The 110,740-nt window shown below is 32.8% G+C and overlaps 17 protein-coding genes, 1 long non-coding RNA gene, 2 other non-coding genes and 1 pseudogene across 26 annotated transcripts; 11 read left to right on the top strand and 10 right to left on the bottom strand.

Annotated features, from left to right (window-relative positions):
- The first annotated feature begins 3,909 nt into the window (after nucleotides 1–3,909).
- Nucleotides 3,910–4,026, top strand: LOC123887705 (annotated as a pseudogene).
- A 1,173-nt stretch (nucleotides 4,027–5,199) lies between these two features.
- Nucleotides 5,200–8,609, top strand: LOC123884460 (LRR receptor-like serine/threonine-protein kinase GSO1). Its single transcript, XM_045933553.1, has one exon. It carries the CDS (start codon nucleotides 5,656–5,658, stop codon nucleotides 8,590–8,592), a length of 2,937 nt encoding a protein of 978 aa, XP_045789509.1. The 5' UTR covers nucleotides 5,200–5,655; the 3' UTR covers nucleotides 8,593–8,609.
- A 706-nt stretch (nucleotides 8,610–9,315) lies between these two features.
- Nucleotides 9,316–20,320, bottom strand: LOC123884461 (protein MICRORCHIDIA 6-like). 2 transcript variants are annotated; one of them, XM_045933555.1, is made up of 20 exons: nucleotides 20,117–20,320; nucleotides 18,919–19,236; nucleotides 18,564–18,638; nucleotides 18,418–18,452; nucleotides 17,915–17,993; nucleotides 17,638–17,727; nucleotides 17,488–17,563; nucleotides 16,371–16,449; nucleotides 15,335–15,463; nucleotides 14,028–14,129; nucleotides 13,831–13,932; nucleotides 13,599–13,745; nucleotides 13,013–13,105; nucleotides 12,027–12,078; nucleotides 11,812–11,923; nucleotides 11,426–11,592; nucleotides 11,238–11,344; nucleotides 10,649–10,728; nucleotides 10,351–10,393; nucleotides 9,316–9,742 (listed from the first exon to the last, which is right to left on the bottom strand). In XM_045933555.1, the coding sequence occupies exons 2-20, from the start codon at nucleotides 19,226–19,228 to the stop codon at nucleotides 9,647–9,649; spliced, it is 1,974 nt and encodes a 657-aa protein (XP_045789511.1). In that variant the 5' UTR covers nucleotides 19,229–19,236; nucleotides 20,117–20,320; the 3' UTR covers nucleotides 9,316–9,646. The 2 variants fall into 2 exon arrangements, with proteins under 2 accessions (XP_045789511.1, XP_045789510.1); XM_045933554.1 differs by having other exon boundaries at nucleotides 20,074–20,210.
- A 6,758-nt stretch (nucleotides 20,321–27,078) lies between these two features.
- On the bottom strand, nucleotides 27,079–30,031 carry LOC123886882 (cysteine-rich receptor-like protein kinase 1). Its single transcript, XM_045936156.1, has 6 exons — nucleotides 29,163–30,031; nucleotides 28,899–28,969; nucleotides 28,421–28,799; nucleotides 28,083–28,320; nucleotides 27,758–27,902; nucleotides 27,079–27,441 (listed from the first exon to the last, which is right to left on the bottom strand). Exons 1-6 carry the CDS (start codon nucleotides 29,929–29,931, stop codon nucleotides 27,079–27,081), a joined length of 1,965 nt encoding a protein of 654 aa, XP_045792112.1. The 5' UTR covers nucleotides 29,932–30,031.
- Nucleotides 30,032–30,039: 8 nt separating this feature from the next.
- LOC123887131 lies at nucleotides 30,040–30,739 on the top strand. Its single transcript, XR_006801357.1, has 2 exons — nucleotides 30,040–30,402; nucleotides 30,564–30,739. It is a non-coding gene; the product is annotated as an uncharacterized LOC123887131 (long non-coding RNA).
- Nucleotides 30,625–32,453, bottom strand: LOC123887130. The gene is made up of 3 exons (XM_045936422.1): nucleotides 31,481–32,453; nucleotides 31,167–31,220; nucleotides 30,625–31,043 (listed from the first exon to the last, which is right to left on the bottom strand). The coding sequence occupies exons 1-3, from the start codon at nucleotides 32,307–32,309 to the stop codon at nucleotides 30,997–30,999; spliced, it is 930 nt and encodes a 309-aa protein (XP_045792378.1). The 5' UTR covers nucleotides 32,310–32,453; the 3' UTR covers nucleotides 30,625–30,996.
- Nucleotides 32,454–36,080: 3,627 nt separating this feature from the next.
- On the top strand, nucleotides 36,081–36,241 carry LOC123887732. Its single transcript, XR_006801735.1, has one exon. It is a non-coding gene; the product is annotated as a U1 spliceosomal RNA (small nuclear RNA).
- A 1,726-nt stretch (nucleotides 36,242–37,967) lies between these two features.
- Nucleotides 37,968–38,123, top strand: LOC123887737. Its single transcript, XR_006801740.1, has one exon. It is a non-coding gene; the product is annotated as a U1 spliceosomal RNA (small nuclear RNA).
- Nucleotides 38,124–40,749: 2,626 nt separating this feature from the next.
- On the top strand, nucleotides 40,750–43,818 carry LOC123885275. 2 transcript variants are annotated; one of them, XM_045934552.1, is made up of 5 exons: nucleotides 40,750–41,018; nucleotides 41,106–41,210; nucleotides 42,668–42,923; nucleotides 43,126–43,203; nucleotides 43,314–43,818. In XM_045934552.1, exons 1-5 carry the CDS (start codon nucleotides 40,974–40,976, stop codon nucleotides 43,445–43,447), a joined length of 618 nt encoding a protein of 205 aa, XP_045790508.1. In that variant the 5' UTR covers nucleotides 40,750–40,973; the 3' UTR covers nucleotides 43,448–43,818. The 2 variants fall into 2 exon arrangements, with proteins under 2 accessions (XP_045790508.1, XP_045790507.1); XM_045934551.1 differs by having other exon boundaries at nucleotides 40,771–41,018; nucleotides 41,103–41,210.
- A 2,936-nt stretch (nucleotides 43,819–46,754) lies between these two features.
- Nucleotides 46,755–48,586, bottom strand: LOC123885276 (P34 probable thiol protease-like). The gene is made up of 3 exons (XM_045934553.1): nucleotides 48,566–48,586; nucleotides 47,338–47,557; nucleotides 46,755–47,132 (listed from the first exon to the last, which is right to left on the bottom strand). The coding sequence occupies exons 2-3, from the start codon at nucleotides 47,555–47,557 to the stop codon at nucleotides 46,771–46,773; spliced, it is 582 nt and encodes a 193-aa protein (XP_045790509.1). The 5' UTR covers nucleotides 48,566–48,586; the 3' UTR covers nucleotides 46,755–46,770.
- A 4,098-nt stretch (nucleotides 48,587–52,684) lies between these two features.
- LOC123886883 lies at nucleotides 52,685–53,307 on the top strand. The gene is made up of 3 exons (XM_045936157.1): nucleotides 52,685–52,802; nucleotides 53,005–53,082; nucleotides 53,174–53,307. The coding sequence occupies exons 1-3, from the start codon at nucleotides 52,685–52,687 to the stop codon at nucleotides 53,305–53,307; spliced, it is 330 nt and encodes a 109-aa protein (XP_045792113.1).
- Nucleotides 53,308–54,540: 1,233 nt separating this feature from the next.
- Nucleotides 54,541–60,186, bottom strand: LOC123884971 (U3 small nucleolar ribonucleoprotein protein MPP10). Of its 2 annotated transcripts, XM_045934208.1 has the most exons (13): nucleotides 59,430–60,186; nucleotides 59,161–59,255; nucleotides 58,016–58,127; nucleotides 57,800–57,910; nucleotides 57,555–57,692; nucleotides 56,759–56,827; nucleotides 56,619–56,660; nucleotides 56,424–56,492; nucleotides 56,163–56,234; nucleotides 56,014–56,067; nucleotides 55,789–55,930; nucleotides 55,495–55,572; nucleotides 54,541–54,969 (listed from the first exon to the last, which is right to left on the bottom strand). In XM_045934208.1, the coding sequence occupies exons 1-13, from the start codon at nucleotides 60,114–60,116 to the stop codon at nucleotides 54,965–54,967; spliced, it is 1,674 nt and encodes a 557-aa protein (XP_045790164.1). In that variant the 5' UTR covers nucleotides 60,117–60,186; the 3' UTR covers nucleotides 54,541–54,964. The 2 variants fall into 2 exon arrangements, with proteins under 2 accessions (XP_045790164.1, XP_045790163.1); XM_045934207.1 differs by having other exon boundaries at nucleotides 57,800–58,127.
- A 1,975-nt stretch (nucleotides 60,187–62,161) lies between these two features.
- LOC123883351 (beta-galactosidase 15-like) lies at nucleotides 62,162–63,086 on the top strand. The gene has a single exon (XM_045932126.1). The coding sequence runs from the start codon at nucleotides 62,181–62,183 to the stop codon at nucleotides 62,715–62,717; it is 537 nt and encodes a 178-aa protein (XP_045788082.1). The 5' UTR covers nucleotides 62,162–62,180; the 3' UTR covers nucleotides 62,718–63,086.
- Nucleotides 63,087–63,670: 584 nt separating this feature from the next.
- Nucleotides 63,671–67,563, bottom strand: LOC123883863. Its single transcript, XM_045932802.1, has 8 exons — nucleotides 65,841–67,563; nucleotides 65,645–65,678; nucleotides 65,331–65,552; nucleotides 64,898–64,987; nucleotides 64,719–64,784; nucleotides 64,465–64,556; nucleotides 64,330–64,377; nucleotides 63,671–64,225 (listed from the first exon to the last, which is right to left on the bottom strand). Exons 1-8 carry the CDS (start codon nucleotides 66,242–66,244, stop codon nucleotides 64,108–64,110), a joined length of 1,074 nt encoding a protein of 357 aa, XP_045788758.1. The 5' UTR covers nucleotides 66,245–67,563; the 3' UTR covers nucleotides 63,671–64,107.
- Nucleotides 67,538–71,596, bottom strand: LOC123883864. The gene is made up of 6 exons (XM_045932803.1): nucleotides 71,108–71,596; nucleotides 70,869–70,982; nucleotides 69,891–69,971; nucleotides 69,256–69,428; nucleotides 68,951–69,047; nucleotides 67,538–68,103 (listed from the first exon to the last, which is right to left on the bottom strand). Exons 1-6 carry the CDS (start codon nucleotides 71,324–71,326, stop codon nucleotides 67,990–67,992), a joined length of 798 nt encoding a protein of 265 aa, XP_045788759.1. The 5' UTR covers nucleotides 71,327–71,596; the 3' UTR covers nucleotides 67,538–67,989.
- Nucleotides 71,597–76,490: 4,894 nt separating this feature from the next.
- Nucleotides 76,491–79,996, top strand: LOC123883862 (triose phosphate/phosphate translocator, non-green plastid, chloroplastic-like). Its single transcript, XM_045932801.1, has 8 exons — nucleotides 76,491–77,192; nucleotides 77,285–77,437; nucleotides 78,379–78,464; nucleotides 78,556–78,640; nucleotides 78,906–79,025; nucleotides 79,208–79,276; nucleotides 79,413–79,542; nucleotides 79,636–79,996. Exons 1-8 carry the CDS (start codon nucleotides 76,725–76,727, stop codon nucleotides 79,704–79,706), a joined length of 1,182 nt encoding a protein of 393 aa, XP_045788757.1. The 5' UTR covers nucleotides 76,491–76,724; the 3' UTR covers nucleotides 79,707–79,996.
- A 1,092-nt stretch (nucleotides 79,997–81,088) lies between these two features.
- LOC123883861 (transcription factor MYB98-like) lies at nucleotides 81,089–83,755 on the top strand. Its single transcript, XM_045932800.1, has 3 exons — nucleotides 81,089–82,402; nucleotides 82,552–82,678; nucleotides 83,035–83,755. Exons 1-3 carry the CDS (start codon nucleotides 81,753–81,755, stop codon nucleotides 83,650–83,652), a joined length of 1,395 nt encoding a protein of 464 aa, XP_045788756.1. The 5' UTR covers nucleotides 81,089–81,752; the 3' UTR covers nucleotides 83,653–83,755.
- Nucleotides 83,756–86,020: 2,265 nt separating this feature from the next.
- Nucleotides 86,021–88,940, bottom strand: LOC123883865 (GDSL esterase/lipase At5g62930). Its single transcript, XM_045932804.1, has 6 exons — nucleotides 88,721–88,940; nucleotides 88,539–88,616; nucleotides 88,142–88,282; nucleotides 87,281–87,357; nucleotides 86,683–86,847; nucleotides 86,021–86,298 (listed from the first exon to the last, which is right to left on the bottom strand). Exons 1-6 carry the CDS (start codon nucleotides 88,817–88,819, stop codon nucleotides 86,118–86,120), a joined length of 741 nt encoding a protein of 246 aa, XP_045788760.1. The 5' UTR covers nucleotides 88,820–88,940; the 3' UTR covers nucleotides 86,021–86,117.
- Nucleotides 88,941–91,068: 2,128 nt separating this feature from the next.
- LOC123885814 (inositol-tetrakisphosphate 1-kinase 1-like) lies at nucleotides 91,069–92,936 on the bottom strand. 2 transcript variants are annotated; one of them, XM_045935143.1, is made up of 2 exons: nucleotides 92,004–92,591; nucleotides 91,069–91,928 (listed from the first exon to the last, which is right to left on the bottom strand). In XM_045935143.1, exons 1-2 carry the CDS (start codon nucleotides 92,448–92,450, stop codon nucleotides 91,512–91,514), a joined length of 864 nt encoding a protein of 287 aa, XP_045791099.1. In that variant the 5' UTR covers nucleotides 92,451–92,591; the 3' UTR covers nucleotides 91,069–91,511. The 2 variants fall into 2 exon arrangements, with proteins under 2 accessions (XP_045791099.1, XP_045791098.1); XM_045935142.1 differs by having other exon boundaries at nucleotides 91,069–92,936.
- Nucleotides 92,937–93,315: 379 nt separating this feature from the next.
- On the bottom strand, nucleotides 93,316–102,138 carry LOC123884220 (transducin beta-like protein 3). 3 transcript variants are annotated; one of them, XR_006800713.1, is made up of 15 exons: nucleotides 101,757–102,100; nucleotides 101,234–101,416; nucleotides 100,470–100,640; nucleotides 99,913–100,127; nucleotides 99,317–99,599; nucleotides 98,106–98,240; nucleotides 97,817–97,935; nucleotides 96,988–97,144; nucleotides 96,610–96,856; nucleotides 96,454–96,530; nucleotides 95,496–95,615; nucleotides 94,875–95,005; nucleotides 94,616–94,790; nucleotides 93,553–94,097; nucleotides 93,316–93,451 (listed from the first exon to the last, which is right to left on the bottom strand). XR_006800713.1 is itself a non-coding variant. In XM_045933281.1 (15 exons), the coding sequence occupies exons 1-15, from the start codon at nucleotides 102,051–102,053 to the stop codon at nucleotides 93,667–93,669; spliced, it is 2,658 nt and encodes an 885-aa protein (XP_045789237.1). In that variant the 5' UTR covers nucleotides 102,054–102,100. The 3 variants fall into 3 exon arrangements, 2 of the variants coding, with proteins under 2 accessions (XP_045789236.1, XP_045789237.1); XM_045933281.1 differs by lacking the exon at nucleotides 93,316–93,451 and having other exon boundaries at nucleotides 93,667–93,841; nucleotides 93,925–94,097; XM_045933280.1 differs by having other exon boundaries at nucleotides 93,316–94,097; nucleotides 101,757–102,138.
- Nucleotides 102,139–105,074: 2,936 nt separating this feature from the next.
- LOC123884379 (probable inactive poly [ADP-ribose] polymerase SRO5) lies at nucleotides 105,075–108,273 on the top strand. Its single transcript, XM_045933465.1, has 5 exons — nucleotides 105,075–106,083; nucleotides 106,273–106,517; nucleotides 106,609–106,751; nucleotides 106,839–106,934; nucleotides 107,912–108,273. Exons 1-5 carry the CDS (start codon nucleotides 105,641–105,643, stop codon nucleotides 107,963–107,965), a joined length of 981 nt encoding a protein of 326 aa, XP_045789421.1. The 5' UTR covers nucleotides 105,075–105,640; the 3' UTR covers nucleotides 107,966–108,273.
- Nucleotides 108,274–110,740: the final 2,467 nt, after the last annotated feature.

Consider the following 110,740-nt stretch of genomic DNA (forward strand, 5'->3'; position numbering starts at 1 on the left):
TCTCCAATATACTATATACTATAATATACAGCTTGTACCCAAAAAATGTATAGATTGTACCAAAAAAATGCTATAATATACAGCGTGAAATCCAACATAGTCAACACACTAATATAAAAGAATCAAATGAGATCACAATTGAAACAAAGTCAATGCTGAGGCAAATGATCAAAATGTAATAACTTGGAGAATTTTTTTTTTTTTTCATTTTCAACGATCCACGGCAGATAATATTAATCTCTTAATACTATCTTCTTCTTGTTGTTACTTTAAATCTTTATATATTATATGAAGTGTCTTAATAATGTACTATACCTTCTCCTTTGGCCGCATCTCTAGTAATATAATAGTGGTTCAAAAATTTACATCTCATAATGTTGATGATTTTTTATAATCCGGGGTAGTTAATATTCTTGTGACATTATTCGTTTAATTCATGTGGAAAGTATACTTCAACTCAGATTAGGTAGCTTTGAAAAGAAATAGAAAATGGTGGTTTGGTTGGACACTTGTATAGTAGGCTACGGAAAATGAAAAATTCCTTCTTGCACGCAAGCCCATCATTATTGAAGACACTTCTAGCTAGCTACCTTTATGCCTATAACATTTCTACCACAAAGATAAACCGTTGGTTAATTTTACCAAGAAAAACGTGAGCTTGGTGACAATTAGCAATGGCAATGGGTATCCATCCGTTTCTTTAGATAAAAATGATGTGCCTTATTCATGACCACAAAGATATATCTTAGGCCGTGTTTCCGTACATCTAAAAGTCTCGTATCATTTGAAAATCAAAGTTAAAAATAATTTATATACAACATTTATGCACATCAATTCTTACTGAGATATTTTTTACAAAAAACAAAATCGTAAGAGCTTACACGCAGCACAAAACCGACATGACCTCTAAATGTGGTGTTAGGTACTGGAGAGTAAAATTTGCATGTATCTACGTAAATAACTGAATATTTTAATTATTTGTTGATTAATTAATGCGATGGTGGATATAATGATATTAATTTGTACCTATATTAAATATCCGTATGTGTTATTCCTGTAAACTTAGCTTAGTCGGTATGAACATTGCTCACACACTATATATATATATATATATATATATATATATATATATATATATATATATATATATATATATATATATATATATATATAGGGGTTTTCTAACTTAGACCCTAGTTAGGTCTAAGTTAGCAAGGTGCACCTTTTGAGTTGGACAAAAATACCCATTTTTTTTTTTTTGAAACAATAGAGCAACTGGGGCATGTATGTAATTTGCATCATAAAAATACTTTTTTTTTTTTTTTGAAACAATAGAACAACTATTACATTTTTTAAATTTCTTCCAAATTTCGACCTCATTTTACGTGCGAATCGAACGCCGATTTCAAAAACTAATACCGGAAACCTTTGTAAAATTCAAAAACGATCAAAATCCATATAAGGAACGTCGAGTTTCGTTGAGTATTGAGGGAGATCGAACCGGGTCAAAAACCGGGTCGCACGACCCGTTTCTGCATAAAACGGGTGGGAGGGACGATGAACAGTGCGCGTCGCCCACGCCCACTCTCACCGGCGGCGCGTGGGGGCGCGTGCGGCCTCAGGGAGGCTCTATTTTTTTTTTTATTTTTTCATAATAAAATAGTAGATAATATTCTGGAAATTTTGATATATTGTATGAAATTTTTGGAGACCCGAAACTATTTTTAGTTAATTAAATGAGTAAAAAGGTAATTAAAAATATTATAATTCCATAAAAAATTTCCAAAATTTTATGTAAAGTACTATGAATTATTTAGAACCCTCTTGTGTACCTCACTCTCCCTAGTTCAAGTCATGAAATTATTTTCACAAATTCCGCTGATTATTTAAAACCATTTAACAAATAATAATAATAATTTCATAGATTTGTACTCTGAAACCAATTGTTTTTTTATTTGTTTCTAATAAAATATTAGATAATATTCTGGAACTTTTGGTATATTTTATGAAATTTTTTGAGAACTGAAACTATTTTTCGTTAATTAAATGAGATAAAACGGTAATTAAAAACTATTGTTTGCTTCTGAAACCATTTAGCTGGAAGAATGGTTTCAGAGAGTTATACTGTGAAACCATTCTAGCAGTAAAATGGTTTCAGAAGCAAACAATTAAAAATCAACTCCCCTGAAACCATTCTATCAGTGAAATGATTTCAAAGTACAACGCTCTGAAACCATTGTACCAGCTAAATGGTTTCAGAATGGTTTCAGAAGCAAACAATTAAGAAATTACTCACTGAAACCATTCTACCAGTAAAATGGTTTCAGAGAGTTATACTGTGAAACCATTCTACCAGCTAAATGGTTTCACAGTATTATATAAAGATAATTAAAGGTAGTGAAAAATTGAGTTTTTTTTTTTGTATCCAAATCAAACGAACCAAGTCTCTATTTGTAGACAAAAAAAAATTATGAATTTTGGTATAAAAATAAAAAAATAAAAAATTAATTTACAACGAAATAATTGAGTTTAAAGTATTAAATGAAAAAAAAAACACGCCAACCACCCAGCAGTTGACACGTGTCCTGCTTTTTTAAAATGAAATTTTCTCTCTCCAGGCGCAGATCTAGTGTGGTGCACGCGCTGGCTTATCATGGAGATGGATTATCTGGACTGTCTGATTGATCCGACAGCCATGATGAGATCGTCTCTTCGCCGTCTGATGGAAATCAACGGTCTGTAACGGTGGTCCTGCGGTAGGCGCGCGACACTGGATCAGCGCCAATATGTTTTTTTTTTTTTTTTTTAAAAAAAGAAAGGGTATTTTTGTCCAACTCAAAAGGTGCACCTTACTAATTTAGACCCAACTGGGTCTAAATTAGCAGCCCCCATACATATATATATATATATATATATATATATATATATATATATATATATATATATATATATATATATATATATATATATATATATATATATATATATATATATATATATACTTTTATCAACTTTGTTAATCTCGTTTTTTTTCTTTTGTTGATCTTATGATCGGCAAATAAATTTCTATATTTAGAGGCCGTGTAGAATTTAGTGGACTTAGATTTTTCTTCTCTTGTTAAAAGTCAATGGGGAAGATCAGTCCTTTATAAGGACTTGTCTTTTATTTATTTATTGACAAACCAATAAGGACTTGTTTTGATCCCACCAATTAAGCATTATAAAAAATAATAATTTATTGCATGTAGCTAGCAAAAAATTAAATCTGCATTTTTATTGAATATCGCTAATTTTTAAAAATGTCAATAAACTATTTTTATTTTTAATTTCTTATATTTTTAAGATATCAAACGCACGCTACACGTCACGTCACACATATGGTACTAGTAAAGTAACCTGAATGTTAACATGAGTATGTTCCTAACTCAATCAATGCAGAGTGATGATTTATGAAATGAAATCTTATTCTCACCTCTTCTTTTGTGACAAAACCCCACCAAATGGTTGAACACATGATCAGCAAGTTGTGTTCACCCAAATGAGGACAAACTAAGCCACGCTGATAAGTCCCTCAAAGGGTAGTTTCTATCTAGTGGCATATAAGTGGACATTGACACATTGTGTCCCATGTAGGTTGCTTATGCTTCAATCCTAGGGAACTAATCAAAGGGTATAAAGCTATTACTGAAAGCTAAGTAATGAAATGAACAGATAAGATATATGAGATTATATATGTTACTTTGTCTTCATGCATTTTGGCTTCTATATGCATATCAAGAATCTCAATAATAAACTATTTAATATTGAACTTGATTAATTAGGGTGATGCAACATATTTGAATGTGTAATAATAAACCAAACCTCACATGGTTTTGACTTCAATATTCAACACTAAAATTGACCAAAACTAGGTGCGATCATACAACACTAATGCATCAGATTCCATCGGAATTCAACAGTTAAGCGTGTTTGGGCGAGAGTAGTACTAGGATGGTTACCGCATGAAAAGTCCTTGTGTTGCACCTCTTTTAAAAGAACTTCACCAAAGGACGAATTGTTCGGGAGAATCCGAGTTCGATTCTTGGGTGGAACAATTTCTTGATCAAACTTTACTTACCTCTCGGCCGAACTCTATAATTACTAGGCCCCTTCCCTTAGGATTCAGAGAGTTATAAACAAAAAATAAATAAAGTTGACCAAAACCAATGTGGTTGTTTTGTTTTCTATGTTTTCTTCTCATTTTTAATATCCAACAAGTAGGTTGTTTTGGTTGAGAAAAACAATTTGTGTTAACTTCACCCTCTAATTAGTTTTTGATAGTAGAATATATGGAGATGCTACACATATGGAAGATGACAAGGGACACACCTAACATTGTCTTATTCTTCATAGATAAGTTCAATGGAAAATGTAAAAATAGAAAAGTTTAAACGTGTAAAAGTTTTATGGTCATTCATTTTTCCAAACTATCATTATGAAAACTCACTCCCACTTTCTCATATATCATTATGCATGCTTGAAATATAACTGTGCTTCTTTGTGGCAACTTCAAGGATATTTATCAAAGCCAGCAGACAGTGATGCCAACATGTGCACCGTGCACGTATCTCATACATAGATTTGGATTGTGTGCGGCGTGACTGTGCGCAGTTATTGTTGAGATTTATGAATCAAGAGTGAGTAAGTCCAATATTAGTCGAAAGAGTTGAAGTTGAACACTTTTTTGTGTGCGGCATGACTGTGTACAATTACATACATTTGAACTGTCCGCTTAACAAATTTCAAAGCAAATTTTGATTACTTTTTAAAAATTTAAAATACGAAGTTTAAAACATAGACATGTGTTTTTAATTGAATGAACCAGATATGGCTGAGTGCGTTCAATCACGGAAGATGTGACTGCACACAACCCAGATCATGCATACATGCTTGAATATCTTTGAGGAAATCCTAGGATTTGAAATTCTAATGATGTGTTTGTACCAATTTAGTTGAAAAACATTTAAGATAAAATGACAGGTACTCTTGTAAAGTCAAATCACACTTAAAACTTTTTTTTGGTAATCTTAATAATTACTAAAATATATACTCTGAATTTGTACAGTGACAATGTGAACAAAAGTTGAAGTTAACAAAAGTGGCCCACACTTTTGTCACCATTTTTCTCAAGCACTAGAATTTGTCTTTCTTCTTAGCTTCTGTTGTTCTTTAAATTCTTTGAACTTAACCTACCATGTTATCTTATTTCCATATAATTTTCTACAACATAACATAAGCCATTAAAGAGTCCTATAATATTCCACTACTCACCTAAACAAGTAAGAGTGTAAAAGCCTCAAATATATTGGTGAAACTGAAAAGGTAAAAAGGTATATATTTTTTAAGATAAACTATACTATAGGCTAAAGTTTATAATTCATTTCATGACATACACATTCCATTATATATCCTTATCATTGTCAACTTTATTATTATTAAAAAATAGAGTAGGCAAGGTGGTTTCATTGGACTATATAAAGCCTCATAGAACCTTCATTTGTTCATGCTCCAAAAACTTTATATCCTTTCTTACTTCCATGTTTTATATAGAATAGTCCTATTATTTTTAGTGCATACCTTTTGAATCATTTTACCTTGTGTCTATAATACCTCATAATGAAACACATATTTTCCTATTGGTTATGCCATTTTCTTCTGTTATTGGCCACACTTGATACTTCTTTTGTTGCAACACTTAGTAATGATGCTGATGCAACAGACACTAACTTGCTTCTAAGGGTTAAATCAGAACTGGTTGATCCATTAGGAGCCATGAAAAACTGGTCTCCAACAACTCATGTTTGCAAATGGAATGGAATAACATGCGATGTTAATCAGAAACATGTTATAGGTTTGAATCTTTCTGGTTCAGGAATATCAGGTTCCATTTCAGTTGAGTTAAGTAATCTCATTTCTCTTCAAACACTTGATTTGTCTTCAAATTCACTTAATGGTTCCATACCTTTAGAGCTAGGTAGCCTTAAAAATCTAAGGACACTCCAACTATACTCAAATTACCTCTCTGGTAACATTCCTAAAGAGATTGGTAATTTGAAGAAGTTGCAAGTTCTTAGAATAGGTGATAACTTTTTGACAGGCGGTATTCCACCTAGCATCATTAACTTGAGTGAGTTGAATGTGTTAGGTTTAGGTTACTGTCATTTAAATGGAACCATACCAGTTGGAATTGGTAATTTGAAAAATCTAGTTTCACTTGATTTTCAAATGAATAGTCTTAGTGGCCTTATACCTAAAGAGATAAAAGGCTGTGAAATGCTTCAAAACTTTGCAGGATCAAATAACATGTTTGAAGGAGAGATTCCTTCATCTATAGGTTCCCTTAAAGCATTGAGAATTCTTAATCTAGCAAATAACAGTCTTTCTGGACCGATTCCTATATCGTTGAGTTATCTTTCTAACTTGACATACCTTAATTTGCTTGGAAATAAACTAAATGGTGAAATTCCATATGAGCTTAATAGTTTGATCCAATTGCAGAAGCTAGACTTGTCTAGCAACAACTTTTCTGGATCAATACTCGTCCTTAATACCAAACTGAAGAGTCTCGAAACTTTAGTTTTGTCTGATAATTTTTTGACAGGTAAGATTCCAAGTAGTTTCTGTTTCAAAGGTTCAAAGCTTAATCAAATTTTCTTGGCTAATAATATTTTCTCTGGAAAATTTCCCTTGGAGTTACTCAACTGTTCTTCAATACAACAGTTGGATCTTTCTGGTAATAGCTTTGAAGGTGGAATTCCATCTAGCATAGATAAACTGCAGAACCTCACCGATCTTGTACTCAACAACAACACCTTTGTTGGATCACTGCCTCGTGAAATCGGAAATATTAGTACTTTGGAAGGTCTTTTCCTATTTGGTAATTTTTTAACAGGTGAAATCCCAGTGGAGATTGGAAGGCTGAAGAGATTGAACACTATTTATCTCTATGATAATCAAATGTCTGGATTCATACCAAGAGAGTTAACAAATTGCACAAGCTTAAGCGAAATTGATTTCTTTGGAAACCATTTTACAGGTCACATTCCTGAGACTGTAGGGAAGCTGAAAAACTTGGTTCTTCTTCATTTGAGGCAAAATGATTTGTCTGGTTCAATCCCTCCAAGTTTAGGGTACTGCAAAAGTCTTCAAGTATTGGCCTTAGCAGATAATAAACTTTCAGGTTCTATTCCACATACATTTAGTTACCTTTCAGAACTTTTTAAGATTACTCTTTACAATAACTCCTTTGAAGGACCTATCCCTCATTCACTTTCTTCTCTCAAAAACCTCAAAATCATAAATTTTTCACACAACAAATTCAGTGGAAGTTTCTTTCCTTTAACTTCTTCAAATTCTTTGACTCTTCTTGACTTGACTAACAACAGCTTCTCAGGTCCTATCCCTTCTAATCTAGCTAATTCAGTAAACCTCCACCGTCTCCGGCTCGGATACAATAACCTCACTGGAACTATTCCTTCTGAGTTTGGCCAGCTTAATGATCTAAACTTTTTTGATTTATCATTTAACAGTTTAACAGGAGAAATACCACCTCAACTCTCAAACTCGCGCAAAATAGAACACATTTTGCTGAGTAATAACAGATTGAGTGGCAAGATACCTAATTGGTTAGGAATCTTCCAACAACTTGGTGAGTTGGATCTCTCATACAATAACTTCACTGGCAAGTTACCTTCTGAAATTGGTAACTGTTCAAACTTACTCAAGCTTTGTCTCCATAACAACAATTTGTCTGGTGAAATTCCTCAAGAGATTGGAAATCTCACTTCTCTTAATGTCTTCAACATTCAAAGCAATAGTCTCAACGGCCACATTCCTTCAACTATTCAGCAATGCAAGAAGCTCTATGAGCTAAGGCTCTCACAAAATTTTCTGACAGGTACTATACCATTTGAGCTAGGAGAGCTTGATGAGTTACAAGTGATATTAGATTTGAGCAAAAATCTCTTCACTGGTGAGATTCCATCATCTTTAGGTAACCTAATGAAGCTAGAAAGACTCAACTTATCTTTCAATCAACTTCAAGGAAAAGTTCCTACTTCACTTGGTAAACTTACAAGCCTGCATGTGTTGAATCTCTCAAATAACCATCTTGAAGGCCAAATTCCTTCAACTTTTTCAGGGTTTCCAAGAAGCTCTTTCTTGAACAATAACCGGTTATGCGGCTCGCCGTTAGTATCTTGCACAGGATCAACATCACAGGGGAAAATGCAGCTATCAAACACACAAGTTGCAGTTATAATTGTGGCTATTGTGTTTACTTCAACTGTGATATGCTTAGTTATGTTGTATATAATGCTTAGAATTTGGTGTAACTGGAGAAAAGTTTCAATATCAAATGATGCAGATGGAGGTAATGTTGCTATGAAGAAAGAGGAAAGTAGATGGGGTTGTAATGATCAGAAGACAAGGAATGGAGAGTATTGGAATATGAATTCATTTGGATTCATTCCTTCACCAGATAAGAATAATTCAGTTACAACAACTTGTTTTTTTAATATCAAAATGGAAGCCATGGAAAATGCAAATATATAAAATCTTTTTTTTCTTCTTCTTAAGTTTAGGTTCCTAGCATTGAGGAACAATTACAGTACTGTCACACATCCAATGCTGACTTCAATTAATATAAATAGTTGTTAATTCAAAAGTATCATGCCCTACCACAGGTTTGGGAGTAGGGTTGTGATTTTAGTTTCTTTTTTTTTTCTTTTTCTCCTGGTGTTTAGAGGCTATACCTGTATTTGTAAATAAAAAGAGGCTATAGTTATAGTTAAATAAAGATAGAGCCATGCTAATAAGTGCCATAAGACACGGGTTAGCATGGAAAATATAGAAATTTTGCGGCATGTTCCTTCGAAGTTCCTTCTTTGAATGCACCATCGAAAGTGGCATTGCCATTACTTGCCCCTAAAAGTAGGGCATTTTTTATTTTATTTTTAAATAAATGGGTTTTTTAAAATAAAATGAAAACAAAGTTTGCTCTTATCACTAGCATTAGGGTTAAATAAGATGTGCCTTCTCCACTCTAACCAACTCATATTGGTTATTTTTCTCTATTTCTTATAATATTGTTTCTTCATTTTTTAAATTTATTTTAAGTTTCTACTTAATTTTTCTCACGAATTCTGGTAGAACCAGTTGGAAAGCTCAAGCATATCGTTTATATACAATTTCGAGCAAATGGAAAAGAGTCAGAAAACAAGACCATAAGTAATACTATGCTTTAATATATTGTGGAATATTTTACTAGTCATTTTTTTTTGAAGAAGCTAAAATGAGATATATTAACAAATAGTCTCCTCAGCACAAGGTGTGCCAAGATAGACTACCAAAGTTTACAAATAGTCACAGAAAGAAAAATAACCAATCATAGAAGGCCCAAACATAACATAGGACTAGTAATACTAATACTATCAACTATGCTTTAATTGCTCAGTTACTGACTGAAGTCCAGAGTACTTTTTTCTCATACATACAAAAGGCAGACCTCAGCTTTGGCTTACTTCTATCTACAAACAAAATATCCAAAAACCTTTAAGAGGGAACAAGAACTGTGCGCGATTTAGCTGTAGCTCATTATGCTGTTTGCTTATAGTTCAGCCAGACAGTCTAATTCTTCTGCTTCGGCCAGAAGTCTGTTATACTTGAGGTTTGCTTCTTCAAGTTTATTCCTAAGCTCTGTCACCTGCACAATCAAATCTTTAATGAGTCAACTTCCAAACAGTATATTTTCATTTCATGAATCTTTTGCACAGGATATAAATATTCAACCAATTCCAATAAATGCATCTAACTACGAGTTTCCAAATTTAAGCCAGATTTTGATCAACTCATGAGTCATGTGACTTTCCATATTGGAGAGAAATAAACACAATATGTAGTGCAGCACACAACAATGCGGGCCTTGTGAAGTGGAGACTTGGGTATCTCCTTATTGTCTCTCGCAGTCGCATGACATGATGATGAAAAACTCTTCAGAACTTCTGATTTAGAAACATCCTTAGGTTGGCCTTTCAATTTTATTTTTATACGTGAGAAAATAAAAAGGGAGTTTTTTATTGGAAACATCCCAGAACCCTTAATTCTCTAAATACAAATTAACACCAAAAGAGTATGTTGGCCCCAAAACTCATGTTTGAGAAATTGACAACACTCTTTCCATTGCTTTCAGACTCAGGTTGGAGAAGCAATCTCTGTGTTACTTATCAGTTCCAACCGCAATCTACTAATATAGAAAACTGGACTATGTAAGGTAGTAATAAAACAACCATTATTTCTCCGTATAACAATTACCTTAAGATTAAGTTCCTTCTCTGCCTTTTCAAATGCAGAACATCTGTAAGGAAAAAAAGAAAGGATAAATAAGTTATTTTCTTCATAGTGTATTAGTGTTGCCATGTGATAGTTAAGCAACAAGGACCATTAAATGAATCAATGTTGCCAAAGTCCAAACGAGATAGGAAGAACTATAAACATGTCACGTGGCTAGGTTTAGCAGCAACAGTTTACTGAAACCAACCGATGTAGTTGTATAATAGCATTCCATGAAATTAAGTATCAGCAGTGACCATGTAATTAGAAATATACTCACTTAGCTATGAGTTTCTTCTTCTGTTCCAGTAAGTTCACAGTTTGTTGGTCAACTGTCTGGTCTGCAGGTGATGCGGTAGTCTACGAAAAAAGCAAAGATGAAGTTGGCGATAAAATATTTTTGAATGATTTACATTGACAGAGTACCAAGGCCAAGGAATCAAGCATATCAACAGAAATGTTAAATTAGCAGTTCCTCTAGAATACTACTTCAAGCAATAAAAAAATTGCTAATAGTTTTCTCTATGCTGAGCAATGACAGTAACATGCAATTAATAAAGAAAAAATTGAATAAGCTAATAGATATCAAATAATCAATAAATAATGAAAATAAATATTATTAAAACAATTATTGTTGTTTGAGTTGTATAAATGAGAATAGTTTGGAAGACATTAAACCTCAAGATAGTCTGCATGAAGGGAAACAAACTATGCTCAGTTTCAACATACTAAAGTGGGACTCTCAAACAGTCTCAATTCAACATATCCACTCACACTCAGGTTTGGACACCTAAAGTGTGGATTAATGCAGAAGGAATAACAAGGATCTCAAAAATTACATACAGAAAAACTAATAAACAGTTACACACCTGTACTTTCTGATTGCAACAAAGACCTGTTACATTTGTTTCCGCTGCTTGCCTTTTCATCTCACGATGATCTATAAATCCACGTGTCTTCCTCTTGGTAAGACATGCTGAGCCATAATGAGAAACTTTTAGTTGGATATGATTAGTTTAGCTATGGGTAAATATAACTAGTTTCTCATGCACATTACTTTGTTCAGATCCGCCTTGTGTGTTAGATACTGGCACAGGTGAAGAACAGTTATCCAATGCAACTGGGTTTTCTTTAACAAGTGATTTCTTCATTGATGAATTAAGTGGGCCAGCTAGATTTCTACGCTTCTTTTGCTGATACCCAATTTTATGACAATGTAAATCCCTGCAAAAGTTTAACAAGGCCTCTGGTATGTCAGAAAATAATGCTTAAAAATCACCAAATGGGGGATGGGGTGTTGTAAATACACTATTTATACATCCAGCAACAAAAAAAGAAATAATCAAACTCCACTTGTTTCAAAAGCAGAGGAAATTCAAAAGGTTGCAGACAAGCAAGAGTAAATATTTTTGAAATCCATGAACACTAGCATAAACACTATACCAGTATTCCCATGTCATATCCTTCAAGCGCATTTCAAGCTTTTGAAACAGGGAAGTCTTCTCAAAATCTTGCTTATTATGAGTTGGCTGAACATCATCTGCTTGCAATATGCCTGAGACAAGAGTTACCATCTTCTTGAAGTTCAACACATCTATAAGAATTAGATGTAAAATAGAACTCTAAATATCGTTAAGTAATCTGCAGTTGCTACGTACCAACAACTCCTCTACCCCTATTGATTAAATCTTTCACAACCGGCCAAAATGGCTGCAAATACAAAACTTAGCAATTATATTATGAAGAGGTAGAGAGATAGAGATAAAGACGTGCACATGATAAACTTATGTTCCATTGAAAGAGAATAAGTAAATAGGCATAATTATAATATATGCTTTCAATAAATGTTATTTGCAGGTCAGATGCTGCAATAACTGCAATTTGACAAACAAGAAATTTCCATTTTGATAAACTGTTGCCAATTTCTCCATGAGATGGAGAATGCACCCTCCTCCTCCCTTATTCTTTATAGGCATAATTATAATATATGTTTTCCTAACTCAGTTTACATTTTCCTTTTCAACTAAATAGGAACCCACAATATATGGAGTAACTAACTTATTTTGATTAGTTTTCTGGCTAAGAGCAAGGATATGTTTCATAAGAATGTTCTCTGTACCCTGTTCTATGGCGTGTTTCTACTGACCAAAACACATTTTTATGTGACATGCGTATCCTTTATTCTATTTTGAAATATAATTTTCCATGTGGCCTTTTATTTGGAACTCTGAACACAAAGTTTATACAGCATCTCTATTGACTTGGTCTTTGTTTGCAAGTTTGGAGGGGGAGGGTTTTGAAAAATAGAAGGAACAAAGCCCTCCTCTCCAAACTCGCAAACAAAGCCTTAGGGTTAACTCCTCTCTTCTTCTTCTGATCCTGACTTTTGGAAGGTATCTTATCCAACTCTTTCTTTTTGACCCTTAAACAAACACCACTAATCTTGCCCTACTAGGTAAGATCGACTATATGGATCAAACAATGATTTTATATTCTATCAAAAATCAAAATTCTGGAATTAGATCAATATCACTTTCAATGATTTCACTTGAGCTTTTTTCCTTAATATTCCACTACTACACAATGAGTTATCGTCCACTTAATAAACATTTCCATTTTGTGGTCTTTGTTGAGCAACAATTACCAATATCAGCCGATTTTTGTTATAGACATTGAAGCCGTGGATGCTGACTTCAGGAGCTTCTTTAACAAATCCAATTGTGGTCACAAATAATCCCTGCACAGTTAATCCAAAAAAGAAAAGACCAAATCAAATTATAGCTAGCGCTTATTCCTTGGTTCAACTACTTAGTCCATAATATTTGAAACACTAACTACTTGAATCATGGCATACATTTAAATATAAAACAATTAATATGACCATGCAGTTCAATCTTTGCTGTCCCCATTCTTCTATATAAAAATTAAAATTTCAGTACAAAATAGAATGGAACGGTGCATTCTCCGGTAAATCTCCACACAAGTCCAAAGGGCTCTTGCATTAGAGGGGACGTATTGTTAGATATGAAACCATTCATGCACTCTTAAACTTTTAAGATAATTGGTCATGACAAAGCCTATGTAGCCTGTCAAAAACCAACTCTTCTAAAAGCTCAAGCTGTTAGCCTGTCATGTAAGGAAAGGGTCGTAAATGATTTCATATCTATAACATAGCCAAGATGATTTTTCACAGTGAATATAGATAACAAAATCAATAGTTAGATATGAACCTCTTCGGAACCACCATTTTGTGGTCTATACACGATGAACTCAGTATCTTTGAGATCATCTGCTAAGTTACGAAGCTTCACAGCTTTCCCTCGCAATATGATTCTAAAACTTTTTGGTACCGGCAAGTACAATATAGACAAGTAATCCTATTGAACATAGGAAATGTTATTAGTTTTAGAAAATCCAATGTTTTATGCAGCATTTATGGATAGTTTTCTAAATCAAGCATACACGTAAAGAATATTGAAGCCGGTTAGCTATATGTTGCTCATTTACTCTCTTCCAGGCTGGAAGCGTACTAATCTTCTTCCTATCTCCAGAAATAAGAATATCCTGCATCCAAATTATCAGAAGTTACCGCTATAAGTAATGAATTTTATAACAGATGGAAAGCCAAAAACAGTAAAATCAATAGCAAAAATTACAACCTCAGGATCAGTATCAAAGTCTAGTTCTAAATTCCCATCATCATTGAACCATAAATTGAAGACAATAATTTTCGTACCGTGATGATTTTCAATGTCGTCAAACTGCAAAAGAGAGAAGAATATTAAAAGAGGGTAAATCATAATCTTTTGTCAAAAAATAAATAAATCATAAAGTGATATGCTTAGTCTACTTAGATGGCAACAAACATTATAGACTGACTTGATATGGTACACTAACCAGTTTACAAAGATTTTAGAAGCAAATTTCTCAACTTGGTTATCTGCAAATCCCAAAATCTAAATTTCACAATAATGCCCTATTAAAGCAGATATCATTGCAGAAGATCTATGTAGTCTATCTGAAATTAGCAATAGAAAGAGTAACACCCTAAAACATCAGTAAGCCGATCGACTAAACGCCTCAGCAAATCACCAATGTAAAGCAAATAATTATCCCCTATAAAAGGATCCCCTGGCTTTCAACTTTAAAATCTGACCATAACTACCATCTGAAGCCTAAGATGGCAAGAAAACTAAACATCCCTTACTTTTTACCAGCTATAACCTTAAAAAAATAGACAACCATGTAAGTATAACACTATTACATCTGTCCCTAAACATAAGCCCCCTTTCACCAATTCATAAGAATAAAAAAAAGAAGGTAACCGGCACCCCCGCAAGTGGGCGGTGGGACTGGTGTCCCTCGGATTAGTAGGTCCTTGGGCCAGATACCGAGTCTTAAAAAAAAAGGTATTCTAGTTTTTCGGACTCGTTTAAATATGTTCATTTTCCAAAATTTTCCTAAAAAATTTCGGACTCATTTTTCTAAAAAATACTCCCTCCGGTCCTTTTTATAATATAGACCGGATACATTAATTCTTCAATGAATCTAGAAAGGTGAATTGTCTCTTATAAAAAGGACCAGAGGGAGTAATAATTAATCCATCTAGTAGTGGAAAGGAGTTTATAAAAAGGGATATGCAAAAAAATCAAAAAGGATTGTATGTAGGGATTGGCATTCTACAATTATAAATTGCAGTCCTAACTCTCAAAGAAGCCAAACAAATATTTTAAGGAATAGGATAGTCAAATTGATAAATATTTAAGCAATATATTATCTAGGATAATGTAAAAGTGAAGGCAAAGAAAAAAATGGCAAACATTCAATGTAGTTTATAAGCTCAAGAGATACAAAAAGTTATGGTATTTGGAACAATTAAGCTGGAACTGAAAGTATACAATCATTCAATATGTTCTGAAAGAACAATGTAATTATCATGGATGGTGGGAAAATTTCCGAAACTGACTTGTTTCACAATTTCTGCTTCTGATAGAAATGGAGACCAGTCCAGCAGCAAGGACATATTAGACGTAAAATGCTCTTGGTGATTTAGTTTTTCCAGGTATCCTGTTGATGTATTACACTTATAACTTACCTGAAATTAAATCATCACCTAGTTGCATCAATTGGAAATACTAGAGTAGAAACTTCATTGTATCAAAGGGTTATCAGCATAAGGAGAATACAAGAAATGCATCACAACATCATGATGGATGACATAACAGGATAAATGCTGGGAATAAGGCTCAGAAAATTTCTTTTTCAAATAGGTTAAATGATATATGATAACTCTTTCATATGCAGATTTTTAGTGTCGTTTTAGTCTTTATTTATTTTACTTATCATATGTTGTTGCTAATTATGGGAGTTACTTGAATAAATTGTAACTTTGTAGTTCTTTAATCAATGAGGTATAAATTGCTGCAATCATATTTAAGGGTTTTTACACGAAAACCCCTATCATGCTTGGATTTTGGGACCTGAGGAAGACGGCTCCAGCATAGTGGAGGCACCAAAAAGTTGAAGATTCATCTTTGGAAACAAGAAAATGAATATTCAATGGATTCCTACATGTGTATTGTCATATTTTTCATGTTGCTTATTTCCATGAACATGAATAGCTAAATTTCTTAGACTAGGATTAGATGAACCTCCTGGAAACTATTGTGCGATTGAACTCTCGTTGTTTTAGATATACGCAATTGAACTTATTTTAAACGTTCTGCAATTTACTTTTGGTTACTAAAATTATTGCTGCTGCTTACTTTTCACCTAGGTAAAATTAACTTTGTTGCGCAATAAATAAAAACACAACCCTTGGGGTGACAATCATTCTTATCACTGTTACTAGATATCAACTTGGTATACTTGTCAAATTGTTTTCAATATATAATTGCCATGCAACTATTTTGGCAACAAAATCAGCATAGCAAAGAAAATTAGTATTTTAATTAAAGCACTATATAGAACTGGAAGTAGTAAAAATGTGAAATACTACTCACCATGGGCACTACAATTCTGTCAAGCTGTGCTCGCGTCAAGAATGTATAAGATAGAAGTCCAATGCTTTTTGTACATGCCCTGATCAACACAGACAATCAGTATTTAATGTTTTTTAAGAAAAAGGCAACCTGGGGACAAAAAAGAGAAAAGATGGCAAATTATCTTTCTTTGGCATAATTTTACATATTGTTGCGAACCTTCCCCGCCATTCCTTCATGTGAGTAGGTGAAGATAACATAGAAAGAGTGACTGAAAAAACTAATAAACTTGTAATGATGAACACAATGTCATGATTTTTAGGAAGAAGAAAATTAATTTTTGTTTGGTTGTGCTCTACTGCTCTTGATTTATTTTTTAGAAAACTATTCTATAAAATAATATTGAAAAGCTATTTTTCAAAACAAATAAAATCCATTTAGTAATATTAATTTCAAAACAGGTTTACAGATGAGAGGAAAAAAAACTGCTAGAGGGAATGATGATGGGGGACAACACAGTGGTGAACGATACTGGGGTGGCAAGGCAACTGTAATGGTGTTAGGTGATGGTGGCAACAACAGTGGAGGGTGTCGGCCGGTGCAGCAGTAGTGGAGGTTGTTAGGTTATGGTAGCAACCATGGTTATCAATATCTTACAATACACGTGAGTTGTCTCTCGAATCGTTACAAAAATGATCTAAAATAATATGAATCTCTAGTGTGTCAAATTTGAACATGAATCTCGTCTTGAATTACGTTTCAATTTGTTGAATCTCGATTTAAAATGATGAATCACTACCTATTTTCAGGGTAGCCCACCCACAACTTTGTTTTTGTTAATTTTGTACAACCACACACTTTGCTTTTGTCGTTTGATTTATGACTTAGAATCTTGAATTATTTTGAGGTTAGTAGATGTAATACGAGCTTATAATTTTGCTGTGTCAATTATTTTTACTTAAAAGTATCAATTTTATTAGTAATGTATCTTATGATTTCATAATATGATTCGATTCACAAATCGAAAAAGTAGGTCTTCCGATTAAAATTTGAATTTCTATGTCAGTATAGTAGGAAACACAGTGCATAAAAAAGATATAACGTAAATTCATGCGAAATTCTGTACTCAAACCCTTACATATCATTCATGTGGCAGCTGAAGACAATTGCATCTGCGCCCAGTCTCATACTACCAGTCTTGAAACCATTTCCATCTGCAAGGCCAAATTGAAAAATAAATATAAAAGAAAAACCAAATACTTTGAATAAAGAATGCCAGAGTCCATACACTGTCCAATTGCAAAATTTGACATCTTATCCGAAAATCCAAAGCTCATGCAACGCCGCATTGCTTCTGGATCCATTCCATTACCATTGTCTGTTTGCCAGTGTCAGCACAAAATCAACTAAAATATATGTCAAAATACACACACACACACACACAAAAACACAATTATTCAGAAGTAAGAACTTAGAAAGTAGTATGTCACACAGGATACAGAAGTAGGATTTTAAAATAACAGCCTATAAACTTTTATAATTGATGAGTAGCATAAGCAATATACCTTGAATCAACAATGCTGGACTTCCATCCTTCGGATTTAAAATCTTATCCACCATAACAGAAGTAGCCCCATTTTGGATCTAATTTATGAACAAAAGTAAAAAATGCAATCTCAAATAAGAAAATGAAATGCAAAATATTGAATGACACTTGAGAAATGGCAAAAGCACACAGCAATAAAGGTGATAGATATTAAGATTTAACACAAACATATTCAATAACAATTAAAGAATAAAATATTTGAATAAGATGAACCAAACGAATCATTTATTTCTATTTCTATAAAAGATAAATTGCTCTTTGTACTGCCTGCTTAAATCCAATGCCCTTCCTTGAAAGTTAGATTCTTACAATTTTTTGTAGTTCATATATTTCAATTCAATTCAATGGCAATGGCAATAGGGCAAAAATAAATAGGCTATGGAAATAACACAGAGGACTAAATAGTACAGTTTATATACTTCAAAACTTTTGGTTTCATGGTTCAAACATATGAAAAATCACCTCATCAAATGCGTTATCAAGAAGCTCGGCTATGGCTGCAGACACAAAAATGGAGGTAAATACCAACTCATAAAGAGAATCTCAAAGGTAAAGCATATAGAAGAATAGTGCAGACGAGATAAGTTGAAAAAGGCCTTTAGACATACCACCAAATACCCACTTATGTGAAGTGGCATTTGAGTGAAGGAACAAAGGGTGGACATGAAGATAGTTTTTTGCATCTGCAATCCATTTTAAAAAATAAAATACACATTAGCAATCCAGAAAGTCAAACACAATGTGAACTACAGGCTACAAGCCACAAGCTTAATACATAGCATGTGAGATCTGAAAACTAAAGTAATCCATATGACTATGAGAATCAAAATGGAAAAGAATTGTTAGTAATCAACATTCTCTGAATATAACCTAGATTAACAGAACAATGGCAGGGATACATTACAACAATGGAACATGATAGTAGTTAAATATATTAATTTGAAAAACTTTATATTGGATTACGTTGGGAGCCGACTTTCGAACCAAGCCCATTATCATAGTTTCCTGCTTTCCAAAACTTCCTACAATCGGGTGTTGCAGAAAGTGGTTGTGGACTAGAAAGTCCGGATGTACCCGTATAACTACGGCACAAACTTTCACCACTGGATAGTATAGTTTCTTCAGAAACTTGATTAGTAGAATGACTTTGATACTTCTGATTTTTGGTTGATAATTCTTTGTTGGTCTGATGCGGGTTTACACTACTAACAGTTACAATGCCGTCCTCCCCTTCATCATCACTACATAAGTTCACAACCTCCATAACATCCATCTCTATAACTGTATGCATCACCAAAGCAAATATTAGTCATAAATCTGCTGATGCCATTCCAAAAAAGAAAAAGTCAAAAATCTGCTGATTTTTTATGAATAATAAGTGTAATAAAGAGAACAAAACATAAATTTTTTGTAGAGGAGAATCGTCAAGCTTTTATTGCTTGGACTGTAACATAAACTTCAAATTCAAAGTATCCTTTAATCTTATAGCATAAGTAAGAAATTTAAAAACAAACCGAACATTCAAAATGACTTAACAAACTCTCAATAACTACTAGTTATAATTTAATTTTCCCCTAAAAAAAGTTTTCATTTTATTCAAACTACAAATATTTCAGCACTTTTTCAACATGATAATCCCTTTTCTTAGTTCCCCTTTCAAAAATAATTGTAGTTCTTGCTCAGTATCAATTGAATACAACTAGAACATGTCGACATTAATGAAATTTATTTATTTTTGGTTTTCACCACTACTATTGCCGGCCTAGCCCACTGGACCGTCTAACCTCTTCGGGATCAGTTCTGGCATCAAGTGGTTCCAGCCCCCGCAGTTGGGGATGGAACCACATGCATGAAATTTAAATCACCACATAAATATTAATAAAAAAATTTCTCGAAAGTTTCCAAATGAGTATCAACCTAGAAATATAAAAAGTAGCATAAACAATACCGAGAAAATGAAAAGGAAAAAGTGAAAATAGCAACAGATTGAAGCATGATGAAATGAAAATGAACAGAAACAAACAACTGTAGCTGAAAATGTGAAGTGTGATTAAAAATAATGAAATCAAAATGTACAGTGATTGATTGAAGTTGCATGCAAAAGTTTTTAGTAATTACATTGAGTTTTAAGTTTGAACAGAGAAACGATTTAGTGGCTAACCTAAATCGTTGAGTTGAACGCAGCGAGTTGAGAGTGATCGGAGAAATGAGTTAAGGTGGCAAGCAAGAAAGAGGAAAGAATGGTTTTTGACTGAAATTTCTCACACACACCTGACTCTGACTGACTAAGTACGGTCCTTCGCCAACAAGTTTCAAGCATGGCATTTTACTCTCTCTCTCTCTCTCTCCTTATTAATTAATTATTATTGGAAAATGTAACAGGGTGAATTAATTAATTATATTATTAATGAAACTTTATTATTTTAAAATATATGTGTATTTGATATCTTAAAAAATATGAAAACTTTATTATTTCAGATGTTGGGGAGCATCGAAAGTTGTCATCTTCGGAGTCTGAGTTAGTTAGACTTTGGATAGTCAGAGTCTTCAGACTTTGATTGATCAAAGGTTCTCCCCAATGTTGAATTGTGAGGAAAGTTTAAAGTACAAGGTCAATGTCATGGCAGTTGAAGCAGTTGTCATTTAATTATTTTTGTGAAGACATTATCCTGATCAAGGTCAAAGCAACAAAACAATTATTACTGATATTGCAACAGATTCAAAGCTGCTTTCGCATAAAATAAATTACAAGTTCCAACAAGCTTTTTAATTGTCATATTCAACGACTCTATTCCATTTGCCTATAAATAGAATATCTCAGTTGAAAAACATAACAAGACTTACATCCTCTAAAGCGCCTATACTTTGTCAAATTCAAAAGCTCTCAAAAACACTTAGAATTCTTTCAATCGTGGTAGTCTTAGAATCTTAGTGTTCATCAAGTCTTGTATATATGTTGTAATTTGTAAACACCTCTAATTGAATTTATTTAAGTTTCGATACTTTGTCAACTTTCTTGAATTTATTTAAGTTGGTATAAGTCTCTTGCAGGTGTGCTTGAGCAAAAAAGTCTTAAGTAAGTGAACTTGGGCAATTCCGCAATTATAATCTAGTGAGATTATAGTGAAATCTCTTAAAAGTGCAAGAAGACTAGATTACTCTCATTTGTGGGAGTAACAAATATAATTTTTTTGTGTTGCTTTCACTCTTCTCTCTCTTTGTGTGTTTACATTCCCGCCGCTATCAACTCTGTTAAACAAACACGCAAAGATTTTTTAGAAAAAGTAAAACACAGTTCGATCACCGCCTTCACCGGAAGTAAGGCAGAAAAGGGGGGGTGCTTCGGTTGATAGAGGAGAATGGACCGAGGTGAGACGGTGACGTCGGAAAGAGTCTCGACATGATAGAGGAATGCATGACAGACAAAGACAAACCACCAATCGCTATTCTAGATCGCCTCTCAAACCTGGACGTGATATTTCTCACGGTCGAAACGGCCGCCCTTTTTTAGAAATATTAATTTTTAGTTAGTTCAGTAGTGATTGATGCTGAACTTTGTAGGAAAGATCACAGTTCGATCGTCAGCAACTGCGATTGGCATAAGACATGAACCACTTGATACTAGAACTGATCCCCGAATCATATTAAACTGATAGTGAAAAAAAAACTTTAAAAGTGAAATTATAGTCGTTAGACTATTTAGAAAAAAATATATATTCACTTACGAATTCTGATATTACTTTTATATTTATTTTCGTCAAGTCAATTGTTTATATTGTCGTGTTTCTAAAAGTGAATTTAAACTCAAAGAACCAAGTTGAATCAGATATATATTTTTTTTAAGGGTCATGCTAATTAGTGTCCCCGGGGCATTAATTAAGGATACAAAAAAAGTAATTTTTGCATTGGAAATGACACTTTTTATACTTTACAAACATTGACTACACAAGTTTCAATATAATTTTACTATAATTAGTATCCTTAACTAGTGCCACAGGGCACTAGTTAGCATTTTAAAATTGATAATTATATTTGAAATTGGAGCATTATCTCTTTCAAAAGAGACTTGTCCAGTTGTCCATATGCAGTATGCAGATATTCTAAATCACTGTCACGTAGCTCGAAACGCATTAATTACTTTTACACATATTAAGAAATATAATTAATGTTATACGAAAAAAAAGAGATGATAAGTTTATTTACAAAATTATCTTTCATTTATGATATGAAAAAAGGTGAATTTTTCGGTACACATATTATGTGGACGTGTATCGGTACACTGTTGACGTGGTTAACAAGTGGCAAATATTTAATGCAGATTTTATTTCTTTATTAAAATTTCTATTTTAAACACTACTTTTTAATATTTATAAATGTATCATCCACATAAATATAATTATCAATCATGTTCCACAATAAAAAAAAACATGCATCAAATCTTTTAATCTAGATTGTCACATTTTTTTAACAAGATTCAAATAATTTAATATTATTTAATATCCAATAAAATAATATAATTTTAGTATTTGAACAACACATGGTATTTTCAAAATAAAAAACGTATGATTTAAATAATTTTTTTTATACTATCATCATCATCATCATCATCATTATTATTATATTTCCTTTCATTTTTTATAATATTATTAGTTTACAAAGTTTAATATTTATTTACAGTTTAACCATTAACACAACATATAATTATTTTTTTGTACAAAAAAACTTTATTTTTTTAATATGCTTAAATATTTTATTGTAATAGTTAATCTAACCGGTTGATGTTGAACTGTTAATTGTCGACATTTAAAGTCATAAATATTTTTCATTCCAATTTGGTCATTTTATTTCCGTAGTTCTTACGGTAAAATTGGTAGAGACTACTAACCAAAAAAAAAAGAATTGGTAGAGACTTAATTATCCGTTCTTGATAAATAGGTTTTTGAGTAACAATTAATCAAACTAGTTGATATTCAGGCGTTTATATTGTCAGAAATTTGAATCATACGTGTGTCATTCTAATTAGGTGGTATTGAATTGTTTCAGAGAAATTTAATTTCCCTAGTCACATTCGTTATGTTTGTATCAAAATTCTTTTTGTCATCATTCCATTTCGGGTATTTACAGAAATCCCGCGGATGGTACCGCAGTCTACTCGACTAACCATTAGATTATCAAAATTACAATTTCTAAGTATTTGTTGCCCATCATCCCAATTAAGTGATTTTGAACAATCTAATTGAAATATGATTTAATATCGGCGTTTAGGGTTGAGTTAAGATTTTTGAAATTAGTAGGTTCGTAGGGTTAAATATGATTTAAGGATAAAACTTAGGGCTGATGGATTGACTTATTTTTAAACTTGGAAAAATAAATATACTCTTATGTATTATTTATAAGCTTGTCAAAGTATTTATGAAAAATTTGTATGGGATGATCTATATGATATAAACTTTCAACCCAACAGTGAATTTTGTATAACATGCACAAGTGCACCACTTAAGACACTTGTACATGTTAGCCTTCACCATTTTCACTAGGTAAAACTTGTAAATTAATATTTTTTTTTAAGCAACTTATAAATCAAAGTTTAATTGTTTGTACAAAAAATTCTAGGTTTAATTAGTAAAATAGTTCCTTAAAGACATTTTTGGTTTCACATAGGTCCCTTAAAGAAAAAAAGGTCCGAATAGGTCCCTTAAAGAAAAAAAAAGTCCGAATAGGTCCCTTAAAGACATCTCCGTTAATCAGTTTGGTCCTTTCCGTCCATTTTTTCGAGGACCAAACTGATTAAAGGAGATGTCTTTAAGGGACCAAACTGATTAACAGAGATGTCTTTAAGGGACCTATTCAGACATTTTTTTCTTTAAGGGACCTATTTGGTCCTTTTTTTCTTTAAGGGACCAATGTGAAACCAAAAATGTCTTTAAGGGACCATTTTACTAATTAAGCCAAATATTTTTCATAAGCTAAAAAATAAAAGCAAAATAAAAATTGGTCCATGAAGAAATTTTAAGTAACTATTATTTCAGTTAGTTGAGATTTAACAATTATTTATTTGTATAAGTTATTTTTTGGCCTAATTGCACTTTTGGTCATTTATCTTTATTTTAGGTTTCAAGTTGGTCCCTTATCTTTTAAAAGTTTCAAATTGGTCCCTTATCTTTTCTTCAGGTTTCAAGTTGGTCCATTCCGTCACTGTTATCGTTAAATTTGGACACGTGTCATGTTTTCAAGGGTGGTTTCTGTTTGCCACGTGTCCAAATTTAACGATAATAGTGAAAAATTTGACGGGAGGGACCAACTTGAAACCTGCAAAAAAGATAAGGGACCAACTTGAAACTTTTAAAAGATAAGGGACCAACTTGAAACCTAAAATAAAGATAAGGGACCAAAAGTACAATTAAGCCTTATTTTTTTATAAGTTTAAAAATAATTTAATCCAAATAGACTTTTTTTGTTGTTGTTAGTTTACAATTCCCATGACCTTAACCGACGAACCAAACCTTCACCAATAGACCAAAAGATTCTAAATTTGTAAAGACCAAAAATTTATTAAAAAAATAGTAAAATAAAATTTGGCCTAGGATGGATTAGAAGGCTAATGCTACGGTGGACCACCTTCACAAGTGGTCCACCGTGGACAAGTGATTTACCGAATACGAATTTTATAAAATTCAGCGTTAGATTGAAAGTTTTAGAAAAATTAAAAATCATTTGATATGTTATTGAGACCCATCAAGATTAACGGTAATCTTGATGAGTCTCAATAACATATCAAATGATTTTCAATTTTTCTAAATTTTTCTATGGATGATCTATATGATATAAAATTTCAATCCAACGGTAAATTTTGTAAAATTCGTATTCGTTATAATGTTATTCATGTCTGTTCTATCATGGACCGCTTGATGAAGTGGTCCATATTAAGATAAAAGTAACAAATATTTTGACTTAAAAACCAAATATTGAACTCCTTATTTTTTGACAAACTTTTTTTAATGCTCAATATGTATTTGCAAAATTATCATAAATACACATCAACTTAACAACATGAGGATAATTGTATGCATAAACAATTTGTAGAGATGAAAACATGACATTTTTTTTTGAAGACAAAAATTAAATTTAGTAATTTTGCAGAGAAAAAAAGAACTTATTTAACCAATAAAATATTAGGCAACACTAAAAATTAACAGTATAACAATAATATATATATATATATATATATCGTAAAAAAAACAATAATATATATCGTCAATATATAAACATATTAAGAATTATAAAAAAAATTTCACAAAAAAATAAATGTATTTTAATAATTATATCTATTAATGGTTCAACCGTAAATACATATTAAACTTTATAAACTAATAATATTAAAAAAATGGAAAGGTAATAATAGTGAAATATTAAAATCACCGTTGGATGTAATAATAATAATAATAATAATAATAATAATAATAATAATAATAATAATAATGATAATAAGTTTAAATTCATACGTTTGTTTTTTTTTCCAGAAAGTACCATATGTTTGTAAAAAAATAATAATACTAAAATCATATTATTTTAATAGGAGCTTATCCAAAAAATAAATAAATTATTTTAATAGGATATTATAATATTTGAATCTTGTAAAAAAAAATTGAAAGATTTGATATATGCTTTGATTTATTGTGGAACATGATTAGTGATTACATTTATGTGAAAGATATATTTGCAAATATTGAAAAGTAGTATTTAATATAAAAAATTTAATAAAGAAACAAAATCTGCATTAAATATTTGCCACTTGTTTACCACGTCAACGGTGTACCGGTACACGTCCACATAATACGTGTACCGAAGTGTTCACCAAAATATAAATTGAAGAATTAAAAGCAGAGAAAGTAATAAATAATTAAGGATATAATAGGAAAAATAGCATTAAATACTTCATTGTTAATATAAAGCGACATGTATTTTGATACAAATCTTTTTCCCAAAGTTACATATATTTTTTTGGTATGGAGGGACTACTTGTTATCATCTGTGAAGGCTTGTTGCCTTCTAGTTCCTGTCCCTGATAAAGAAACCTTGTGCGTACAAGTTACAGAAGCTTTTCTTAAGGAAAAAAACAAAACAACTTTAACTTTTCATTAATACTAATTAAATAATCAAAAAATACAAAAAGTACCATAAAAAACAAACAAATTATAGGTGTAAAATCAAAAAACAAATATAAGAAAAAATAATCGTTTACGCGGTGTTTAAGAAATTTAGTTAAGTATATTTAATTTTTTTAATTTCATGGAAAACATGAGTTAATTTACTATATTATTCTTTGAAAAGTGATTTACGCCTTGAAAATCACATAAACTTTTGAAAAGTGAAATGATTAAATAATGGTATATTAGGAATGATAGTATTAATTAGTTTAAAAGTAATTAACTTTTACTTATATTTGTGTCCAAAATTTGAAGTATTTTTTTTCTTATATTTATGTCCGGAGGGAGTAAAACAGAAAGGTTAAGATTCTGAATTTTAAAATAGGAGGATAAAATTCCGATTCAATCAAAATACGTTACCGCATCCGTGACCGCAATTTAAAATCATGGTAGATATGTTAAAATCACGGTGATCAATCGTGATTTTTTAAAAGCTATATAATGTAGCTTATGCAAAATCAGAGTGGATCACTGATTTTTGCGTATCCACTATGTACCGAACATTGGCATAGTAGTTCAGATTTTTCACTTCTAGTCACTCGTTTAGCCTATGTCAACAATATAATTTTTTTTAATCCGCTTAGATTTTTAATTTATTAATATTATTTTATAATAACAAAAGTTAAATTTAAAAATAGAAAAACTCATGAACTTCATCTCCATCAACCATAAATTCAAAATAAAGAAGCCTATGATACCAAATTGAATAACACAACATCATTTTGTTAAAAAAAATTCAAATCCAAATCCAAAAAAAAAAAAAAGTAAACTCAGCTAATATTATTTTACAAATTGTTTCTTAAACAAGTAGATTTTGGATTTCAATTTTCAATGGTTTGTTTGTGAGAAGTATAAATAACAAAACATGTCCCTATTGATCATCATATGCATATGATTCATGAAATTTGAATTCCATCTACCTTGGTTGAGGTAGATTCTCTAGCAGTATTGCATCTTCACCTGGATGTAAAGAACTAGTGGTGCTATGAAAAGATGATCTTGCACTTGTAAGACCATTCGACATAATGCTCATAGTCGACGCTAAGGTTCGGTGTTTCGTATAATTAAGGAATGGTTGTTCTTTTGGGATGGGAATAATGTAGTCTTTTTTTGTTAGCATTTGAACTACTTCTGACATGGATGGTCTAAGAGTAGGAGAAGATTGTGTACAAAGAAGAGAAGCTTGAAGAGCATTTGATGCCTGTTCTTCCACAAAATTTCCATGCAAAGCATGATCAACTGATATTGTAATATTGTTTCCCATGTAATTCTTCCACACCTAATCAAAGTGATTACAATAACATTCTATTAGCTATTAGAAAACTCGAAACTACGTCTTACAACACTCTAGGTGATTTTGTAACAAAGAACTTAAAGTTAATGTTTATAGCCTTTAGCTCCCTCTTTCCTTTACCATTGTGAGCAATGTGAGACATTTTTCAACATGTTTCAATCAATTCCAGCATTATAATAAATCACATGGATTCAATTTCAAATACATACACACGTTAACACATAACAAAACGAAAAAAGAGTAGACAGACGGACACAGAAGTGTCCGTTTGCATTAAGATTAGAGAGAATGCAAATCTTACATAGTGGAGTAGTGAATCTGACCCTTGTGTGAAAACACCATTCTTTTTACCACAGATAATTTCAATAACCATCATACCAAAAGCATATATATCGACCTTCTCTGTAAGTTGTCCTCGGTCGATACACTCGGGAGCCGTTTGTCCCCTGCCATATGCACTTTATTTTAGTTTAGGGCCAAATTAACCATCTATGTATTACATTTACAAGTATATTTTAGTTGAAATTCATTAGAACTTTATCATCATCAATATAATTGCAAAGTAAGGAAGAGGTTTCAATTTTAATTATATGATTTGAAAACTCAAATAAATAAACTATACTTACAATGTCTTTGCAATTTTAGTGGTGTTAATATGAGATTTCTTTTCAGCAACACAAAGAGCTAGACCAAAATCAACAATTTTGGGATTTAGAGCTTCATCAAGTAAAATATTGCTGGACTTTATGTCTCTGTGAACAATCTTTGATCCAGATCCTTCATGAAGATATGCTAATCCCTCAGCTATCCCACATATGATTTGAAACCGCTTCTCCCAAGCTAGAACATTTTCTGCGTCTTTACCTGGTTCATTGAACAATTGATATATGTAGTCAATATATGTAACGGAGAGAGTGTGTGTGTACAATGTTTATGTACTTAAATTGGAAAAGTTAGTATTTACCGAAAAGGATTTGATCAAGACTTTTATTGGGAAGAAATTCATAAACCAAGAGGCTTTCGGGGCCATCATTGCTACACCCCAAAAGTTTCACCACATTCTTATGTTGAATTCCATGAATCAAATTGATCTCATTGAATAACACATCTGTCCATTGTCGTGTATCGAAAAACAAACGTTTAACAGCAACGGTTCTTCCTGATGGGAGTATTGCTTTGTACACAGAACCATGATTTCCGTCTCCCTGCATGCCTAATTTGTTTGTCGGATCAAAATGATCCGTTCCCTTCTCAAGCACATCATACCTAAAACTAAAACCAGCTACATTCGCAAAACTAGGGGATGCACCAAAATTCTTGTTCCCTAAAGATCGATTCGAGTACTATTAGCAAATTAATTAGCACATTAATTAGTTAAATTAAGTATTATAACATTACTTACTTTTTTCATGTAATGTTGTTCTATTCTTGCTCAGAAATACACTAGGGATGATAAGTAAGATGACTAGAATTGCTGATATTACACATCCAAGGATTATCCACTTATGCTTTTCTGTAAAGAAAATGTGAAGAGAAAAGTAAATTAACACATGCAAGGATTATCCACTCAAGTCTTATAATATATAGGTATGATCATGGAAAGGTACATTTGAGATTTCTTGCTAGTTAAGTTTTTTTTTTTAATCCATATTAGTATTGGATAGAATGTATAGAGAAAAATATTGAATTGAAGTGATGGTTACTACCTCGAGGAGAAGGAGTCCATCTATCATTTAGCACAACAACGTCGTTGTAGAATTTACGCGTTGAATACCTCATAAAACAACCAGTAAACAAGCTTTTACCCTCAGTATTAGGAACACATTCCTGCACTCTTTTCGCCGCTTCTCTCAAACATCTTTGACAACCCCATTTATCCACTGTCTCCCAACATTGCGCAAACGCAAACACCCCACCTTCCTCATCCACCGCAAACCTATGTTCACCTTTACTCACATTCAAAATTACTGACGTAACATGTGAGGGATCCACCGTCTCTCCCCTTTCCGTAGGCCCACACATGTTTGTGTCATGTGTGTTGTCCACGGTCTCTTCGAAGAAAGCATAGTTGTCATAACGAAGGAAGCAACCGTTAAGGTAAATTCTACCTGAAATATTTGGCACACACCTTGATAACAACTGTCTAGCTTGGGTAAAACATGTATAACATTGTGTGGGATTGAGATCACGACGACATTGGCCTAATGCATACATTGGATGCCAATTACCAACTAATGTTTGCGCTCCCCACCCGTGTTCTTTCACCTGAAATGAAATGGCATCCATTACAACCATCCAGTTTTGCATTAACTTGTTGTCACTATCATCACCATCATCATCATCATCGGCAGGGTACTGATAAGAATCACAAATCAGACCGGCTTCGTGTATCCCACCATTGAAGCAAGCCACACGTGACAAAAACCACGGTATTATGAATATGATGATTCCCCATAAAATGTTGAAATTTTGCATTTCTTTTATGTATCTCTTTCGATTTCAAAATCTGATTAAGAAAGGAAAAAATTCATTTTCTTTTTTATATGTTGAAGAAATAAAAAATGAAAATGAAGATATCGACTATTTGGCTTCAATGAAGGGATTGTTAATCCCTTTTACCTTTGTCAAAATCTCATTTTCGGGGGATTGATCCCCCGTAGAGGTAGATTGGAAGAGCCGGTAACAACCCTCAAGAAAATAATTTTCTTTGTTAATTTTCTAACAAACATAATGATCTTTTTGGTTATTTGCGCAGTTAGATAACAAGAAAAATGATTGCATGGATTATGATTATTAAGGGTGGAATTAACGAACTAACATAGATTTTATTTTATTCCTTATTTGGATTACCGGTACAAAGCAGTTACGGGTAATTTATTCGGGGACAATACTACTATGGTCCATCTACATTTGAGGTCTATGGTACACCCAAATTTTAACCATTAGGTTAATCTTTTTTCATGATCATATGATGAACCTAGTTTTCATACTATATATATATATTAATTATTCATCTTTCTCAATATTTTTCTCTTCAATTTACCTTGAGATTGTCTCATTGTTGGATCCATCTAAAATTTACTTGGCAATTTTATTTCATTTTGTAGGATCATACAACATCGGTTCAAACATATCATGTATTTAGAGGTGATGACAATAGTGGAGGTATCGCGGAAGAGCATTGCTATATCAAGCGAATTTTTATTGCGAATTGCATCACAAAGCACACATTCTAGTGTTATTAAAGCAAGTTTTTCCTGATCTAAGAATATATAAACCATTAGATTGATCCAATAACTACTAACTTTGCAGCAGGCACTGCAACAGAGGGAACTGCTGCTGAGGATCCTGATCGTATATACTACATGTCTACATCCACTTTTTAGTAATATTTAAGCAATCTTTCATAAGGAATTAAGGAATACAAATCAAAACTCTCTCACTCAATATATTTATATAATATGTGCACGTTCTTAGCAACAACAAAAAATACATGACCCAGGTTAATTATGGTCCGGCATACTATATACCATATACTTTTCAAATCCAGCTTGCTATCATCCATGCTAACATATAGGTCAAAAATCCTGCACAAATGGAAAAGTTACATATAACACAATCACAGTAATTCTCATTTGATTTTCTAAAATGGAAAAGATGGAGAGAAAGAAAAAAAAAATCCATCTGAATTCTGAAATAGCCAATCGAACCTGTAAACATTTTCAACCTCATAGGCCTTGCTCCTGACGATAATAAGGCCACTTCTGTAATATAGACAAATAGTTACACTTGTATATCAACATAGAAAACCAAATATCATGGCCAAGAAAAACAATTTCATTTATGACACCACATATGAGATTTGAATTATGTAAAATGATTACATAAGTTTGCACATTTGAAAGTTATCATTGACCGTCATTAAAATTTCTGATGATTTAAGCATTGGTCTACCGCAGTGGTCCATCGTAAAATTTATCTGTTTATATACACAATATCAATTTTGACAAATAAACTTACTCACCTGAGTCACAATTGGAGGTTGAATTAAAGTCTCCACACATACAAACTTGCCTAAGCCCATCAGAACCATACCCACAACTACCTCCAGTAGCCTCACAAGCACCACAAAACTCATCACTCCCTTGAACAGAATACCTCACACGAATCCCATAAGCCCAATCACCAGGCCCATCAACCTTCAAAGGTGCCACACTATAAGCACTACTATACCCTTCACACTCCAATTTACTAAGATTAATCCCCTTAATAGCCTCATAAGACACAGCACAACACTCAGGTGGGCCAGACCCAAAGCCCAATCTTTTATGGCCCATCATATTCCAAGCAGGACACCCATAATACTCTTCACACCCCATACCAGAAACATTTCTACAAGGCAAGTGTTTTTCAGGAAAGCCTTGAAACAATGGCGAACGAGGTGAACATGAAATGAGCATGAAAACATTGTCGGCTGTTGGGCTCATGTAAGGGGCGCGCCATGGTTCGACAGAGAAACCATTTCCTTTGGTTCCTAATACGAGTGTTTCGCAGGTAGACATGTGTGGCTCATGAAGGGTTATAGCTTGATATGCATAATCTATTTGGAGGACTCTGTAGGAGCCTGAGGTTATGTGGAACATGAGAACATTGTTTATGCAGAAGAGTAAGTCGCGGAAACCTGGGTGGCCACAACCATATTGGAGGGCAAATGGATAATCTATCGTTATGTTTCCGCAATATGATCGACATGTGGTGTTGTTGGAATTGGAACAATGTGAAGGGATGATTAGATATGATAGTGTTGATGATAGAATGATTAGATTATGGAGGGTGGTGAACAATTTGGACATTTTTGTGTTGTTATGAGATTTTGCTTGGTTTGGTTACTTGATGAGTGTGTAAATGTATTGGTGTGAGGATGATTTTTTTAGTTGAAGTAGCTTTATTCTCATGTGGTGGTGTGATGTTGAGGAATCTAGTTTAATTGTGGATGGGTTTTCCTTCACTTTTTTTGTTGGGAGCTTTTGAATCATTGGTGTTTTATTTTTCTTCTGTTTTAGTGGGACACTTATGCAGCTTTTGAAATTCTGCTTCACTTTAGTATGCTTTTTTTGGGTTGATAAAGTGAATAATCACTTGCTTTAGAACATAGTTGAGTGTAGTTGGTTCTTACTGACCGCACCGAATGCAGCCACATCTGAGTGGTCTAATGTTCAAATTTCAAACTCAATTTTATATTTAATCATCCGATTTTGATCGGACGGTATATATGTGCTGACTACTAGTAGTAATCATAACCCAAGACATCCCAAATGAAACTAATATTTGTGTATATTGTCCTCTTTTTCAATCTACTTTCCAATAAAATTATTAGTTTTTCAAGTCTCAGGAGCTGTTTTAAAGTATTGATTTTGTTCTTCATTTTGCATGATAACATCCTCTATAAGTGCTATGTGTTCTGCCAACATTTTTGCAACATGGACATTCTTACATGTTCTTGTGTGAGAGACTTTATTGTAGAGTTGTGTTGAACTCTTGTGTGTGTGTATTTTGAATGTTTGTTAAACTGAAAATCGACAAAAGAAGCAGCAGCAAAAATGGACTTGAAGATTTCATTGAATTCAAGATATAATTATTGATGCAAGCTAGCAGGAACTTGAATAAAGATATGTTAATGCAAATGCTATGTTATAGAGTGATGTGTAGCAGTAGAGTTTGTTGAACGTTTCATAGAGAAGTGAAAATATAATGCAAATGCAAATGCTAATGCTATGTTATATTATGAATGTTTTGAGTCCCACATCGTTAGAAGCTGTAAGCTGTTGAGAGAAGCATGATTATAATTTGTTGCAGTGGGGGCCTGCGCTCCTATTTCAGTTTTTAAATTTTTATTTATTATGATAATGATTATTATTACTTAATTGCTAAGTTAATAATTAAAAAACATTAATTCTTCAATCGTCATATTGACCAAATCATGTTGTGTTGCTTCTATATGGTCACACAGGTTTCTCCTTTAACTTTGTAAACATGAGAGTGCATTGTGCTTCATTTACCATTTTCTCATTCTATTCTTTTTTTTGCAGTTTTCAAAACTGAACCTGAGTTTCTGGGAGATTTTACACAGCTACAAACAGCAACCAGAGTGCAGATCACCCGTTTTTCGTAGTGTATTTGTTGATTGCCCATTGGCAGGCGGCAACAGAAGCATGTTGGAATTATTACATTTTACAATGACATATTCACTCCATCTGTACTGTATGGCCACTGGTGATGGAACTTGTCACTGATGAAGAAACTGTGAAAAGTGACCAATTAGCTGAAGTTGTTAATTCAAAGGATGGTACTTACCTCTTTGCTTGCCTGGCTAAGTTTGCTTTCAATTGTTTGCCCGTTCAATTGTTTGCCCGGCTTCCATTGCTATGCCAGTTCTGCAACCATTGACTTGTGTGATTTTCTATTCACAGGCCATCTAGCTCAATGTCTTGTGTCTCCAGAAATAGTACCTTTCCCAAGATTTCCTGTTATGCATGGGGAAAAACAATACCCCGCAAAAAAATATACGCGTCTCTCCGTTATCATCATCCGAGGTACTAAGTTTCATGTCTGGCTTTCTTTTGACCATTTCTTTTTTCCTACTATGTTTCATGTTTGGCTTTCTTGTGCTGTAATATTTTCCAGTGTTTCCTAGATCATTATGTTGGGAGCAGTCAGAATAGATGCCATGGTTGAAAAGCTACAACTATCTCAGCAGACAGGAGAGAATGTATACTATCTCTTCCAGCGAATCCTAACTCTACGACCCCATATCTTCTCCGATTTGCATATTGACCAAATCATTTTGTGTTGCTTCCTTACAGTTGCAAAGGTTTCTCTTTAAGTTCTTGTAAACCCGACAGTTGTTTCTCTTTAAGTTTTAGTAATCTGAGAATGTAATGTGATTCCATTGCTGTTTTCACATTATTTTTTTTTTGCAGGACCTAATTAACTTTTCCAGGGATTATAGCCAGCTATGGACTGCAACCACAGTACACACCCCCAGTTTTTCATAGTGAATTTGTTGATTGGCCATTGGCATGCCTAGACCAGTCATATGGGAAAACAAAGGGACAGGCTTACATTGTAAAATATTACCATGATATATTATTTCCCTATGTAAAGCCGCTGCTGTCGGAACTTTACACTGTTGTGACACCTGCGAGGAGTTACAAAATAGCTGAATTCATTAACAAAGCCGATGGTACTTGTGTATCTGCCTAGCTAAGTTACTTTCAATTGTTTTCTTGACTTCCATTGCTATGCAAGTCCTGCGATCCATTAACTTGTGTGCTCCATTTACAGGCCATCTAGCTCAATGTCCCGACTCCCGAGCCTCCTAAAATATTTACTTTCCCAAGCCTTCCTGTTATGTCTGTGGAAGAAAAGTCTGCCGCACACTATGCAGGTCTCTCTCCAATAGGATCATCTGAGGTACTAAGTTTCTAGTATGGCTTTCCTTGGACTTTTTTATTTTTCCCATATTCTATTTCTTGTTGGTCAAAACATTCAACTGGCATCTTCTTGGGAAAAGAAGCACATGACGCTGTGACTCGTGCAGTAATAGATAAGTTTATGTCAAATGTTTACATTTACAAGGTCAATGTTTTCAATTTTGTACAAACACTTTGTATTTTGTACTCCCTCCGTTTCAAAATGAAAGTTGTCGAAGGTTTTTACATATATATGAAGAAATGCAATGATTAGAAGAAAGAGAATTGTTATTTTACTCACCAAATTATCCTTTTTAACTATTGGTTTGTTTTCCGCTAAAGTAAAAAGAATGCTTTGGGAGTAATGTACATAGGAGTATTAATTGGACTATTGGAGGGTTCAATTGGAAAGAAAAAGTTAACATTGCATTGGAAGCTGAAAATGATCTTCATTTTTAAACAATTTTTTATTTATATTTTGCTAAAATGACACTCATTTTGAAATGGAGGCAGTGATTTTTAAACTTTCGATTTCTAGTACAGACGGATTTGTATCTGCAATAAAATTGTTGACTTAGAGAACCAAACCAACTATTTGTTTCGTTGATCGAGAAATTTCTGCAATGCGTTATTGATGTAACCACCATCTTTCTTGATCGAGAATCTCTCACTGTTATATGATGCTGGCTGGAACTGTAACATTTCTTTTGGGCACTGATTCTGCAACTAGACAGTAGTTTCTTTTTGCTTTGCTGCAAGATTGAAAAATCATGAAAGTGCAGTTATATAGTAATGTTGTTTGAAACCATTAAATAGAACCCATTAACAGTCTGAATGCAGTGCTTTAAGATGGCCGATGACATTAGCGAAGGCTAATCATGTTTTCTTGCCCAGAAGTCTATGTTAATGTTATTATGGAATATTGAATGACCAGTTCATATGTATATTCCTTCCCTCTGTAGAGCCACTGCTTTTGGAACTTTTCACTGAAGGGACAAGTGGCCAAAAGCGGAAGAAAATGCACATGTTAACGTAGAGTTAGCCCATATAAATGAGAGTTTGTTAAGAATGTTTTGAGTCCCACATCGTTAGAAGCTGTAAGCTGTTGAGAGAAGCATGATTATAAAAACAATTGAACATCCACATTGCAACTTACTTACCTGGATGGGGTCAATGGATGATCATTAAGGTCCATGGCCTAGGATTGTGACCTCCATTGCACTTAGGAGGGGTGCTTTCCTAAGATCTACCCAAGTGGTGGAGTCTACATCATAATTTGTTGCAGTGGGGGCCTGCGTTCGCGCGGCCCCTCCTATTTCAGTTTTTAAATTTTTATTTATTACTATGTTAATGATTCTGATAATGATTATTATTACTTAATTGTTAAGTTAATAATTAAAAAACATTAATTAGTACCAATTGGCGCTAGGGTTTGGTGGATTTTCCTGCGAATTCTGGTTTGTATTGGCGTTAATTATGATCTGAAACTGCTCTCATGAGGCTTATGAAGAAAATCAGCAATGTTTGAGTGCTCTAAACCCAACAAGGTTGGAACTTAGCACGATAAATTATTTGTCCACAAGAAGCATTAACATCACTTTACTATAAGTTGTAAAATTGAAACCAAGAACCTTAGGGCCCGTTTGGTGCGCAGGATATGATATTGACAGGATATAATAAGAAGCTGGATAAGGATATGATAGGATAGTGATAGGATAAACACTTAGCTTATCTTGTGTTTGGAGCACACATGATAAAAAACATGATAGCATTATGTTATCATATCATGTGTTTGGTGCAACTTAATATTGAGAATAAATACATATTACAAAAAATAGTACAATAGTTTCACTTATATTTAGTAATATTATATAATAAATTTTTAAATATTTTATTCTAAATAAATTTTTACCTTAATATAATCTTAATATAATGACAAACTTAAATATTGAATAAATTTGCACGGTATTTTAACTAGTTATATTTAAATGATCAAATTATCATAGTGAAATAAATACTTTTTAAAAAAAATAAGTAAATAAATAAATTTTCTTATTTTTAAATGACATTAAAAAATTAATAAATAATCAAACAAAATGTAATTTTCCTTAGAACACAAAATTAGGAACTGATAAACAAAATTAGGTTACAACAACACAGTACTTTTTGTTTTCAGCCAACAGAAGAATAAAATTAGGAACTGAGAAACAAAATTAGAGATTAATTAGGAATTAGAAGCTCATCAAATCGATTTATGGTCATTAGAAGCAAACAAATTTTAAATTGTTACATGAAAGAAAGTGGAATTGAGAGAAAAGAGGATGTTGCAAATTAATTGTGGATTGTAACATGAAGAAGGTGCAAACAATTGAATCAATTGTAGAAAAGCAGACAAGAGTGGAGTTAGTTGCTTCAAACGAAAAAGAAGGATCAGGAGAGAAGGTATTTTTGTGAATGACTGACGGTGGAGTTGGAAAAAAAAAAAGGACGAGCTTGGTAGAGGATGGGAATCGAAGAAGGTACTTTTGTGGAATAGAAAAATCACGAGCATGTTAAATTTATCTTATCAGGTTGCTAACCCACCAAAAACTAAGGATTAAAATAACAAAGGAGTAATAGGATATGATTAGTAATAGGTTAGATTTATCCTTTCCTCTTGGTGCACCAAACAATAGATTTAAACAGGATATGATAATTTTATCATATCCTGTCGTCTTATCCTGCGCACCAAACGAACCCTTAAGAAATAACATGGAAACTTCGGACTCAAGCATTGGGACATAATAAGAGTTGATGGAAGACTAAGATACATTGATAAACAAAGTTTTGAGACTGATATAATTATGATACCTGGACACATTGCCACATGATACATTTGTGACCTTAGAAATTAATGGATTGACTGATAGATGTGTTGCAGTAGAGTTAGCCCATATAAAGCGGAGTTTGTTATGAATGTTTTAAGTCCCACATCGTTAGAAACTGCAAGCTGTTGAGAGAAGCATGATTATAAAACCAATTGACCATCAATATTGCAATTTACTTACCTGGATGGGGTCGATGGATGATCATGAAGGTCCATGGCCTAAGATTGTGACCTCCATTGCACTTAGGAGGGGTGCTTTTCTAAGATCTACTCAAGTGTTGGAGTCTACATTATAATTTGTTGGGGGCCTGCATTCATGCGGCCTATTCTAATGTAAATTTTTAAATATAATTATTAATAAACATAGTTAATTATAATGTAATTAGACCTCATTTTTTTTTTTTTGTTTTTATTATCATTTCATTATCAATAATAGTATCTATATATATAAATTCTAGATAGTTGTGTAATTTACTATCTAAATCCTAATCCATATCACCTACTTAAATCAATGAAAATCTTTCATTTAGCAATATCACCCACTTACATTCATTTAATGTGTGATACTAAATGTTATTATTTTTATTATTATTATTATTCTTTTGGGTTACTATTCATTTTAATTTTTTTTCTTCATTTTATTATTTTGTGTATTTTATTATTTTTGGTTCATAATAGATAATGCTTTTACTAATAATCTTTTGTTCAATCTTTGTGTATATAATTAGTTGGTCGATTGTCAAGACTATTTACGAATGCTTTTGGTACGCAAATTCATCGTCACATTCTTTTGGTTGATCCAAATAAAAATCAATTTGAAGTGTTAATAAAAAAAATAGATAAAATAAAATTTACTGATGGTTTGTATGTTGTTCATGATTTTTATCATATTCAATTTTGAGTACGCGTTTAAGTTGGTTTATCTTTGCCTCAATATGTTTCAAATAAATATAAATGACCGATTTGATAATGAAATAGTTTATCCAACTCAGAATCCTCCAATGAAATTTATAATACAAAAAAAAACTTATTATGTTCCAACATCAATTTTTATATATTTTAAAGAATGAATTAAAGATATTGCTAACCAATGTTAATGAAGAATATACCAAAGTGACTTCAAATGTAGTGTATAAATAATTTTTTTAAAATGTATAAACACATATTTAATATCTATATCACATTTAGATAACTTCTATTGTTATTATTATTTTGATAATACTTACTTTTTGATTTTAGATTTACTACCTATACAAATAATTTTTTTATGTTATAGTATAAAACAACTCATAAAACCCGTGCATCGCATGGGTAATCGTCTAGTAAATACAATAAGGTATATCAATGTGAATATGGAAAACTAGCTAAAGATGAGGCCACATTTGCTAAATTATGAGCAACCTCATTAGCTTGTCTCCAATAAACTCAACACTAGAGTTTGGAAAATAAGAGGCATGTAACCGCTGGCAATCTGTAACATCACCTAGTTCAGAGCGGTCTTCACCATGTCCATGGAATTTAGTCACAACATTCTTGGAATCCAATTCGAAGTCCACGTTGTGCAGCTATAGATCATGGATTGCCTATAGTTTTCCAGAATTTTCATTTGAGTCTGAAGATTTTTTTCACACTTTTTAGTCCAATATTATAATTTTGGTGTCAACAGATACAAAGATAATTGTTTTGTATTTCTTGTCCCATTTAATTTAATATTGATAATTTATATGTTTATAATAGTGATTTTTTTTTATATTGTATACAATTTAACTAGACAATTTTTTTTAAAAAAATTATATTTTTTTATTAAGGGGCCACTTTTATATTTTGCACAGAGTCCCCTAAAACTCGGAGACGCCACTGAGTGAATACACATAAATATTTAATTTCTTAGTAGTATGTTTAAGTAGAGATTTAGATTTTTTGCTGTTTATTTTTTACACAGTTTCACATAATATTAAATCTTAGCCACTCATTCAAGATCAGACGATTCTGATTTTTCACATAGTTTTATGATTAAGCCAATTTTAGCCATCGATTTTAGATCAGACGACTGATATCAGTTACAACAGGATACAATAACTGCAGAAAATCTTATTCCCTTAGCCAGTGCCCCGAGTGTTTAGCATTTTCTATTATGAATCCATTGGAATTTAGCTTATTTACGAGCTTATGAAAATAATTTATGCAAATAAATACATTTTTATGTTAATTTGTAAGTTCGAGTGAAGATTCTCCTCCATTTTCTATGATTTTCATTTCTTTTACTACCAAAGTTTTTTAATATTTTAAGGGATATAAAAGAGATTTTGACTCATCTAATATCACATGTTTGCATTTATATTTCCATAACTATATAGCAAATGAGGAAATGAATAAAAATACAAAATGGAGAGGATCCAATTCCAAACCCCATATGTTTGCATTTATAAGCTATTTTTTCATAACTACATTAAGGATCCGTTTGCTACAGATTAAAAAGAATAGTGATTTTGATGTAAAATAATTTAGAGATTAGTTTTTAGAGATTTTTAGAAAAGTTGAATTTACTTTGTGTTTGTTTATTATAATAAAAATCATTTTTTTAAATAAAATAATGTTTAGTTTGTTTTGATACAACTTACAAAAGTAATTCTTTTAATTACAAATAATTTTCTTATTTTAACATTTTTTTCTCTCTCCTCTAAAAAAAATATTATTTTATAAGCTACTTTTAGTTGCTTATCATTTTTAGCTGTTTTCTGATTATTTTTTAGCTTCTGATTATTATAAAAATTTGTAACAAACAAATACAAAACAATTAAAAGTTATTATTTTTATTAAAAAATTGATTTTTTTTTTAAAAATAAACTATAACAAACGATCTCTGAAAAATTATTAAATAAAAACTTATTTATTTCTTTTAACATAAACTAAAAAATAAATAAATGGGGTTGTACTCAGTCCGTTTCATATTACTATAAGAAAAAAAATATTATTTTTTTATGTCTCAAATTATATCCAATAACCAGTAAGAAAGATTCCACGACGGTGCAAGTGCAATCGTCGGAAACCAAATCAATTTCTCAGATCGAAATTTTCCCTTTTCCTATCCAAATTTTCTACCGTTTCCTAATTTCTGAGCAACAAAATAGGTTAAACATCTTCATTTCCATTCGTTGGATTTTGCCGCGCCTCCAACAATGGAAGCCACTGACAACAACTCATCAGAATCCACCGTCCAAAATGTATTATTCTGTTGTTAAAAAAATAATCTGTTTGTTATCAAATTCGCTTAATTTGTAAGCTTTTCTGATAGTTTCCTTGATCAGCAGGATTCTGAAAGATTACCTGGTATGGTTAATTGGGGTCCAGCAACTGTTATTGCAGTATTTGCAGGCATGTTATATGGTGGTAGCAGGGAGGCATCTTCTTCTGTTGTAAGTTTATCACCTAATGCTCCAAAACTATGCTTCATGTGGCTATGATGAGAAGTTCAATACTAAGTTTATGGCTTCAAAGTTATATGATTTCTTTATGGTTCATGAGGATTATTATTACTTAAAAAAGTATATGGATCTTGGGTATAGGAGCAATGTTGATTATATGACTAGTAGCCTCCTTATTACATAGGCTCTGCTTGACAAAAAATATCGGATATCTGATAAGCTAGCTGATTGAATTTGTAGTGTCCGGTAAAATTAGTGGTTGAACTAACTTATAAATATGAAGTGATAAGCTATAAGCTAATTGAATTAGCTTATCAAAATAAGCTATAAGCTCGTGAGAAAATGTCAGTTACCAAATAAGTCGTTTTTAATCATATGAGCTCATAAGGTGTATAAGATATAAGCTCAAAAATGTGACTTGTCAAACAGACGCATAATGAGTAAGAAACTCTTAAAGTTGAATTGTACTCGTACTTGGAGTTCAGTAGTAAGAGTTTCACATTGTAAACATTAGGGATGAATTTCAAAACCCCTCAGAGACAATTGTAAAATGATTGTTAGTACTCGTACTCCGGCATGATATTTTATAGCATGTATACTACAACAGAAACGAAAAGAATAGTAACATATACTTTTTGCCTAATCCTTATTTATTGAGAATTTTGTGGAAGTAGTAATGTAAGAAAGTAGGTACAAACCCATTAAGGTAAAGATCATGAGGATGTCACAAAGATTATCCAATCTTTTAACAGATGATTTGGCATTAAATTTGTGCTTGATGGTTGTATAGTTTAAGAATCTAAACTAAAGAAGACATGGGTTGTTTAGATTTGGCTAGTCGGAAATACAGGATATCATAAACTTTTATTTTGTGTCTGGTTATCGGTTTTACTTTGTTATCCTTTACTCTGCATCCATTTTCCCCCATGTTTGGAGCAACACTTCTTAGCAAAGGATGACTAAGCCAGTTCTTTTCTTTAAATGTCCTCGCTCTTCTGTCCTGTGTAAGTGTTATAGATCTTCAAACCATCTAGTGTGAAGTTTTAATTTTTTTTTCTGCTACAAACTACACACTTTAATTGTATACTTTATGATGTATTTCTGTTTAGCTTGTGAGCTAATTACTCTGCCTCTTCGTGATTGTGCAGCAGTTAATGTTTCCAAAAGGTCTTTCTCAAAGAGAAAAAACAAATACTAAATGTCCTCACCTTCCAATGGAAGGGCACTAGATTGATAGAAATATCCACTTGCATGTAGAGTTTTAGTGCAATAAAACCCATCTCACCCTTCACAAACATGTGTTCAGATAGAAAAATTACTACCCACACAAACATTAGTGTTGATTATTCATTCTGTTTCTTGCCATTTATGTTAAAATCAACATTGCTTGTCTATATTATATTATCACGACCTGTAGCAATCATATGGGATTTCCAATGTTTCGTCAGAGCAAGGATGCAGAAGTGATGTTGAAACTTGGGAGCACAGAAGACAAACGAGCGCAATATCGGTTGATGAGAGATGCAATGGAGAAACGGTTCATTCGAGTTACACGAGGCGCACTAGTTGGAGGGGTACGACTTGGAATGTTCACTGCTGCATTTTATAACATACAAAATCTGCTTGCGGAGAAACGTGGTGTGCATGATGTTTTCAATGTTGTGGGAGCTGGATCAGCCACTGCTTCAGCTTTTGGTTTAATAAGTAAGAAATCATACTTAATGTAGACTCTATAATGTTGCCTACGTCGTATGACAAAAACAGTTAAATAATCTATTTTGATATTCCAACATGTCAATTTTTTATGTTGTGAAAGGATTCTTTAGGTTGAAATATAATACAATGGAAAAAATGGTTACATGTCATAAAATTACTTTGTTATTGTATTGTTTTCCCTTTATGTTAGTGCCCGGATCATTCCGTTGGAGAGCAAGGAATATGGCACTAGGATCAGTACTGGGAGCAGCATTTTGTTTTCCTCTTGGTAACATTGTTAATTCTCGAGTATTTTGTTAATTCAAGTGTTTAACTGATTTGTGTATCATGGATATGTGGCAATTTACTAAAGTTGGGTTTCCATTAATGGTTTGGTAGGTTGGATCCATTTGAAGATGGTAGAAATAGCGAATGAAGGGAATCCGGATGCACATCCACGTTCAGACCAGAAAGAAGTGAAGAGTGGCGTTAGTGCTGCAATTGAGAGGCTTGAAGGAAATTTAAACAAATGAAAGAAAACTGTTGTTATGCGTGATAATGATGCCCCTTGCACCCCTTGTCATTTTTATTTTCTCAGAGAAGGTCTCTTGTGTTTGACAATGGGGAAAGCACTTCAAATGCTACTCGTATCCTCTTCATAGGAAAATAAGTGCTAATTCAGTAATTTAGCGTCAGGTTTTTCAGTTGAGATTATTAGGTAATTTAGCTACTCGTGTTCTTGCGGCTCACAGCCAACAAGAGAAGGAAAAATTTTAAAGAGCTTAATTGGGTTTGTCCTATACTTTTATAATTTAAACACTTTTGTAACAGTGTGGTGCTTGAAAGAGCTTATGATATAAAGTATAAACGAATATGTAGAGCTTATGTGAAATTTTTCTTTGAACAACTTATGCATAAGCACCTGTTTAAGTTGTCTTAAGATGCTCTCTCAATATGAAATGTGGAATGTTGCTGAGTGATAAGTTGATTGCTGTTGGTTGGAAATCTGCTCTGCAGAAAACTGTGCCTTCTGATTTGTAATAACAATGCCCGCAAAATTTAATTGTAGATAGTTTCATTTCAGAACGAAGTAACATTAGCTCATTAGTTGAAATATCAAATATTAAAGTAAACAAAACAGAAGTAACATTAGCTATCCGGTCGAACCTTTGAACCTTGAACCAGTGCCTTCACCGGTTCGATGACCGGTCCGGTTCTGAAAATCTTGCTTTAAACGTCTATCCCCTGCTGTTTTGTCTTGTATTGTCCTATATTGTTTTGTCAAGTACTTACATTTTGCAGATCAAACGGACCTTTATTTTATTTAAAAATAGTTTTTGTTTTTTTATATACACAAATAATAGTGTAGGAGATTGACCACGAGAGTCAAGATAATTTCTCGTTAGATATGGGATCAACTTCTTATTAACTGAATCAACATTTATTGAATAGAAAAATTCTTTTTATTAAATTTACACTATAAATTTTATATTATCATTCATTTATAAATTTTAAAAGATTTAATTTTTTGTTGTTGTAAATCCCACATTGTGTTCATTGTTCATTTGTTTGTTATCACTTTCACATTGTGTTCTAAAAATTGGATCCAACCAGCCTGTTCAACTAAGAATTGATTAGTTAGCTGATTAGTTGGATAAACTATTTAGTCTATGTTTGGTACATGTTATAGCGGATAGTTGATAGTGAATTATAACATTTAGATGACAGTATATAAGCCAATTAAAATGTTTGATAAAAGTAATAATAGTTCAATTAACTTATAATGACTAAATGTCCCCGTGAGCTTAGCTCAGTTGGTAGGGATATCGCACTATATTTGCATGAGCCCGTATTCGAACCCGGAATACTCCACTTATTCACCTTTAAGGTGGATTTTCTAGCCACTAGACTATTTGACAAAAAAAAAACTTATAATGACTAAATTAATATTAAGTTGATTAAATTATTTTGTGGTTCTATTTTGGTTTCATGAATCATAACTATGTTAAGTTGGTCCATATGACAATTTATGGTTGCCTGATATAGAATCTAAAGTTTACTAGATAGAATCTTCATTTACTCGACTACTAATTATCCTAGGTTTTAGGTAACAAAAATGAAAACATTTATCTCTTCCAACCACCTCTGCTAGATAGAATCTACATTTATTCAAATCTTATAATTTACCCATATGTAATTAAAGACTTTTCAAAATAGAGTTTTCCCTTAATTTATTGGATTTATATATGTAAATGTGTTAGAATAAAAAAAATTACATTTAATTTTATTATGATGAGTTTATTGTTATTTTTATATATAAATATTATTTTATAACTATATTTTTATATTATTAATTATCCGAATAAATTTTAAAAGATTTAACATGTTCTTATAAAATGCCCACGTTAACTAATAAAAAAATTATTGCAGGGAAATTCATTCCTATAAAAAAGAAAAAGAAAAAGAGACACATAAATATGAAAAGAAAATGAAATTGACAAGTAGCAGTTAATTTAATGTAGTTTGTTTTTAGTGGGTCTAGAAATACTAATATTTGCAAATATACACATAGGTAAGTCCATAGCAGGGGCGGACCTCTTCAAGGCTTGGTGTGGCTATAGCCACACCAGCCTATAGGGGCGGACCTCTTCAAGGCTTGGTGTGGCTATAGCCACACCAGCCTAGCCAATTTGTTTCCTATAAAAAATAAATATATATTTTATAAATGATTTTAAGTCATTTTATATACATATTCGTACAAGTATTAATATAAATATTAGTTTAGAGTTTATTATTGATACTGTAAGTCCCTCGTACATATTAGTTTAAGTACTAGTGCAAATATTAGTTCGTAGTCTATTATTAATGATTTCAAGTCTTGCATTATACGTAAAGTATTATTTTAATTTATGTAGTTTAATTTTATAATAATTAACTTTAACTTTGTTTGGTAAAAAAATGAATAACTAATTGAGTTTGTAATATTGGGTAAAATTATCGATTAAACTGGAATTTAAATATGAAATGACAAAATTAATATTTAAATTTTTGAAGTAAGATAATATGGGTTAAATTGGAATAAAAATTAATAAGTTATAAACTAATTGAATTAGCCTATCAAAATAAAGTGTAAGTTAGTATAATTTTGTATTCTATATATATTTTGGTCCAAGGTAGGATCTTGTGAAGACTCTAACAATAATGATATGCATGATTTAACAGTTATAGTATTTTTTTTATTCGAACAGAAATTGTGATTTTTTTATATAGTTTGGTTTTATTTTTTAATAGAAATTTTATAGATTATAGATTATTTTTTTTTATGGATATACATGTTGTATTAGTAAATCCCACCCGCACGCACGCGCACGCGCACGCACGCACGCGCACACACACACACACATATATATTGTTTGTTGTTTAACTAAATTTCAATGAATAATAGTGTAGGAGATTGACCACGAGAGTCAAGATATTTTCTTGTTAGATATGGGATCAACTTCTTATTAACCGAATCAACATTTATTGAATCGAAAAATTCTTTTTATTAAATTTACACTATAAATTTTATATTATCATTCATTTATAAATTTTAAAAGATTTAATTTTTTGTTGTTGTAAATCCCACATTGTTTATGAAGTCTTAAAGCTTAGACTTAAGTTCACAAAAGAAAGACACAAAAGAAATACTAGTACTATGATTTAGACCAAGGACATTTTAGTAATTCAACTAGTTCTTACTAATATATATAGTGTGCAGCATTTGCTCATCTCTCATGACTTACAAAAATCAAACTACAAAAATGAAGTTTATTACAGTTTCCATGATGATGATGATCTTTTTTTGGGCATGTGTTTACTCTGTTGATGAGCCTCCAACACGCTCAGAAGAATCCATTGATGAAATTTTTGAAAAATGGATGTTGGATTTTGGTCGTACATACGCAAACAGCACCGAGATGAAGAAACGTAGAGAAATATTTAAGAAGGTTTGATCAATGGATGCTTCTTCTGATTCAGAGAGTTTTAGAGATTCATCAACATTCCAGGAACACTCTATGTAAAAATAATCTTCCTCCAAATATTTCCTGATACATGATTTAAGAGACAATCCTCTAATAGTTGGATCAGAGTCGTATGAGCAACCGGAAAAACCGTGCCATTCTTCTTCAGTTAAATCCGAGAATTGATTTAATCCTACGGTGTAACTGTGGTTACCTGTGATATTTAAAATACTCATGAATAATGTGAAATTGAACAATCTAATCGAAGATTTAGATACTCATGAATAAATACATCCGAGTTAACACGTTTTCCATACCTAAAAACGTAAAATCGGACGAGTTTACGAGTTAAAACGCGATTTTAACAAACAACAGTGGCTTCATAGCTATTATTAAGACAAAACTGGACTAAAAATTACCTTGACTGTTAAACTTGTCGATATATTCCAACTCCTCCTTGAATATTTGTCTACGTTTCTTCATCTCAGTGCTGTTTGCGTATGTACGACCAAAATCCAACATCCATTTTTCAAAAATTTCATCAATGGATTCTTCTGAGCGTGTTGGAGGCTCATCAACAGAGTAAACACATGCCCAAAAAAAGATCATCATCATCATGGAAACTGTAATAAACTTCATTTTTGTAGTTTGATTTTTGTAAGTCATGAGAGATGAGCAAATGCTGCACACTATATATATTAGTAAGAACTAGTTGAATTACTAAAATGTCCTTGGTCTAAATCATAGTACTAGTATTTCTTTTGTGTCTTTCTTTTGTGAACTTAAGTCTAAGCTTTAAGACTTCATAAACAATGTGGGATTTACAACAACAAAAAATTAAATCTTTTAAAATTTATAAATGAATGATAATATAAAATTTATAGTGTAAATTTAATAAAAAGAATTTTTCGATTCAATAAATGTTGATTCGGTTAATAAGAAGTTGATCCCATATCTAACAAGAAAATATCTTGACTCTCGTGGTCAATCTCCTACACTATTATTCATTGAAATTTAGTTAAACAACAAACAATATATATGTGTGTGTGTGTGTGCGCGTGCGTGCGTGCGCGTGCGTGCGTGCGCGTGCGCGTGCGTGCGCGTGTGTGTGGGTGGGATTTACTAATACAACATGTATATCCATAAAAAAAAATAATCTATAATCTATAAAATTTCTATTAAAAAATAAAACCAAACTATATAAAAAAATCACAATTTCTGTTCGAATAAAAAAAATACTATAACTGTTAAATCATGCATATCATTATTGTTAGAGTCTTCACAAGATCCTACCTTGGACCAAAATATATATAGAATACAAAATTATACTAACTTACACTTTATTTTGATAGGCTAATTCAATTAGTTTATAACTTATTAATTTTTATTCCAATTTAACCCATATTATCTTACTTCAAAAATTTAAATATTAATTTTGTCATTTCATATTTAAATTCCAGTTTAATCGATAATTTTACCCAATATTACAAACTCAATTAGTTATTCATTTTTTTACCAAACAAAGTTAAAGTTAATTATTATAAAATTAAACTACATAAATTAAAATAATACTTTACGTATAATGCAAGACTTGAAATCATTAATAATAGACTACGAACTAATATTTGCACTAGTAATAAACTTCATTTTTGTAAATTGTAGAAGAGATGAAGCCAATGTTTTAAGAACCGAACCGGAGGTCGAGCCGGTGTGGTCACTGGTTCATGGTTCATGGTTCAACTGGTTAGACCGGTTCAACCACTATTGAACCGTTTATATGAACCGTTCATATAATTTTCGTATCTGATAGCTAATAAACAAATTATCAGTAACAGAATAACAAATACTTAGACATAAATTGACAAATTAACAAAATTTAGTTTTAAAGTGCATGATGTTCATAACAAAATTTAGAAAATAAACTTTAAATTGGTAAACAAAGCAACAAATTACTAAAATTGGTTCATAATAATTATTCTACTTTACAGGTGATAAACAAACTAACAAAATAGAAACTTTAAAAACCTAAAACAAACAAAATACAAATTAGAAACTACTGTAATATAAGAAAAAAAAAATCCCTTTTCAAATATAAATCGGTCAACAAAATAAAAGAATTGGGTGTCAAGATATTATAAGCCAATTTGTCATATAATATAAGCCAAAAGAGTGATAGAAACCATTTGTCAAGATTTTCCTTTCTCCCAAACTTCTCTCTCACGTGTCCCTCTCCCTCACCACTTACCACTCACCTTTAATTCAACCAATTAAATCACATACAAGGACAAGAAAAAGAGGAAAATCAGTAACCTTCCCTATTCTTTCTCTCTTCCACGAGACAACAACAACAACACTCCAAATCACCTCTTCTCTCAATCATTCACATTACATGCAAAGTTAAGAAAAATGAATTGAAGCTAATTCCTTTCTCTCTTCTCTCTCTCGTGCTGCTATCAACAAAACAACAACTTGACCCAACTCTCTTCCTTTAGTTCATGCCAACAACATCATCATCTCATAAGCTTTCAATTTTTACCCAAAACCCATACGCAATTGGAATTCAAGAAGAAAAAAACCCTTTTCAAAAGATTCCGAACCGGCCGGTTTTTTCAAACCGCCCCCGGTTCACCGGTTCGAACGGTTCCGGGCGGTTCGTACCGGTTTCAAGCGGTTTTTTTTCCGGTTCTGCAGACTACCGGTTCTCAGCACTAGCCCGGACCGCTGCTATGTCCGGTTCCCGGTTGAACCGGTTGAACCGGCCGGTCCGGTCCGGTTCTTAAAACATTGGATGAAGCTGCTGCGGCACGCTTTGAGCGTGTTTGACTGATTGATTGTCCTCATTTTATACTCAAAACAGGTTTTCATTGGTTTTTCATCTCTTCCAATGAAAACATGCCACGCAGATAAGTATACAAGTGCTTTAAATCTAAATAAATGTTTTGGGCCATGTGTAATAAATATATATTTGACCCAACCCGAACCCACTACTTAATTTTTCAAATTTCATTTCAAATTTCCTTTTCCAACCCTCTAAATTTCCAACCATCTTAATTTTTTGTTTTCACCACTAGTCGGGACCGGCCCAAGGGGAGGAAACTCAAGCTAGGGCTTTAGACCCCAAATTATATTTTTTTATTAAGGCCTCAAAATTAATTGTTGCATATAGAATAATATTAACGATTCTTGTAACGGTTGCTTCAGTAGAAAGAAGTTTTTCAAAATTAAAATTAATAAAATCTTATTTAAGATCAACAATATTTCAACAAAGATTAAATGGGTTGACTTTATTGTCCATTGAAAAAAAAGTTAACTAAAATATATTATAATAGTTTAATAAATGATTTTGCATCTCAAAAAACTCGAAAAATAAATTTTAAATAAATATTATAATATTTTTTAAGAAAAATAATGTAAAAGGCCTCAATTTAAAGTTTGTTTTAGGCCTCATGTTGTGTTGGGCCGGCACTGCCACCAGTTTAATATGGTTCAGGAGTCAGTTCTGGCATCAAAATGGTTCCTGCCCCTCCCGATTACAGTTACGGGGGATTGAATCATGATCCTCCCTACCAAGTTCAGCGACAATCACCACTGAAACAACTAACGATTGGTTTATGTTATGCTACATTTAGTTCATTTAAAAGCATTCATATCAAACACGTGGCAAAATTTTTGTTTATGGAATGGGTTTAGGTTAGTTCCACTTTCAAGCTCCATTTAAGAGAAAGATAAACACATGTGAAGATGGTGAGACTCACTGCATGGGTCCTTAATTTTTATTCGATTAAGTTTATTATTATATTATGGTAGAAAATTCATTTAAAATAAAATATTTAAAAATTTGTTAAAAAATGTTGTTAGAATATAAGTGAAATTATTGTGTTTTTTTAAAAAAAATTTAAAGTATCCCCATTCCACTTTTATGCATAGATTTGTTCAACTTCTTTGATGTTATTAGGTGTATGTTAGACAACTTTTGGAGGATAAAAAGTTGTCTCGTGGTTCAGTAGGGGACAAGAATTTCAGTTTTTGTCCTGTCTCTCCGCCCTTAGTTTGTCTAGTATCAGGAACAACGTTAAAATCAAACACAGTACAACTGAAATTGTCTTGTCTAATCCTTTATTTTTTTAGCAGATCAAACACACCCTTAATTTAACGAATGAATAAGATATTATGCAATCCTTATTCCTTACACTCACTGAGGGACCCGATAATAACTTATAATCCTTAAACTCTTGGTCTTCGATATAGAAACTTCAACTCCCTGAAAAGATCAAATTCTTCTTTTAGTTGGCTTGTTGCAACTCTACGCCTACCTTTTCTTTACTCAATCACCAAGAGATGAGTCCTTATGTCATTTGCTCTCGCTGTGGCCTCCAAGATGAATATTTCCTCCATTGCATTCAGGACTGTGAGTTGTCTCGTAGCCTTTGAAACCACATTGGTTTTAACGATCTGGGTTTCTTCTCAAATTTGGATGTATACGATAGGCTCAAGCTGGGTGCCACACTCATGTTCTTCGATGGTGTCTGGTGGTCATTTTGACACTGCAACCTAATATGCTTGAACAATGAGACTTGGTCCTTAAGCTGGCTCCCCTTTAACATTCGAGCTATGCTTAAAACTTTCAGAAACTGCTTCTCCTCCGCTTCTAACGAAAGGTTAGTTGAAAGATATATCAAGTGCAATCATAAAAACTATTCTTGTGTCATTCTTAATATGGAAGTTGCCTCGATTCTCATGTTCGATATGGATTTGGCGGCATTATTAGAAACACCTTCGGCCACTATATTGCAGGCTTCTCAAACTTCACTCAAGGGTCATCCGACATTTTACACTGAACTGTATACTATATATCTACGAAGACCTCTTGCTGGTTAGGGACATGAATATCGATGAACTTGTCTGTTACTCTATTCTTTACACTGTCTCAACCTCATCAAAGGTTCCCAAGTTAAGTATTATTATATCCGTGTTGTGTTGATTCAAAATATAAAGGAGCTTCTCTCTCAAACCAATGTTTTCATCTATCACACACTTAGAAAGGGAAATCAATGTGCAAATTTCTTCGCTAAACTTGAAAGCCTCCTCAGATGTTGACTTCTTGATTCATACTTCACCTCCAAAAAGCGTTTGTGATTTTCTTAGAAATAGCACAATGGGAACCTTATTTTTTTCGTAAATAATTTTTCTTTTTAATTTTGTTTTTTTCTTTCTTTTTAGCTTTCTTACCAAAAAAATTTACTTCTTATTTTTTATTATTTTCATTTTAGTTTTTGCCTAAATCTGTCATAAAAATGTATAGATTAAAGAAATTGAAAGGTAATGAAAGGTTGCCCTTTTCCATTGAACGAGTTAAATAGGCAAACGTGTCAAATTGATTATAAGTTATATGGTATATTTAATAATGAATTTTACTCTATTGTACCAAAAAAAAAAAATTATTCTATGTATATATTTAATAATGAATTTTATTCTGTGGAGTTTTCTTGGAGATATATAAGTGCAAAAAATATTTATTCAATCAATCAAACAAAACGGACTTTTATAATTTAAAGTGATCAATAAATTCTAATTTGTTGTCAGCTTAAGAGAAAAAAATATGTCTCAAATTATCAAGTTTATTTATTTTATGATCTTTTTTATTTCCTTATTGCTTCTACTAGTAACTGATGTTAATGGTAAACCATTTTCATATCCTTTTGAACTTCTTTAGTGTATCTTATTCGAGTTACATGAGGCGCACTAGTTGGAGGGGTACGACTTGGAATGTTCACTGCTGCATTTTATAACATACAAAATCTGCTTGCGGAGAAACGTGGTGTGCATGATGTTTTCAATGTTGTGGGAGCTGGATCAGCCACTGCTTCAGCTTTTGGTTTAATAAGTAAGAAATCATACTTAATGTAGAAACTATAATGTTGCCTACGTCGTATGACAAAAACAGTTAACTAATCTATTTTGATATTCCAACATGTCAATTTTTTATGTTGTGAAAGGATTCTTTAGGTTGAAATATAATATAATGGAAAAAATGGTTACATGTCATAAAATTACTTTGTTAATGTATTGTTTTCCCTTTATGTTAGTGCCCGGATCATTCCATTGGAGAGCAAGGAATATGGCACTAGGATCAGTACTGGGAGCAGCATTTTGTTTTCCTCTTGGTAACATTGTTAATTCAAGTGTTTAACTGATTTGTGTATCATGGATATGTGGCAATTTACTAAAGTTGGGTTTCCATTAATGGTTTGGTAGGTTGGATCCATTTGAAGATGGTAGAAATAGCGAATGAAGGGAATCCGGATGCACATCCACGTTCAGACCAGAAAGAAGTGAAGAGTGGCGTTAGTGCTGCAATTGAGAGGCTTGAAGGAAATTTAAACAAATAAAAGAAAACTGTTGTTATGCGTGATAATGATGCCCCTTGCACCCCTTTGTCATTTTTATTTTCTCAGAGAAGGTCTCTTGTGTTTGACAATGGGGAAGGCACTTCAAATGCTACTGATATCCTCTTCATAGGAAAATAAGTGCTAATTCAGTAATTTAGCGTCAGGTTTTTCAGTTGAGATTATTAGGTAATTTAGCTACTCATGTTCCTGCGGCTCACAGCCAACAAGAGAAGGAAAAATTTTAAAGAGCTTAATTGGGTTTGTCCTATACTTTTATAATGTAAACACTTTTGTAACAGTGTGGTGCTTGAAAGAGCTTATGATATAAAGTATAAACGAATATGTAGAGCTTATGTGAAATTTTTCTTTGAACAACTTATGCATAAGCACCTGTTTAAGTTGTCTTAAGATGCTCTCTCAATATGAAATGTGGAATGTTGCTGAGTGATAAGTTGATTGCTGTTGGTTGGAAATCTGCTCTGCAGAAAACTGTGCCTTCTGATTTGTAATAACAATGCCCGCAAAATTTAATTGTAGATAGTTTCATTTCAGAACGAAGTAACATTAGCTCATTAGTTGAAATATCAAACTATTAAAGTAAACAAAACAGAAGTAACATTAGCTCATTGGTTCAACACAGTAAATACACATAATCTATGAAGCATGGAACTCCAGGAGAGTACCGTACCCAGTACGTATCGGGTATCAGTACATACCTGGTACACCATAGTACGCACCAAAAGCGTACCAATATTTTTAATAATTTTTTTTCATACAGACCATGGGTACACATCGGGTAAGCCAAACACAAAAAAATGGGATTTTTTTTATCAAAAAAGAGTAAGACATATAATAAAGGAGCAACAAAAAAGTGTAGGATATTGATGTAGATGAACAAAATCTATTTAGTAGAGCCGATATTCTTGAAGTTGCTAGTCTTTTTTTCGATAAACTTAACCTAAAGGCCGCTCTTTTTGAGCGAATTATTTTATAGTTTTGATGTTTTGTTGTCATTTGAACAATTTAAATTACTTTTAAAGTATGATTTTTTTTATGTTTAATTATTTAGTTTAACAATGTAATTTTATTTATATGATTATATTAAAAAAAAAATTATGCAGACGTACCCGTACCTTAGTTTTTCTAAAAATGCCGTATTTCGTACGATACTCGGTACCGTACATAGGCAAGCACATAATAAATGAATGCTAAATTCTAAATATGACAATATAAAACCCACAAAAAAAATGTCAATATATAACACTTAAGAAATCAGTAAGCAACAAAAGAAAAAGATTCCAACAATGCTCTATATCTTCGATGAATAATACAACATATCAGCTGTGAATAAAATTAAAGAATACAAAATTGCAGAGTAAATACCACAGCTGCTATAAACTTGTAACCTTGGGTGGCAGTAAATATAAATAAACATTAAATTTCCTACCAATATTCTGATATTAATTCAAAATTATAGGAATGGAAACAGCCAACCATATCGAGCATTCGAATTACTCTCATTTGCCACTAGTTTATCATGGTACTTCCAAAAATCCTCCCTTTCTATTTTACTTTTTTGGCCACGGGATGCCCGTGAACTTCATGCTGTTAGCTATGCAGCTTCTGTAAGTACTCTTGTGAAATATGACATGGGGTCTTAGCCTGCAAATATCCAGGGAGATTCAAGGTGAGAAGCTACAATATTATATTTTGGAAAATTTAACAGTTAGTAGCCACATCATATCTAAGATAGGAGTTGTTGTACTATGATAACCAACAAGGATAGATTCTATATCCAGGCACAGCCTGTCTAACCAACATTTGTTTCCATCAGGATCACTTTGGAAGTAATTGAGACTGCTATATGTCTACCTAATATTATATATCTTTCTGGATTTGGTGGGAGCTATGATTATGAAGGAAAAAAAAAATCGACTCAGAGTCTCAGACAAACCTAGCAAACCCCCTTTGTTTTAAAAGGCAACAAAAAAGTCAAGTTTAAGGAAACAGAGTAACTGCATTTAAGAATTCAGAATATTACAGCCATCGCAATAGAAGTTTTTTATTTTCTCTACAAAATGTGATCAATAACAAAAACAATAAACACATGTGACAAATCCAACATCGGAAGTGAGGGTAATGCAGTGTTTCTCATGTTCAATAAGAAAGGGTATATAGAGAAATTACCATTAACTTGGCCAGGAATTGCATTGTCTTCCTTCTTTTCCGACCTTGCCTTTTTTTCTGACCTTTTTACTGCGTCCGCTGTAACCATAAAAGTTTGTTTATTAATAATGGAAAGTGAATGCAACGATCTTGCATGTGTGGTACGAAGAAAATGCTGGGTAACTTTTCTCATAAAATTATCATAAATACACTATGCAACTTTGCATGAAGACATATCAACATTGAACACCATAATCAATATGTCGTCACGGGGCAGACATTGGGCAGATACTTCCTTTGCCTAACCAATCGTACCTTTAAATTTTCTTTTCTTATTAGCTCTCCTCCTTTTCCTTTCTGCCTGTGTAAGTTCTGCTTCTTCCTTAACATCACCCTTCCCATCAAAGACCTCCTCAGGAGCCAGCATAGCAGCATCTGAAACAGCCACAGGAGCAATCTACCCATGGAAAGTATAATGCATTGTAAGTAACTAATAAGGGGAAGCAGAAACAGAACTTTGAGAAAAGAATAGCTTTTTACTTCTTCCATTGCCAGAGCAGGTACATTTGTTTGGAAGGACATGTCCTCTATAACCTGTCAAATTCAATTCAAGGCAAGTAAGAAGACAAGAAAATTAAAATGTTGATCATATTGTCTATTAAGAGAAAACAGGAATGTTGATGTCGTACAGGTTTTGGAGCAAAGCTAAAATGAGAAAGGGCATCCAGCTTCAGACAGAGTCTCTTAAACAGCATGCTTGCCTGATCACAAGTAAAATGCACAAGATTTCGTCAGTGTATAATGAAATTATAAAAAAGGATAACAACACAGCCTGATTGAGAGCCACTGCACCGGTACTGCATGTACATGAGAAATGAAACACACCCAAAAGATAAAGAGGTTAAATAGTAATAGAAGTAGAAATGAAGTAGAGCAGTCAAGTGTTGCACCTCATTTTTTAGTTTATCTTTGGATGACAATGGAGCAGATGTTGGGTCAATCTTCTGAACATATTCTTGCTGTAAAAAATAAAATAAAAATGTCTGAGGAAAATCACAAAAAAATAACAAAATGTATCATGTATGACAAGGAACTGAAGGTCCAGTACAATTTCTAGTGTTAAAAAACAGTCGAGAAATACGGACCTCATACATTTCTGCAAGACCCTTCTTGCTTTTATTATCATCCTGCATTACATGGCAATGATTCATACAAGTTAGTTACATAAAATATAGATAGGAAGTTGGACTTCAGAGTCTATTTATTTCAGTTAAACAAGGCTCACCAATTCTTTAACTTCCCGAGGCGCTTTCGATGGCAATCTAGGAGCTCTTTGAACATCGTTAAAAAGCCCCTGAAAGAAACATGTGTAAATAAGAAACAACAAATGGTGTGTTCTTCGTTTGTGCATGTATGCATGAGTCTCTAGCATTACTTAGTATTAACTCCATATTAAATATTAATACATTGATAGGTCTGATGTTGTTAGTTAATAAGTTAGCTAGTTAATTGGGTTGGGTTAGTTAGAAGAAATAAATAAGATATGTTGCCTATAAACAGAAAAGAGGGATTGGCAAATGAACATCATGTTAATTGAGTGATTTAAGGCCTTTTGGCTTTAGGATGTGGGCAGACTCTCAAAGAGCTGTCATTGTTCTCTTCCTACTTTTCTGGCAATACGGTACCACATTCTATCATTGGTATCAGAGCTCTTTTGAATACAGAAACTGTTTAAAACCCAACTAGAAGGAGGGATACAGTTATTATTCTTGATGAATTGATAAAAGAGATTTGAGGTTGAAGGAGATGATGTTTGTGGGTAGCTGATCAAGGTTGATGAATCGCAGGAGGCATTTGTCAAGGGTTGGATTTTGCTCAGACCCTTGAAGAGCTGCCATTGTTTTGATAATCAAAGGAAATTTCCCCCCATTTTCCAGTAATAGGGTATCACAACCAATTTTGTACGGAAATTTTAGATGATGCCATCCATATATAGTTTCCACCCTTGTGTAAAATTGTAAATAACAACACAGTGCATTATAGTAGAAGCCGAACAATGTCAGCACAGGATAATATTTTACCTCAATAATCCTTTTCTGGATCATTTCCTCAATTGAAGCTGTAAACTCCTCAGTGATTACAGGAGTAGGTCTCACATTATGCTCAAAATCAAGATTCACTGCCAATAGACTATCAACGGGTCTGTTTGCAGCAGTTACCTGTTATAAAATCGTTAATAAAAAATCTGATAACTGATTAACAGAAAGGTCCAGCATATGCAACCAATAAAAAAGAAAGGTACAAAAATGAGGGGATGTGATATTACCTCACCCTGCATAGACCAAGTTTTTGGCTCTACATTAGCTTTTTCCATCAGCTCTATCTCTGATTGAATTTTTTCCAGCTGCTTTTCATGGGTAGAAGCAGTCCTTTTCTTCTGCATAAATGAGTACAAAAAAACAGGATATGAAAATTTAATTTTTAAAATAAATATCTTTACAATCATACACACACACACATAAACACACACACACACACAGACCTGTTTGTTGGATTCCATGTCATCTTCATCACCGGAATCTTCAGATTCCTCAACCAATTGATCTTTTCTTTTTGAGCTCTTTTCTTTTTTACCTACAAAGAAATCATCATACCTGAAAGCAGCAATTGAAAAAATGAACCACACTTACAGATACCAAGAAAAACATCTAAATTAGTAAGAAATTTCAAGGGGTTATATAATTAAGCAGTGGCACCGAGCAAATTTTATAACATATGGTTGGAGTCAATATTTAATACAAAAGCCAATATACCACAACACACAACCCACAGAATAAATAAATAATTATAGGGTCTTGCTAACGAGTGCCCCTGGGGCACTCTTCAAGGATTCCAATGCATTGACTCTAACACATATTCATAAAAACTTACTAGTACTATTTAAGATCCTTAAAGAGTGCCCCCGGGGAAATAAATATCGTTAAGCTTAAAGAAAGAGGAGAGACCACTCAGTTAAATACAGAGTACTCAAGAAGAAACTATAACAGGAATCCAAACAGAGGAAAAATACCAACAACAAAACAAATAATAATAATAATAATACTAATATATGCCATTATTACAAATTTACAAGCTGTTTTGCTTCTACAAAGCTTAAACATCAAAAGTAAATGGCATACAGTTCGCCAACTAGCTTTCCTAAGTTTCCTCAAGCTGCAACATATGGTACCGGCTATGTCGATCAAACTGATGATATTGAGTTCTCTAAAAACCAGGTCTTCAGAGAGATCATTTATATTCCAGTCCTATTTAACAATTTCGCCAGTTTTTCTTGGTATTCATCTCCTTTTATCAATTACACATTTATGCTATCCTTTAGTTTATCAACAATTTATAATTGGACTTCTATTAATCTTTCTCTCACATTACAAAATTCAGCATGCTACACCAGTATCACCATTGCATAACATATTGCCATAGCAAGTGTTAAACATTAAAATCATAATTTCATATGTATTACCATAAACATAAACATGTTCTATTTGTCCTTTTTTTTTTTACTCGCAGGTGAAACTATAGATTTAGCTATATAAGTAACCATTGATTTAAGTTGCAAGCTTGAAATTAACTAATATTCAAATATATATTTTTTCAGTTTTTTTTTTGTGGGAAGAGATAAATAAATACCTTGCATTTTCCATGCCCTCTTCTTCTTCTTCATCGTCTTCATCTTCTTCTTCATCATCATCCTCGTCATCCTCATCCATCTCAAACTCACCAGCCTAGATAAATACAATGAAAGTGGGTCAGAAACCAATTAATCAGCAATATCAAAATAACAAGCACTTAACCTAATCATTTATCAATATGTGACATAACCAAAAATGAATTAAAAAAAAACACAAACAGTGCCCAATAACAACCAAGCCAAAAAAAAAAAAAGCAATGAATTTCACCTTTTCGAGTTCATCATCTTCTTCACTGTCTTCATCGCCGTCATCTGCCTCCTCAGCATTCTCATAATTATTTTCCTCCTTCTCTAAATACTCATTCAATTCATTTATTTTCAAAAATTTATCTTCAATGCCACTATCTTTACCTTTACCTTTCTCTTTTTCACCCTCCTCGTCTTCATCCTCGTCCTCGCTCCCTTCTTCATCATCATCATCATCATCATCCTCTTCTTCTCCATCACTTCCTCCATTTTTCTCCTCCTTTTCTACTCCTTCAAAATCATCCTCATCGTCGTCATCTTCATCCAATTCCTCATCAAAATCATCACTTTCCTGTTCCCACTCCTCATGATTCTTTGCTTCCACCTTCTTTGCAACACTCGAAGGAACCTTCAGCTGCGCAATCTCATCAGGATTTTTGACAAACTGATTCACCCGGCGGCGAAGAGTGGACAAGAGAGGCTGAGTTTGGAGGTCAATTTGATGCCAAATCTGCTCAGCATCGTAACCGTCGACTAGGAGTTGATCTAATGGACATTTTTGGGAGAAGGGTCTGATGGAAGAGAATAGGTACTGCGATGCAGCACGGGCGGTTTCCGATAGGGTTGGATTGGGTGCGAGCAATGACGGTGGATCTACTTCTTTCAGACGGCGTAGGGCTTCGGCGCCGGCGTTGTTTGTGTTGGCCATGAATGCGGTGGTTTGTGTCTCTCTTCCTTTCAGTGATGAAAGGGTTTAGGGTTTTAGTCCTGCGATTATTAAACTGTGCGTTTTGAGGGGTATTCAATCAAAAACTTTTTTTATTTTATTTTATTTTATTTTAATTTGAAAAAACTAAAATTTACGAAAATAAAATAAAATAAAATTTATATACTCTCCCGTGAAAAATTCACTGGATTCTCTCAAATGCTAATTCAAACTATCAAAAGTTATCTCTCTTCAACTTTTTTCTCTCTCTATCTTTATGGATGGTTGTGATTTCATTGGATGGTGATGTTAGACAATTTATATAATTTTTGGATGTGTGGAATTGGTTGAAGTTATGCGGCCTCCGTTTTGGTGACCAATCAAAATTGGTCATCGTCCAAAACCATTAATTGTGATCAAAGAGCAAAGACCAAAAAGTCTTACCACCGACCAAGTTTGCTACTTTTAGGAGAAGAACAAGGGTAGGTCTTGCTTCTTCTTTGTGTAGTACGGACTTGCACTTAAAAGGTCAAATATTTTCGATCCTCCACTATGCCACTTAACTACTCTAACCTTGGTAGCATGTGAAAGTCTCATTTAAGTATCACTCATTTCAGTTAGTCATAACATTCTCAATTTAGCTACAAAAAGTCTCTCGTTAATTATACCATAACATTTTCAACCATGATCATTAAAAAATATCGATTAGAACATTATGAATAACAAATGAGAGACTATACAGTCATTTATATAACAGCCCAAGCCCCACCACCTTAGGTGGTCCGACACTGCCACCTCACGATCTTCTCCACCCCCCTCTCTAGTGGAGTTTTTGCCTTTCGTGGAAATCGAACCACATACCCTAAGGTTTAAATACGTGTTCAATCCATTCCCATTACCGATTGGACTATGTAGATTTATGTCTTTTTCAAGGTGCAGCTTTGTACATGTCTCCAATGGTTGTTCTACTCATAGTCAACACTATTTGCTTCTTTGATATGTTTGGTCAACTTTTCCTAGTTAGCTATGTAATGTAGGGGTGATCGCGGTGCGGTTTGGTTTGGTTTTGAGCATAAAAGTCATCCTAACCGCGAGATAAAAATGCATGCGGTTCGGTTTGGTTCGGTTGATTTTTAAAAAGTCATCCAAACCAAACCAAACCAATGCGGTTTGGATCGGTTCGGTTGGTGCGGTTTAAAACATAACGATTGTACCGAACAATTTTAAGCATAAAAAAAAAATAAAAAATTGAAGTTCCAAAATAACATTGTAGTACTAACAAAAATTATTTATCCAAAATAACATTATAGTAACTTACAATTTTAAATATATAAAAAAAATTGTATTTTCAAAATAACATCACGGTACCGATAAAATTTGTTTATTTAAAATAACATTACAACACCAAAATAAAATTTCAGTACAAAAAATAAAAACAACTTGAAGTTCGATTAATTTGGTCGACTGACTTGGTAATTGGGCATGTATATTGGAATATAAATATATTTTCTTTTACGATATTGGAATATAAATATATAATAGTAACTTAATGCGGTTTTTGCGGTTATCCGCGGTTTTTGCGGTTTTTGCGGTTTGCGGTTCAGTAAGAAAGTCATCCAAATACATCCAAACCAAATGCGGTTTTTGCGGTTTTCGATTTGGTTTGGTTCGATTTGCGGTTTTACTTTTGGATTGGTTCGGATACGATCACCCCTAATGTAATGGCTCTTAGTTATCCCATTTTTGAGGGCATAATAACTATGAAAACTAATTAAGAGTGGATAGTGTGATCTTTCAATATTAAGTAGTTGTTAATTAGACTTTTTCTATGGACAAGTATTTGTACCTTAAAATGGAATCTACATTGTTATGTTTAGATTAATAATATGGCTAGTTTAGCTTCTTTATACTATTTTAAGGAACAAAACTTCCTTCAAAAGACTATTTTAAGGTACAGTGGGAAATTAATTTGAGACACACATCCTTATATATTTTATTTGAAAGTGTGCCTATAAAAACTTGTTGGCCTTAGATGATACATTGTTTTTAGCTAGAGAACAAAACAATATGTTTAATCTTAGGATTCATGGGATCTTTGTGATTGCATGTTGGACATTGATTTTGTTTGAAGAAATGGTTGGAGGAAGCCCTTTGAATAATCATGTGTCTGTTGTTGAGACAAGTACAACTGGTTCTATATGTGGATATGCATCAGAAGGCACACATTTAGAATTGAAATGCCCAGATGGAAAAGTTTTTTCAAGAGTTGAATTCGCAAGCTATGGTGATCCAAGTGGAAAATGTGGATCGTTCCAAAAAGGAAAATGGCATGCATCAGACAGTTTGTATGAAACTCAAGATGTATGTATTGGAAAACAATTATGTTTCTTTGACGTTTCGAGTCAGGAATTTAATGTCAAACTAGATGGCATTGGTAGATTAGCTGTGCAACTCCAATGTGATTTGTATGATCCTAAAATCAGTCCAAAAGAACGGGTGGATAAGCTACGTGACGAATACGAGGAACCTGTTGATCCGACAGGTCCTGGTGAGGGACTTCCGTACTATGGCTTTGGTGCTCCTCCTCCTTCTGTTGAATTATAGAACGTCTGGATAAGTGAGATGACGGGGTTCAAACCCCGACCCCTTGCATATATAATGCAACGTCCAACCAAATTAATTGATGACATTATCAAACTAATTGTTTGTGGTTGTTTATGTGTATGTTTAAATTTTTAGAAATTGCCGGAGTATGTCTTACTAGTGGTGAAATTAATATTGACGGGATAACAACATGATGTGCATGCGAAGTTTTATTATTTGAAAAACTTATGAACTTAATTTCAATATGGTTGTATTTTATATTTGATGAACTTATGAACTTAATTTCAATATGGTTGTATTAAGTATTTGATGAACTTATGGAGAAAGAATTGTATTTTGGATTTGATTTTAATATGGTTGTATTATGTATTTCATGAACTTACGGGAAAAGAATATGTCGAAAAAAAAAATTAGCATGGATATACATCGGAAAAAAATTGTTTCCTAAAGTTTAGGGTTTCATGAGTCACTGACAACCTTTACTATTACACTAACTATTCACATGTATAACTATTCACTTGAATCGCTCTAATTTCTCATATAACAAATTTAAATAAGGAAAATTCTATGGTGCAGCCCTTATTTAGACTTAGACTGTTTTGGTGCAGTTCTAATCTGGCCAATGAGAATGCAGTGTTAACTCACTTTGAATTATAAAGTACAAGCCATTTTGAATTATAAAGTACAAACCATTTTTTTTTTATTTAGACTGTTTTGATTATTAATTGTTTCCTAAAGTTTAGGGTTTCATGAGTCACCGACAACTTTTACTATTACACTAACTATTCACATGTATAACTATTCACTTGAATCGCTCTAATTTCTCATATAACAAATTTAAATAAAGTCAATTTAAATGATAATAGATCGCACATTATTCTCTCAAGTGTAAATCACACCTGAGAGAATCCATTCCCATTACTTATACATGAGATGCACACAAGAAATTAATGTTTTTGAGAAAACCAAATAAATTTTTATTGAAGAGAAGTGGCACAAGATATACCAAAATCATACAAGCCATAGAAAATATCCAACCTCAATACACAAACATTACAAAGCAAAACACCCCAATTGATGCAGACAAGAAATGACAGCATAATGTCATAGTGACTAAAGTAATAGGGACTTAATTTTGAAATTACCCATCTCAAATTATATATACAAAAAAAATACATTTAAGCCTTTTATAGAACAAACAAATATTGTGATATACTAGTACTACTCTTTGTCATATATTTATCCAATAAATAAATACTCTATAAAAATTCAATAAATGAGTACAAACTTACAATCCCTTTTTTTTGTCACTACTACTCTCCTCTTTTTTACATTTAAAATTGATTGATACTTATAAGAAAATAAAAACCAGCCTAATCCTAAGCCCAACTCATCTGCCACATTGGTATGAGTCAAGAAATCGTGTTGACAACACATTGTGCTTCAACTTCATTATTAAAATGAAGATTCCATAGCAAGGAATATGCAGCAATGCCATTGAAAAGTAACTGAAAATCAATTACAAGGCAGAGAAAAAAAGAGTAAGCAAAGATATCATCATATCAATTGTTTATCAGAATTCAGAATCAATCAAAGAGAAAAAAAATCATACCATAATGGAGCATAGTGAGATGACAAGTCAAGAAATGTATATGGCCACCTGAAACAAGAAACTTATGTTAAACAATATTGCATAATATCTAAGATATTTGGAAAAAAAAATGAGAGTTATTATTATTATTATTACCAGAGTTTAACTATAGCATGAACAATCCATTGGAAAATGACATATGTAACTGTCCACAAACAAAAGTATCCTATTCGAAACCAAGGGAACCGCTGAAGAGACAAAAAATTAACAAGGGTAAGAAAGAATTGACATATGCATGGAAGTGTACAATTAAAGGCGCGTATGTTTGGATTCGCGGTTAAAATCATTGCTATATGATTTTGTTGAAACTCTAAAAAGTAGCTTTTGCCAAAACCGTGGTAGAAACTTACTAGGCAGTTTAAAGCTGTATCTCCGAGCAAGAAAACGGCATTGATGGTATGCATGCTTATGGTCAGCTGCCACAAAACAAATTATTAACACAAGCATACAATGCAACTTATCTTAAGTCAAAGCTATTAAAAAAAAGTTTATATTATTCATGAGACAATATATAAATGATAGAACTTACCAAAGTTATGTTGTAATCTTTGATGGTTAGAAAGGGAACAATTATGAACCAAAATGCACAATCTGTCAGTATTACTGCACCTGCATTAATCTATTCACAAGAAACAAAAATAGTTTATTTTGTCAATGGCAATTGACCAAGATATATATACTGGCTACTTCTATAAGTGTAGAATAGAAAAGAAAAAAATCAGCTCATTTGTCTACATTATTATGCAGAAACAGCTTAATGCCATTTCATTTGTCATTGCTCTGTTAGCACAGTATTAAGCTGAAAATTTTAAACTATACAAAAACCTCGAGATGAAAAACGAGGAAAAAATATTTGTTTACTCCTGATTTCAAACTTTTGCTATATATGCCGCATCAACATTTCTTATTGAGAGCATGTCGAACTGCCTGATATGTGTCAGTGTCGAACATTGAAAGTTTACCTGGAACAATATTTGAAACATGTAACCCCAAATGCCGGCTTGTTGCCGGACAATATGTTCTTGTGAAGCTTTATCATGATGACTAGGTGGATTTGAACTTTGGGGAAGTTTAGAAGTCTCATAAATTCCTTGCTCAGAATCCACATCCACATTTATCACCTTATCACCACTTGCTTTCTTATGATACTGATAACATCCATGCATAGAGAGAACACATCCAAGCTACAACATCAATGTATAGCAGAGATTACACACTAAATTATACACATAATTAAGTAACATAACTAATAAAAATCAACTTAATTATATATTACCCCAAAATAGATAGTGACTGAAGAAAAAGTCCACCTGTTTCACAAAACCAAAACAAAAGATTGAAAAATCAATAATCAATTTATGATTTTCATGTTCATCACCGACAATTTAAAACAGAACAGAACTATAACCACACTGATTCATTTCAACAGCATCCAAATTTTAATTCAAAGGTAATGAAAATTGAAAACTTACTGAGTGTAATAATAAAAAATGCTTCCTCCATCAGTAGTAACAGTGAGTATGAGAAGCACCAAAAGCAGAATAAATGCAAAAACTCTAAAAGCTAACAACCATGCAGGATGAATTCCTTTAAGACAAGGCTTCCAAGTTTCATCTTCATACAAATACAAACTTGATAATGATGATGATGATGATGATGTTTCTTTTTGGATTTCCATGTCATCATTTCTTGTTGACTTCCATGATAAAAGTAAAACCTCGTACTTCCATATAAGCAATGATGAAAAGATGGTTGAAAGTATGATTAATATGACACAAATCAAAACCTTCCAATTCAGCCAGTAACTTTGGATGGTTGTATCAGTAGTCATGATGGGATGCCAAGTTCCTTTGGAAGAAACTGCTACAAAGTTCATTGTGTTACTTACTTCTGATTATTTTTCAGACTATTCAAGAAAAATGAACAAATCCAATGTTTCTTGATGGTAAAGACAAGATTGAAACTTTGAGAAAAGGGTCTAATCAAATTGAAATTTATTGTTCTTTGGTACTTAGATTAAGAACCAAGGAATGAAAGAAAGCACATTGCAAGAACAAGACTATAAAGTAACTTCTTAACAATAGGACCATTGTATGCAGTCAAAAGTGAGGCTTAGTGGGAAAGTGCACATGGGTTTTTCATGCATTTCAAAAACAGTATCAGGTGCAAATTATTTTTGGGCCAGGATGACTTAAAAGTTTAACTCTTAATTGGTAATTTTGACCACAATTAATGGTTTAATTATCAGATAATGTGGAGATTCTGTTGTAAACTTTGGCTAGATTTTTGCACAGAAAGACACAACCGACAATATTAGTTGTTTGTTTATGTGTCTATAAAGAAGGAAAAGATGCAACTAATTAAGTACAGTAAGCAAAGAAAAAGGTTGAAACTTGCAAAGGATAAAGCAACATTATGTAGTGGAGGTGAGAGAGAACAAATGCTTTTGCTTATTTGCTTTATATATTGAAAATAAATAAATAAATATTAAAATTTAAAAGGTTGTGTAGCCTTGTAGGAAAGAAAAAGTTGGTGTGCGTGGAGCATAAGCTTCTTGTGTTGTAGCTTTTCTTGTTATCCAAGATCTTATTGTGGTCTTCAACTTAAGCTCTAAATCCCATGCAAATATTAAATTAGTCACAACTTCCCAACACAAAAGACATGCATGTTTTTGTGAACTTTTCTTGGATTAACAATATAATTGTATTTTAAAAAAAACGACAGAGAGAAAGACAGAAGAAAAGGACTAGATAGGGAACAATTGTTTTTGATTTTGTATTGGAATGGTTGGAGTGAAGATGCTTCATGCATTCCAAGAAACAAGAATCGGTTCACCCCAATGCATGAGTCATGACTTGCTGATAAAGAAAATAAAGTGTTCAGTAATAGAGAAAGGGATGACAGGACCAAAAGTAAAAGAGAGAATAAAATAAAATAGATCATCTTGATTTCTCCATGCTCTTTTCTCTCACTTAATCTTTCTATGAATATTTTTTTGACCAATTTTCTATGAATATTTGAATAATATGGATTGGTTGAATTGATCATTTCTAGTTTTTTTTTTTTTTTTTTTGTATTAGTGTACATTTTGTTTTGCGGTGAGTGACAAAAATTGATTTTAAGTGAAAGAATTTTTTAGATTTGATTTTGATTAAAAGTGAGATGATCGTAACGAGAGTAATCGCCCATTATAGTTACAACACAAAAATAATGATCATACTTAATTCTACCAAAAAAAAAAATAATGATCATACTTAATAACACTGCTAATGTTCAAATGTTATGTGCTTACAGTTTGGTAAACACTTAAGAGTCCAAGCCAAACCAGCATCCACTTCTTCTTCATGGTTGCTCCCAAGTTATAATCACCATCAATTGATCCATTTATTCCTCTTTTGGGTATGTAGGGGTTGGAAACAGAACAAAATTTCAACTGTCTATAATCTATATACTATGTATAAATATTGATTTCTTTCGTGAGTTTTTCAGACTTCAATTCAACAAAACACATATGTATCTGGAAAATTTACTCAGAATGGCTGTGAGAATACTTCCTTTTTCCATACTCCAGATGCTAATAAATGGACATGATCTCTGAAAAGCTAATGTTGCAGTTCAATCTCAAATAGTATTGCAGTCATCATCTCCTAGCAGAGCGAGAGAAAACGGGGCAATGGTAGCATTAAATGAACGCGAACCTACTTTATCAACATGGATCATCTCAAATTCACCTTCCTGCAATATGATACAAATTCCCGGTTTAATGTTGGATGTGATAGAGAAACAACTGGAAAGCCTTCAAACCAATCTTGAATAAAACAATCAAAATGCTATCGTTGGACATCTTAATTACTGCAATTTTACAACAGTTTCTAACCATAAAGAAATAGGAAGTATTGTTGCGAGGTTAAAATCATAATACCAACTCATTTTATGACAATGCTAAAAGTATTCATGAATCAATGGAAAATAGGGGGCAACCAATCATGTTGAAACATGTAAAACATGGACATAAATATGGCTTTCATTTTTGCTTTCTCTTTTTATGGTATGATCTGTTGATTATGCAAATGATAGTTGTTTGGTTTGAGAGATAACAGAAGTATTGCACATACTCAAACTTAATGTCATATAGTTTATTTCCAAATGAGATCTTCTCTGGGTTTTCACAGATAAAAGCTTCTGCAGATATCTGGATGGGTCAATGTTGTTCGTTTCGTATTCAATTTATTTGATCAAAGTAAACTAAATAGTATTCTTAAGAGAACATTTAAATTAAGGGAAGGATGAAATCTGTTGCTTTTATCCTTCTCCGTGATTATGTTACTATTTGTTGCATAATGTCCATGCCATCCTAATCTCTTATTCATCTATGCAAAACGGTGATTTTATTAGTAATAAACAAATATAACCAACAATATGTTTATTTATCATTATTTTATAAGCAGTTATAGTGTAAGTTATTAACTTATAAGGGTGTCACCTTAAATCTAGAAACTCAAAACATCTCTTATTATGCATGAAAACCGTAACTAGAAAGAAAGAAAAAAAAAATAACAAAAGAAAAAGAAAACTTTCTTACCATTATACCATTTGGTGTGCTTAATGGGCATGCCGAAGAGTACTCAAAACTAGTCCTGGGAAGAAGTACAGGCTGTTCACCAACAACCCCGATTCCCCTGTCATGTAGAAAATCGGGTATACAAGTTATAATGAACATGAATCTTCAAAGGTTTACAAACAGGTCTTTATTTACTAAATTGGATCGGGTAGAGAAATCAAAGCTATTGTGTTTGATATTAACTAAGTGATCCATGGATTTAAAAGGGAAAAGGAAAACATCTTGGATGCATAACACAATAAAATAGCAAAGAATGACTAACTCACCATACATTTTCTGTTCTCCCATTAGCGTCGGTTATAATCCAATGCCTTCTAAGAAGTTGAACGGTGTCATCTGAATTATTGGTAATTCTTATTCTATATGCAAAAAAGTAGAGTCCTTTTGAAGGCTGACTTCTGCCCTCTATATATACACTCCTGACTTGAACCCTGACTCCCTGAATGAATAAGATGAAATTAAATGTCAAAAGTTGAAAAAAGAATCCATGTACAAGTTAGTGGTGGTGGTGGTGAAGGAGTTCCTTTTTCTTTTTTTAAGACTTTAACGGAATGAAAAACCATTTTCATTACAGATCACTACAGACCAAATTAGAAGATGAATTGGATCACATACAACCGCTTAAAAGAAAATTGAACAATTTTGTAAGAGGGTATTCTGAAACCTAGGGAGTTTATATCTCAGACAAATGCACAACCTACACAGTCTAACAGTATTCCACATTCCATTTCTAAAAGCATTGTATTAAGCTAATTATTTTACTGATGCAATAAACTTTAAAACACTGTTTGAAAAAAGTAATCATAGCAAGAATTCACTTTCTAGGTTAATTGTATTTCTCGTGATATAGCTTAAATCAAAGTATCTATACGACACTAATAAGTGAAAGAAGTGATCATACCTGTGTTGTAGCATCACTGGAACATTTTAAAAGAGAGTGTGGAGCAATTTTTTTTAGCTCATCACGATAAGTAGCTGCATCCTAGAGAAAAGGGAAGAAAGAGTGTCATCAACATGTAAAATTCATAAGGTAATCATATCAGTCAAAATACAAGAAATAGAGATATAGGTCTTGTGTTTTCAACTAAAGATGAAAGATGTGAGGTATGCTGATCTGATAGAAGGCCAACAAAAACTAAAGAAGAAGCTGAATGTTCAGTTCTGAATGACAATATGTGCTTAAGTACAACATGTAATGACTGAGTTGATGCTCGAAAGATACAATGTTTATTGAATTTTGAAACATGGGATCACACAAGCACGGCCATACTCCGAGATTTTTTTTATTAATTTAAGTGACACTAGTGACCATTTTACAACCGTGAACCGTCCCCAAGGGGAAATCCATTAATGACACGGGCCTCTTCTAGCTTAACCAAGGTCCTAAGTTCGATCCCGAGCTTGTGCATGCTACAACATTAAAACTCTTAGGGAGAATTTGCCGTCCATTTGGGTTCCACATGGCATGAGGGATTGGTTTTTGCAGTTGTGCGCAGAGGATACTCGATTTACACCAAAAAAAATACTCCAACAAATTTGAAATCAGTGTAAATCTATAACCTGCCCTGTCTAACTTACTGAGAAGAATGGGTAAGCACTATTGATTGATGTAGTGAGATAATCCAACAATTAACTAATGCCATGTGTATAGACTTTCTGTTATGACAGTTAGTTAACGATATATAAAGAACGAACACTCCTTGGATTAGGTGTGTCTACGCGTCGGTGTCCGACACCAACACAACACCACTGACACTATGATTACATTATGTCATTTTCTCAAATTATTATCAGTGTCGACATGCTTCATAGTTATCGATGTAATTAGTGACATCACAACAATTTAAATACATAGTGCATGAATGAAATAAACACACACCTGGAACCTCTGATCAGCAATTGCTTCTTTGATTAACCTCCTTAAACGCAAAACAGGCTCTTCTTCTTCAAACAATTTAAGCGAATCACGAATTCTAGCAGCTTCCTTGTAATCCTATACAACAAGACAAAAATGTTCATTCAGAAAGAATCAGCTCTTGTTGTCTTGTTCCAAATAATTAATTAATTAATTTCAGATTCTACTACAATACAATACAATTAAGTAAGTAAGTAAGTAACCTCGGATTTAGCAGCAACTTCCATTTGTTGTTTCAAAAGAGCGTAAGTTTGAGTCCTGGAGAGAAATGAGGTTGAAGTTGGAGTTAGAGGAGGAGTGTCTTTGCTGCCACATGCGACCACAACCACGACGACGCTACTCTTTCTCTTCAGCCTCGCATCCTGACCTACCAATCGTAAACCTGCCAAACTCTTGCTACTACTTAACGATAAAGATTGCATTTTTTTTCTTCTTCTTCTTCTGAATTTCCGATCCTATTATCGTCCTCACTGAGTTTCGGTCGCTTATGGATGTGAGTGATGAAATCCAAGTTACTAAATTGGGCCTTAGGCTTATTCCTTGTTTTGTGGTGTTAATGTTATGATAATTAGTTGAGAAATTGATTACATCTGAAACCTTAGCTTTCTATGGAAATTAAAACATGTACGTGTCATGTACAACAACATAAGATAAGATACTTTTTACTCACTTACCCTACCTATATGGAATGCAAACTAGGGGTGGCAAAACGGGCCAGGCCCGCCGGGCCGACCCGTTTGACCCGCCATTTTTGGCGGGCCGGGCTGAGGTTTTCGGCTCGCTACCTTAAGGTGGCTCGCCCCCGCCTAACCCGCCTAAAAAACGGGGCGGGGTGGGGGCGGGGCGGGTTAGCCCGCGGGCTTTTTAATTTTTTTATAATTTTTTGCTTTAATTGAAAATTGGGCTTGGAATGAAAGCCCAAATCTCAATCCAATGTTCTCTCATATAAAACTTCACTTCCACCGTATGCTCCCTTCTTCCAAAATTAGGTTTCATTCATTTCATCCGCCGTTTTCTCCCTTCTTCCACTTCGCCCCGTGATACTCAATCCACTCCACCGTTGTTCTTTTCCATCAAGCCACCGCTTTTGTTTTGTTCTTCTTCCTTCTCCCTTCTGTCACTACGACATCAACTGAAGCATCATATGTTTATGACATAGATGATGATGAAGATGATTGATGAAGTGTTTGTGATGGAGAGCTTTTGAGATTGATTAATTGCTGCTAGTTTTTTATGTTTTGTGTCCCTGAATTTCCTTAACTATGTTGTGGTCTTTGGCTTTTTGGTATTGACATAGTTGTAATTTTTTGAGCCATGTTTTGGTGGAACTGGATGCATCACAGGCTGTTTGCTTGTTTCAAATGGGAATTATCACTTGCTAGTATTTATCCTTTTATCTTATATTGTAATGAATTATTTATTAACTTAGTTGATGTTTCTATTAGTTTAATTAAGGGTAATTGTAAGAAATTACTTATTAACGTTTCTTGTAGTATTTTTTTTAACATCAACTAGGAGGTAAGAATTGTGAAGTTATAATTCAAATAGTTAAAAAAAAAAAAAAAAAAAGTATTTGGCGGGCCGGCCCGCCAACCCGCCAACCCGCCAATAAACGGGCGGGCTTGAGTTGTTGAGCCCGGACACCTAAGTTGCCCCGCCCCGCCCCGCCCCGCTTTTGGGCGGGCTTAAACGGGGCGGGCCTAAACGGGGCGGGCATGCCCACTTTGCCACCCCTAATTGCAAACCGCAATTATTGTGTTTGCGCATTAATATTAATCACATCAGATCAGAACAACAAAATCCACAATGGGTAGGTCGTTTTAAGATTTGTGGGGATTGACATTGAATTTAGTATGGAAGATTATGGTTCGATCTCCTACAATTATGATATGGATGTATTGAAATTACTTGATTTCAGAACTGATTTCCCAACTAGATTAGGCGATCTAGTGGATTGGATATTATTAATGATAAAAAAATAGACACGTCCATTTATTTTCCTCGCTCAAACACACATCCTTTCGAATTTGGATTTCTCTAAAAAAAATTAAATATGGCTCAAATTGGCGTAACAATAATGACATTTGTCGATATGCCACGACCTGTTTACTAAGATCATCATAGATTATTAATGTGTGCATTCCATTATCGCAGATAAGCGATATTGTTATATACACTATCATTCTATCAATATATTTACAAAAGATATAAAATAGTTATAAGAAAAATTAGCTTCAAGAGTCCACCTTAATTTATACTCCTTTGTTTTTCTTCTCACAACTCATAAGAAGATCACCGAGAGAAATGAAATTTCACTATCCAATATGTTTAGAACGTATTTTTTAACCCTAGTTTCTCACTCAAAAGCTCTCAATCCTTAACGCTTAAGTTTCTTTAAAAGTTTTCTCTTTTATGGACAACCTCTATAATGTCTTTCGTACTTTTGTCTCACAGGTTGTAAAATTTGGCTTCCCTTACATCCAAGTTTAACTTTCATCGCTCCTAATTGCCTTCATGGAGGTCATTGGTTCTGAGTTCCACACTTCTCCAACCTCAATTAAAACATAACATGCAAAGTCCCCATAGTCGTATGACTTTGGTACAACAAAATCTCTCATTTTCTTATCTTTTACCAATTAACTAGGAGTCACTATCGATTATGTTTTTCTAGTCCCACTAATGGAATACTCCGCCTTAATATGAGTTTCTCCGCCATAGCTTCACACTAGAAACTATGATCCAACGACCTGATCATATACAAACATTTTCTAGTTTGGTCCACATAGACGTTGCGATCTTCTCATTCATGACTTTTAATTTCCTCAAGAGTTTATCTCTAAGGCACAAGATAATAACACGCATTGTCTATACTATTAGTCTTCTGTGATTGTGTTAGGGGTATCCTTTCAAAGCCTCTACACACTTATGTTCAGGCATGAATCCATAAATTTTACTAAGTGGGGTCAAGATCATAACTTAAAAAAATACCTCCTCCGTCCTAAAATAGAAGTAAAAATGAGTCAAACAAACTTGATGTATTTGGTTCAAAATTTGGATCAAATACATTCATTTTGATGACAAATTTTTGTTTATATAACTTGTTACTTATATCAATGTAATAATTATAAATTTTTTTATACAAAGTTACTTCTTTTAGTTTCTTAATTATAATTTGTTTACGACACTAATTATTGTTTTTATTAATTTAATAATTTATTGTAGCGAATAAATTTACTATATAAAGACAATAATAACTTATAAATAGGGTCACATTACATAAATATATAAATTTTGACTAAAAGTATAATAGGCAAGTGGGGTCAGCTGACCCCAATGCCCCCACCCTCAATCCGCGTCCCTGCTTAGGTTGAATCAACATTGATTCCATCGTCCCTTTTCTCAACTAGAGTCTTCCCTTTCCAACAACCATGCCCATGCGAGGAAATAGCTTGCACAACAACGAGAGAACCAACATGCAATTCAATGAATTGATATCGCATTCTTCTAGCATACATGAGCCCTTCTAACATTCCTCATAGTTCTGCCACATATGCACTACCAATACGGATTTGGATTTACTGCTGTAATATATCACACAGTTGAAGAAATTTGAACCATTAAAATCATCCAACATACCAGATTGCTTCTCTCCTACATTTTATAGTTTTTAATGCCTAAATGACGTCACTCCAAACCAGATTCAACCTTACGACGGACGAAGCGGCGACAACGCGGCCGACCAGCCTTACAACGGAGCGACAGCAAAACAGAACGACGTCACAAGGAGCGACAATACCTACCACCCTCTTCCTCCATCCACCAATTTATTATTTTCACAAATTGAAACACCTACCATATGCATAATACAATTGTTCTCTTTCACAAATTGGCACAGATTCTGGAATTTGAGTTATGGAGTAATGCTTCCAACCCCTATATTGAGTTATGGAATTGAAATTGGTCAAAACCTGTTGATGAAATTGTGCAGAAATTTGTAAAAAGTTCTGAGTGTCAATTGTGTGAACAACATCGTTTTTCCTCAACTGTGAAATTGTTGCTTTTTGGTGGAGTAGCATTCTAAGTACGTTAGATTGTTTTAATGGTTCAGATTTCTTTAACTGTGGGTAACTGTGTGATATATGGACAGCAGTAAATCCAAATCCCTACCAATACCAATGTATTCTGAGAAAAACCCGTAAAAAAAAATCGTATTTGTATTAGTTAATAAAAGGTACGGTACTATTTGATTGAGAAAAAAAAGGCACAGTGCAATACTGTCACTAGTATAGTTTTTTTATTTTATAATAATCGTATTGTTTGTTTGTTTTTGACAGAGAGACACTGTATGGTTAATATAAATAGCACTAATAAATTGAGATACAAAATACCATTTATTTATTTAAAGATTAAAATGTATGTAGATGCAAAGGAAGCCCGATACAGCTGGTTGAACAAAGAACCAAAATACAATTTTTTCTTTAAAACGCATGGTTGAGATTTTCGTATTTGTCTATGTTTAAAGAATGATTAATTGTTACCAAAACAAAATGAATGATTAAAGAATGAAATAGATAGCCAAAAAGAAGTCTAATAGTGGGCCTCTTTTTATTGAAAAATATAATAGTGGTCCTCTATCTTAAATTTATCTTTTATTATGTTAGCAATTTAGCATACAAATTGACTAAACTTGTCCCCCCCAAAAAAAAATGAAAGAACCATACACTTGACTAAAATACATCATTTCTTCTTAATATTAACAAATGAATAAAGTATAAAATCATAAATTGAAAATCATGATTAAGTTAAAAAGATAAATTTAAAATTTGAAACATTTTTTTTAAAATAAATAAATTAATATATGAAATAATTCTCAAAAAAAAATTCAATTTATATGGGAAATAAGTTGTTTCCCTTTATTTTTCCTCTAAATATATAGTTTTTATTATAAGGGTCTTTCTGTATTTACTATCATATTATTTGGTCAATAAATATTAATGTATTTAGTCAAATATTTAAATCAAATACATCAAATTTTGTTAACTAATTTTCATATATTTGAGATCGGAGGGGTGTTCTATTTTCCATTCCACGAAAGCCTATATAAGCATCATAATAAAATTCATAATAAAAAATAAATAAATTTATCAACAATTAAATGGTTTTTTTTGTTAAATGTTATGACTTTTATGTATCGAAAGAATTCATTAACGACGGTAAAAACTTCGTACCAATATTATAGTAACTCCGAAAATAAATTAATACTCCCACCGATCCTTAATATAATAATAAATTCACTTTTTAAATACATTAATCTTTCAATGTATTTAAAAAATGAATTTCTTCTTGTATTAAGAAATGGATAGAATAAATTTGATTATCATGAAAAACATAAGGATTATAAAATGCACCAAAAAAAACTCCCCTGAAAAATCATATAAAAGAAAAATAGAGTGGACTAAAATAACCAAAATAGAAATGAAATTGGTATTGTAAAGTATTTTTAAGTGGATCAACTTTGACCCGTTTCTCCTACAAGACAAAGACGTGATTCTCTCTTTTAAAAGAACAAAATCAAAAATCCAATATAGGAAGGTATGGCTGCCACCAATAGCAAAGAATAGAATATGCGACAAATGAGAGTCTAGATTCATGCTCTTTTGTCTTTTTCTGTTCCACCTTCTCCTTATTTATTCCGAATACTAAATTTTTAGTTTTATTCAAAAGACATTCAAATTGTTTTCTTTAGGTTTTTGTTTCTCCCACTTTCACGCTCCATTCTTAATTCCTCCGAAAACTCTTCCATTTCTTCCGATCTTCAAAATGCAGGCTACCCTTTTACCTCTAACCCCTTCTCTCTCTCTCTACAAATCTCAATCCTCTCTCTCTTCATCTTCTTCTTCTTCTTCTTCCATTTTCAACCCTTCTTTCTCTTCCTCTTCTTTCCCATCATCATGGAAATTACCTCTTGTTTCTTCTTCTTCTTCTTCAAAACTAATCTCCTTGACACCCCTTCATTCATCCAACCATTTACAAACCAAAGCAACAACCACCGCAGCCGCCGACTCCTCCTCCGAAAGCAGCAGTCTATTCAAAGCTTTAGAGCTTGGGATTCTTTTTTGCCTATGGTTCTCCTTTAACATCTACTTTAATATCTACAACAAACAGGTCTTAAAGGTTTATCATTTACCTGTAACTCTAACTGCGGTTCAATTTGCTATTGGGACACTCCTTGTAGGATTCATGTGGGGTCTTAATCTTTATAAAAGGCCAAAACTTACTTCTTCACAGGTTTCTACATATTTTCATTCATGTACTGTTCTGTTACTGTTACATTTGTTATGTTTTTAATGGTTCTGTTTTTTTTTTGTTGCCTTTTGCAGCTTTTAGCAATATTTCCATTGGCTTTGGTACATACATTAGGGAACCTTTTCACTAATATGAGTCTTGGAAAAGTTGCTGTCTCTTTTACACATACTGTTAAATCAATGGAGCCTTTCTTTTCTGTCCTTCTGTCTTCTATGTTCCTTGGAGAGGTAACACCAAATCATTACTTGTTTTCTGTAATCAACTCAAACTTACTGTACTTTACTTTCTTGTCATTACTTAGGATAAGGAAAAAATCACTTTTTAGATTCGTTGCATATATAACTAATGTATCTGGTCTATATTGTATCTGTATACATCAATTATTCAATGAAACTAAAAGTGATTTTTGCTTAGTGACCAGATGGTGTATGAATCTATTCAATTCATAACTATTTCAAATTTTGAACTGTTTCTTATGCTACTGTTTTGAAATTTTCAATTTAAATATAACTTTGATGCGGATGTATGCCTGCGATACTATGATTTAACGGTAAACGTCATTGTTGTTGAATAACTAGACGTACCAAAATGTAAATCGTGAATAAGGCCTCCACGATTTTGTCCCTTGCGTTGCACACAGGTTTGTATATGATATTTTGGTCTATGCTAAAACTAGATCACAAAATTGAAAAGACAAGTGATTTATTTTAGCATCATTAGAATTAGAAAGAGTGGAAGTGAAACCAAAGGAAATGTATAAAACAAACTGTCTCATTTCATTCTTTATATAGTTGCATCTGTTTTTGTCCTTGTCTGTGTTCTATATTTCTCACTTACTAGTTAGTTCTATGTGGTTACTTATGTGTAGATGAGGTTTGTGTTTGGTGATAAGAGTTTGGACTTGTATCTCAAAGGGCGGATTCAAATCCCCTCAAAGACATTTGTAAAATGGTCATTAGTTATGCTTTAATTAATAATAAGATACTTTTCTGGACCGATAGAAGAATTGTCAAACTTGGTTGACTATAGACCTAACCAAAGTTAACTAGGTTAGAATAAAGGTCTAAATATAATGTTCTACCTTCCATATTTGCTGCTTCAACATTCAGTATATACATTGTGATAATTGATATTTGCGATTACAATTCCTTACTTAACTTTCTTGCAGATGCCTACAGCATGGGTGGTTTTTTCCCTTGTGCCTATTGCTGGTGGAGTGGCGCTGGCATCTGCTACGGAAGCCTCTTTCAATTGGTAAGTGTTACTCCTTCTAGCGCTGGCATCTGCTACGGAGGCCTATTTGATCGTTTTAATTCTCACATGTTTTTCCTGGAATATTGAATAGGGTTGGGTTTTTGAGTGCAATGGCTTCCAATTTGACGAATCAATCTCGTAATGTTCTTAGCAAAAAACTCATGGTTAACAAGGAGGTAATATGATCCATGGAAATTGTCTCAATGTTTTGCATTTCTTTTGTTGTTAATAGTAATATTTTGCATAAAAGTAAGAGTAACACTTATAGTTATGTCACACCTAAGATTTAACGGTTGAATTGCAACATTCGATATTGTGAAAAGTTACTATCAAATATGACTGTTAAATCATGGAGTACCATTTTTTTAGAACCGTGCTCTTATCCTTCATTTCATTTTCTTATATAAAAGTTCTAAATAACAATCATTTTGTTCTTCTCAGGAATCTGTGGACAACATAACACTCTTCTCAATAATAACAGTCATGTCATTCTTCCTATCATTACCTCTAGCTATCTTCATGGAGGGTGTCAAATTTACCCCCACTTACATTCAATCTGCAGTAAGTAACTTCATTATTGAAAACGACAATATTTTTGTTAGCATTCTCAAATCAAAATACACGACTTCCTCTCCGTAACAAAATATAAACAAAAAAATACCTACTACTTTTGTGTTCATATATTGATACGAAGTGAGTACTCGGCTTCTAAAATGCCGTTGATATATAACTTTTCTTCACAGGGATTAGATGTTCAACAAGTGTACATAAGATCTCTTCTTGCCGCACTTTGTTTCCACGCGTACCAGCAAGTGAGTTTTCCTCTTCTATGCATAAATGTTTCCAATATTGCTTTAAGAATGTTACAATTTTCACTTCAGCAAGTGCAAATCGTTTCGTTCTAAAACCATTTCTACTCACAGAAAATAAAAATCAAATTATTTGCAGGTTGCTTATATGATACTGGAGAGGGTATCACCTGTTACACATTCAGTAGCAAACTGTTTGAAACGTGTGATAGTTATTGTAAGCTCTGTCATTTTTTTCCAAACACCAGTCTCACCAATTAATGCATTAGGTAATAAAATTGCTTATTTCTTGTTAACAATATATCTCTGCATAATAACTCTTGTTGAGACTGAAAATTTTATGTGCTTATTATCCTTTGCAGGAACTGGTATAGCTCTTTCTGGTGTTTTCCTATATTCCAGGGTGACGCGAATTAAGCCTAAGACAGATTAATTTTACAGAAGCAAAATTTTGGTAGCAGCAGCATGATAACAAACACAACAGTTTGTTACAAAATTTCTTTAGAGGTTTGAGTGGTGCATAATGGTTCTACTCAGTGAATAATTTATCATCATTTACTTTTTTTAATTACATTTCACACCCAGTTTTGTTGTTAAGAAATGTACAAAATAGTAGTTGAAAGGCCTCCAAGTTGAGAATTTCTCACTAAACATTAAGATCGTTTTCAAAACTTTTAATCTAACTTTAATTAATCCTACTTTTTGTTTGTTATACTTTAATAATTCTTGATTACATGCTATCACAGTTGGTCTCCACTCCACCAATGCTGCCATTTTCAAGTGACATGGCCAACTGATATTCACATCATTAGCACTTGCTAGTGGATAATGATGTGACAGCCACGTAGTGGTTGAGTGATTTTAATTTTTTGGAATTATTAAACCAGTTTTTTAATTTAAATTTAAAATATCATCTCTCTTTTGCGTCATTTATCAACTATTGACGAGTTAGTTAAAGTTTGTTAGAAGAGAAGAAAGTAGATCACGGTTGAAGGAGTATGTAAGAATGATTCTCATTAAGTTTCTATTATAATAAGCTAGCTACTTATATAGAAAATAGGCGCGCGATAGGATCACAAGCTCAGTAGCTTATAATATAAGTAACTTGTGTAAATGCAAAGTTAGTATACAAAACAGCTAGTCTGATATGTATTAAACCAGTCAATAATAATAAGTTGTGTGCAATTTTTTAAAGTAAAATAAACTTAATTCACTTCACTCAAATGTTAGCAACAATACAAGTGATGAAAATTTCTAGATACTCACTATGTTTTTACCATGTAACTACACTCTTATTAAACATTATTTACTATTACAGAAACTAAAACGAGATCTATTTATGAGAGAAGAGGATCCAAATCCTTTAAAGTAATGTAACAAGAATAAGCCTCCCTTGGACAAAAATAAAAATAAAAAAAGAATAAAGCCTCAAGTCATTTATTTACAGCTAGCTCTTTTTCCTGCAAATACAGTCCAAAGGCCACACCTTAAACCTTAAAAAACAGCATAGGACATTGGCTCTACTATGAGAAGTTGAGATTTGTATTTTGAATATTTCTAGCCATGAAATCATCTTTAAAAGTTTTCACTTCTATGATCATATATGTTGAAGTTCAAAGCTATGTCAAATAACATGATTTGACTCTTTCACCTTAAAAACAAACATTGAATGAAACAAAAATACTTTGAAATTAAAACAAATGAAAAGATAAATAAGTGATTTTAAAGATAATATAAATTTTAACTTATTCTTTTTCACTCTCACTTCTATAAACATATATTATTCTTACTCGCACCATACAGCCGTGTGGGCGGGTCACGCATTTGTTCTCTATAATTTATTTTGTCGTTGATGTAAACACAAATTGAACTATGCCATGTTGGAATATCAATTTATTGTAAAAAAAAAAATGTTAGAATGTAGAACCCAACCAGCGGCGAGTTGCTACCTAATTTGCAAGCCATCGAATTCGGTGTAATTAATCTACACTCTTCTACGTAGGTTACAAGTAATTGATATGTTACGTTAATAATTATTAACTCGACTTTCGTAACTTCATTTTTATTGCAATAGATAGATTGCAACTTTGCTATGTACAGGTGACACTAAGATCTAAAACAAAGATCTAATTAAGTCTAAAATATATTCATGGACTTGTGGCATTGACACACTACTGCATGCATTTGTATACCATTACATAAAATCTATTCAAAGAGAAAATTTTGACCACAATTATTCTTAACTAAGCAAACTACGTAACGTCAATGTTGTATTTAAACTTAAGTTTGTAACTACTAATCAATTAAGTTCAATAACAGTTACAAGCAATTAAATATAATCTTACTAGAATATAAACCTTATGTCAAGGTTTCTTGAAAGGAAACAATTTGATGCTTCATTTCAATTGTTTTGTGATTAATTGCATTCTAACTCTCTCTTATAATAAGGAACACAGATCAGTGTTGGCTCATAACACAAATGTTTCCTTCGATTCCTGTTACACTTAACTCTCTAATGGTTCTTGAGACGAATCTTAGAGAAAACTATGCCTCACAATCACAACCAATACATTTGCAAGAAAACTACTTAAAGCCAAGGATGAAAGATGAGTTAATACCTTTTGGTGCTCATTCCACGCAGGGTAGTTTCTTGCAAGATTTTCACCATATCGATCAATTTCATGTGCATGGCTCCTCATCCTCCAATCAAGTTTTTGGGGTCCAAACACAAAATTTTGATCCTTTTGGTAATGCAGAATGTGCAAATACAGATTTTGAAGTTTATGATGGAAAGCCTTTTGGCGAGAATAATATTAATGGTAGTGAGCATGCTCAACTTATTGAAAATTTTCAATATGATGGTTATAGTTTGAATATCCCTAGAAGGAATCATCTTGATCTTATGGTTGAAAACCATAGTTATTTTCCCTTTAATAATCCTTCAGAAACCAAGCCATTGAATTATGTTGTACCAGATGATGAAGTTTCAAGCATAGCACCAACAAATTATTACCAAAGAGCAGGGTTGAATAGAAACAACAGGTTATTATCTCCTACCACAAGAAGAGCATTTAAAGCAAGGAAGAAATCAAACATAGTGAAGGGGCAATGGACAGTGGATGAAGATAGGTACATAATTTTCTTTAAAACTTTTTGTTTACATGACTATATAATTAAGCTTGTTACATAATTTTTTTTATCACATTTAGAAGTGTTTGAATATTTTAGTTTTAATATAAAAACACATATGTGCTTGATTTGAATGATTCTACAAACAGATTGTTGATTCAAATGGTGGAACAATTTGGAATGAGGAAGTGGTCTCATATTGCTCAAAAGTTGCCTGGGAGAATAGGGAAACAGTGCAGAGAAAGATGGCATAACCATTTAAGACCTGACATTAAGGTTCCATTTTATTTGTCATACACATATAGAATAATTTAATAGAGATACATACTTTAGACAACTAAGTCTATACTTACAATGTCATCATTGATAAATACATGACCCAATATTTGAATTTTGTTTGTCTTAACTCTCATAATGTAAGGTAATATTTTAACATGTATGCTTACTATTTTTGTTTTAAGATTAACTAGTAAGGTATCTCTGCGTTCACACGGAACACTTCTGTTTTCACACATATTTGAAATACACCTATTTATAATCAATTGACTCAATCCTCCGAAAATACAGAGTTTGCTGATTACATGATACAAATTTTCCTTCTATATTAAACTTTAATTCACACATTTTTGCAGAAAGACATATGGACTGATGAAGAGGATAAGATATTGATCCAAGCTCATTCAGAGATAGGAAATAAATGGGCAGAGATCGCGAAAAGATTGCCAGGAAGAACTGAGAACTCGATAAAAAACCATTGGAATGCAACAAAGAGAAGGCAATATTCGAAAAGAAAATGTCGCTCAAAGTACCCTAGAGGCACTCTTCTGCAGGACTATATCAAAAGCTTGAATTTGGACCAAAATCCACCAAGAGACTTTCGAAAAAGATCTTCGGCTAATGCAAAGAAAACAGTTACTTGTAGCACAAGCAAATCAGCAACACAACAAATTCCTCAGCCACAGATTGCAAACCAGTTTTGTCCCAATGACAGGCCGGGGCCAAACTACGAGTTTAATGATTTTTCTTTGGATGATAATTTGTTTGAAGAAGGGTGTGGTATTGATTCTCTGCTAGATGAAATGTCAAGTGTTCCTACTACGGATGAGAAAGATTTTGAAGAAAAACAACAATGTGATAAGGAAAGCATGCAAGTTAATCTTGAAGAGCAACAATTTGAGACACAAGTTGAAATTAAGAAGGAGTTGGATTTGGTGGAGATGATCTCTCAGGTTAATCAAAGTATTAATTGATGTTTAAATCAGTGTCCTTGGATTGGAGGCCATTCATTATAATTATGGATTTAGCTTCAAATATTTTTACAAGGTTGATATGGAACTTGGATTTAGTTCCTCATTTTGTTACTATTTACAGTTTTTTTTTTTTTTTGACAGAATCTTAAGTGATGTTTAAACCAACATACTTCAATTCAAGTCTTAAACCAACATATACTCATAGACAATAATGAATAAGTGAAGAAATATACTTCAATTCAAGTTTTAAACCAACATATACTCATAGACAATAATGAATAAAGAGGACCATTTTTTCCTGTTTTGTTTCTAAGGTTCTGTCAACACTTTTGGGTTTCAAGTCTTTTACAAGACATAGTAAAACTGTGTCCCTTCTCCACAAACACAAGTCAATGACATTATTGATATTCTTTTTTAGGAAACCAAATTAATTAATGAATTAATAATTTTGACATCTTGTCTGCTCTAAGTAGTATATTGAGAACTTTAAGCCACTTAAATTGATCATAAGCTAATCTTCACTCGACTATTTAGGTCCGAATTTAAAGATTGTTGTCGCTTCTTAAAAATGTGTTATGAAGAGATCAAACTACATCATACCCCACAAACTAGTAAGGTTTGACCAAACTGAATGTTTCTTTGACTTTTCAGGTTTGTGCAAATTCTTGTCACTTGAGGGACGTCAGAGACTAATCTCTCGAGAGAAATTGAGATTATTGACATCTTTCAATATATGTTTGTCTATACATGTCGGTTAGGGATCGAACTCTAAACTAAATAATTAAAGGGTACAAGTATCTACCACTTATGTCTGATTTGGTTAATAACTTCTGTATAAGACCTAGATGACACAACTTGCTTAAAACCGAAAAGGCAGGGTAGTAATAATAAAATAAAGAGGTATTAACAAGTATCAGTTACACATGTTTTCTTTTGGACAGGTAACAAGTCTCACTGTTTCAGTTACATGTTTTAGTTAATTAATTAATAGATGAATATTGGTCTTTGGGAGTAAATGGTCTGTGTAACTGCATGAAGGAACAGTTTTGAAGAACGTTATTAAGATAGTTTTAATTAATATTCAGTACTAGTACTAAATTACTTGTGTTGTTAAAATTATAATTAATTAATGAACAACCATAATGCAGTAAATATCTCTATTGTATGGTGAAAAGCAAAACTAAATATGAAATTTAGGACAAAAAAAAGTTGGTTTTTTTTTCTTACAAGTTAAAACGGAGGAAGTATGTATTAGTAATACACTCTCTATCACACTCTTTTTTAAAAATAAAAAACTTGATATCCGACTTAAGGACCTTCTAATCTAGGGACCAATCACACCGTTCTCTATCACACTTTTATGAATACACTTTTGTTTTGTTAATGCTTAAAAATCAAATGAATTTACCAATAAGGTGTGGTCTAAGTGTGCTAGTAACTAGGGCTCTTTAACAAGATCTTATGGGAGAGGAGTTGTCCCTTAACTGATACTCTACATCCAGGGAGATTAGTCCTACAACTACCCGAGATACTTTGAGTTCATTATAAAAATATTCAAAAGAGTTTCACTATTTTGAAGATGAATACTCCTTTAAAATTCCTTAAATATATAACTTTGGCTAAATCTATAGACCTCAAAACATATGTTGCACACCAAAATCTATAGACTCTCACGACAATTCTTGTTAGGATATAGAATATAGGATAATTGGGCAGTTATGAGTTAGTTAATAGTAGTTAGTAAGTTGATGAGTTTGTTAAGAGTTGTTATTTTGGTTATTCTTAGAAAGTCTATAACTAGTCATCAATTGGTAGAGGAGAAAGATAGCTTTGAATAATTAAATTTGGTGTCAAGAGAATTATCTAGTGTGAAAGGAGAGTGCTCCTTTGGGGTAGCCTTGTGTGCAAGATTATCATCTTCATTGTATATCTACCTTATGTATGTTGTCTTTCAATCTCTCTACATGAATAGGAAATCCTTCATTTTCTTGCAATCTTTTATACCACTATTCTAGGAATTATTTCCTGTTCAAAGAAATGATCCTAACAACTATCTCAGGAAATTACTAGTATTTGCCTTTTGTTTTCTTCATCAGAACTTAGCATTTGCCTAGTTGCATGTAAGTTACCATGACTTCACTATTAGTCAATAAACAAGCAGGCTTATCTAAATGCATGGTCTAGGGTATAAGGTAATGCAAATTAACCATAAACCCACCACTCTTTTAACATAACAGGTTGGGCTAGGTGAGTAGGGATTGGGACACTGCGTAGGAAATCAAAAGAAAAATGACACATTGTATAAGCACCAACTAGAAATAAAAAAATACAGTTTTATTAATTAAAAGTATTAAAAACTCGTATGTAGTTCAGTAAAAAACTTGTAAAAAAAAATCAGTACAAAAAATAGCAGGTCAACCAATAGAACAGAGTATATAAAATTGAAAGACTAAACCAGAACCCGACTATAATGAGGCTTCACAAACATTCTGCTGGAAAGAGCTCTCAGGATTTTTGTCATCAACTTTTGAGTGGTGAGGGAAATCATACGGCATTTTATCAGCAGAAAGTCCTGCGTCGTTGAACACCTTGATCACTTCTTGATAGACTACTGCATTTCCATCCGGTGTCAGGTGCAACCCATCCCTGTAACAGCAAAACAGCAATGTGAACGACCTTTAATAGGAGAATCTCCCATAAATTTATTTTACAACACATAATAACTGATGCATAATTTAAATAGCCCCGAGATGGTCACACAAATTAACATATTTAAAATGTCCTAGTCCTCTCCTGTAACTATAAATCTTCATATATATTACCATTTAGAAGCTAAACCAATGCCCTTAACTAAGAACATGATCACACTATATATAGAAGCTAAACCAATGCCCTTAACGAAGAACAGGATCACACTATAACCAGATTAGTCAAAGATAATCCATGAGGCCTTTTTGGCTTTATTTAACAAGAAAAGGTGGTCAAACTTTTGTCATAGTCTATATTGTTTGAGTCGAGGTTGTAACAAACCACAGAAATTTCTTTTGCCAGCCATCTGTTTCTTGCATTTTGGACCATAGATTGATATATGCCACACCCAATTCCTTAGCTATCTCAACACATGCTTTTGCATATTGACCAGTAACTTCATTTGTTCTTTCCGGTAATTCTCTAGCATTCTTACCGTATAAGGATCTGCAAGACACAAGCAAAACCACTCAAACATAAAACTAATATAAAATGGTGAATAGTTAAAAACTAATATTCTCAATTTCATGACGGGCAAGTCGTATGCCACAAAAATAACCAGCAAATACATAAGCAATGTGTGAAACAGTAACATGACACAGTTTAAAGATGGTAGTTTTAAACAAAATGGGAGTAACCACAATTGTTTTGCCTAGAAGCTGATAGTAACAAAACAACAACACACTATGAGGGTGTTAAGTATAATAAAAGAGGCTGTGTGTGAGGGTGCAAGGTATAACAAAAGAGGCCATGTCACCAAGAACAGTTTTATTTGATGATATCAATAATAGCCAAGTAAATAATGTTACGGCAAGACAATGTTCATAAACGAATGCAGAATATGAATATGGAATTTAAAGAGAGAAGGAATTTATCATACATTGCATATGCTTGACGCCCTTCCTCACAAACTGGAGGTGGAGTAATAAGCACAATAAGCATAGTTGGTGAGCATGACTGAAATAAAATTTTCATTTGCAATCAATAACTGATAATATAATTGGAATTTAAGGTATAACGGTTTAATTAATGCTAAAACAGATTTTTTTGTACAGACAAGTAAGATTCAATCAACTAACAACAGGCTACTCCTTAACCCAGTGTAGCACTCAACCTAGAAGCAAACAACAATGGTGGAAGAAATCATGTACCTTTGAAAGCACAAGTAACAAGAAAGAAACTCATTGGAATCACAATCATCCAACTAAGATGAGACAATACTAGCACAAACACAAAGCACGTAAAAATAAAATCAAAATTTCTGTCAAATATTCCAGTAAACTAATGCTACATTACCAAAAAAATAACTTAATTTCTCTAAAAAGTTTCAATATATAAAATAGAAAATACTTTAAGACTCCAAAAAATACGGAGCTACCGAACCAATCCTGATATTTTTAATCCTTATATTTTCATGCCATAGCAATGCATTTGAGACAACATGCCCAGTAATGATCCAAAATATTTTCATTGAATAAGTAGTTGAACCAGCCATAAGCTAAGAATTGGGATATACTCAGTTAAAATATGTTCCCTCCGTCTCACAATGAATGCCACATCACATTTGTAAAATGTTCAACTCACTTAAATTGTAGCTACAAATTATTTTAGCATTCAACTCAATTTTTGTCGGAATCAAGAATACAAAAGAAATTGGTGATAAAATGTTGAACAACAGGTAATTGAGAGAAACTAATCAAAGATTAAATGTAAAACAAACATAGCATCAACAAAATAGAACCTTTAAGTGGAGCACAATTTTTTGGAGATTTTGTTTATATTCTGGAATAGGTACATGTTGTCTTTCACTAGTTCTTCCAGACAAAGCCGCATCATTAGCACCAAAGAAAATAGTGGTAGCAAGAGGTTGTTTACTTGATTCCTGAAAATGAAATCAAAATGAATAACCACCCCAAAAGAATTGAAAATTGTATCTAAACAGAGACAGAACAGTTGTAACAGAGAGTGACGGGCGATAATATTTTTATATTCGAAAATAAAATAAATATTTTTGTATTTTTTTTATAGTTGTACCGTTGTCCTGCGATTCAGGACAAAATTCCTTTCACTCAGTTTTTAAATCAAACAGAGTACGACAAAAGTCATTAGCAGATCAAACGCATAATTTGATTACATACCAAAGGGAAGAGATGATGGAGTAAGAACAAAGCCCATCTAGTGTTGTAACCACCATAGCCACGAATAAGTACATCAGCCTGAAATATGCCATTAATTCAATTTTTTCTGATTCGTTAGTTACTTAGTTATATTACAAGAAAATTAAATGGATTGGATTGGATCGGAGAATGAAGAAGCTTAACTTGCGAGAGTATGCATTGGCGAGTGAAGCACCCCAACCATTTTCTCGGAAAGATTGCTCTGTTATTGAATCACCAAACAACACTATATTTTCTCTCATTCTGCAGATTCTGTTATTACTTTTTCACGAACAGATCAATAACCAGATCAACGCACCAAAACCTCTTTCGGTTATTTTCTCAATAAATTGTGAAATGACTTTGTCATCCTTCGTAATAATTTTTTTTTAAGTGTTTTGCAATTAAGGGGGGTGTATTGGATTGGGATTTCATGGGATTTTAAAAGACTTTTTTATGACAAAAAAATTTTGAGGTATTCAATCATGACTTTTAAAAAAGTTAAATAAATCTTGTGGTATTCAATTAAGACAAATAAGATTTTTTTTTTAGGGCAACAAAATCCGTTGGTATTCAATTGAGATTTGTTCCTACTTTTAAAATGTCCATTGGTATTCAAAAGTCTACCGATTTTGATGGATTCTTGTTTGAAATGGATTTTGAGAGACTTTTTAGTTGAAAATACACTTGACAGACTTTTTCAACAATCTCACCAAAAGCCTTGAGACTTTTTTGAACTCTCCAAGACTTTTTACTTTCATCTGTATAAAATTTCTTCTTCTTCTTTATTACTTTCACAGTTCATCATCACTGCACCCGATTTTTTCTTCTTTTCTTTGTTCACTTTTTCAACAATCTCTCCAAAAGTCTTGAGAATTTTTCAAACTCTTCAAGACTTTTTACTTTCATCATCATTATACCGGTTTTCTTCTTCTTCTTTACCTATCAAATATATTTTTTTGCAAAAAAATTTTTTAACAAATTCTACATCTTTTTTACGAAGTTTTGATTAATTACAACGGCAAACAAATTTTTTTCGTCACCCATTCATCTGCTTCTATTTTCCATCAATGGTGGTGGTGGTGATAACCTTTTTATTGGTAAAAAAAAATGTAAGGTTTTTTTTAAATCTTTGGATTCCCAAAAAAATATAATTTCTTTTATTAAAATTTATTGATTCTTTTAAAATTTTCCTAATATACAAAAGTTTCCTAATATATAAAGTGTTATGAAATCTTGATTGTAAAAAAGTCTTTTGAAAAAATCTCTCAAAATTCATTCAAATCATGTGTTAAAAATCTTGATAAAATCTCACAAAATCAATATAGTCCAACAAAATCTCATAAAATCATCAAGACTTTTTTTGCCAAAATTGTCTCATAAAATCTCAATTCAATACATCCTCCTAAATATTGATCAAATTCTCTATGGTGGTGGTGAGACTTATTTTTATCATTAGATTAAATATGATAATTGATTGTCTTTTAAGTTTAGCGGTAGAGATATGACATTATATATGCAGAGTTGGATTTGAATCCAGACACTTCACTTATCCATTTTTAAAGTGAAATTTTTAACACTAAACTACTCAAAAAAAAAAAAACTATGATTGATTTAATTATGAGGCTTATTAATCTAATAGCGAAAAATAAATATGTGTGGTAAAAGATGTGTTATTCACTAGGATATATTAGACAAAACCTTAATTTTTTTTTAGTAACCTGGTGGCTAGAAATTCTATTTTAAAGTGGATAAGTGAAGTGTCCAGATTCGAACTTCGGTCCCTACATATAAAATGCGATGTGTGTTACCAATTGAGCTAAATTGAGCTAAGCTCATGGTAACAAAACCTTAAATCTTCTTTTACCTATGTTCCATGAAGCTATTAACTTACACAGAGGAAACTACAATTTCTTGCTTCATTGACAATCAATTCTTGACCACAAATTTGATTTCTCAACGAAAATACAAATAATTTGGTAAGACTGTCAAATCACGTTAGAGCAAAGCAACTTTCATCTAGGGACTATATGGACACAACCAAACAAATGCTGTATCTTGAGGATCTGGCTACGGTTTGTTGTCCGCTTTGTTTGGATTGTTGTATCGTTACTAACTTACTGTCCTTAATTTACACGCATTGAATAGATAAAGCATATTGAAAGTTTCACAGCACAATGAACTTATGTTTGAATTAAGATATTGGATTCAAATGGTTAACGAGATCTCCATAGGATAGATAGTTCGGAAGAATCCGAGTTCGATTTCTGACGGGAATAATTTTTTGTCAGACTTTACTTATCTCACGACCGATTTCTGACGTAATACGACCATTTCATAGACAACATTTTCACAGTCAATTCTTTAACATATACTACTTTAACCCTTGTTAGTATTTTCCATTTTAGAATCCACCTTTCATAGTGTGAGGCCAGATGAAAATAAAAGCTAAATAATAACAGCAGACACTCAAGTGGATGTTGAATTGCTCTTCAATGAAGTCCACACAACACAGCATCGAAGAATAATTCATAAGGTATAGAAGAAATACTATTTTATTCTGAAAACCAAGTATAAAACCATTATCATGGGTTTATACTTCTTAGTTTTCAGAATAAACCTTGTTCATAAAGTATATAGAAGCATAAAAATCAATACCATTACATTAGCATTAACCTTACCCAACAATTGAATGCAATGCATTTAATATCATTAATACAACACTTATTTTGGTTATGTGACTCAGAAAAACATAACAAAGACAACTAGTCAATTTGAGAATAACATCATCCTATGTCTTACTTTAAAACTCGCCTAAGTGCATGTTCGGTATCATGGGATCGGTTTGTCAAAATCATAGTAGATTGCTGTGATTTTGCAGAAGCTACAGAGTACAACTTCCTTAAAATCCTCCGCCGTGGTTTTTTGACAACTCACCGTGATACCAAATATAGATTAATTAGTCTTAGTTTGTTGAACAACATCCAACAAAAAATTGGTGAAAAATGACTCAAAAGATGGCAATTTTGCAAACCCAGGAAAGTAATTAATATCAATTACAAGGTACCTTCTTGGATTTTTACCATCTCTAATCACATCAACATTGAAAAGATTAAGTCCCAATCTTTCCCTCAAAGCTCTTGCCAACTCAACAATCAAACTCTGAGGTGGCAATTCAGCCTCATCAACAACACTACCACCTTCCTCACCATTTTGAACACTCAAATTCGACACTTGCGAAAACGGCACCGACCCTTTAACCGTCTCAAGCTTCTCCTCAGAAATATCACCCAAAGATTTACGCTTTACGCAAATCGAATGCTGCCCAGCAACGTAAATCTTGAAAACAACTCCACCATGGTTCACAAACTCCTGCAAAACCATAGGATTATTCAACGATTTAACACCGTCAAAATCGAAAACCAAAAACAGAGTATGAGAATCAACGGTGCTGTTAGCTTCCAATGGTTTCGCTATGACAGGAAACTTCAAACCCAGTTCCTCAATCGAGCCGAAATCGAAGGATTTCGGTTCTTTAACCGCAACTTGTTTGGGAGTTTCAACATTGAAATTTTCATTTTCAATAGAAAGATTCAAGTGGGTCACTGATTCCAGCATGGTAAGGCGATTGTGAAGACGAGAAACCAATTCGGGGGGATCTATGATGACTGTGTTTGGGTGTTTGTTTGAGAATTCGTGTAATTGTTTTTTCCAGTTTTGGGTGTGGAGTTTGTGGATGATGCATTGGAATGGACCTTGTTGGGATAAGGGTGTGGTGGGTTCGATTTGTACGAGGTCGATACCATGTTGTTTGGCGTAATCTATGAGAGAAGGTTGAATGAAGCTTTGAACTTTCTTGGGTTCAAGAGCATAGCCTACACGAGCTGTTGCCATGTCTGTTTGTTCTTTGTTGATGTGCAGTGCAGAGGATGATGCAATTTAACCAACTTTCTCTTGTGAATAATCTCAGTTTTCTTAAGTGAGATTCTGCTTAAAATATAAGTTAACTTTTGTTTATAGAAAAATGCTAAAAAGTATTCCGGACACTTTTTAAGAATTTTAAACAGTAACTTTGTGTAATTTTTTTATGGTAGTATGTGACATCAACACATTGAAAATTAAAATATAAGTTTGTATGATAATTTCTTTAAATAGATACTTAAAGAATGTCCTGAAAACACTCGTTAGCCAGACCCTTGTTTGTATATGAGACAGATGGACTACCTAAGGTTGTTTAAAATGTGTAAAGAAGTTGCAGGAATATTGTTAGGTCGGCACAAAAGTCCACACAGATTGTAACAAAAAGAGTCAGTTTTGGGTTTTATATTACTAGTATTATTATTAGCATCATGGAATCTATAAAAAAAATAAAAAGAAAAGAAGAAATTACCAATGATACTCGTGACAAAATAAGGAGGAAAATAAAAAATCTTGTTTGACATATTTGCAACATTATTGGCTTTTCCTGTCGACATGAGATACCCCTTACTTTACGCAATTTTCAACCCATGAAGAATACCCCCAACGTTCTGCTTTCACAACTGAGCAAGCTCCCAAAAGTTTTATAATTTAACTCATACTTTCTCACACTTTATTAATGTGTCGTCTTACTTAACCGTGCAATTATCTTGCTTAAGACAAGTTATTGGGTCCATTTGTTAAAGGTTAAAAAATATTATCCAGCAAATGAATCTGTTACTAGTAATATGATACTGTTGATAACGCTCATAACACGTTCAGAACATAATGGAAACAAATATTAAACTGATAAAACTAAGACAAGGAGAAGAACAAGGCCTTAACATCATACAAGTTATGTGGGACGAATGTGTTCATGCTAAGTTTGATGAATTTCTGCAGTCTTCCTAACACAATGATTATCTTTAAATAGACAGCTGAAGAAACGTTTCCATACCACACACATTAGTAGCAGGCTTGCAAAATCATCTACATTGAAAAAAATGAAATACTGATACAATACAATGACTAAACTTACATCTCAATTAACGTCAAAATTGTGGCCTCCGTATTCTTAAATGACAGCAACATTCAAAAATTTGAAGGAATCAAGAGTTCTTCCATCAGTCAATCAACATACTATACATGAGACCTATGCTTGTAATTGTATAGATTCGACTTTGTTGTAAGCAACATCCTTGACTTTCTTGTGGGAACCATGTTTTGATTTCTTGGATTTCTTTTTCTTTGAAGCAGTATCATTATCATTTTCAAGAGTCTGATCCTTCTCCTCAATCTCATCTTCAAGACTAGATTTGTTGGATTTCCTTTTCTTCGAAGCAGACTTATTTTCAATAGTGTGATCTTTCTCCTCGATCCCATTTCTTGGTCTGGAGCATCAATTTCGGGCCGCAATGGAAACTCAGCCTTTGATACCGTCTGTTGGGTATCTGGTTCAATAACTGACATTCCTGATAGAATGAAATCTAACAAAAATGTGCTTCTTACAAGTCTGTCTATCCTACCAAAGTGCCTCTGACTATATGGTATAAGACCTTCAAGGAGTTCACCAACCCCTTTAATCTGAAATATACCATAGAAAAAGTCAGTCAGACAATATTCTGTTGCCTAAAAACCTTGCAATTGGTTCTATAAGATACAACGACAACCATCCTGAGAAATTGAAGATACATATGCCTAAATCCCTTCACATAAACCAATGAATATGAAAATGTTTTACCAAAAACAACAATTGGGCTAAAAGTTGCATTATGTAGAATTCAATAGACACACACACACACACACACACATATATTAGTATATCGTATATAAACATACTTTATCCTAGTGCCGCAATGCAGTTTCTATCAGTGATAACAGAGTTTTATTTGTTACCAAATCTCATATTTATAAAATATTTTCTCATTTGCTTTATAGCAGAGAATACAATCTATAGCTAAATACTATGATTTTTGGCTGGTTAGGTTACTGCTTTTATTGTCTGTTTGAGCTCCATCTGCTTCCGAAATTAATCAGACTGTGTATTTCAGTCTTTAAGGATCAGAATTGCATAAAACATCTTAAAGAAGGGCTAAAAATACCTGAACAATATCGGTTGGAGGAAAGATGTTGAACACTCTAAAAAGCACAAACTGTGAGACATAACAGAGCTTTGGTTTTGTATTCCATTCTCGAATGTAGTTAAATAATAAACGAAGCTCTTCATTGCCGAAGGTCTTAAGTGCTCTGTCAACATGATCTTCGGCTCCACTCTTCCTGCACAAGAAGATTCAGGTTTGTCTGTTATGCGATGCCAATCAGATTTAGGTCACAAAATAGATAAAAAAAAAAAAAACAAACCTGCAAAGTTCTGCAAATAATTCATAAAGTTTATGGGGTCTGCGCAGTTCAAATGCAATTTGGACTGCCTTGGTATAGTCAGCATCTGATAGAGCATTCTCTAGCTCTTGACCTTTTAAAACTGCCTCTTCCTGCATTGACAAAAGTAGTCATATTACTTTTTTTTTAAACCATGAAATTGGGATAAACTACTCAACTAAATTTTTTTTGCAGAACTTCAAGGATATGCTTCACCCTAAATGCCTTGATTTTCTCATAAAATGACATCATAGCTCCCGATCACAACCTCTCCTCTTATTCATAGGAACATGCCATATTATCTCAACCTAATTTACTTAACTTTCTCTCACAATAATAGTCACTAACAGATACCTAAACCTTTTGAGATGCACAAGGCACACATGATTTTGAAGAATATTTCTATCAAAAAGCTGTATTTCTACTTTAATATGTTTGTGTAATCACTCATCCATCAAAATTTGTGCATTTGGTGATGGGGAATAATTGTAGAATGAAACTTAGCAATCATTATATCATGCACGAGCACGATCACAATACACGACCTTCGATTTAACCTCAATGCTATGTGGGAAACAAAAATGTACAATCAGTTTAACTAACCTCTTTACGGAAAGCTTCTTCTTTATCAGTTGCCGTGGAATCTAGCCACAGATTGACAACAGCATCACTGCCACCAGTTGCAAGCATTTCTGTTTTCCTGCCTACAGCCAAGGCCCAAACCTGCAGACCAAAATTTTCAGCAAAAGTTGAGAAGGGCAAAAAATAGTTGAATTCTCTGTTTCAAGGAAAACCTTTTTTGTAGAAAAAAGAACAGGAAGGAGTAGCTCATTAAAACCTAATGGTTACAACTGCATTTTAAGCAAAATTCATGAATGAAACAAAACATCTTGATAAATACTATATAGAGTATATTTGCCAACTCACTCTAACGAATAAGATATGATAATCTTTATATTCAAACCATATGAAAATCTATAATTATATTAACTGTTAATCAAGATAATCATCTATATTGTTCACATTATTTATGGAGCAAGAAACTGAGATGTGCCACTGCCAAATGTAATCTAAACACTTGAAGGTAAAAATTGAAACATATGACTAAAAAAAATGGATTAAAATTTTCTGTAACTATGGAAATGATAAATGATCAAGAAAAGCATAATTTGAATGTTCGGCAGAGCATAGAATTCAGTAGCATTTATACAATTTTCTGACTGAGAGGTGAATAGGTCAAATCTTAAACTACTCAATAATAATAATAATAATAATAATAATAATAATAATAATAATAATAATAATAATAAAAGATTTAAAAATTCTTCTGAGAATCTTTAAGTATGCAACACATTTGAACGACATTTTTCCAGAGATGTACACGAATCAACAGAAAAATATTATAGGTTCTTAAAACTTTGAAGGGAATTTACTCCATTATCCCTCCCCACCCTCCAAAAAAATCGAACCGCAAATAAAGGTTGAAAATAATCCCTTAACCAATCAGACCCTGAATAAAAACCGCAAAAAAATAGGATTATAACATAGGATCAAGCAGAACCTTGTCTTCATGATGGTCATATGTGGCAACACATTCATTTGATTTTACAGTCCATAGTTTTACTAAACCGTCAGCACCTGAAACATTAATTGAGGTGATCAAACACGCATTCAAAAGGTAGGAAAATAACAAAAGCAGCTACAGATAGTCCCATACCACAAGAAACAATTTGCGTTCCACGAGTAATAAACAGTGCTCTTAACACACTTGAAGTGTGTCCTTCAAATGTCTTCAAACACGAGCCATCAGATATAGCCCATATCCTTATTGTTTTGTCACCAGATGCTGTTACTACACATTGATCAACAGGGGAAAATTCTACAGACCAAATTCCTCTTTTATGCCCTTTAAATACAACTACTGATACTAGATCTGGAAGCCTCCAAACACAAGCAGTGCGATCCTGATAGAAGACATGAAAAAATAATTGATGGTAACTACGGTGGAAACAATACATTTTCAAACTATGGTCAACAATGCAAACAGTTTATATATAAAGGCCAAAGAAATCTGCAAGTCGGATATAATACCAACCTGAGAACCACTACATACTAAACTATCATTTGGAGCAACAGCTACACAATTGATATCTTTATCATGAGCTGCAACAACAGCTTTTGCTTTTAAATTAATCGGAGCTGTCCCATTGTCTGAGAGACCATCCATACTCCACACCTTAAGAGTATGATCGCTGAAAAACATTCACACATTCATAAGAAATAGATCTAAACAGTATAGTAGTATCCAAAAGCTAGCATGTTTAAAACCAAAAGATTCAACAATAAATTTGTTCACATATTAGAACAATCAGTTCATACAGCATAAAAAACAGGAAAGTCAAAGTTGATGTTTGGGAAAAATGAACTGTTGGTAGCAGACTGACTATCTTGAAAGAGATAAATGTGGCTGTCTTCTTTAAAAGATTGGCAACACAGCATAGGTCAACCATAACATGTTTTAACATGTAATATCAAATTGTCACTTTAGCAAAACAGAGCTACAGACAGCAGTCAAACTTTAGGAGAAGGTTTTGAAAATATTGATTTCTAACTAGTTCAAGTCAATATATCCTATTGGTGTTAAACTGCTGTAGTGAGAGAAAATAAGAGTGATGAGATTACTTATTCTCTTCTTCATGTATAACATTGTCACTTGAGAATATATTAAAAAAAATAAGGCGTAAGACAAATTTATTACAATTTTCATGCCCTTTTTCATTTTGCGGTAGATAGTTCTGCTATTAAAAGAGCTATCATGAGAAAAACCACATGAAGTGATTCCAAAAGGCAGGAACTTATGGAGGGTAAAAAATAAAAAAATTCTTGTTATGAATAAAAATACAAATAAATGCATCTACACTCACCTGCTGCCACTAACAAAGAAGTCACGGTTTCTTTTTGAAAATGCAACGGCTCCAACAGCTCCCATGTGACCTATACCGACTCCAATGCAGCTTGTACTTTCTGATTCCCACAACCTAACCTATACAGCAAATGGACATTGTTATATAATTTTAGATGACCTCAGTACAATGCACTACAAGCATATTAGTATTATCAACTTATTAGGACACCGGTTTTTAACATTATAAGAGAGTGGTTCCCATAGAAGAAGTTCAAAGTCTTAGTTGAGACCAAAGAGGAAAAACTTACGGTGTTATCTTTACTTCCGGTAACAATTAGGTTTCTCCCAGAAATTGATACACAGGTGTCAAGGCATAGAATGATTTCAGTATGACCAGTCAAGACATAAGAACATGACATAGATGCAAGGTCATAAACCCGAACCTGCAAACCTCCAATAGGGTAGTACATTAAAGGCCACAGCCATAATCATCACACTTTTAAAGGCCACAGCCATAATCATCACACTTGCTAGACTGAAGAATGGAGAATTAATGCAAAACAAATTGAAGGATGGTAATCTAATGCTGAACTTCTTACATTGATCAATTTTATAAAATTATAACTGTGCAATTTAAAAAAATGAGGACACATAGTTTTCTGGTGTGATATAACACCAGTCTTTGGAAGACGCGTTTAACTAGTATTTTATTTTTCTTGTTTGTGTTCTTTTTTTTCCCCCTCATTTTCAATTACTTGCTAAATTACTTAGATTACATTTGCTGAGATGAGAACTATAATCAAACAATATTTGGATAAATATAAAGAAAAACATGTTCTTTACTTTATCTACATCCATGATTATGATATAATGTTACAAAGTTCTAAATGACAACAACAGCAAAATTAGACATGGGCATTCAAAACATCAAGAAAAAACTATTTTATCCTTCTTGCCCAACACACAGGGTTTCCAACCACAACAAAATAAAGTATGAAACCAATGAGCTTTTAATATCAAGACTCGCAACTCTCGAAAACATAAATAAGACCATGACAACATTTCAAAATTATCTTAAACATGAATGGTTGACTTATTGAATACACCTCATTCTCTCTGGATTGAAGATTTAAAAAGGGTCTTATTTCAAAAGTTGCGGCGATCAATTACAGATTGAAAAGGCTCCACAGATGGAATCTCATTCTTAAATGTTCTATTCAAAAAAATATTCCAAAAGTGCTTATATTCTCAGTCTTGATTCTTGAATGCATATATATAATTACTTTTTATCCTAATAAATAGAGATGTGGATCATGTTCAGCACTTGGTCAATTCATTTTAAAAACACACTACATCAAATTTTAAATGTGGTGACGATAACAAATACCCTGCACCCAATGGAAACCTATACTTTTTTTCAGCATTGATATCTTCAAATTGAAAGAGTTGCTAAAAAAGTTAAACTCTACTTGGACCACAACATTTTACTGCTTTCTAGATGCAAATGCACATTCTATACCTGTTCAAGATTTGTAGCTAGAGCAAGGAATTTTTCATCATCCCCAACAAACTTCATATCTACAACCTCTTCGTTATATCCCACTAGTCTTTTGGTAAGACTTAATTGCAACAACTCTTCAGTCCAGTTCAGAGAGTAAAATAGAAACTGCTGATCTGCAGTCACACAAAGCAAACCTTGATTTGTGCCAAGCATAACAGCAGAAGTGAAACCCCTTCGCGAACCATCCTCATCTGTGCTGTTTGTGACATCTGAAGCTTGTTGCTCGAACAAGCAAACTGCACTGTTGATATAAAAAAATTAAGTGCACAACTTCCATCTTGATCGAGACAATTTTGAAATTTAAAGACAGTTCTTCACCTTTAGTTGCTAAACAATATTACATCACAAATTTAAGTGTGCCAGATTACTTACAAGTTGCCTTCATCAGAATAAATCTTCAGTAACAAACACAAATTTTATCACCAAGTTTTTAATATGGGTCCTTGCATACCTCCGGTATTTAATTTTAGTCCACCATTAACTAAGTTTAACTCATGCAAATTGTTATGGAACAATAAATATTTTAGCTGGTGGAAAACATCAATATATATTACCCTTCAGAACTCCATATGCGCACAATGCCCCGTTCACCAACTGTAACAAAATACAATGCTTGGGAACCTGCATGTTTTTTTGAATTTTGCCGATGTGAATCCAAAGAAGAAGCAAAAGGACTCCCAGCACTAATTGCACAAACAGATTCAACTGCCTCATTTGTGACGACAGTCTTCTTGTTGCTATAATCATGAAGATCCCACAATGTTACAACCTGCCAATAAAAATCAACAAACCAGTTTGTCATATTAATAGATTAAGTTCATTACAGATTTGGTCTACTAGTAAAAACATAATCCAGACAAATTATGCAATATGAATTATTAAGGATACATCTCACTTAAAATTCCAAGAAAAAATATAAATGCTTAAAGCACTTGATATACAGGAGTTTTAAGGGGGAAAAAAAAATTTCGGGGAAGAAATGAAGGCGGCAAAAAATGAAGGCGGCAACTTAAAAATCCTAAATGAATGAGTAAAGGAAAGAATAAAATGAAGAAAATAAAAAGTTTCAGATGTTATAACAAAAAGTAAAGTGGGGTCTTATAAATCATGCCTTATCTCTTCCAGCACTGAGCAATGTCCATCCGTCTTCAGATACTGCAATGGAAGTCACTGCAGAGCGATGATTATCTAGTGTTGCAATACAGTTCTTTCGCTTGGTCTTGGAAATATCCCAAACCCTTACGGTTGCATTATCACCCCCATCATCACTACCAGAAAAAAGCTGCAGACACCAAATCCTCATGATAAGTTAAATATATGAATGTGGATTCAACATTTGAGAATAGTTGGAAACTAGTAATAGGGAAAATATATAAAATTCACATTTGCATTAAAAGGATTACAAAAGACTATCTCATCAATTCTAGGTTACCGCAGAGTTATTTAACTCCTCCACACTTCTCATGTTACATTAACTTCAGTCTTCTTATACTTCAAAAATCACAAAATGTAAACCAAAATATAAAGGATAAAAAAAGACACAAACACATTATATCACCATCAATTAAAAATTACACTCCTCGTGTCACCGGTCATCATTAATCACTCTATTCAGTATAATGTATTGACACCGTGCAAAAAATCAAGCAATTACCCAGTGTCTTGTTGTTTTAGATTTTCTACATGGAAAAGATGGACAAGTTTGTTCCTCGTTCAATTAACGCCAGATTTTAATGTGTAGCTCACATAACAGTAATCAGTTATTACGATTCATTTCACCTTAGTATAAATTGCTTCAATTAATCCCTATCAAGGAAATGCATACGAGCAAAAACACAATGCAACAAAATAAAAAAGAGTAAGGTAAGGACTCACAAGCTGTTTCTCGGGATCAGGATGAAACATAACACAAGAAACAACTCCACCATGACCTTTAAAGAAATGCGTACAAAAGCCACCATCAACATCCCAAACAAGGACCTTCCTATCAGCTCCACCAGTAGCAAGCAACCCTCCAGAAGGATCACATGCCATACACATAACAGGACCCTCATGACCCTAAAACAACGCCAACATTAATCACATTACATACAAATATGCATAACCAAACATTTAATTGAACCTATAGCCTAATTGGATTGGTTTATTTCAACTTATCTACAAGCATAAATACTTGTGAAACTGTTTGGAAGGACTTATGAAAAACAACTTATAACATGTTTATAAGCTGTTTTCGGCTTATTTTCCAAAATAGATTACCAAAACAGCTTATATTATAGCTTATATGAAATCAATATAGTTTAATTTTATCTTAGCTTATTCATAAGCGGTTTTATGTTATAAGCTGCAAATTAAGCTGTTTATTCAAACACAGTTGCTAAACCTAATCTGAATGTACCTTCCAAGAGCGCACGCATTTGAGAGTAGATAAGTCCCAAACTCTGATTTGACGGCTGTGGCTGGAAGAGAAGAGGATTTTATCGTCGGGGCTAAGAACTAAGGCGGTGACTTGTTCGGAGTCTCCTTCGAGGGTGGACTTGATGGATGCGGTGGCGGAATCGACGATTTTGATTGAATCGGCGCATGCACAGACGATGAAGGAACCGTCCGATGAGACGGCGTAGGGGCCACCGGTGTAGAACTGTTGCAGAGCCGGAACACAGCGGTAGTTGGTTTTCAGGCGAAGGGACTCCATTTTGGTAACGCAACTGTAATTTTGGTTTGGCGGAAGTAGGGTTTAGTTGCAAGGGTTTTTGGTTTGGCTTTTTTTATATTTTATTTATTTTATTATTATTATCATCGTTATTTTTTTTTTGGTAACTTCTTGACCTTTTTGACAGAAATTCTTGAGCTTTTTTTTTTACCACAATGGATTATGTATTTAAAATACCGAAAATGCCTTTTATTTTTAACTAATTGCATTGTTTTTCTTTTGAAAAGGATAGAAACTATGCTTAAGATGAGAGTGGATTGTTGGATGTTTTAAATTTTGTTAATACTATACCAATATTTATAAAATCAAACTAAATTGATCGAATTGTATTGTAGCTAGTTAAATTTGAACCATATTGAATCATAGTTGAATTCATATTTATTTGATTGATTATTGTATTTTACATGTTTATTCTTAGTATAATATTTTTTAATACTTTTAAATTTATATATTTATTATTGGGATCAATCGTGAATTCATGATTTTATTAATTAGATCATGACTCGAAAATCTATCGATTCTACTTAAAGTACCTCCAACTAAGGTCTCTAACTCTAAGTTCGACAATCTAACAAGAGAATGAGGCAACAATATAACAAGTTCATGATTGAAGTGCGTCTTGTTGGAGTTATCGTTCCGTTTCGAAGGAACGTTATTTTGTAATAAAAATATATTAAACAAGTCGGTCATTGTCATACACTTATGTTATTTAGCAAAATATTAAACAATATTTGCCAAAAAAAAAAGTTAAACAATTAAGACATCTCTTTTCAACTAAGAAATAAAACAAGCTCATTTCGTTTAATTTTTAGTAGAATAGTGAAGGATATTCCATTAGTAATTAAAAAAAGGGTTGAGGGGATCCGTATATGTTGTTCAGGTCGATCAGAAGGCGCATAAATTGCTAGAATATGAATCGTGGGACTTAGTATTAGTTTTTAAAGAGTTTATCATTGGAGCGAAAAATAAGTAAGTTGTTTTAAGATGTGCTTCAATGAGACCTATAAAATAACCTATGAGTAAAGATTACAGTTAGAGATGTCCTTATTATCCAGCTTTTAAATCATTGTGTCATGTCAGCTATCGTGACAAAATGTGAAACAAAGATAAATTGGACATATTTTTTTTTAAAAAAAAATTGAAGTTGACAACATATTAATTTAAATAGGCAGAGTTTTTTTTATAAAAAAAAAAAGAACTTATCGAAATAAAAATGTATTCGCGAAACCAAGATCGGATTAGATAGGCAGTTATATAAAGGAAAAAGCGAAAGTATGAAGGTAAATGTGAGTCAAAGGAAAAACATATATACACATACACACTTGTTACATAACTTTGATAATTTCTCTTCCAACCCCATGTTTCTATTTTACCCAAAACACGCAGAAAACTTTGATAAATAGAAATCGAAGTTATTTTTAGTGTAAAATTTATGCTATAAAAACTTCGAGAAATAGAAACCGAATTTATTTTTGCAGAAAAACTTGGGGGAACGAGAAACTAGGGGAGGGGAGAGAAACTTTCCATAACTTAAGACCTTGAATGACGACTACTTTTGATCATGAGATGTTGCAAATTCAATCTCAAAACACATACATAAGATGAAAAACTAGTTTGTTGGTGACAATTCTACGGAAAGAAACATTTCGTCAACAGACTCACAATATAAGAGGTACATTCTCACTGATGTCTGAGGTTCGATTCTCTCTGGTGCCAATTTTGGTGGGCTAATTTAGTTTATTCAAAAAAAAAAAAGGTACATTCTCACACCATATAGGTTGGTGTTGGGGTTGATTGTCAAGTTTCACATTGTTCGGTCTCTTAAATAGAGAATGAAGTTAAAAATTAGCTATTGGAAAAGTCTCGCGTTGCTTATCGTTAAAAATTAGCTATTAAAGAAGTCTCACATTGCAATTAAGCTATGTGTTTTTCATGAGTGATTTTTTTTTTAAGAAAATGAAACGATTGATCGATCTGATACGTGGAAAAATAGAACTAAGAAATTTTTTATTATCATATCATAACATGCATGTTACAACCTAATATATAGAGGAGACTATAATTACCATGAATAAAATTTAGCCTAACACTTAGAATAAATAATTAGTTAGAAATGAATCAACAACTGCACTAGTTGAATCATTCGTTTTATTTTGAACAAAACTATAAACTACTCCTTCCGTCTCAAAATACAATAACTATTTGACCACTACATGTATACAAATTACCAATGCTTTAACTTTGATTACAAATATTTTTAATTGTACATTAGTAAAAATTATAGAAATTTGATATTTTGAAAAATACTCGTCGAAACAAATCAAACAAGATCTTATATGATAATATTTACATTTATATATTTATAAAAAAATACGGTCAAAATAAGACATATAAATAGTGCACCTAGTCAAATGAGTTTTTATAAAATGGGACGGAGAGAGTATTTGTAAATTGGCATATGCCAAGTGGAGCCGTCTAAGTATCAAAGTTTTACGAAAAACCCTAAGTATAAAGAATTCAAAACTATGGACGCTGCAACTTGCAGAGAACCTTGTTTAACATCTCCGATCAATTTGATCCAGTAGAGATAAAAATTTGTGGAAAAGAAGAGCAAAGATTATTAGGCTTTTGTGTTTCTACCGTGTTCGCTACATTAAAATATGTATTTTGTCTATTTTCTTAGTTATTATTTAATTCATATATAACTACTTTCGTGACGAAATTATTTGATTTACAAATTGGTTACAATTCATAAATATATTTAAAAAATAAATATCTACTGCAAAGTCGGTTAAAATCTGACTATAGTCTTACACACCTATGCGATGATGCTGAGTAGATATGCCTTGTGACTTGTGAGATAAGAATAAGCACACCTATTGCATGTACTATTTTTTCGGAGGTCTATATTACATGACATAATTTCAACTTAATTATATCTAAATTAAGCATGCCAGCCAGTAATTAAATTAAATTAATAAACGATACCTTGCGTTCACAATAAGAATAAAATAAATACTTTAGATTCTACAAAAATAAAAAAAAAATAAATACTTTAGCAAAAAAAAAAAAAGCAGAACCAGTGCTGCACAAGTAATAATAAAAACAATAACAAACCCGTTGCAATTTTTGACCTTTTGCTTAGTCCCCAAGAATACACGCATCACAACACGAGTGAACAATTTTGTTAAATCACAAGACGTGGTCCTCTTATTCAAATTCCGTCACTAATTCCACCGCCTCTCGCTAAGACGCTAACTCCTTTTTTCTTCTTTTCTTATGGCGGTTTCCGTTTCCCTTATAAACAAAACATCATCACCACTTTCTCTCTCCCTTTTCAACTTCCAATTTTCCACTTCCTTCTATCTAGTCTAGAATTTTCTAAATCTAGTTAGTTTTTTTTTTCCCCTCCTTTTTCTTTCTCCCCAAGTGTTTAACATACAAACAATGATTTCATATAAATACAAATTTCCCCTTCTTCTTGATTAGTTAGTTAGTTACTTTTTCATATTTTCCAAATTCTTTAATTCTTCAATCATATAATCTTTTCTTTAAGTTCGAATCTATTAATGGATCAACCAATTCACGATTTACCGGAAAGATCTTCATCGGAGTACGATTCCGCCGGCGATGATGAATCGGTGGTTTCCGATTGCGAGAGCGTTACTTCAGGCGGTCACGTTTCAGAAAAAGTTGTTAGGAAGACGGATGGTGTTGATTTCAACTTTATTCGTAGCAGATTCGTTTGCGGTATGAGTACGCAAGGATTGAAAGTTGAAGCAGTATCGATTCGAAGGAATTCTTGTTCAACTGTAATGGCACAAGCTAGGGTTCAATCGTTTCAGATCTTCGCACGTGCGGTTGCTAAATTGCGCCATGGGAATGCTAATGTGAAACACGCTTGGTATGGTGCTTCTAGTAAGGAAGAAATTGTTGAAATAATTCAACACGGTTTCGGTCATGCTCATGTCAATGGCTTACGTCTTTCTCCGAATGATTCTCCTCTCCAAAGGCACGCGCCAATTTCATATTATTTTATTAATTTTATTATTCCACTTAATTAATTATTTAGTTTAATTTTGTTGATTATTTAGTTGATTGTACTTAATGATTAATGTTTAATTTAATTGCGGTAGATTTGTGATTTTGACTTTTGGTTGAATTTGAATGTGTATTTTTGTTGACTTTTGTGATTATACAGTGTGAAAAACTCTGTTGTTGATAAAGACGGTTTTAGGCATTTGTTATTGTGCCGTGTGATCCTAGGAAGGATGGAGGTTGTGGCGGAAGGTTCTGATCAACGTCGTCCGAGTTCCGAAGAGTATGATTCTGGGGTGGATGTGGATAGTTTGTCATCTCCCAAGGAGTACATTGTTTGGAGTAACAAGATCAACACACATGTGTTACCTGAATATGTTTTGAGTTTCAAACTTGCTTCCGACAGAGGTATTGCAGGTGTATTTGTGTTGTTGTAGAGATTGGTTTTGTGAGTTTGTGATTAGGGATGATTTTTGAGATTCTTTGTTTGATTTTGTAGGACATGAGAAGGTTGGAGTTGAAGGGCAACTTATGAAACCGTCTTCGCCTTGGATGCCATTCCCGGCTCTAATTTCGGTGCTTTCCAAGATTTTGCCTCAATCTGAGATTGCTTTCATTACCAAGTTTCACAAAGAGTATAGGGTGAGTACTTAAATGCTTCTGGAGTTATTGATATCCCGCTGGTTTTTCCTTTTGCTGAAATTGTGTTTTGGGTCCTCTTTTTTACAGGATAAGAAGATTTCACGACAGGAATTGATACAAAAAGTTAGAGTAGTTGCGGGAGACAAATTGCTGGTTTCTGTTATCAGAGCTTTCAGAGCAAAGGTACTTCTAATATCTTTTTAGTGATTCTGAATTATAAGTTTAAATGTGTTCGTGACACTATGAAATTTAAAAACTTCTTGTTCAGAAAAAAAAAAAAAATTTAAAAACTTCAGCCATACTGGTTTTTTCTGGTGCAACTTATAGAACAGAGTTTATAATACTCTAAACAAAAATACAAATGACATGCTTTATCCTAACTCCTTCTACTGGTGTGCATATTTTTGCTTATTCTTGGCTGTATCAAATGAGGGCCAGTTAATTTTACCTTGCATTACAATAAACTACAACAACCATCATATTTCTTTCCTACTCGTGGATTTCAGCTTCCATTGTAATTGGAAATTTAGAAAATTGGAATCTATGTTCGTAGAAATATGAAATTTAACCAGGACTGAAGCTGGTGGTGGATGTGGCTCTCCATGTTCTTCATATTTCTCGATTACTATGGAAACCCGAGAAGGTGAATTTAGGTTCCTAGAGCAACAAAGTTCTTGTTTGAATATGTTTAACATTATAACCAGTTGGGTGTAAGAATAAGATTTGACTTGTGCACGTTGAGGGGTGTTATAAGTGGCGGTGCTAGTTTATGTTAATGTGGTGGAAATCACATGTACCGAACGAGTTGTGATACTTAAACGTTAAACCCCCTACTCTAGAAGAAATACGAGGTTGACTCAAAATTTGAAACCATAGCAGGTTTATATTTGGTCCATTTGATTCTGGTGTCTCGTTTATGTGTTTGAACAATCGTGAAGTGTGTTATAGTTAAGAACGAGCTTGCCCGTGTCTTCTGATTCTGGAGTAAGATATTATCTACAATCTTTTGTAGAAAAAAGTGTATGCCAAAACAAAATCTTGGAGTTGCCTCTTGACAGAATCAGCTTATATTTCATGTATTTCTTTTTTTTACTTGTTCTATTTTGTTTGGACATGTATTATGCTTACTATCTAACTTGGTAAATTTGTTTGTCTTCCAGAAAATGCCTGCAAGCTTTAAGCAAACCGGACAGCCAGCAACGTGGATGGCATAACCGTCCGCACCATAGATACTAAAGAAAATGAATAGAATACTGGAGCTGACACAACACACATACTAACCAAAACTTAAATTGGGGATGAAAACATAAATACGAGAAACCGGGTGACATTTGATTGTTTTTGTTTGGGTGGTATAGTTTTGTTTTGATGTTAATTGTGCTCTAGTAGAAGGAGTTGATTTCTCTTTCTAGTTAGTTACAATTACTAGATGGAATAATGTACTCTCAAATAGGCTTTTAGCATATTGAGCAACTCCAAGTTGTATTCTTCAAAAACTTAAATGTAATCTCTGTTTCATTTACTTTCTTTTACTTGTTTGGTTTCTGTTTTTATTTTCAGTTTTTATTCTTTTACAAAAATGTGTTGGTAGACCATAATAAAGGTGCACGCTAGAAGGAACAAACTTTTCACTATAGATAGGAAAGGATTGGAGTTGTGGTTGAGGGCCCTGTGACTTTGTATTGAAGTCTTCTCAAAGGGATACATTTTCTCTTATTGAGCATTATTTTTCAATGTGTTCTAGTTTGGCTTAATAGTATCAAATATTTACAGCTCTCACTCATCTTTGTAAGGATGGAAGCTCAAACTGAAGCTACAACGATGAGGGAGTTGAGTAGCAATTATAATGAGTCACCAAGAGCAAGACCCAAAAGAACTATTGATTCCATGCAAATATTAGTTTGTTTCTCGGTTGATTGATTATTTGGTTGATATGGGAAAATCATGAAAAAACAAATTTTGACAAAATGAAAAAATAAAATTGAAGAAAGGTAAAAGAAATGATAAAATAAAATGCAATGAATTATCAATTGGATTGATGGAAGGTTTTGATTCTTCATGTTACTTATTTTAGATGTTACTGGTTTGGTTTGGATTATCTTGGGGTATTTGAAAAATAAGGCGTGCAATGATCTATTTGAATTAGTTTGAACAAATGGAATGTAATTTAACAAGGTTGTGGCTCAGATTGAAATTACTTGGTGGATCTGGATGAAGACGAAGGTTAAAGGCTTTAGTTATTTGTGTTAACAATGGTGTACATGCCCAATTCCTAGGAGGAGAATGGAGTGGTAGGGAGTAAATCGTGGTTTTCTGTCTAGTTTGAATGGTGGGGTTTGCTGTCAGTTTTTCTGTTATGTTGCCTAGCTTCTTTTAAGCCAATTGTTACTGTCATTTAGAGGAAGTAGTGTTAGAATATAAAATATTATAATATTATTTGTTGAGAAAATATCTCGATTTGGTTTGTTTATTCTTAGCCCTATAATAAAGAGATTTAGTTTAGATTTAAATTTATTCACTTGGTTATAAATACCAAGGTAGTATCATACTATTTGTTAATGTAAATAATGTAAATATTGTAATTAGGGTTATTGACATCATTATCAATAATATTTTATTGTTCCTTGTTATTTTCTCCTATTCTTTCACCAAAATTCCCCAAATTTCAACAAGTAGCATAGATTGGAGCTGAAGGGATTCAAGGAATGTATGAGGAAAAAAATCTGTGGTTTGGGCGTTTTTTAAGGGATAGAAGAACATATAGAAAACCTGCAAACCATTGTTCCTGGTTTTGGCTCGCACAAGCAATTGTGATTAATTCTATTAAGTCCATGTTTGGATCAGCGGTGCAGTAGAAAACCTCGCGTCTCTATGCATGTTTACCACGAATTTTGTAAAGCCATGAGATGAAGTTTCTAGGTTACTTCCTACAATGTGTCGTCACCATGGTTTGATCCATATTCTAACCTATGCTTAGTTGCATATGTGTGCTATGGTTATTATTTGTAGCAGGAAATGACTAAACTGGTGTGGTTGGATTAGTTGTGTGGCCTGTGTTTAGTTTTATGAGATGGTTGAATTTGTACCATGTAATTGTAGTAGAACTGTTTTGTTTATGGTTCTTATGTATAAATGCATACAAGTTATGGTTCTATAACTTTCCCCTCCAAAAGAACCCACAAAATAAACCAACTTTCTGCACTTTCTTTCATACATATTTACTCCGGACTTATCCAAGATCCAACCCCACCTCAACTCACAGTCAATTTTCACAAGACCCAATTGATCGAAGCTAGTCTTCAAACCTCGGATCCTCTCTGAATCGGAGTATTGAAGGGTGGTGCTCATAATTGTCATTCCTTTACTCACAAACGGATCCTCTTCGAACCCTAAAAATATGATATTTCACATAAAATGAAAGCACAGTTTCTTTCCTCCTAAATGATCTCACTCTTTGCTCTCTTATTGACTTGACCGCCGGAATATTTGCAGTTAAGGCCCACAACATCCATTTCGACAAAACGCTACTCCAATTTGGTCAACTCTCTCGATCATTCAATGATCATTTCATTTATCTCCTATGTTGATTGACATTATACATTAGAGCTCTTTATTATCAAATCATACTTATGAAATCTATCAATCAAGTACTTGTATGAGAAGTTGCTTTGTTCTTAAGGCATAAGGAAAATTGATTACTTGCTATTTTTACTGCACATGTGACTTCCTTGTTATATAGGATAGGAATAGGAATACTTGAATTTCCATAGTAGCTTATGTTTGGGGCCGGGCGGCCGGCTTTGGATTGATGTTATTCAATGTCATAAGATCAACATTTATTTAATGATGTCAACACTTCCTACCTTATGTTGAAGAAACAAGAAGTTCATAGGAAATGAAATTCAAATTAATAAAATTATAATTTAAAAAGTATACCAATAATTTAAATATAATAGAATCAATTTTGCTTGTGTTTTAAACTACTTTTG

Source organism: Trifolium pratense, linkage group LG5 (genome assembly GCF_020283565.1).
Source record: "Trifolium pratense cultivar HEN17-A07 linkage group LG5, ARS_RC_1.1, whole genome shotgun sequence".
In the NCBI taxonomy this organism is placed as follows: Eukaryota; Viridiplantae; Streptophyta; class Magnoliopsida; order Fabales; family Fabaceae; genus Trifolium; species Trifolium pratense.

Coding starts and splice junctions, on each gene's coding strand:
- LOC123884461 (XM_045933555.1), bottom strand. CDS start 19,228: ATGGATGTTATGGAGGTTGTGAACTTATGTAGTGATGATGAAGGGGAG. Junction 13,933..14,027: donor ACTTTGATACTGATCCTGAG/GTTGTAATTTTT, acceptor ATTTGGATGCAG/GATATTCTTATTTCTGGAGA. Junction 11,924..12,026: donor TAGGGGTAGAGGAGTTGTTG/GTACGTAGCAAC, acceptor CTCTTGTCTCAG/GCATATTGCAAGCAGATGAT.
- LOC123884379 (XM_045933465.1), top strand. CDS start 105,641: ATGGATCAACCAATTCACGATTTACCGGAAAGATCTTCATCGGAGTAC. Junction 106,084..106,272: donor AATGATTCTCCTCTCCAAAG/GCACGCGCCAAT, acceptor GTGATTATACAG/TGTGAAAAACTCTGTTGTTG. Junction 106,935..107,911: donor TCAGAGCTTTCAGAGCAAAG/GTACTTCTAATA, acceptor TTTGTCTTCCAG/AAAATGCCTGCAAGCTTTAA.
- LOC123883351 (XM_045932126.1), top strand. CDS start 62,181: ATGTTTAATCTTAGGATTCATGGGATCTTTGTGATTGCATGTTGGACA.
- LOC123883862 (XM_045932801.1), top strand. CDS start 76,725: ATGCAGGCTACCCTTTTACCTCTAACCCCTTCTCTCTCTCTCTACAAA. Junction 78,641..78,905: donor AACTCATGGTTAACAAGGAG/GTAATATGATCC, acceptor TGTTCTTCTCAG/GAATCTGTGGACAACATAAC. Junction 79,543..79,635: donor CTCACCAATTAATGCATTAG/GTAATAAAATTG, acceptor TATCCTTTGCAG/GAACTGGTATAGCTCTTTCT.
- LOC123884971 (XM_045934207.1), bottom strand. CDS start 60,116: ATGGCCAACACAAACAACGCCGGCGCCGAAGCCCTACGCCGTCTGAAA. Junction 56,828..57,554: donor TCCAGAAAAGGATTATTGAG/GTAAAATATTAT, acceptor TGTTTCTTTCAG/GGGCTTTTTAACGATGTTCA. Junction 56,493..56,618: donor GTCTTGCAGAAATGTATGAG/GTCCGTATTTCT, acceptor TATTTTTTACAG/CAAGAATATGTTCAGAAGAT.
- LOC123883863 (XM_045932802.1), bottom strand. CDS start 66,244: ATGAACTTTGTAGCAGTTTCTTCCAAAGGAACTTGGCATCCCATCATG. Junction 64,785..64,897: donor AAGATTACAACATAACTTTG/GTAAGTTCTATC, acceptor GTTTTGTGGCAG/CTGACCATAAGCATGCATAC. Junction 64,378..64,464: donor CATGCTATAGTTAAACTCTG/GTAATAATAATA, acceptor TTCTTGTTTCAG/GTGGCCATATACATTTCTTG.
- LOC123885276 (XM_045934553.1), bottom strand. CDS start 47,557: ATGAAGTTTATTACAGTTTCCATGATGATGATGATCTTTTTTTGGGCA. Junction 47,133..47,337: donor CGACAAGTTTAACAGTCAAG/GTAATTTTTAGT, acceptor TAAATATCACAG/GTAACCACAGTTACACCGTA.
- LOC123883865 (XM_045932804.1), bottom strand. CDS start 88,819: ATGAGAGAAAATATAGTGTTGTTTGGTGATTCAATAACAGAGCAATCT. Junction 88,283..88,538: donor TCCATCATCTCTTCCCTTTG/GTATGTAATCAA, acceptor TTTCATTTTCAG/GAATCAAGTAAACAACCTCT. Junction 86,848..87,280: donor GGGCGTCAAGCATATGCAAT/GTATGATAAATT, acceptor TGTGTCTTGCAG/ATCCTTATACGGTAAGAATG.
- LOC123884460 (XM_045933553.1), top strand. CDS start 5,656: ATGAAACACATATTTTCCTATTGGTTATGCCATTTTCTTCTGTTATTG.
- LOC123883861 (XM_045932800.1), top strand. CDS start 81,753: ATGTTTCCTTCGATTCCTGTTACACTTAACTCTCTAATGGTTCTTGAG. Junction 82,403..82,551: donor TGGACAGTGGATGAAGATAG/GTACATAATTTT, acceptor TTCTACAAACAG/ATTGTTGATTCAAATGGTGG. Junction 82,679..83,034: donor ATTTAAGACCTGACATTAAG/GTTCCATTTTAT, acceptor ACATTTTTGCAG/AAAGACATATGGACTGATGA.
- LOC123883864 (XM_045932803.1), bottom strand. CDS start 71,326: ATGCAATCTTTATCGTTAAGTAGTAGCAAGAGTTTGGCAGGTTTACGA. Junction 69,429..69,890: donor CCAGTGATGCTACAACACAG/GTATGATCACTT, acceptor TTATTCATTCAG/GGAGTCAGGGTTCAAGTCAG. Junction 69,048..69,255: donor GGGAGAACAGAAAATGTATG/GTGAGTTAGTCA, acceptor TCTACATGACAG/GGGAATCGGGGTTGTTGGTG.
- LOC123884220 (XM_045933280.1), bottom strand. CDS start 102,053: ATGGAGTCCCTTCGCCTGAAAACCAACTACCGCTGTGTTCCGGCTCTG. Junction 94,791..94,874: donor TTATTTGCAGAACTTTGCAG/GTTTGTTTTTTT, acceptor CTTCTTGTGCAG/GAAGAGTGGAGCCGAAGATC. Junction 94,098..94,615: donor CTCCAACCGATATTGTTCAG/GTATTTTTAGCC, acceptor GGTATATTTCAG/ATTAAAGGGGTTGGTGAACT.
- LOC123887130 (XM_045936422.1), bottom strand. CDS start 32,309: ATGTCCAAATTGTTCACCACCCTCCATAATCTAATCATTCTATCATCA. Junction 31,221..31,480: donor AACCTCCAATTGTGACTCAG/GTGAGTAAGTTT, acceptor TCTATATTACAG/AAGTGGCCTTATTATCGTCA. Junction 31,044..31,166: donor GAGGTTGAAAATGTTTACAG/GTTCGATTGGCT, acceptor CCATTTGTGCAG/GATTTTTGACCTATATGTTA.
- LOC123886883 (XM_045936157.1), top strand. CDS start 52,685: ATGTTCACTGCTGCATTTTATAACATACAAAATCTGCTTGCGGAGAAA. Junction 52,803..53,004: donor TTCAGCTTTTGGTTTAATAA/GTAAGAAATCAT, acceptor CCTTTATGTTAG/TGCCCGGATCATTCCATTGG. Junction 53,083..53,173: donor AGCATTTTGTTTTCCTCTTG/GTAACATTGTTA, acceptor ATGGTTTGGTAG/GTTGGATCCATTTGAAGATG.
- LOC123886882 (XM_045936156.1), bottom strand. CDS start 29,931: ATGCAAAATTTCAACATTTTATGGGGAATCATCATATTCATAATACCG. Junction 28,800..28,898: donor TCTTACTTATCATCCCTAGT/GTATTTCTGAGC, acceptor ATTTGCTAATAG/TACTCGAATCGATCTTTAGG. Junction 27,903..28,082: donor ACTAAAATTGCAAAGACATT/GTAAGTATAGTT, acceptor TGCATATGGCAG/GGGACAAACGGCTCCCGAGT.
- LOC123885814 (XM_045935142.1), bottom strand. CDS start 92,450: ATGGCAACAGCTCGTGTAGGCTATGCTCTTGAACCCAAGAAAGTTCAA.
- LOC123885275 (XM_045934551.1), top strand. CDS start 40,974: ATGGAAGCCACTGACAACAACTCATCAGAATCCACCGTCCAAAAT. Junction 41,211..42,667: donor GGGAGGCATCTTCTTCTGTT/GTAAGTTTATCA, acceptor ATGTTTCGTCAG/AGCAAGGATGCAGAAGTGAT. Junction 42,924..43,125: donor TTCAGCTTTTGGTTTAATAA/GTAAGAAATCAT, acceptor CCTTTATGTTAG/TGCCCGGATCATTCCGTTGG.